We start from the raw sequence: 144,179 nt of genomic DNA on the forward strand, positions 1-144,179 counted from the left end.
AAACAAATACATCACAACAGTTCACCCGATTCAATGTCTAGACTTCATTCTTTTTAGCTATTCTACTTCTTCATTAAAACAAGTTTTACGTTTAGAACGAGAATTGTGTGACAAATCCCGCCCCGAACACTGCTGCAAACCATCGGTACTTGCTAGCAAAAGTGCATCCATAATCGTGGTGATTAAATAGCAAAATAAATTCTGGGTGAAATAAAATAAAAATACAAACAAAAGGCCAAACTTTTTAAAGTAACTTCGTATATAAAAGTCGTCACATAAAAACATACACGTGGAATACATGTTTTTATCTGTTATATCAATATAAAAAAAATTAACGCATTAAAATATTCGAACGATACCATACATTACGAAAATATTTATGTACATATCAATAAGTATTTTAAATAAGTAAGATTTGTGTTGGCGAATTGTATATATATATATATATATATATATATATATATATATATAGAGAGAGAGAGAGAGAGAGTGAGAGAGAGAGAGCGGAATATATATATATATATATATATATATATATATATATATATATATATATATATATGTATATATATAAGCGTGAAAAAGACAGCCCGCACATGTAATTTTTCCGACTATGAAAATTTAAGCTAAATTTAATGTAACTGTTTAAAAAGCCTATACCTCATATGACTCGCGTTTTATTTCTCAATAATTGTACTTGTTTGTATGTAACTTTTACTTGACATTTTCTAGTGTTTAGGTCAATTTAAAAAAAAAACACACATACACATTCAAATTGAGGAGGCAAAAAGAAAGTCTGCACAATAGAAAATTTTTATTTACACGTAGTTTAGAAACATTTATGCAGCACAAATACAACAGGAACACAATGAACTAGTTAATATATTGTAGCATAGTCCTTCTGCAATTTGGAAGCCTGCAATCTTTTTGGGAATTCATTGAATTGGACTACAGCAATACTCCGGGAAAATGACATCCCGCTTTTCTTTATTATTTTTCCAAATTCTCCCAAATTTGACATTTTATCATTGCGTAGCTGTTGCTTGATATACCGCCGTACGTTTTCGGTAAAATTGCGGTCTGAAGATTGTGCAGTCAAATCCAAACACGGAATATCATGCTCTTCCAGGAACCTCTTGAAATTGCCAGTTGTGTAAATTTTCCCGCATGAAGATAGGATTATCATCAAATTCCGACCAATATAAGTTGGACAATGCTCAGCCAAAATAGTAATGTAATTGGTCGAAATAATTCGACCTTGAAACCCAACTATAGAGCCTGAACCATTGGTTCAAATAATGCCTTACACCAAAATTTAACCTCCACTACCTTGTAGCGTAAAAACTGAGAATCTAGGACTAAATTCTTCGTTCTTCTTCCGACGTACTTACTGCCTAGCCTATTGAACTTGCTTTCGTCGATAAATAGCATTTTTGACCAATATGAAGAGCCATGAAATTCATTGCATCTGACGATGTCCAGACGGCGCTTTCTGCTTTTTACGGAAACCATTGGATTGTGTCTTGCAGCATATCGTCGCACATTACATTCCTTAATCGGTTCTTGACAGTAGAAAGAGGGGACTTTTTAACAAATTGCACTGTTGTTGGATTTCGGGGAGCGGTTTCAAATCTGTATTTTAGGATTCGGTTCTTGATAGCATCGTCTTTCGTGTTAGAAGTAGTTATATTACGACAAGATTTAGAGGTGTCACGAACACTGCCGGATTTTTCGTGTTTTTCTACTGTTTCTCGTACTATTTTCTCATCACATTTCAATCTGCAGCCGATTTATGGATTTGATAAACACGCTCCTAACGATCACTAAGAGAAAGTCGTGCCATATTGACAAAATGTTGCGTTGTATAACCTGGAACAACGACAATTACGATTAGATATGTTTGTTGCTTGTTAGCGGACACATTAAACTGATTTAGGGGCGATAATTCAAGCCGCTTCTTAGTGAATTTGTTGATGCGGACTTCCTTTTTGCCTCCTCAATTTGAAGTAATTTTTTTTTAATTGACGTAAACACTAGAATATTCCAATGAAAATAATATATGAACAGGTAAAATTATAAAGAAATAAAAAGCAAATTAAATGATGTATAGGTTGTTTAAACAGTTACATTAAATTTAGCTGAAATTTGAAGTTTTTGAAAAAAATACGTCCTTTTTGCCGGCACTCTATATATATATATATATATATATATATATATATATATATATATATATATATATATATAATATATATATATATATATATATGTAAATTTTATATTTATCACCATTTTATCGATTTGGTCATGTATGTTTTGGATGTTGGACCATGTTTGCGATTCAACAGCGTCGTCAGACCTTACAGAAAAATATGTGTATATATATATATATATATATATATATATATATATATATATATATATGAAAAAAGCAATAGTCTTAACTTGAAAATCCTAAATGAATTATTCAGAATTATACATGTCATTAATATGACAATGTATGAATATTCTCTTAGTAATTAATATAGACTGCGTATTAATAATATATTAGTAATATAGTAAATAAAATACGCGTATGTGAATGTACATAAATATGAACAAAATCTATTAATACGTACATTTAACGTCGCTAGCTCCATATTAAAATTCAAAAGGGGCGTAATGAAATTGAAAATCCATTGAAACTTCCCTTACAATAATTGAATTCTATAATCATGCCCATATTTCTCTATTTTCTTTGTAATTATTTTTGGTTTTATGAATTAAAACGGCATATGTAAAAAGAAATCAAATAATATTTGTCTAAAACGATTCTACGTTACGGATACGACTGTTAAGAATTGCGTATATTCAACGTAACTAAAGAAATAAACGGTAAGATGATCAATACCTTAGAATTTGTATTATAGACTTTTCTCATTAATTTGTATATGTTGTGTTTTTTCATTGAACTTTATAAATTTAAGGACTTCTATGATCAAAAGGTGAGAAATAATTATTTTTCCAAAGAACAGACACACACACACACACACACACACCCATATATATATATATACATAAATATATATATATATATATACAAGTATATATATACATATTTATATATATATATTTACAAATATATATATATAAATATATACACATATAGATATGCATATATATACAGATTTATATACATATGTTCATGTATGTATATATATATATATATATACAAATATATATATGCGTAGATATATTTGAATGTATATACATTTATACACATAAATGTATGCATATTTATACATGTATATTCATATACATATGCATATGTATATGCATGCATATGTATACATGTATATGTATGCACACATATGCAGGCGCATATATATGCATATATATGCATATAGATATATATATATATATACATATATACACACACGTATATAACACATATATACATATATATATATATATTAATATCTATATTAATATACATATATATATAAATATACATACATATATATTCATATTTATATACATCTAGTCACACCCACATAAAATAAATATATATATATGTATATATATATATATATATGTGTGTATGTATGTGTGTGTGTGTGTGTGTGTGTGGTGGAAGTGTTGTTTAATATACATGTTTCTATCGGACTGGTTATCGAAAATGTGGACGTCTTTTCTCAGGCTTTTGCAGCAATCGATATATATATAACTTTACCAATCAATATATATTTGAGGAAAAACGTAAATGCAATCATGTGCATTACATTGGCATTAAACGCAATGTTTTTGCTCATCATCCGAATGTCTAGAAAAAATGGACGAACATATACGAATCATTTGTGTGACGAACCAATGATGCTTACGTGTCTGTGTAAAGATCCACAGACGAAACTGCTGAAAGTTATATATAATTTCACATCGAAAAGGATTTGTAAAATTGAGTAAATCAGTGATCATTATGTAATGATTTTTAAAAATAGTTTGCATTCCTGAATGCGCAATGCATTCTTTCAAATGTCAAACTGTCTTTGATCTTTCATGGAAGTAGAAGCAACGCGTATTTTACAAAAAAAGTTGCCAAATTCAATTCGAAAGGAATTTCAATTTCCCTTTTATCTTCTGTCTTCTTAATCCATCGATATATGACTCGAAAATATAATTGGTTATTCACATTCCCTTGCAGTGTTTTCTTGTGTTCTTTTACGGAATTGAATTATACTAATTTTCGAAAATTTATTATTATATAATTATTTTATTTATCAGTCGATGAAAACGAGGGGACTTTATTTTTTTACTTTTAAACACTAACTAAAGCCAAGAGATGTATGTGCAGGCGACCATTCATTTTATAATATAGATGTGCTCTAATATTTGCTATTCAAGATGTATTTGCAGTTTTGACATTAGATGTTTTGTTTATTTCTGGAGAAGTTTGCCGACTGATGTATTTTTCCCTTAATTTAAAAATGCAGTTATATTTATAACTTGAGCTTAAGTGTTGGGTGTTACAAAAATATCGGTTTACATCGGGTACGATATTTAAAAAGGTATCCCAAAATAGGATATAAAATTAATTGTCTCATTTAAGAATGTATTTCGAATAAAAAATAGGCTCATTTAAATGATTAGTTGAATAAAAAAAAAAAACGTGATCAAGCAAGGTTTATTAAAATGTAAAAATTAAGAAGCGAATAGACTGCACAACTACTCTTTTATAACCATTAATGTATTAAAATATTAAAAAGTGTAATTCGACATCATTAAAATCCGAAAATTGTGAGAGAAGCTGAAAATACCTTTAATATATTTCCATTACGCCATTCCCAGCTTTTATTTCAATTTTCGGATATTAATCATGTCAAATTACACTTTATTTCCCTTTGCTTTATTGATTGTTACTCTTCCCTCTGGTGAGTTAAGGGCATAAAAGATTCACTGATTTATATACAAATTAAGTGATTAAATTTGTGCTACGAAACAGATACTGTCAAAGATTGTAAATGTCAACTGAATTAAAGGAATAAATTATAAGATAGTCAACATCATGAATTTTTAATATAGTTTTCTTTTTCTTATGTGTTCATTATATTGCTCTGCAATTACATTGAGTTTCTTTAATAAGGATCGGTATATATTATAAGAAAAAAGTATTTCTACAAAAAATATATATAATTATGTTATATTTTACAATTATTTAAAAGTTGAATGTGTTTTATTCTTACACAATTATCAGTGTAAGATATGTAAAGCTTGCAGGTTTGGAGATCCGAACCCATTCTAAATACGTTAGTATACCAATTGAGTAAGCAAGAATTGATATGCTGCCATTCATTCTATCTATATTTCTTACTCATTCTAATCCCATATATATATATATATATATATATATATATATATATATATATATATATGCGTGTGTGTGTGTGTGTGTGTGTGTGTTAAAATGTTAGTAATTTTGTTTTTATACCTGCAGGCACTAGTGTTTCATGCTTTCGAAATCATAAATGTATGAAAGGAAAAACACTTTTGTCTGAGGAATTCGAACCCAGTCTGAAAATGTTAGCAATAACCTAAAGTTGAGCGTATTAATTTCGTCCAATAAAATAGACATTAATATAAATGCCAAGTAAGTGCTTAAACAATCAGACAGAATTTAACATAAAAAGAGTTATATATATATATATATATATATATATATATATATATATATATATATATAAACAAAAATTTGTATTACCCTTTTATGTATATATATATATACATATGTATACATATATATATGTATATGTATGTATATACATATGCATATATGAATTTATATATATGTATATATATATATGCAGGCGGCAAAAAGAAAGTCCGCACTTGTAATTTTGTTAAAACTGCAAACTGCTAAATTTAATGTAACTATTTAATAAAACTATACCTCATTTGATTGCCCTTTTATTGTTCTAAAATTTCCCTGTTTATATATGACTTTTAAATGAAACATACTTGTGTGTACTTCAATTAAAATAAAATAATTTCAAATTTATAACGCACAAAGAAAGAACGAACTATTGAAAATTGTTGTTTAACTGTAACTTCTAGACATTAATGCAACACAAATACAACAGAAACACAATGAACTAGTTAATATTTTATAACATAACGCTTCTGAAATTTGAAAGCCTGCAATCTTTTGGAAATTCCTTGAATTAGACTGCAGCAATACTACGGGGAACGGCATCCTACTTTTCTTTACCTTTTTGTCCAAAGTTCTTCCAAATTTGACAGTTTATTATTGCATAGCTGCTGCTTGATGTAATGACATACGTTTTCGGTAGGATTGAGGTATGGAGAATGTGTAAGCCAATCCAAACACGGAAATATTAAACAGAAAGTTGATAACCACGTAAAACCAATTTGGAATTTCTGTGAACTATTCTATCCACTTGATCAATATGAACACAAACATTTTCTTTTGTAACCAAAATTTTTTGGGGAAAAATACCGACAGCATTTCTGGACCCGATCTTCTTCTCTTGCGATGGCTTCTCCTCTATCGAACTCAACTATACCTCTACCAGAATCACTGTTATTATATTGTGGGACTACTTCATATTTAGGAAAGTAAAAAAGGCGATTAAAATACATCTATAAGATTAGGCAACAAAAGTTTCGAAACTATTTTCTAATGTGAAAAATCGCCCTTACAAGTTTTCAGAGAATTTAAAAGTTGATATAGATAATTGAACTGTCATATAATCCCATTGTAGAAGACACAGACTAATTACGGCTTCTTAGGATTATTAGTATGTACATCTTCCAAATAATTTCGCTTATGCTTGAATAATATAATTTATTTAGATATTAGTTTTCAGAAAATTGTATGTTTTTATTACATAGAAATATTAAAATATATTTAAATATTTTTTTTGTTTATTTCACATTAGAATGTATCTATTATTTTTCATGGTTTCAGTCTTAATAATATTAATGCCCGGGTATTCTTAATTAAATCACGGCGTTATATGTTCACTCGGTATTTTAACATCCTTCCTGATTCGGTTTTAAGTCATAGAAAAAACTGACTTTCGTCTGCATCGTGTTTTTTTATCCGAAAATGACAATATAAGAAAAAGGAAACGCACACACACACACACACACACACACACACACACACACACACACACACACACACATATATACGTATATTTATTTTCCGAAATTTTCCAAAATATTGCTTATTTACTGTTGGAGTTAATACGTAGAAATTGTACGATTTACGCTATTCAAGTGTAAAAATAGTCGCTTGTATTTCCATAGTCTGTTTTAGTCAGCGTTTTGTATTCTTCGGCTGTTTATCTTTACAAACGAGAGATAACAACGAATATACGTCTTTATTATAGATACACAATTTCACTATTCCTTTTTCCCGCATATAACATTAGAGAAAACCATTTAAGATAGGATCTGGTGAAACATATCTGTACTATATTTTCAAGGAAATTTGTCTGTATTTCGGAACGCGGCTGAATCGATTTGATGAAATTTCAAACAAAGAAACTTCATGTATCGGCAAGTGTAATAAATAGGTTTTGTGTCGCAATATATTCGATATGTATCAAACATTGATAAGCGAAATAATAAAATAAAAGTATAAACAGGTGATTTTGATTGAAAATATCACCTAATACAGTCTAGCATCGCAAGAGCATTTGAGGAGTTTTATCACTACACAACATATAAAATCAACATAAGTTTCATTGATGTGACACAGGCGCGATCGAATTCGTACCCTAAACTTATGATTATTTGCCCGTCGTTGTTATTATTATTATTATTATTATTATTATTATTATTATTATTATTGCTGTTATTGTTTAATTATTATTATTAGTAGTAGTAGTAGTAGTAATATAATTATTATTAATATTAGTAGTAGTTTGATAATTAATATTATTACTATTAATATTACTAGTATAATAATTATTATTATGATTATTATTATGATTATTATTTTTACTATTATTATTATCATTATTACTATTATTATCATTATTATCATTAATATTATCATTGATATTATTATTATTGTTGTTGTTATTATTAATGTTATTATTAATAGTATTATTACTATTATTATTATTATTATTTTTATTATTATTATTATTATTATTATCATTATTATTATTATTATTATTATTTTTATTATGTCTCAGTGATCTTCTAACAGGATCCATATTTGTTGTTTTCACCCATTTTTTATGAATTCTATCTTTGTGGCAATTTTTCCCAATTTTCTTACCAACATAATGTCATTCCAATACCTATATTTCAGCCACATATATTGCGACTTATATTTCAGAATACACGTGTAGCAAACAGTAAAATCTAATGTCTAGTTTTGGTTTTGTACAAAGGGTGTAACATGAGTTGTGATTAATAAAAAGGGATTGAATAACAATTAACGAAATAATTATTGTAACGATAAAATTTATGTATTATTAAAAAGGGATAGAATAATAATTAACGAAATAATAAATGTAACGAAATAAGTAATGTATTAATAAAAAGGGGTACAATAATTACAAACGAAATAATTAATGGAACGAAATTACTAATTTACCGATATAATCAATGTATTAATAAAAAGGGATAGCATAATAATTATCAAGATAATTAAGGTAACGTAAAAATTAATATATTAATAAAAAAGATAGAATAATAATTAACAAAATAATTAATGTATTAATAAATAGTGATAAAATAATAATTAACGAAATTATTAATGTAATGAAATATTTAATGTATAAATGAAAAGGGATAGAATAATGATAAACGAAATAATTAATGTATTAATAAAAAAGGATAGAATAATAACTAACGAAATAATTAATGTATTGATAAAAAGAGATATAATTATGAGTAACGAACTAATTAATGTTACGAAATAATTAATGTATTAATAAAAAGGGATAGAACGAAATAATTATGCAACGAAATAATTAATGTATATAAAAAGTGATAGAAAATATTTAACGAAGATATTAATGCAACATAATTATTAATGTATAAATAAAAAAGGGATATAAAAGTTACTAACGAAATGATCAATATAACAAACCAATTAATGTATTAAGTAAAAGTGATAGAATATTAATTAACGAAGTAATTAATGTACTGAAATATTTATCGAATAAATGAAAAGGGATAAAATAATGATTAACGAAAAAATTAATGAAGCAAAATAATTAATGTCTTAACAAAAAGATAAAGAATTACAATTAAGTCAATAATTAATGTAATGAAAATAATTAATGTATTAATAAAAAGGGATGGATAATAATAAAAGTAAATAATTAATGCAACGAAATAATTAATGTATGAAAAAGGGAAAGCATAATAACGAAACAATTTATGTAACGAAATAATAAATGTATTAATAATAAAAAGGAATAGTTTTATCATTAACGAAATAATTATTGTAACGAAAAAAATAATGTATTAATAGGAGGTATAGAACATTTATTAACGAAATACTTAATGTATTACAAACGTGGATAGAATAATAACTAACGAAATAATTAATGCAACGTAATAATTAAGGTATTGATAAGAAGAGATAGAATTATAAGTAACGAAATCATTAATGTAACGAAATCATTAATGTATAAATAAAAGGGATACAATGATAAGTAACGAACTATTTTATGCAACGAACAATGTAACGTAAGAATAAAAAAGAATAATAATTAACGAAATAATTTATGTATCTATAAATAGGGAGAGAATAATAATTAACGAAATAATAAATGCATAAAAAGCGTAGCATAATGATAAAAGAAAAAAATAATGTATTAATAAAACCGGTTAAAATAAAAATTAACAAAATAATTTATGTACAGAAATAATTAATGTATTAATAAAAAGGGATAGAAAAATAATTAACGAAATAATCAATGTAACGACAGAATTAATATATTAATAAATAGGATCGAATAATAATTAATAAAATAATTATGCAATTAAATAATTAAGGGATTTTAAAATGTGATGGAAATATTTAACGAAGGTATTAATGCAACATCATAATTAATGTATACATCAAAACGGATAGAATAATAATTAACGACATGATCAATGTAACGAAATAAGTAATGCATTAATAAAAAGGGATATAATTATAATTAACGAAATAATAAATGTAACGAAATAACTAATGTATTAATAAAAAAGCATAGAACAATAATCAACGAAATAATTAACGAATCGAAATAATTAGTGTATTAATAAAAAAGATTAAATAATAATTAACGAAATAAGTAATGTAATGAAATACCAATGCATTAATAAAAAGGGATTGAATAATAATTAACGAAATAATTAATGTATTAATAAAAAGGGATTGAATAATAATTAACGAAATAATTAATGTATTAATAAAAAGTGATAGAATAACAATTAACGAAATAATTAATGTGACGAACAATTAATGTATTAATAAAAAGGGATACAATAATTATAAACGAAATAATAAACGTAACGAAATATGTAATGCATTATAAAAAAAGGATAGTTTAATAATTTACGAAATTATAAATGTAAGGACATCATAAATGTATTTATAAAACGGATAGGATAATAATTGACGAAATAATTCATGTAACATATAATTAATGTATTAATAAACGGGATTGATCCATATATAACTTAATAATTAATGTGACGAAAAAATTAATGCATTAATAAAAAGGGATTGAATAATAATTAATGAAATAATTAATATAACAAAATAATTAATGTATTAATCAAAAAGATAGAATAATAAATAAGGAAATAATTAATTTAACAAATTAATTAATGTATTAATAAAATGGGATAGAACAATAATTAACGAAATAATTCATTTAACGAAATCATTAATGTAATTATAAAAACGGATAGAATAGTAATTAACGAAAGTTTCACACTCCAATACTTTGATTAGCATCCAACTTTGTGAAATCGCTTATTGTTTAATCAAATCGATCAATTATATGTTCTAACAGGTGACCAGTCGCGATGAACAGAGATTAATCTTTACATATCTACCCGTAGTGACATAGCCGACAATACATTCTTTTCTATAATGAAATGTAGTAAACTTACTGTTGATTTTGTAAAATTATATTCATATGTAATGGCTTGAATTAAAGTTTAAAAAGCGAAAGTCATATATCATGGTTACTTGTCCTCTAAACTAAACCATGAATTTGGAACACGCTCCTGTCATATCAAAGTAGATGGTGTAGGTTTTACTTGCCAATCCATGTTGCTTATGTTTTTATAATTGCTTGAATTTGAGCTAAAATGAAAAAAAGTCAGCTCTCATGGTGCAATTGTGCTTTAAAGAGAAACATTCATTTCGACCAAACGCCTGTTATATCAATGAACCTACTGCTTATTTTATTTGGCGAGCCTTTTTGCTTGTGTTAATAAAACTTCTCAAATAAATTTATGCTGGAAGGTCGTATAAGGCGTTTAGTCGAAATTAATTGTTCCTTCTTTCTTGCGATTCATTCTATTATCATTTATCGAGATATATCGAAGACAATTCGATAGAAACTCATCCAAGGACACTGCCAAATACATAATGTACATGTGTGTGCAATTTCCAAACGATAAGCTCAACTGTTTAGGGGTCCATGACAAATTCCTTTGTACACATACACAAAGAGAAAAAGTTATTTTCTAAAATAGTATACAGTCAGATTGATTTAGTTTTAATATATATATATATATATATATATATATATATATATATATATATATATATGAGTGTGTGTGTCTGTGCATTACCTTTCTCACACAATACACAACTTATTAAGTATTCCATTAGTAGCAACTATTTAAGACCGTGTCTAAGTGAATGGTTCAAGGTTAAGCAGCGATCTATTTGGTCACATGATATCCAACATCTGCAGTTTACTAGAAACAGAGAAGCAGGAATAAGAAAGAGCTCTTCTTGGTCTTGCAGTTTAAGTTAAGAAACAATTAGTGAAGAAGGTTTTCCGGCATATAGGGACCCTACCAGTTTAGTAGTGAAATCGTGATGTTTCGGCGGGCTGGTCGCTATTTCCAGAGAGTCATAAGTACTAGAAGTTCATAAGAGGAGTTGTAATTAAATTACTAAAACAGGCACATGGTTGCGATCTTATAGGGTTAAGAAAAAGTATTAAAAATGACCGATACTATAAAACCTATTTAATTTTGCACTTTTTGTGCCCTATTTTGGAGTGAGACAACACTTGTCCATTCAAGATGTGGTGACACTACCTTAAGCGTTAACATTGTTATATTTAGACAGACAACATGACCTATATGTCACGTCCTTTATTAGAATTTTTCGCGAGTTTGACAAGCAATACACCATTTTGTACCCAAAATTATGTTTTCTGCAAACACATCCATTTTTATATGCCTTGTCGGAATTCTCCTTTATACTATTCTGGTTAAATGTCACCATTTTTTTTTCCAATTTACTTACAATGCTATTTTTTTAGCTCGCGGATGGATGTTAGTCGCGTCTGCAACATAATGAAAGACAAGCTGATCGAAAAAGATTTCCAGATTTTAAATAAAACGAGTATTTGGAAATAGAGATGACATGGTTAGGAAATTATATTTGTTTGCATATCTTAAAAGAAAAAAAAAAGAAATTAGGAAAGAATTTAATTTTTTCGCATATCTTAATAGAAAAAAAGACATTAGGAAATATTTTTTTCGCATATCTTAATAGAAAAAAAAAAGAAATTAGGAAAGAATTTAATTTTTTTTCGCATATTTTAATAGAAAAAAAAAGAAATTAGGAAAGAATTTTATTTTTTTCGCATATTTTAATATAAAAAAGAAATTAGGAAAGAATTTTATTTTTTCGCATATCTTAATAGAAAATAAAGAAATTAGGAAAGAATTATATTTTTCGCATATCTTAATAGAAAATAAAAGAAATTAGGAAAGAATTTTATTTTTTCGCATATTTTAATAGAAAGAAAAAGAAATTAGGAAATAATTTTATGTTTTTCGCATATCTTAATAGAAAAAAGAAATTAGGAAAGAATTATATTTGTCGCATATCTTAATAGAAAAAAATAAGGAAAGAATTTTCTTATAACGCTTGTATTCAGTATACGTGTATAGAGATTGAAATGATATTTTCAACTTTAGCGTGAACGATTGATAAGCGGATAATTTGTTTTTGGAACTTTACACCTTTGGGATCACAACTTATAACGGCTCAAGGGCTACTCAACTATCATGGTTTATTGAGTGTTGTGAAGATTATGAGACAACAACATGATGATCTGTAATACTAATTATGAGCAGTGGTTGTTAATCGAAAACGGCAAGCGATCATTTACTTTATACTTAGAACATACCATTTCTTAGCATTCTGGGAAGTAGACCAGCGGTATTTTGTTTGTTGGGCAGATGGGCAGTTCTAGAACGAAAAATTTTTTCAAGGAATTTTGTTTAGTTTTAAGCACATATAAACTGTAATGAAAAGTCTTGAGAATTTTTGTAGCTAGAGTCGTTTTTTGTTTGAATAGTTTACAGGATCCATAATTTGAAGTCAATAGCGCACATGTCATGAGAACAACGATATTGCAGAGATAGACTCGCAACGTTTATTTTTCTCTGAGAAATGGGAATTTACGTGTATCTGATCAGCGATAATCATATTTCTAAGTAAAATCCCACAAACATATCAATCGACAAAACCCGAGGGAGAAGTGCCGCTGGCCCTGTTGTTTACGCCACAGATTTAAAGAATTGGGGGCGCTATGTTTGAATCCAGTTCATTCCACAGGACAAATAAACGTTCATCAAACCAACACGTGACATTTTTTCTGACGTCAGGAAAAAAATGTGTGTTTGCGTGCGTGCCAGAGCGACGAGAACGATTTAATCACTCTGGAAAGAATACTGAATGACACAATATGGAGTATGAGGCAAAAGTTGCGCAATCCTTAATAAAACCTCTGCTTCACCTGTAATGCTTGATTTTCGATTCAAAAAACGTCAAGGATGATTTGATTCAATACCGACATAATCAACAAAAACTTACTTTCTAAATGGCCAGCCATGCTGGTACTGACCAATTACAACACTACATTACTACGGTGGTCTGGTGACCTTATATGATATATTGAATCAAGAGTGTGTCATTAAAATAACAACGACAAGAACCTGTAGAATATTAGCTAATACTTATATAAGATAATGTAAGAAAATAAATGAATAAACAAATTAGCACTTTTTCATATAAGCGTGTACGTTAAAGAGGATATACATGTTGGAGTTAAAGCCTGATTTACAGACGAACACATACTTTTGGACGTAAATGTAAGGGTCGGTCGTGTAACGGGCGAATATAAATTATTTCAAAATAGCTACTGGTGTAAAAATAAATGAAAGTCGATACAGTGTACGATTTCTAGAAATTAAACTAACATCAGTATGGAGAATTTCAAGCCAATAGCTCGGTCTAAAATAGAGACGCTGAAATCGAAACGCGTTTCCTCTATCATATGTAAATTGCAAACTTCGGGAACTTTTAATTGTTGATGATTACGTTCTTAGAATTCATTAAACTATCAATATTGTTTCCAAGTAATTAATCTTTTTTATGTTATCGTGTACAAGCTTGTTCATGCACTCTCGTTGAATTTTATCTTAAGATTATTACAAGTAAAGAAATATTCTTTCATAGAACTGTCATGAACAATAGTACTGTAACCGACGGTCCATTGTTCAAACTCAATCAAATTAAACTTCACAGAAAAAATGAACTTATTAATTGTATTTATTGCGAACTATTATCTTCGCGTTTTCTTAGTTGTTTCACGACGTTTCGGCCAACTTTTTCTCTGGCTTTCATCAGGTTGTAACTGCGACGGATTCGAAAACTGCATCTCCTGACTGCATTTACTGCAATTACTGTCCTCCGTAGTTGTTGTTATTACACCACGTTTTGGCTAAGTAAGCCTCTGGCTGGCCAGCTTTGGGGTAGGATTGCAACCGCTATCTTCAGATAATTCTCACCTGGACCCGTACAGATTCAACGTCTCTCTCAACTGCGCCATCTATCAGTCACGGCTACCACCTGACGAAGACCAGAGAAATAGTTGGCCGAAATGCAGTGAAATTATAAGAAAAGATGAAGATAATAGTCCACAATAAATAAAAATATGGGCAGAATTAGATAGAAGCTTGGTTTTAGATGCATTAAAAGTAATCTGCTACCTCTTCCCCCACTGTACCACGTGCTCAGGATCAGAAAAAGGAGAATTAGAGAGAACCTTGTCATTTACGGCCTTTGATGCGTTGGCATATACAGTCCTGTCATCAGGATATGTCAACGAATTATATAAGTGTGTGTTTTGATGTAGATCATGAAGATAGTTTGGCTCAGGATGGACCGCTGAAGGACTCCAGCATTAATACTGTGGGCTTCTGATTTCTGTCCATCAACCTCTACTCTTATGAACCTATCGGAGAGAAATGATTTAATGATTGAGAAAACATTACCAGTTGTACGGTAGCTGGAAATCTTTTGAAGTAGGCCCTTATGCCATACCTTATCGAAGGTCCTCGATATGTCAAGAGCAATTGAAAGGAAGCCTTTGTCAAATGATTCACTAATCCTATGAGATATAACCGTTAGCACATCTGCTATAGATCTGGCGGAGTGGAAACCATATGTCATTAAGAAAGTTGTTTTTGTTGAGGTGGTTTACTACTTCTTTATTTAATATGGATTCCAACAACTCACTCATGACACACAGGAAACGTATTGGTCTGTACTAAGAGGGATATGTCTTTTCACCTGAATTCTCCAATACCAGGCATTCTGATGGGTTTTCCAGGGTGTTTGAAAGCACTTCTTCTTAAGGAAACGCTTAAACAGTTTTGTATGCATGGGGACAAGTTCTGGTTGAAGCCTTTTCAGCATTATTACGTTAGGGGCAGTTGTTTAACTGGAATCAAGGTTCTTGATTAGCTTGACGACCTCCCGCACAGATATTTGTGTGTTGCTTAGCGTGTTGTCTGTTATAGGAGGAAATACGGGGATGTTATGGGCTTCGTAGTGTACGGTAGAATTAATTGCAATATTCTTGGCAAATAGTTTGGCCTTGTCTGATGCTGACGAGATGAACCCAGGTCCAATGATGATGGTGAGGATAGAACGCACGCTTCTGTTCAGGATCCTGTTTGCTATTTGCCAAAACTGCTGGGAACCAAGCCGCTGTTCAGCTACTTTGGATTTAACGGACTGAGCATATGGCTCTCTTGCATTTTTTATTACTCTTTTACAGTGGTTGCTGGCAGTCCTGAAAGCAGCTTTAGTCTCAGTACATATATTACGTTGGTAGCTATGGAAAATTAATTTCTGTGCACATTCAGGGGAGAACCATGGCTGGCTTTTATGTTTTTGTTGGAATTTTTTGGATTATATGAATCGGTCTATGCCTACAATTAACCATTCGGTCAGGTCTGTTACTATAGAGGGCACATCCTTTAAATAGTTGCATTAGTGGTAGAAGAAGTAATAATAATAGTATTTTTCTTATTAAAATCTTAGCAGAGGAAAATGGCAGGGTTTAAATATATATATATATATATATATATATATATACATATATATATATATAAATAGTTATCTCTCTATCAACATAGAATAATATATCCGCAATCACACACTCAAACACACACACACACACACACACATATATATATATATATATATATATATATATATATATATATATATATATATATAAGCCATTAAATATCCTGCATGATTTAGTGTATCGAAGGGCAATAAGTATAATGAGAGTGGGGCCCCATACAAGAAAATATAAATGAACCTCATAAAATTAAGTCGGGCATGTGAATGATATGTGTACTTGTGAATTCCGAATGCATCCATTGAATACAACATAAAGAATGATTATGAAAAGCGGAACATTGGAACGTAAGATTCATTCGTAAATAGTTGCATGATGTCTGGCATGTTTAGGCTTATAAGTGTGCCTCAATACCTAATTCAGTGAGAGTCGCAATAAAGCAATCACCGTGGAAATTCCATTGGTTTGTAGGTTAATTGTCGCTTTTTTGGTTTGTAGGTTAATAGTCGCTTTTTTGGTTTGTAGGTTAATTGTCGCTTTTTTTCTTAGAAAGAACAATACTAACTTAGTGTAACAAACTCTGATTAGTTAAAATATACGTTTTATTCATTTATTAAATAATCGCCGATTTTACATATAACGTCTTGTGTCGTACGATATGAGCCGAATAGATTTATACGTCACATGATGACCCCCCCATGTCCCAGCTGCAATGAGAATGTATTTTTATATTCTTCAACATATATATTCCGTGGTTAATGAATATTATATATTTTCTTATCTACATTCTTATTATTCTACGTCTTTCTTTATACTATTTTCGTTTTTTTTTTTAGATCAACTGTTCTATTTTCGATGATATAGTAGCCTGGGTTCCGGCGTTGCCTGGGTGTCAACAGGTGTACGTTGAGTAGAAAAAATAAATTGGTAGTAGGCAAGAAGGCTGCAACTCGTGCTGCGAAGGAGTAAATAACGTGATAAAAGTGAGGTCTTTGCCGTTTGCCCATTTTCAAACCGGAAGTGACGTCGTTTTAGATTAAGGCTAGTCAATCGATAAAATGGGATGACATTTGAAAATATCGGCGAAAAAAGCGAATCCCATCTGTTGAAAAGTTGAGGATAAGGGAATTTCTGTTTTTAATCGATTTTTAAATATTTGACGTCCAAATGACTGCTGTTAAAAATGGTACCGCTCTCGTTAATATCCGTTGCTTATGTCGAAAGCTTTAGGCATATATACATACATACATTTAAACAGACATATAAGGTTATATTATAGAAGATGACATTGTATTGACCTTCAAAATTTAAATATAGTTGACCAAATATCTAGCTGCTAACCTCAGGATACATGAATTTTGTTAATCTTGTTTTCACATAGTACTGCATCACGTTCAAGAGGCAGTTTGCGTGTAGTAAGAATTCGAAAAGTGATCATTTTTATCAACCGTTTTTTTTGTTTTCATTTACATTTAATTTGAATTTTCATATTATTTCCTATTTAATTCATTAACAATTGGTTATTATTGCTTCTCTGTTTCCTTCATCGTTCGTTTCATTAGAATTCATCTATTTTCTGTGTGTTTATTTTTCATTGAACACTCGTCCGTATTATTCATCTATTTTTCATTCCTTTATTATTTCTTTGTTCGTTTTATTTTTTTTTACTTCACCCGAATTTCATTTACTTATTTTTTATCGTGTTTTATTTTGTTCACTTTTGTTATATTTATTTATCCTCACATTTTATTAATATTTTTCTTTGTTTTTCATGTACAATTCCTTTATTAAACAACCGTTTCGACTATTACTACTCATGCAATAAGTAATTTTCGTATTTCATTCATTTCCCCTTCTCGTCTACGTCTTTATTTTTCATCAGTTTGCATTTCATTGGTTTGATTTCATTAGACGTTTTATTTTCGCTATACATTACATTCATTATTTCCATGGATAATCAATTTTTTATTCCCTTTGTAATTTCTTATATTCTATTCTCTATTCGTTTCTTGCTTTTGTTCATTATCATATCCTCTATTTATCGCCCGTAAACCTATTTATATTTCGTCTTTATGGTATCACTCTTTCATTTATTTATGATCCACATATTTATGCCATAATTTCCTTTATTCTCCACTCATATTTTATGTATTTGTTCGTTATTTAAACTTACACTTGAAAACATTTTTATTCTTACTACAGAAGGAAAACAATAACTTTAGTTCTGCACTTGGTTTGATTTCGTTGTTATCGTATTTAATTACTGTTATATTCCAGTGAATTTTACACACTTAATAACAAAACACACTGGAGGATATTTAACAATTGTTTATGAAACAACATTCAACCAATAGATGTTTTCTTTTTGATATTTCTACACATTTGATCAATAATAGTCACTTTTGTCTTCGGATAAAAATTGTAACAACAAATAAACTTAAGTGAATAGAAATTTCGTCTCGGCTTGCAAATCAAATTGAAGTATTCTTTGATTTTTGCTTTTACTGTTTCCTATTTTTTACACGCGCCCCGTCGCGTTGGGTTTATTGATTAAAAATATATAAACAAAAAAAAGATTGAAAGAGATAATCAAGAGAAACAAACAATAAATGATAAAACTATTGATTTTCATTGTTCCACAGTTTTATGTTGCTATCCATACGTATATTTTATTTGTTGATCAATATCTAGAAAAAAAAAACAAGATTGAAAATCGAAAATAAAAATGAACAACACATGCAAATTGCTTGTGCTGGACAAAATGCCACCCCTTAACTCTAGAGGTCCACACATATAGAAACCCTTTCCACGCCCATAGCGTTTTCTACATATCCCTGTCAATCGCTCTGCCTATTATTTTTATATTTTCTACGACTATTGTAATATGCAAAAATAATATAATGTAAATAGATATCGTGCAGGGAAAATCCCAATTTGGGAAACGCCTTATAAAGCTGTGCTTAACTCTTACTACTGCTATTGTTGCAATGAACCAAATATTCATAAATCCTCGTGAAGAAAAGAATTTAAAAACACCATACCTATTACTAAAAATTAGTTAATATCTATATCTATGCTCATATGGATAAGAATCCCTTGTAATATATGAATTATAACATCTACGGACCGTAACAATATACTCGTTACATGCATTTGTTCTATACTAGCAAGACCCGGTTCTCGGCGTTGCCCAAGGATCTATGAAACAATGTTAAGTGTAGAAAATCTTAAGCAATCATTTTGAATTGTTAAGTATCTATATATGTGATGCTCACTGCTGATATGGTACAAAACGTGAACAGAGTAGAGAAGTGAAACTTTAGTCTCAATTGCCCTAGCGTTCCTTATTCTGACAGCGTAGCAGACGTAATCCTACTAATATAATTGATTGAGTAATACAAGTAATTTCAACAAAAATAATGTAACCATGCAATTTTTATTTCGGGTTAGTAGTAAGAATTACAATGTATTCGCCACATGCATTTATTCGATTTAAATACGTTGAAGAATAAACTATATTATCTGACTATTAACGCGAGCGCTAAACGTTTTCGAATCCACTCAATAGAATTTCTATTTTAATAACCTGAACTTATTTGTCTAAATTCTAATCCCACAGGTTTCCAAATTCTAATTAAATAATCTATATATTTGAAATACTTTTGCTTCAGAAATATGTTGTATTTAAAAGGAAAATTATATGATAAACCTAACGTTCAGATTTAATGTTTCCTGGAAAGAATATGAATAAAATATAGCTTCCAAACAAACATAGGATTACCGGGCTCAAATAAAAATGTATCCCGAATTAAATCTCTCAAACATACTGGCCAGTGCACAAACATTGTGCAACTGTCGGGGTATAGTAATCTATTGATAATGGTCTTCCTCCTCTATAAAATCCCAATATGTTGTTGGAATATCAATCGCTGAATAACAATTATTATTTTCATTTGAATAAGTCCGGGTGCTACAACAGTTCAATGATCTTATATTTTTATAAAGTAAACAATGTCTATAACTTTATCCAAGGTATTTTTTTACAATAATACTAAATAAGAAGGGAAGGATTTAGCGATTTTGAAGAGACATTGTTTCGGACCCTATGCACTATTCAAAACTTGCCCTACGTGTGAATACATTTTTATAAGTAATTTCGTAGAGAAGACAGAGGCAAATTTCTATAACTTGGACCCGAATAGTGAACCCTTAACAGTTATCACTGTGGTCCTAAACTAAAATACAACATTTCACCCATATCCATGTTACTTACATCTAAATATTTAAGTGTTTAGACCCAAACTTGGCGGTAAAATTCGATAGAATCTAAATAAATCATCTCTTTCAACGTTGACCTTTTGGAAGACAAATTATCGCCTAAAGAACTGAGCAAAATGATTGCCGCCTATCTGACTACCTGTTATATATACATTTTAAATGTTTAGACCCAAAATTGGTTGAGTAGTGTGCTGGACACCGCAGAGGTCAAATCTTTTGAACTTTGACATTTGACAGCTAACGGACTGATTCCCCGAGCACCGCTTATCCTGAACTTATTTACTTTAAAATTTAATCTAAGATCACTTCTCATAATTAAGTCGATGATATAGGTTCTCATACTGGATTTCTATCTTTTAACTATTAGGTCCTATTTGACTGGGGACAGACTTCTCTTTGGGCTACTGCACTGCCCGGAAAAAGCAACAATTTTCATTATTGAATCTGTTCTGAAGGCTTTCTCATCGGAGTATATGTATTGTAACGCTGGACTTATTTTGGAATTCATTCTCTCGAAAGTACTATTTTGCATTTCAGATAAAGTTGAGAGGATTTTCATGCTAGCTTTTGTTATCTCTTCAATAAAATATACCAGGAAAGAGATGAAGAGAGAGAAACAAGTGGCATAATATTAAGGCTGATGTGATTTCTCTTTGATAAACTAGTCCTGTAAATGAAGTTACTATTCCGCTTGCAAGGTTACACTTTTATTTTGAAATTCCATATTGATGTAATAAAGCATGCTAATTTAATTTTATTAAATTTCGTTTTTAATTAGAAAATAATTTTCCGTTTAAATAGCAAAAAAACATGGCGAACGTCATTTCTCTCACATAACAGGCATTTACATAATAGGCTAATGAGATGTGGTTCTTAATTATATTTATTTATTATTATAAATATGTCTGCTACAATTTTTAGAATGTAAGCGTTTTGTTTTCAATTCATAAAATAGACGATATGTTATTGCTTGTTCCTTAGTCTGTTTTCAGTAGAATTTTATAATAATAAAATAATAAAGTCCCAAGTGAGTATGAAGACAAAATGTGTAAGATCTTCAGCTGGTATTCTACGATTAAATACATAGCGGTATGGATAATCTTAAAACATTACCTTTATAAACTAATATCGTTTACTTAACATCATGAGATTTCTGATATATATATATATATATATATATATATATATATATATGACTACTTCATTTAATCACATAAATAAATATACGAAAGTATATTTTTATGCGCACACTTTAAGTATTTACTTTAACAGTGCTCAATACATAGGTAGAGCAAGGCAGTAAGTTATAAAATATATATGGCGATTAAGCTACACAGAATATTTCGCGTTTCATCCCCGCTAGGATTCGAAGAGTGGTAGTTAACTACACTTTACTTTAAAAGATGTAAAATCGCTGTATATCTACGCTCGCGACTAAAAATAGCACACAGAACGAATGGCTTAAACTGGAGTCTACTAGATCTTTGTCATGTAAGTTCCTGCTAATTGGCTGATTCGGAAGCGTACGGTAGAAACTAGAAGGCTGATTGGCTAACTCAAAACTATATATATATATATATATATATATATATATATATATATATATATATACACACAAATATATATATATATATATACATATATATATATATATAAGATTATAATCAGATAATTGATTAATCACTACAGTACATCCGTCATAAACCGATGAATAGCATATATAATTTGTGGCGGGGTGGTAAATATCGTTCTTATTACATAGTTTTATATTTATAGATAATACACATATAGTTTTTCTAATAATAGCTAATATACATATTTTATACCTATAATTTTTATCACCTTCTTAGTTGATTATTAAGCCTAGCAAACAATATTATTTAAGTTCGAGACAATACGTGCATGCTACACACCCCGAATATTCAATGCCATTCATTTTTATCACACCTCTGTCTGATTAAGCTATAAAATACACAATCTGAGCATATTGTTAGAGTTCTAATCTCAGTAATTTGTAGTGATTTGTTGACTGCGTTCAAGCTCTCAAGCTAATTTATTTCGTACATAATAAAATATATGCACTTTTATTCCATGTTTTTACTACTTAATGGTTTATTATAATGTATATTTTCAAAGCAAATTATTTATAAAAAAATTACATTATAAAGTTTCAGGATTTGTTGTAATAAATTAATAAGTTGTGAATAAATGGTGTAATTGGTATGGGCTATTATTTCCAACTGGATATCTGGAGGAAATAAATTTAGAATATTATAAAACGAAGACATTTGTGACTGACAAGATTTAATGATTTATTTTATTTAATGAAGGAACATACTAATATGCATTATTATAAATATACATATTATATATAAATAGTCTTATATATATATGGTATTATATACAGTGATGATCATATTTATTGGCACGGTAAAATAAAACTTAAATTTTGTCTAATAAATTCTAAAAAAGGGATTAAATTAAAGAAAATAACTAAGTATATTATGTATTTGTAACTGGCCTTTCCGATGCAGCAATCGGATTTTAGAAAAAATAAATAACAAAGGAACAACAAACATAATTGCAAAAAACCCTTGTTCAAAATTATTGGCACGGCTTTGTTTTTCTTTTAGTATCAGTATAATATCAATCAATTTCCGGTTTACGTGCTTTCTGAACTTTTTTATAGCCATATTATGCTTGTTTAACGCTAATTCAGTGAATAATTTTTTTCAGATAATTTTTAGATAGCGATTTATTTAAACTATTATAAGTGACTAAATTATAATTTTCAATCGCCATGGTTAAAACTAAGGAACACAGCGAAGACGTCAGGAAGCTTGTTGTAGCATGCCATACCAATGGGGAGGGCTATGATAAGATTTCAAAGAAGCTAAACCTTCCCAAATCCACTGTTAGAGCCATAATAAACAAGTTCAAATCGCAAGGCCACGTTATGAGTTTAGAGGGTAGAGGGAGAAAAAGGATTCTTTCCCCAAGAGATGAACGGAAAATTGTTCGACAAGTAAAACAAAACCCAAGGATCTCTGTTGGGGAGATTGTTGATGAACAGAGCACCTCAGCAGTGAATGTATCTCGACATACAGTTGGTAGAGTTTTGAAGAGAGCTGGTTTAAAAGCATGTCGTCCGAGAAAGACTTCCTTATTGAAGCCTATGCACCTGAAAGCAAGGCTAGCCTTTGCAAAACGTCATATTGATAAAGATGTTGCATTCTGGAAACGTGTTCTATGGACTGACGAAACGAAAATAGAGTTATTTGGCCATAATAAAGTGTCTTATATTTACAGAAAATCTGGCGAAGCTTTCCTGCCTAAGAACACCATACCCACAGTGAAGCACGGTGGAGGCAGTTTGATGTTTTGGGGATCCTTTGCTGCCTCTGGACCAGGGCGACTTGTTAAGGTCACAGGTAGCATAAAAAAGGAAGATTATGTTAAAATATTGGATGAAAACCTGAAAGACTCTGCTAAAGAGCTCTCACTTGGTCGTCGTTGGTGGTTCATGCAAGATAATGACCCAAAACATTCGGCTAAACTGACTAAGAAATGGCTTGAGGACAATCATATTAATGTTTTGGAGTGGCCATCACAAAGCCCAGACCTTAATCCAATTGAAAATTTATGGAGAACATTAAAATTGAGGGTAATGCAAAGGAAGCCTAAGCATCTTATTCAATTGGAGGATTATTGTCAGGAAGAGTGGGCTAAAATTACTACTGAAGAGTGCAACAACATGGTTGTAAACTATGAAAAGCGACTGAGGAAGGTAATCAAGGCCAAAGGCTATACAATTGATTATTAAATAAATCGTGCCAATAATTTTGAACAAGGGTTTTTTGCAATTATGTTTGTTGTTCCTTTGTTATTTATTTTTTCTAAAATCCGATTGCTGCATCGGAAAGGCCAGTTAAAAATACATAATATACTTTGTTATTTTCTTTAATTTAATCCCTTTTTTAGAATTTATTAGACAACATTTAACTTTTATTTTACCGTGCCAATAAATATGATCATCACTGTATATATATATATATATATATATATATATATATATATATATATATATATATATATATGTTAGGGGTTGCATAAAGAAGAGGAAAATATATTGAAAATAGTATAGAAACACTATACTATATGTATTAATTTGACACAATGTGTACGCAATGCAATATGTAAGGGGGTTATCAAATATTTTACACCAATGATTTCCAAGCTAAATTCTTCTCATCATAAGTAAACGCGAGGTACGATGTTACAGAATCGGAATGTGATGTCTAGTTAGAGAAAAATAAAATATCTTCTATAGGGAATATGCATTGGATGGGGGATTAGAACGTTATTCTGGATTTATTAGTTAATTATGGTAATTTAAATATACGTATCTGATACTTTATCATGATTGCCAGCTAAAGACGTGAAGCAAGATTTTTGTAGTTTGTATTAAATACTATATGAGTTAAATGTAAATGAAGTAATGAATTAATTTATTAGGGACCAATGACAGTTAAATATTCTGGGGATCTCTTAATACAAACTCTAACTACATAGTTATATTCAAATGTTTCTACTTATGTATGAAAGTTATAGTGTATGCGTGTGTTTATGTGTGGACATTACCTCCCTATGAATGAGCTGTGTGTATCAATCTGTACACATTTATACGGCTTGTGGATGTGAGTAATCTTCGATTGGAATTGCATTTAATTGATTTACATAAGTATTGACAATCGGTTATAGAACAAATGCTATTTAAGAAGGAAGACTCTGATTATAAATAACCTTAACATATACAAGTAAACATAACAAGTGCTTTAAAAAATTATAACCACACACGCAGATAATTCAGGCGTATAAAACCTGCAGATTATTTGGTAAGACAATCGCGGGTTTGAAATGAATGTATTCTTTTAAGCCATAGTCGAAGATGAGAGTACATTTTGTGTTTAATCTTTAATTCAAGTCATTGCATTAAAATGGTTATATTACATCAAGAGAAGAGTCTTAGAGTGTAATATAGACTGAAATGTATGGTTTACTAAGGTATGAACATTTTACATATTCGGTGATATGTGAACGCGTGTTTATAGTTTTTAATATAAAACCTTGCATCTGAATGTATAAACTATTTATATTAATCATGATACAACATGTTATTACAGTCCTCCTCCTCACACGCTGAGCTCATCTGAATAAAAAGGCTGCAATTAAATATACGTCAAGCTTAAAATATATATGTAAAGATGTTCAGAAATTAGTCGATATTCTTATGCTAAGGTCAACTCAATTTTTATAAATTTTAATTCTTGTACACGGAGAAAGTTTACCAAATGCTTTTCGGAAGGAGAAATGCCCTATATAACACTTTTCCAGTTGTACAGAGCAGTTTTGTAGAGATATTTTACACAACGTAGAAACTATGCCGAAAAAGACGTATAAAAGAAATCGATTATCTAGTAACCATTGAAAAGGATTATTCCATACATTTACCTAGTTTTTACATCTAGGGGAACCAACCCTGGAATCAAACACCACAGCCTTGTAAGCTATCATTGCCAAAGGCTATGATAGCCCACAAGGCTGTAGTATTATAGCTCACCAAAGGCTAACTGATTTCAAATCCTACTGCTGCCTTGCAGTTTTCCTTAAAAGGCTATGACACCTCATCTAGAAAGAAAAGGCGTTGTAGCGGATACGATGGGGCGACTGTCTACCTCACTGAAATTACTTTCGGCCAGAAGTTGCGGCCTCCTCTGCTGCCAGTCGTCGTGGGTTCGCTCCACTGGAAATGAGTATTGGAGGTTCAGAGGGTATTTATCTGATGCGCAACAGATACTGTACGTAAACTGCGCAAGCAAGTTAAGAGCCAAGGTGGAAAGTCCTGTATCGAAGGATAAAGCACCGACTCCTCGACTAGTCCTTGTCAAGACTGACGGATTGTACGATGATGATGATGATGATGATGATGATGATGATGATGATGATTATGAATGAGTAGATTAGATGTTTGTTTTTAATAATTTTAAAAGCAGAAACAACGTCCCTTTAAAATAACCATCAAAATGAGAAAAAAGAACTGAATTTTATAGGTATATAGGTATATTATTCTCTTTCGATATATAAGTAACTGTCAGATAGTCCAATTCCGTTTTCCTTTCAATTGATTCGGGTGCTCAGAATTATTCAATATGTATAAGAGATAAGATATTGGGTTATTTTTTAATCAGTATCATAAAATATGTCAGGACATTTTTCGTTACTCAATTCGAGAAATAAAATATAGAAGACTATAATTATTACACATACAATAATACGAAACAGTTTCAAACTTCCTACCCCGAATAATGCAAATGTCGAGAAGACAATAAAGTTCTTTCGGACTTTAACTTTTGAATTTAGATGAACAGCTTAAATTCAAACAAAGATCTTTCAGTTTTAAAATTTAAAATTTAGACGAACAGATCAAACAAAAATATTGATGTAAATAAGCACCATACGATTCAACACACTTTTGCAAATAAAAAACAAACGCATTTTCCAGTAACATAAAATCATGCTTTCTTGTGCCGACGAAGTCGCTGAATGCGTCTTAAATATTGCTTTAGCATTTCTTACGCGTAATATTGCAGACGTGCTTGCAAAAGTGGTAGTCGGTAGGTGAGAGGTCTGGAGACTATGGAGGACTATATAACGTTTTATAACCCAATTCGTTCAACTTATGTCGGATTGTTTTAGCAAAGTTCAGGTGGGATTGTCGTGGAGGAATTTTTGGGGTTTTTTCTGTTTACTAATGATCCGTGTTGGTGTCGAAGTTTCTGATTCATTTCATCCATTTGTTGACAATACGTCACTTTCCCAATGGTGTCACAACTGAGGTGAGCATCACCGGTTGTCGTACAGAACTCACTTTTCATTGCAAGTCACAACCAGGCCGGGAGATGGGTCGTTCTTTTTGCGTAAAAGAAAGGAAGATGACACTTTATAACAGCGTTTCTTTTAGCTATCATTTAATTAGTGAGGCACCCATTTATCAAGGATTTTGTCTTTCCCGATTCTCTCAAGTGATGGCAAAATGTATACATTACGTCTAATTTAGTAGCAAGTCCTTGAAGAGTTGTGCGAGGATTGGCTTCGATAAGGTTCTTAATTGATTGTTGTCAACATCCGTCGGCCGACCACTACGCTAATTATCTTCATAGACTCCAATCAGGTGCACATCTGTTTTGAACCAACGAATAGGCTGTGCGTTCAACAGTGGTTCGTGAGCAAATCGTCTCGTTGATATAGCGAACTGTTTCAGTATTGTTTCGACCTAGTTTGTATTGAAATAAAAAAATGTTCAAAGTTTGTTTTCCATCTCGTATTTAACGTTCTCAAAAGAAAGCAAAATTCTTTTAAAACGATTGTAATTTAAACGATTGGATATAGCGTAAACGCCTTTAAAATTGGTATATGAAATAAAATTATTAGCAACAAAACATATTTGGAAATACATCAGTTAAAACCAAATTAAACATTCTGCAACTATTGGCCCGGTAACCTAATAGTGTAATTAGCTTTTATTTAATACCACAATAAATTTGTCCACTTTAAGTGTACTCATAACTGCTATTGATCCAACTAAGTAACGTCGGCGAATGAAAAATAAAGTGTACAAAATTACTGTCCGAATGAGAATAAAAAAAAATAGCCGTAAAGTCGGCAACCAGACAATTAGGTGAAACCTCTCATTGGCTGAAGAAGAGTTTTACTCTGATTCAATAATCCATATAATTCGATTATATTACATCAATCACAAACACATCAACAATTTATTTTCTTTTATTCTTTTCTTACAGCCTTTTCGATATGAATTCAGAGACCTTCCTCATTTGTTTTTTATCTGAATCATTTAAATGGGGGGTCGTGTTTATTGTAGAGTCTTCTATTTTTTCTGGTACTGTAACAGAAGCAAATATTTTAAAATATATAGATTATTTACTTTTAAATTTGGAAATATATATATATATATATATATATAGGATTGGAATTTATTTATTTGTATGGAGGCATATAAAATCATGTATAGAATTACTCGTATTGGATAATAGTTTTTTGCTGATTTGAGTTAGTTTTATCAGTAAGTTAGTTGGCATGCATCTTTATAGTAAATAATAAATCTAATCCTTATATATCAACACTTAAATGCATACAAGACACACGAGAAAGAATTGAGAACACGTCTTAGTAAAACGCAACCATCCTTGGGTGACCTACGCCTTCCCATGATCGATACACTGTTTAAACTTGCCAAGAAACTTAACATCACCCACAATGTGCGGCTTGGGTGTTCAAAAGCGTACAAAATGTCTATAGTGCATCATCGAATCAGTCAAATTACACCTGGACATGTATAAACAGCGTCAATGGCCTTTTTGCCTATTAGTAAAATATCAATATTTCACAAAATATGTCACAGAAAAATAAGAATTCTATAATCGAATAATTGCTTTAAGGTCAGTTATTCCCCAAAATTTTATTAAGAGTCATGCGATATTCACGAGGTTTTGATATTTTATTCTTTATAGAGGTAGGTGCACTGTCGATCGCTTCATTTCAGGTATCTTACAATGTTGTATTAGGGCAAAAATACAGTATCAAATAATGTTTTTTTTACTTTTTATTATATTTTTCTGCTAAAGAATAATAAACAATAGCACATCCTACGTGCTAAGCTTCAAATAAATGAATTACTTATTGCCATATCCACCATTTTTTAAATAACTTTAAACAACCATTTGTCCACCGAAGAAGTCAACCGTTTGATCGGAAAATGTGTTATGGTACTAGTGACATCGACTAATTCACTCCACAAGACATACCTTGAAGTAAATTGTTCTCCTTGCTCATAAACACCTCTTTTAAATATTGAACAGAGATGTTCAATTGGGTTAAGATACGGAGAACACGGTGGTCAGCTCACGAGGGGTTCTCCATAGAAGGTCATGCATTCAAGGAAGGCTGCATCGCCCTAGCAGAATGCCAGCCATAAATAATCACCTGACAGCAACATCAAAATTGTTGGACATCTAGCCATGGTGACAAATGTTTATCCAAAAAAAGCCGTGTACGCATTGCCGATAAGTTGTACACTCTCTGGAACTTGGAATTGTCCAACCAACTTATACCCAATGATTCCCGCCCAAAACATGATGCCTCTACATACAGGTTGGCGAGGAACTCTGTAAGGGGTTGGACTTCCGTTCGAGTTAAAAGTTTGGTCCAGCCATCAGGACCGTCAAGAATAGCACGAGTCTCATCTGTAAATAGGACACGTTGGAAATTCAGTTTCATATAATTTTGTGCCTAAGCAATTCGTTTTTGCTCAATAGAGGCCGTGGAATAGGATTGATGTTCATTGCCATCTCATTCAACACATTATAACGAGCCTTCCTGGATCTTGGAGCGATCCCAGCTCTCACAAAAATGAGAGAACTGGTGTTGTTGTGGTTTCGGTTGAATTCCTTACGAATTTTCCGAATATCACAATCTGAAAAGTGTGTCCTGGTGCCCTTATGCTTTCTAAATTTAGTGTTGCGGTTGTTCACGAATAGAGCCGAAGTTTTGGAACCCTTTTCAGCAACCGAACCCAATCGTTAATGAACACTTCTTTTGCGGGTCAGCAACAATACTTTTTCTTTGTGATAACCGTAAATCGCCCCTTTTTGGCATTTTAAAAGCTATGAAATAAAACGATTAATAGTATGAATTACTTGATAATATATACAATGTCATAACCTTGTGAATATCGCATGGATTTGAATATTTTTTTTATAAATAACTTACCTTGAAACAGTCATTTTCCTTACGTATATTTAGTGAAAGATTAATATTTTACTTATCTGTAATAAACCATTAAATCAGTTTATATATATATTTTTTAAGTTCTAGTAACAATTTTCGTTGTTTTATTTTCTTATACGAGTATACGTTACGGAACTGTTTCGGTAGTATCTAAAAGAGAGAATCCGACAGGTATGCATAGTATTATACTATTTTTATTTTATTATGTCCATCCTGCTATAACTGAAAACGTTTTTTTTAATATTTAGAAGAAAACCATGTATATATATATATATATATATATATATATATATATATATATATATATATATATATATATATATATATATATTATCTGTGCGTACTTGCTTGGCTTTCCGGGTTGTCAAGTCAATAATATTCTATTGTACTCACTCTTAAAGAAAGAATCTACCAATCTAGGTAATAGAAAGTTATTTTATTAAAAGCATCGTTTGAGATGAATCTGACATATTTGTATAGTAACCAAATGCCACAGATTCGAGACAGATCAATAGATCTACTGGCTTTTTCGTTCGGATGCACAAAGACGAAATCGTGTCAGACAAGCAGAAAACGCAATGGTGGAAAAGTCATAAAACTGGGAAACTTTTGGAACCAAACATCGATTTTTAAACACCACAAAAAATAATGTCGTGAAAAATGATGTACAGTTGGTTATACGTAGCGGAAAATATGGTAATAAAAAATATTTGTTTGAGCATAGTTTTTTTTTGTCATCTTAACTGATAGTTTAGCTTTTTATTAAAAGACACAATTGATATAATGTGAAGTATATATGTATGTTTATATCTTTCAATGTTCTATTATGCTACTTTACGATTGCAGAGAGGTGGAATAAATATTATCAGACGCGACAGTCCCACTGTCAACTAAACAATAAAAGTAAACAAATGCCTTCATCTACACGACTCAACACGGGAAATACTGTCGATTCGGTTTGATATCGTACACAACATTTATGTCGACACAATCCGACACAATCTCTAAAAATTCCGTCCATATGGTTCGGCACAGTCCCCAACAACTCCGTCTATACGACCCCGAATAATTCCGTCTAAACGACCTGACACGCTTCTGAACAACTCGGTCCAAACGAGCCAACACGATACCGACATACCAATCGAAATGACATGCAATTTAAAAAAAAAATGTAATCGAAACGGGACGACAAAATACCGAGCAACTATGTGGAAATTACATGACACAACACGATCCCGAACAACTTTATCGAACTCATTCCGTACCAAAGCAACCTAGGCAGTAACTAGCTGAACAACTCTTACATCTGCTTTTTATATCTCTTGAATAAGCTTATTTTCCCTGCAGGTAGGTCTGACTAAAACATTGACGTACAATTCTTAGGGCCTTCCGCTCAAGCTAGGCAAATACCAAATCATCAACGTTAAAGCGATCAGTACACGTGCATGAATGCAACAGTTATGTGCATTACCTAAGGAGGTGAGTAATATGTAGCTTGGTTTATTTCAATGCGATCAGATTAATACACATGTGATAGTGCTTCTTATAATATTATTTGGCTTTGATTCTCATGACAATTATACTATAGTGAGTAGGCGCATATTAATAATTATCCCTTCCATTTCAGTTCACTTGAAAGCGGTTTAAGAAAATCAAGCTGTATTAATAGTAAGGCAACAGCGGATTTGAACATTCAAATATTTTGCATCTCTATTGACTTCAATCCATTATTATTCAACACTAATTAAACACTATTTGTTATTAATCTTCAGATTAGGAGTTACTCTATAAACAGTATTAGAATAATATAACGATCATACGGTTATACGAACATGTAAGGATTCCACACCGAATTTGTAATACAGTGATATAGTTTTATATATCCTTATAAAGAGAAGGATTGTGGTGTCAATATGTTCCTTACAAGAAATTGATTTTGATCCATCTCTTATTTTACTTGTATTTCCTGAAAGATCCTTAGATCAGGTACTATATAAGTTGACAATTTATGTATAGATTGCGAAAGATATTTGAACTCGGTACATTCTAGCTAGACGATGGATATGTTCTGATAAATGATGCCTGTGTAATCAATAGCGAAACAAGTGTTGCAAAATTATCAGGAGCATATCTCATGACTAAACATAGATAAAATCCAGCAACGAATGTTCCAGGAAACTAGGAGAAAAGATCAGGAGTTATTTTCATACCTGTTTAACCGATATTAATTAAAGGGGAATATGTGAAGTCAGTAAACTTTAATACTTAATTGAGGAATCTTTCATAAGTACTTGAAACTTAATTATTTTTGGATATTATTTGATGTGATAAATAATCCACAAAGAATATAATATATATATATGTGTGTGTGTGTATATATATAAATATATATATATATGCATAAATGTATATATATATATATATATAAAATATATATGACAATATATATATATATATATATATATACATACATATTGAAATATTCTGTGCGGCTTAATTGCCATACGTATTTTATAACTTACTACTTAGCTCTACCTATGTATTAAACACTGTTGAAGTAAAGTTTACGCATAAATTTATACTTTCGTATATTAATTTATGTCATTAAATGAAGCAATCATATATATATATATATATATCCATATATATATATATATATATATCACACACACAGACACACAGACACACACACATATATATATATATATGTATATATATGTACATATATATACATATATATATATATATATATATATATATATATATATATACAAACATACATATTTGCGTAGATATCACTGATTGGAATCCTTGTTTCGCTCAGGTGTGCTAATAACTGTGGTTTTGCTAATCCGTTTCCTCCTACGTCTTACATTAAGGAATATATATATATATATATATATATATATATATATATATATATATATATATATATATATATGTATATATATAATATAATATAATATAATGGAATACCATCCTTCTTTAGATACATTGTCAATGCTTGAGGCTCAGCATCCCATCCATTGAGCAGATCGCTTGTAGATATAATCACACCCATCATCAGCAAATTACCATCATACGTCAAGAACTCAGCTCAGTTCTTGGAAATAATAAACCATGCTCCCATTCATTTTTACCGGATGCTGAGTTTAGATGTAGTGAGTGTTCACGAAAGTACCCGCTGATGAGGCTCTTACAGTGGTTCTGGATAAGCTGGCGTCGGCTGCCTCACTTAAAGAACCCACTTGCATCCTCATTGATAATATAATAGAGATGTTAACTCTCTGTGTCGAAATTACATACTTCGTGATGGGATCTTATATATATCGACAGGGAGAAGATTTTACGATGGGATCACGATTATCCTCAATGAATACACTCATGAGCAAAAAAAAATAATGACCAAGAGTAAAAGAAGTAAGAAACTCATTTTTCAATATTTAACCATAATTGTTTGTAGATTTTAACTGAAAATGTCGATTTTGCTGATCATTATTATTATAGCATGTCATTACAAGCGGAAAAATTAATTTTTAAAATGGTAAGAGTGCATCTTGGTGAGGATATAAAAACCGAATTGCAGGATTAAGGCAGTTTAAAACTGATTTACAAGCAGATGTTGGATATTTTAAGGAAAGAAAAAGTGAACAGATCTCTTTTTGTAATGAAGCGAATTGGCCTAAGGTTCGAAGTCGAATGCTTGATAAAATAGAATCTGGATCTGGTCACCCTTGGACGACCACAGGCTTAAATTAACTGTTTAGAAGAATTGAAAGAAAACTTACGTTGACCTAAGCAAATAATTAAAACCAGGTGCTGGAAATTATCTTTAAAGCTATACAATAAGTAGACGAATGAAAGAAATTGGATCTTCTTCTAAAAGGTGAGCAAAGTAGCCCTTTTCATCTAAGAAGGATATCAATGATAGAAAGAAATGTATTTCCTTTTATAGCAAGAAAGACACAGACTGATTCAATGATGTTTCTCTGGTCAGATGAATCAAGATTTTGTCTCATTATTGTTGCTCACGACGCTCCCAAATGGTGCAATCGAAGAACTGGAGAAATATATTCAACAAGTTGCATAAAAACGAGAGTTAAACATAGGAATGGAGGGATAATGGCACGAAGAACTTTTATTGCAGTAGGATTTGGGGAATTTATTAGATGTGAGAAGTCAATCAATGAAAAGGAATACATTAGAATATTAGAAACAGGACAGTTACCAAATATCCAGAAGCTGGGAATATCTCAGACCATTATTTCTCAACATCATAAGCCCCCTGCACACACTGCTAAAGTGACAAAGAATGGTGTTCTGATAATTCAATTTATGTGATATTTTATCCAGATCAAAACCCCAATTTAAACCCAATCGATAATATTTGGTCCATAATATCTCGTGCATTGGATGGAAGCACTTTTTCAAACAGCGGCAAACTGTGGGATGCTGTGCGAAGCGAATGACATAGCACCTCCTCTTTAAAGTATTCCACTTTGGTTGAGAGCATGCCTAAAAAGATTGATCTTTTAAAGTAACCATAAAGGAATGCGATTCCATACTAAATATTTATTAAAGTAAATGTCTTGTTCTGTGTACCTAGTCTCGTTTAAGTTTCCTTGTTCAATTGTTATTTGTTCAATATAGCTTTTAGTGCAATAAAATGTATAACATTTGTTTGGCCCATTTTTTTTTTTTTTTTTTGCTCACGGTTGTACATGTAATATTTTGAGGAAATGGCATTTGAATCAACACCACTAACGTCAGCATTGTAGGTCCGTTATTAAAATGGCATACGTATACCATGGCCATATCAGGCAAAATGTTCAAATATTACTAGACTATATGAACACGATCTATCCAACTATAGAGTTTACAATGGAAAATACCTTAATAATTTTTCGTTGGCAGGTGTGCTGATAACTCGGACTGGTAAGGGGGTTGTGTCATCTGTATACCAAAAGCTTACTTTCACTGGACAGTACATAAACTTAAACTCCCACCGTCCATATAATGTAATTAAAGGAATCGTCCGTTGCCTACAACACCGGACAAAAACAATATGTAGTAACAGCACTGGATATCAATGGGAGATTCACAGTTTAAGAGAAATTCTCCAGCGAAACAACTATACAGACAACATTAAATTAGCTTCAAGAAATCTGGGCCATATACAAAATGTCACCCATTTGAAACTATATATGAAAGGTTTGTCTGAAAGACTTCAATGAATATGTAATCCATAAGACATCAGCAGTGTATTTAGGAGTGATTTAACTCTCCAGAAAGAGCTTGTGAGAGTCAAGTCTCCTACATAAAAAATATGTATATGAACTGTGTATATGAAATCTCATGTAAATGTTAAAAAATCATTCAAAGTGTTGTCCACTTAAAGTACGATTATAAAAACATCAAAAATCCGTAGTACTCAGAGAGACTGAAGAATTAGTTATAGCTGACCATATTTGGAATCAAAAAGGGAAACCGTCTACGATTATGGGACAAAGTATAAATTATAGACGAAGAGGAAGGTTGGAGAGTAAGACTACTGAAAAAAGCAGCATACATGCTGGGAATAAGCAACTACGAAGTAGAGATAGTATAAAGTTTAATACGATATGGGAACCAGTAATTAAACAATATATAGTATATACAAGTAATTAGTAAAAACATTAATATATAGATGGATAGATTAGAGAGAAACACAGATAGATAAATAGTTATGCGTTAAGTGATAAATAGCAATAAATAGTGATATTCACAACTAAAAATAACAATAGAATAGACCTTGCGAACACTTCTAGGACCCGAAGGGCAGCGGTTAGTGCACTTTAAAAAATCAATTGTAAAAAAGTTATATTCGCATGAAGGTTCAATACTCAATGTCGGCGACCGAAAAATACTATTGCAAATTACATTGGCCCTTTATCGAGTTATAGCTGACGGAATTAGAGTATGCTACCTCCTGAAGTAAATAAAAATTGCCGCTCGAAATTACGTTTAAATTCCCGAGTTCGACAAACACGCTCCCGAGTTTGGAAATGAACACTTGAGGAAGGTCGGTAGATACATCGACTAAAACGTTGTAATCATCACACTAAAGATGAAACAGTGGTCCGATGTATGCATATAATACGAATAACATATGTTCATCTAAAAAATCAGGGACATAATTATGTAGTATGTACAAGTGTATTATAAACTGAAAAAAAAAATATATATATATATCTACACACCGACCCACCCACCCACATATATATATATATACCCACCCATATATATATATATATATATATATATTAACACACCACACATATATATTTATATATCTACCCGCCCACACACATATATATATATATATATATATATATATATACATATATACACGGTGTCGACAAAGTTTTGCTACATCATGTATCCAGACTTTGTCGAAGCATCCTGTAGATTATGTGTCCAGACTTTCTCAGCATCCTGTATATATATATATATATATATATATATATATATATATATATATATATATATATATATATATGTATAGAAGTGGTGCTCAATATGTAGCCAGAGCAGTGTATATGAAATTTAGTGCTGTGAGTTCAGAATGAGTTTACATATTGTTTCAGCTAGAGGAAGATCCTCAAAGAGAGGAAATATCAAAAAAGCATAGTCAGAATACATAGATGGACTAAGTTATAAAATCAAATAAGAATGGAAAAATCGTAGATGAAGGGCGGTTAGAAAAAAGGGTGAGTGGAAATGAGAGGACGTTGGAATTTTTAGAAGTAAGAGTGTATACGACAAGAGAGGGGTTTATAATTAAATATTAATTATGTGTTAATTCTTATATACGTTTTTTTTTCGTTTCTAACGGTATAAATTTAAAAGACGCTATTCTTATTTATAACGGCCTAAGTAACAGTTAATTTCAAGGATCACCATGGCAACAGGTTAGAGAGTTAATGTAAGTGGGCATGGTGTGGTGGGAGGAGGAAGGAACGGGTTGAAAATGGGGTTTAAAGTGATTTAGCCGGGCGGGGAGATATTGAAAGATATTTATTGTTCATAAAAAGGGAAAGAAAAAGATGAGGAAAAATAGAAGCCAAAATTAATGAATTATACGTCACAGGTGTATTTTGATAGTATAATGATAGGTAAGAATACCAGTAAGTAAATAAACTAAATTAAAAATTAAAATATTAATAAATAATTGTTTATGATAAGTAAATGAAACAAACACACGTAAATACACATACACGCGTACACCTGTACTACGTACGTACACACATCAATGGGGGAGAAAACACATGCCTTAGTATATATAAAACAACGCAGATACGTAAACATCAAAATATAAATATACATATATACATATATATATACATGCATACATATGCATACACACACCACACACACACCCACACACACACACACGCACACACACACACATATATATATATATATATATATATATATATATATATATATATATATATATATAAATTAGCCGGGCAGGTGGAAATTATACGTTACATGTTTATTTTAACAAAATGAAATAGGTGAAAATTTCAGTAAGTAACTTAAATAATAGATTAATGAAATTAAGGAAAAATTATGATAATAAATATCGCACATACACAGATACAAACACACGCATACATATGTACAGCATATGCACATACGTAAATGGGGGAAGAACAGATGCCTGAGTTGATATAATTATATGTACACAAATACGTAAATATACACAAATATATACATATATAAACATATATATATATAATATATATAAATACAAATACACATACATACAAATATACACACACACACACACACATATATATATATATATATATATATATATATATCTATAGATTAGCTGGGAGAGTTGGATTGAAAAATATTTTATAAATTATTTATTATTTATTATTTTTTTAATTTTCGTGCGTTGTAGTTGAAAGAAAGAGTGAAGGAAAATAGGAGGATAAATTAATGAATAATAAGCTACAGGTTTTTCTAAATAATATAGAGACATGTAAGAATATCAGTAAGTTAATCAAATAATAAATTAATAAAATTATTAGGGAGATGTTTTTGATAAGTGAATAAAACACATACACACAAAAATACACACACCTATAAAAACACACGTGGAAGCTACGCACACAAATACAAATACATATATATATATATATATATATATATATATATATATATATATATATATATACATGGACACATGGACACATATACATACACATATACATATATATATATACATATACATGCATACATATACACCACCCACACACACATATATCTATATAAATATATATATATATATATATATATATATATATATATATATAATTTAGGTTGGCAGGGAGAGATAGAAAAAATCATTCATTATTTATAATTTTTTGAATTGTCAGGCGTAAAGTTAAAAGAAAGAAGGGGAAAATAGGTGTGTAAATAGGTGCACTATTCGTTATAGTTTTATTTTGATAAATAAAAATAAGTAAGAATATCAGTAAGTTAACTATATAATAAATAATATAATTATAAAGAAAATGTTAATAATGAGTAAATAACAAAAACACACACATACATACACATAAATACACATGTATAAAATATGTACATACATCAATGGGGGGAGCATCTGCTTGAGTATATGTACATACGCAAATACATAAATATATGTTAATAAGCTTCGTGTTAAAAATATGATAAATATTATAGAGAGAATTAGTGAGAGGTTAATATAAAAGAAAAATATATAATATATATTATATGCAGACGGTAAATTAAATAACTAATTAAAGTAGAATTTAAGTAAATGATTAGTTGTTTACAAGTAGATAATAGACCGAGAAGCAAGTCAGATGATACCAATTGTGATAAGTACAGTGATGATCATATTTATTGGCACGGTAAAATAAAAGTTAAATTTTGTCTAATAAATTCTAAAAAAGGGATTAAATTAAAGAAAATAACAAAGTATATTATGCATTTTTAACTGGCCTTTCCGATGCAGCAATCGGATTTTAGAAAAATAAATAACAAAGGAACAACAAACATAATTGCAAAAAACCCTTGTTCAAATTTATTGGCACGGTTTTGTTTTTCTTTTAGTATCAGTATAATATCAATCAATTTCCGGTTTACGTGCTTTCTGAACTTTTTTATAGCCATATTATGCTTGTTTAACGCTAATTCAGTGAATAATTTTTTTCAGATAATTTTTAGATAGCGATTTATTTAAACTATTATAAGTGACTAAATTATAATTTTCAATCGCCATGGTTAAAACTAAGGAACACAGCGAAGACGTCAGGAAGCTTGTTATAGCATGCCATACCAATGGGGAGGGCTATGATAAGATTTCAAAGAAGCTAAACCTTCCCAAATCCACTGTTAGAGCCATAATAAACAAGTTCAAATCGCAAGGCCACGTTATGAGTTTAGAGGGTAGAGGGAGAAAAAGGATTCTTTCCCCAAGAGATGAACGGAAAATTGTTCGACAAGTAAAACAAAACCCAAGGATCTCTGTTGGGGAGATTGTTGATGAACAGAGCACCTCTGGAGTGAATGTATCTCGACATACAGTTGGTAGAGTTTTGAAGAGAGCTGGTTTAAAAGCATGTCGTCCGAGAAAGACCCCCTTATTGAAGCCTATGCACCTGAAAGCAAGGCTCGCGTTTGCAAAACGTCATATTGATAAAGATGTTGCATTCTGGAAACGTGTTCTATGGACTGACGAAACGAAAATAGAGTTATTTGGCCATAATAAAGTGTCTTATATTTACAGAAAATCTGGCGAAGCTTTCCTGCCTAAGAACACCATACCCACAGTGAAGCACGGTGGAGGCAGTTTGATGTTTTGGGGATCCTTTGCTGCCTCTGGACCAGGGCGACTTGTTAAGGTCACAGGTAGCATAAAAAAGGAAGATTATGTTAAAATATTGGATGAAAACCTGAAAGACTCTGCTAAAGAGCTCTCATTTGGTCATCGTTGGTGGTTCATGCAAGATAATGACCCAAAGCATTCGGCTAAACTGACTAAGAAATGGCTTGAGAACAATCATATTAATGTTCGTAGTGGCCATCACAAAGCCCAGACCTTAATCCAATTGAAAATTTATGGAGAACATTAGAATTGAGGGTAATGCAAAGGAAGCCTAAGAATCTTATTCAATTGGAGGATTATTGTCAGGAAGAGTGGGCTAAAATTACTACTGAAGAGTGCAACAACTTGGTTGTAAACTATGAAAAGCGACTGAGGAAGGTAATCAAGGCCAAAGGCTATACAAATGATTATTAAATAAATCGTGCCAATAATGTTGAACAAGGGTTTTTTGCAATTATGTTTGTTGTTCCTTTGTTATTTATTTTTTCTAAAATCCGATTGCTGCATCGGAAAGGCCAGTTAAAAATACATAATATACTTTGTTATTTTCTTTAATTTAATCCCTTTTTTAGAATTTATTAGACAAAATTTAACTTTTATTTTACCGTGCCAATAAATATGATCATCACTGTACATAATTGAAACATTAGAAATCAAGACCTAACCATGGAAATAGACAATAAGAAACTATGATGCGAGAACTTTAAGTAATTGGCAGATAATAAGGATAGACATATTACAAGACGCTATGGGTTGTAAAGGTGTGGTAGATATGATTGCGGCGTCGTAGATGGGTGTATAGTATTCATGCATAGCGGGTGCTACTTAAGGGGCTTAGGGGGTAAAGTTACAAGGGGTTTGGTAGTTATTGTGATAAGAATTAAAAATTAGATTTCTAAATATCAGATTTTATTAATTTTGGGGGCAATTAATTTCCAAAGATCTACACTAAAAGGTTATGTGTGGAATATGACATCTTACATGTGATGAACATTTTCGGTCATGCAAATAACGTTTTTGGTCATACACGTATAAATGCGTTTATCAAAGTTATTTATTTTCTCTGCAGTAGGTCTTTATCTATTTATACCGTTAGAAGAGAAATCACTTTTAGACTTCAGCGTCAAGATCTCCGAAGACAGTAATTTATCCACCAAATTCTACAAGAAACTCGCCTGTAGAGATCTCTTCGTACACTATAAATCAGCCCTCCCCCGTAAAGCTAAAATAAGCTATGCGAGGAATGAAATAGCGCGCATCGGCAACAAATGCAGCAACGAAGCGGATAAAAATACCTGCACAAATAAATTCAACCACGTCCTAGAAACCAATGGATACCCAAAACCAACCATTGAAAACCTCAATAAATCTAGAAGACGCACGCAACATACTTCCTCTAACACCTGCTTTCTAAAACTGCCACATTTCAACCACAATATCACAACAGCTATACACAGAGAGGGTCTAGACATACAACTTATACACACTGGACCATCACTACGACAACATTTGTCAAAACGCAAAACCCACCTAAGCAACGTACCCTGCACCCTAACTAACTGCCCGATGAACTCCACTAACATGTGCCACCGTACATACACAGTATATCGCATACAGTGCACCAAATTTGACCAATCATACGTCGGTAGCTCAGTGAGACACCTGCACATTAGAGTAAAAGAACACATACAAACACAAGCCTCTTCTGTTCGCAAACACCTTCACACATGCGGCAACAATAACAAATCCATCACAGTAGATATAGCCACCGAACGCAATGTTGGCAACCTTCGTATCAAAGAATCTATCCGGATTGCCAAATTATACCCCAAGATTAATCGCCGACATGAATTAGGCCTATCATTCTTAACTTAATGCACACCATCCCACCATTGTATAATACAATTAAAAATAAATAAACAAACAAAATAAAATAAATAAAAAAATAAATCCAGAATTAAAATAAATAAACTAAAATAAATAAACAAACAAAATAATAAATAAGCAATCCTATTCAAGAATACTACACATTAATTATAATAACAATACACGGCTACATGTATATGATTCATGCAAATTTATAAGTTTATATGTCCCAATATAACCCAATTGATTTCTGCGAATAAACCTAACAATATTAATCGCAAATAACAATAAGACATAACACACCAAAACAGAAATCCAAGGAAACTCAAATAAATAAATACATTATAAAATTAATAAAACAACTCGAAATAACTTTAACCACTTCGTCATAACACATTGCATATATAAATAAATAATTATAGTTATTTGGTAATTGAATTAAAGATGCAAGGATCCATAACTGAGTATATATACACTACATAACGAATTGAATAAAATACCCCCAAAATGAGAACAATATCACTAAAATAAAATAAATAAGCAAACAAATAAACACTCAAAAATTAATGCAACGTTATACATCTGAAAAGAAATATCGGTAACGATTATCTCCCATAGAACAACCTATCGAGTAGCCTTCCTTGACCAACCGGCTTATTCTAAGACTACGTCCACCACCACCAAACAGAACGCAGAAACACAAACAACAAATAAATTAGTTAATTAAATCTCCTCAATGTAAACATAAACTAGTATAAAGAACAAATAAATAAATAAAATAAATAAATAAATTAAAATAAAAATGACTAAAAAACAAACACACAAACTCAATCACATTAAATTAAAAATCCACCAACAATGTCCGGGCAATTATTTAGTCCGATACTGTTACTATTTACTGTTTACAACAAAATGTTTGAACCAAAGACAAACTATTATAATAAATAAATAAATAAATAAGATGAAATATAAGATAAAATAAATAATTTAGAAATATAAAATAAGAATTGAGAAAAAAAAACCCTAACGATACACTAGCCACAAGTCCCGAGCAATGATTTGCTGCGGTATAGTTACTGCTTACAACAACACGTTTGTCAAAGTCAAGTAAATATCTGACGAAATATTATATACTACACCAGACTCACTTTCTCAGATACCCACTGTGCATATATAAATATACTGTGTATATGAAAGGTGAATGAAATGTACACATGTATTTATAAGTTGTATTAATAATTTTCTCACCTGCTTCAGCATGTGTCTTTCCGTTACTTCTGCATTGTACCGCCTTCTACAATTCCATTTAACTACATAGTATACGATGCTTCAAGCAAACTACACCCACCTTTTATATACATATATGTGTGTGTGTATTCATATATATATATATATATGTAAATGTATGCATGCATATATTTATGTATATATGTATGCATATATATGTAGATGCATATATATATGTATAAATAAATATATATATATATATATATATATATTATGCAGATGAATATGCATGTATACACAAAAGCATATCTATAAATATATATATAATGAAAAATGAAACAGTATTCATCAATTTCGATAGAAAAAAATATACACACACTCTCACACACACATATATATATATATATATGTGTGTGTGTGTGTGTGTGTGTGTGTGTGTGTGTGTGTGTGTGTACATGAGGCTGTGTGTGTTTGTGCTTATATGGGCATGTGTGTATGTGTCCTGTGTTGGTGTTTGGTGATATCCGAAACACCCTCTTTCTTTAGCTATTAATTTTATTAGAATATTATGTTACTAATGTTTTCTTTTTGTTTATTTCTAGTCTAATATTCAGCCTTTCGCATTCAATTTACATCATCAACCGCTACAGTAATCGTCATGTTTCATAATAAGGATAACAATGCCTGTGTTCTAATTTAAGTATGACGAAGACATCGTCTGGTTGCTGGTGCCTTGATGGTTCCACACAAGATAGGAATAGGCGAAAATGTATTGGCGTGATATACGTTCTGAATGACAGAGGACACACAGGGCCACCTGATCAAGTCGGACCTTTCGACCTTTTTCCAGACAAGACTGGAAACAATTCGTCAGCAATGGATGACTTAATTCAATTAGAGGATAGGCGGCCTTCATATTTACATTTTGTTTTCCTTCCATCCTCTATCAATGATCTCGGACGCCATTTGCATGACATTGTTATCCGTGCTACTTATCAATTTTCTGAGTCAGTTTCGTTTATTTATTTTTTATTTATTTATTTTTTTTTTTTTGGTATTATGTTCTTCTCTATTTCAATCTTTGATTTGATCAGGGAAATAAAACAAAAGTACGTGTATCATTTTATTATCTCTCCTTTGCAAGGGTAAATCCATTGTCTCGGATTTTCTCATTGTTTCGCACCAACTATCACCTTAGCGGTATATATTCTTTCCTGACCTTTTTAGTGTACATTGTTTATTTTTGTCTTTATATATATATATATATATATATATATATATATATATATATATATATATATATATATATATATATATATATATATATATATATATATACATACAATATATATATAAACAATATATATATATATACATACAATATATATATAAACAATATATATATGTATATATATATATATATATATATATATATATATATATATATATATATATATATATATATATATATATATATTGCTCCCCATGTGGAGGTACCAGATTCGTTAAAAGGAAAAATATTCCCAACTCGCATTGAGCTAAAAATGCACTTATGTAAATAAATGAATTCATTATAAAATGTATCGCAAAAACAAAAACAAATAACATATATATATATATATATATATATATATATATATATATATTACTAATGCATGTTATATATACATATATATACCCATATATATATATATAAATGTGTATATATATATACACATATATATACGTATGTATATTTGTATAGGTGTATATATGCCAGATACTTTTTCACGAACAGAGCACTCTGACGGACGTTAAACAACATTTAAAAAATAAATCGCCCGTATTGAGGAGATTACGTCTTCAGACCCAGAATTATCCTCGAGTTATCGAGCATAATTCTATGCCTGTAGACGTAATCCTCCAATACGGGCAATTACAGAAACATGTATGCACATATGTAGCTATCAATGTTTATATAAATAAATCTAATATATATATATATATATATATATATGATTATTTACTATAATAATTATATAAATATATATTCTTTTTTATTATTCTTTATGTATACTCACCCTATCGGTGGGGCATTAGAATACCCCGACTGCCCCCCTGCAGAGGGTAAAAGTCCCCCAATGGGGGTCCTGGATATGACCTTCAACTATATCCTGTGGTGAGGCCCCAGCTTGTGTGCTTTGGGGAGTGTGGAGGCACAATTTAATTACCATTGCTCCCAGGTCCACTCTGAACCGGAGTGGTAGTGCCTGTTTGCGTCCCAACTATGGGTTGAATAGAAACCGACGTGAAAACAACAAATATATTCTATTAAAAAAATGTTTTCTTCAAAATCTTTGGATTCGGCATTAAATAACTCGAAACGGGTTGATATGCCGTAAAACAACCAACCAGCCCACCAACTCTTTATTTATACACAGTCATATCTTGCTACGATGTGCAGACCGTTTCAATCATAATTTATCTCATCAGACAAGAAGATTTAAAGGTCCAAATCGGAAAAGACGTTCAAGACTATTTTCAATAAAAGAGGAGAGAAAATATATTTAGCTGTGACTAGTGTAAAGCAAGGTTAACCTTGTCTCACGCCAGTAATAGCGAAATATATTTCTCACCTCTTAAATATATGTGTGAGAATACGTCTGTTTTGTTTTTCTCTTAAGAGACTTTAATTTTATATTTATTATACGCTTTTCATAATCGTTCTTCATTTATTCTCTGTTGCATATCATTTTTGCACATAACTTTCACCACTCATTTCCTCTCCTCCTTTCCAATTTGAGATCTTTTATCTTCAATCGTGCGCAGCTATCATAAGAACACCTATCATACTTTGCAATCTTACAACTTTCAAGGCGTAGATTTAAAGCCAAATAACGCAAAAACCTATTGGGATTTTAAAACATCTTTAAAGAAGTAAATATTGTATCGTTCATATTTAATTTTTATGTGCACAATTTGTTTTAGAAGCATATGTTATTTGGAAATAGTCGATATGAACAGAGAACTCTTAAGACAGGACTCTATTTTATCACTTCTTTAAAAAAGTGAAAACTATTTGTTTTATAAAGGAATACTGTTATACTGACTAGAATGTATTTCTTGCAATGTAAGGAAAATATGCAAATATTGTTCTCGTAATAGATTTTAACAAATGTGAATCTATTTGATGTTTTTAAATATTTTAGAATATATTCTATTTATCAAAAGCAAAGAAATAATATTTTACCAATAAAAGGTGTGTACTTGTATATAGAGCTATTGGGCTCACGTGGAGATTAGAGTCATTTTCTGTAGCGGATGATTACGCCATGTTTTTATTTAGGAAGTAGAAACGGGCCAACGGATGTTTATAGAAAAATACCACAATTACGTCTACAGTTGAATTTCCTTTATTTTAATGATTTCTCAAACATAATAGGAAACAGAAGTTAGGAACGCACGAATATAAGCTATCTTACTTAGTAAGCGATAGACAAAAGCAAATGATTGAGAACGTATGTGTGAAACATTCCTCCTAGAAAATCACAATATCGATTAACCCTAAATGCTTATATAACTGCAAAAACTTGTAAGAAAATATAAATCATTTTCCTCACAGCTGACTGGACATTTAAAAATGTGTTCGTGTGCATATCAAACGTATTTCCATTGATAGATGTAAGAGAGGCGTTCCAAAATTAACGGACCTTAATGTTCTTATGCTTATTTTTTACACAGGTAGCGCCACATTATCAAGACCAAGAGGTCACTCAAGGATAATGGTTAAAGAGTATGCAGTAGAAATTGGACAATATATTAATCATTAGTAATGAAAATTCGGTAAATTTGTTAACTTATATGGAATGGTTCATCAAGAACTTATTCACGTTAGACTTGAAGACAACTATATTGTTGTCAGCCGGAAAGCAGGACAACGGAAGACAATTCCACAGGCGTGCAGTTCTAAGAAAGAAGCTTTTTTCATGGAATCTACGTTTAGGTTTAGGACCAGATAAAGAGTAAGGGGGAATTATTGATAGTGTTTTCAGCTAGACGCGTGTTTCTTGTAAAAATTTGGAGAGGAGGGACCATAGACTGAAGCTCAGTCGAACACTTTCCATGAAAATAACGATACATCAGAGACAAACTCACAACATATCTTCTGTGAGATAGAGGTTGCAGGGAAGAGAAAAGGACAGTTCCTATGAGGCTACGAAGTCTATTTTGAACTCTATCAAGGCAGGACAAGTCCTTTCTAGCAGCTCATGCCCAGATGTGGTAACAGTATTCCATCCTTGGACGTACCTGGCTCATATATACATAGAAAATTGAATAAGTAGTGAGATATCTACTGGATCGATAGAAAGGTCCCACCATTTTTCCAGAGGCCTTGCCAACAGATTTGATGTAAGTTTTCCATTTAAGATCAGGAGTAATGGCCAAGCTCAGAAGCTTGTCAAAACTAGAGGCCTCCTGAAGACAAGAGTCATTCATTTCAGTTGATGTCAGTTATAAGGATTGATTATAGTGGACTGCAAATTGTATTCTTTTAATAACTGAACTTATGCATTCGTGGCGTAAAGGTTTCATCTATATTTTGCAGATTTTAATAGTGTTAGTTGTCCTGGATATGACCGTAAACTATACCCCATAGTAAGGCTCACACTTATGGGCTTTTGGGAGTGTGGAACCACCCTTTAATTGACATTGCTCCCAGGCCAACTCTGACCCGGAATGGTAGTGCCTGTTAGGGTCTCAACTATGAGTTTAATAGAGACCGACTTGAAAAAGAAAAATATATTTTATTAAAAATGTTTTCTTTAAAATCACGGGATTTGGCCTTAAATAACCCGAAAAACCTTGAAATTCCATAAAACAAAAACAACAACTTGTGCTAGACTAAAAGAAAAGCCACATGAGACATCGACGAACGTCAACAACTCAAAATGTCAATGAATTCCTCCATGATGATAACATAGACTAACTAACTGGCGCGGGTTGAACGTTTATGTCAACACAGTAGATTGGTTCATCGATTGCAATTACATGACAAAGATGCGGCTTATAATGCACCCGGATGTCCATGCACACTCGATATCCCATCGCTTGAAAGACTTCGTTTAGAAATGTGGAGATTATTAAGAAATATGCATTCTTGAGCACTAAATTGATCGTTTTAAAATATCGCACACGTCTTCCTAGATCTTTTTTTTTAATTAAGTCTAATATCTGTTTCTTTCGAACCGACCTTCGTTATAAATTAAACCTCCTCTTTTGGATCGAAAATATGCCCAATAGCAAACAGACACTTATAAGAGCGTGTTTATTTATTCATACAGATATTCTTCGCATTACATGTTTTTGCTGCAGTTTTTAATATTGACGCTACCTTTATAAAAAAAGTTAAGCATTAACATATATGCATATGTAGACTCAATAATATGTGTATAAATAAACAAAAACTACATTTATATGCATGTTGTAAAATAAATTTAATTAATAAAAAATGAATATTATAACAATAAAAGTTTTTTTTTTACCAGTATACAAAGCGATTTACCACACGTGTGATTTTTGTTTATATTGCTGTGGCTGATGATAAGCGATGCTTTAACTTATGATGTAGAAACAGGTCTTCAGATAAAAATAAAAATGACCCAAGATGGCAAAACTAAAGCAAATTACAAATATTAAACATTTATATTCATAAAGTAATCTCAACCAGTTGTAAAAGCTCGATAAAACCAAATAAGAGGGAACTTATAATAATAACAAGTATTTATTAAATCATCTTAAAAACCACTTTGAAAAAAAATTAAAACATATTTACTTAAAAAAAAAACTATAAATAAATGGATAGGCCTTAATACGCGGAGTTTGCTAAATCCTACACTCTGATGAGAAGGAAAATATTTCTTCGAAAGTCCGCGGATTAAGGACTATCCATTTATTTAGTGATTCCGTTTTAAAATTAAATATGTTTTAACTTTTTATCAAAGTGTTTTTAACATGATTTATTAATTACTTGTTCTCATATATATATATATATATATATATATATATATATATATATATATATATATATATATATATATATATATATATTATTATTATACCCACAATCAAAAAGAGGTGGTTATGCTTTTGTTATCTCACATTCTAAAATACGCTTAATATATCTATCTATATCTATAGTTTACTATTTTTGTGTTTGTTCGACTGAGACTCTCTCTCTCCTTCTCTGTCTGCCTCTATATCCCTCCTTTTCTCTGTCTTTCTGTCTGTCTATATATATATATATATAAATATATATATATATGTGTGTGTATATATATATATATATATTATGGCAGTTGTACTATATATATGTACATGTGTATAATATTATGTCTAAATTAAATATTACTTAGTTTTAGAATGTTTATTACAGGAATAGTGGATGGAACAAAGCAAGGAATATTATGTTCATAAACTATATTAATCTGCGAACTCTTACGAATAGGAAAATGTTCTTGCAAATTTACCCTTCCTTCGGAAATCACAAATGATTAATGTTGTGTACTAAGGAGACATAAACATGACTGAACAGTTTCACTTCAACATTGAGTGACAGAAAACAAATTACGTTGCTTTTCTATTACACGTATAGGATAAGTCTACCCCGCCAGGCAATCACATTCCTTCCATAACCCAGAATCACCCCAATTCAAACATCATTTGCTAAACTGACATTCTTTCAATTACAAGTTGTATTATTTCATTACTCTTTTGTTGTTTTTTTTTTGTTTTTTTGTTTTATATTTTTTAGATTTTTTTAAGTGACGTCTGCCAGCGCATGTGCCCATCACATAATCAGGATATACTTCAGGGTGATCTATTGCTTTTGCACATATTCTATTGTTGTACTTAATTTTCAGCGAACATTAAAATTGAAAATTTCACTTCGCGTTGTAAAAAGGCAATCCGACAACGCTTGTCACATTGGGATGGATTAATTTCATGTTATCCTGCATGACCAACTGTATCAAGGGCACGTGTCATGAGGTTAGAGTAATTACTTAAGACGGCTATTGTCATCGTAGGAATGCTGTGATATTTGATACGTCCGTAGAGGAATCATCATATTATTGGCTTTGTTCTCTAATTTTTCTTCTCTCTCATAGGTTTTTATTAGAAAAAAGAATCTGACATATTGGTTTAACGAATGAGCCGATATTAGATTGTCTGAATTAGGAAAAAAATGTCTCTGCAGATTCAGTTGTATTTTTAATAAACAACAGAAAGCCGATATTTACTCTTTTTCTTCGCACGACATATCCCTTTGACGCCTTTTTTCAGGTTTATCTCATTTTTCTATCCATAGCCGTTTTGATAATTATATACTAGACTACCCGTGACCCGTTGTGTCAGCATGTTATATTAGCTATTGAATTCATGTATGAGCGTGACACTTGTGACGTAAAGAAAATAGTTTTTTTTTTGACATAACAGAAACATTTCTGTGAAAGCATATTAAAATGAAAAAAATATATAGACATTTCTATGAGTTATAATTGATTATTTTTGAAAAAAAAAATACAGTTACTGAATTTTAAGTGGTTGGCCATACTTATAGATAAATGTGCACTGGACAGATACCATAATACTTATTATAGTTAAATTCCAATTTTGATATATCTGCTTTTTTTACATCGTTTATTTCTCTATTACGTTTAAGCTATTTTAAACCGCACTCTTCCTATGTTAAATAATAATTTCGAAATGATAACGTTAATATTCCAGCGTCCCAATTGTAATGTTGCTTTTTGTTTATTTTAAACCACACTCTTCCCATGTTAATGTTAAATAATAAATAATAACGTTAATATTTCAGCGTCCATATTGTTCTTTTTTTTTTTGGCGTTTAAATAATTCAAATAAATAATTGTTAATACTGTCTGCTTTTTTACATCGTTCATTTCTGTATTACGTTTAAGTTATTTTAAGCCCAACTCTTCCCATGTTAAGTAATAATTTCGAAATAATAACGTTAATATTTCAGTGCGCGGAAAGTGGGGCACATACATTGTTACAAGGTCATTTCAGTTTTATAATTATATAGATTTGAGTGCAATCTTTCAATTGTTTAGTCTATGATTTGTTGGATTAGAGTTAAATGTTAATACACGATGTTTATACTGTCAATATACGCGGAAATATGAGCAACTTAATGATATGATGATAGTCGGTTTTAGTTAATGGCTTTTTCTGTAACCTTTTAGTTAGAACTACCATGTATACAAGTATTGAATTAGCGCGTTTTAATTTAGTCGTATAAAAAGTATTCATGAATAACTTGTAAAACATTTAGGTTTTAAATATCGTTAAACGCAGATTCCAAAAACGCGAAGCTTCTTTCTTAGAACTGCCCCCTGTAGAACAGCGTTCCACCGGTCTACTTCCCGGACAACTACATCATCGTAGTTTTCAAGTTTAATGCAACCAAGTCTCTGTTGAACCACTCTCTGAGATGACCAAATTCTACGCCCTACCCATTAACAGTTACAACACTACCACCTTACATTCATTCATTGACCTTCGAGTATTGATAAATTGTGTCTCTTCTTTGTAAAAATGCACTGTTTGTCACAAGCGAATGCACACATATGGTGTGTTCAATGCCTGAGATTCTATGCATTAAATGACGGTGAACGGATTTGTAAAATAAGCGAAATTTTGCCTTTATCTTAATGAGTTAAGACCCATTATTAAAGGAGGAGGATATTGTCGGATCCTGTCAGTGAAGTATCTATTCTTCTTTAGGTATAACCCAGATCTTCGTCAATAGGAAAATAACACTGCTTTGTTTTTTTTTGTTTTTTTTTAAATACCAACCAACAGTTTTCCCACAGTTATATCTGCTGAAGCTGTTATATATAATTACAACATCCCCTCAGTTAATTAGTCCACATTACATTGTATTCTACATTGTAATATACATTGCATTGTAGAGAATGTACTATTGATTGCGAAAATATTTTTTTTATAATTGCTTGCCTTTACAACAGCCATGGTAAAGTTGATCTCTAGACAGAAACATTCATTAGAAACATCTCCTTGTCTTATCAAACTACGCTCATTTTATATGGAAGCCTTTTGTGCTTGTGCCGTGATAAAACTTGTAAATATATTGCGTGCTGTTATCTATTAACGTTGATCAAAATCTGGTTTCATTCACTGGATTTTTTCGATTACGGATTTTGGACATTAAACCTTAGATAGGTTTAATGCCCCTACGCACACCAAGTAACTTTGTGTGAAATCATAAGAAAACCAGCGCATCTGTAATTGGATGCACAGAGAAAGAACTCATATACCCACTCATATATATGTAGATATTTTAATAGATTCTGTTGAACAATTTCACATAACTATAAGAATATGTGTCGTCAGTATGTTTGTTATCTATGTTTGATTTGGTTTGACTGTCTTGATTTACCCCATATATACACTTTTATGATATTTAATGCCAAAAAATATAATTTAATTATAAGTGTTTATTTTTATTGTGTGTGTCTAAAGTATTTTATATCTTCAAATGTTTATTTATAGTATAAGATTTGTTTGGTTGTTGTGGCTAGAAAAATGTGTTTTCTTGTGATTTTGCAGAATAGGTTGTAGTTTTTCCAAGAAAAATGGAAAGAAAATTACATATGTTAAGATCTGGAATCCATTATAGGAAGATGATTTCATTATGATGCCGACGTGATAAAAAATCTGTAATTTATAATCAGGTATTGATCTCAGCAAAGAATAAACAAAGAATCTATAGCAGAAGACAATATGTAATTTGAATGCAAACAGCACAAACAAGGAGCGCATATAATGCCAAAGTAGAAAGGTTACATTATTTCTAATTAAACAAGTTTTTCATGGCAGGGTAAACTACGTCTCTTTGTATTTGTAAATGTTTAACGACTTATGGTCGAACTCTCTAATAATAGAGAAAATATTTTACTCCTCGATAATGCGAATGAAACATTTTTAACATTTATTTAAGGATCTACTTTTGTAATATGTCTGTAGAATAAGGAATCTGGCTAAGTAGAAATGTTGTGTGCTGGGCGGATATAAACGCTTCTATTCGTATTGCTATGTTTTGTACAATTGTAGGGTGTTTGTGCATTGTTTTCGCGTCCTCCCGATGCAAATACACATGGAATGCGTTATTATGCGTGAATAAATTCTGGACTTGATTGTGCGACTATCTGTTGTGCATGTGCTTATCTTGTCATATATCGAAAATAAAATCAGAAAACACATTATTGTAATTGCGGTGTCCTTTTACGAATCAGAACCGTGGACTGCTGTATCCTGAGAAAATAGTATAACGCAATAAACATCTTAACTAAACTATAAAACGTATAACTATATAAATATGTACACATATAAACATATAGAATAATGTATAAAACTGAGGTAAATGTTTGGAATCGATTTGTAATTATATTTACATGTTTGAAGTGTTTTTTTTCCAAATATATTATTTTATACGTAATGATGAACATTATTCCATGAAAAAAGTCTAAACGTTTTGACAGAAACTGATTATTTTTTTATTTAACCGGATATCTTTGGAAGAAAACAATTCTAGGTGTGAAATAAAAAGTATTCTATATAGTGTTTCTTCGAGAGCTACAGAGATTAATGCAATAGGGACAGCTCTGACTTTTCTTAATATATTCGATTTGTGTGCAAATATGATTCTATTAATGCCAATAATGACATATACTGACAGATTTTTCTGCGAGCTATATAGTACTATTTCTCCGAGTGTGAACTTTAATTGGAATATCTTCAGTATAAAAAAGAGGCGTCGTACATCTGATTGAGGTTAACATTATTATAAGTATGAAACGTATTGATCAATTTCCTGACAAATCTCAAGGCAATTACAATGCTTAAAATGGACAATTATAGAACGTCAAAAATAGTATCTCTGAAATTGGGCGTCATAGCAAGTTCTCCATCTGATAAAGCCTGTCTGAGCATAAAATTATCAAGTTGGGTTATTTGTGGAAATCAGCGCTCAAACTTATAATTAAACTTAAATCTCTATCTCAGTCTGATAAATATATCTATTCATACAATCTGCAGATTTACAGCATACTATATACAGATGCAACTATCTTGTGAAGATAATTGTCATCATGCAGTTGGTTTTTGGATCAAAAAATCCTTCCGTAGTCCAATATGCTGAAAAACTGCTTCTGTGGTACCAGTTCTCAAGAATTCTTGCGAAAGAACTGATCCATTTAATGATCGCCCTATTAACCTTCTCCTGCCGTTTCCAAAACATGTGAGCCATAATAAATCCAGCTCTGTTCAATAACCTTACAGCCACTTAATATTTGCCCGACCATCAATGTGGAATTAGGCAAGCTCGTTCCACAGCAGCTATCCTAACTGTAATCTATTAACGTATATACAATTCATTGGACAAAGCATGGCAAGGTATAGCAGTGGTCCTTGATATATCTAAAGCTTTTGACTGGGTATGGCAACATAGTTTCCAAAAGAAAATCAGTTCATATGGTAACACTGGAAGAATTGATAACGTGATTAAATCCTTCATAAGTAAGAGAAGAATACAGGTTGTCCTCGACGGTAAACAGGATGATATAAATGCGGAATTACCTCAGGGGTCGACCCTTGAACCTTAATTATTTATTATAAATGACCATCCTGATAAAACTTGTCTCTGAGATGGACATATTTGTTGATAACAGCACGCTATATAACAGACAGGGGGTAAAACCAATGAACACATATCTAAAACAAATGAAATCATAACTAAGGAAATGGCAGAAACACTAGAGGAAGACCAATCTGTAGTGGAATGTGAGCAATAATGGATGGCCACATTCAGTGAATCGAAGACTAAGCTTGTTTCTTTAAATAATTACAAGAGACCGTCTCTACCACCAATAGCAATGACCAAAAACAGGTTACAAGATAGCACTGCCTTAAAACTCCTCGGACTAACGTTCACATGGAACCTGAGTTGGAACATATCCATAAACAGCATTGCTAAGGCTACTGCGAAGAAGACTCCTTCATCTGTGCTGGAAACCTACTTACGCCTGAAATTATCCTTTGCCTTTATAAAGCCACCATTCGCCCATTATGGCGCACTTTTGTCACATTTGGGCTGGTGCATCTGCTACTAGTCTCTCACTCCTAGACAGGGGTTCAAAACAGTCGCCAACCTTATAGGCCCTGAATTGTGATATGAGTTTCATCCTCCGTCCCATCGACGAAATGTTGCATTCCTCTGCCTGTTCTACAATTTTTTTACTGATGAATGCTCTGACGCACTTGTAATCCCTCGACGTAAATACCCCCGACAAGCCCGACAAGCAAATTAATCCTACCCGTACAAAATTAAGATCACTATGTGTAAGAAAGCCTACTACTCCAATAGTTTATTTTCCCAGAACTGCTAGACTTTGGAAATCCGTTCCCCTTCACGTTTTCATAATTTCACTCACATTCAAAAGTTCAAGTGTAATGTGAACAGACATCTTGCTACTCCTCTCATTTAATAATATTCCTGTAAGTTATGCCTCTGAAAGTAGCCGCCTACTTCAGAGTTGCAACGTGCCTTAAAAAACTGATTAAAAAAATAAATGAGCTCTTAAGTCTCTCCACAATTTCGAGAACCTGTAATATGAATTGCTAACATGTGCTCACTGTGTCATTCTTTCTAAATCCATGTTTTTATTTCGCGTTCTTACTTTTGTGCAAATTTCACTTGCTTACAGTACACCGGGATTCATAACAGAATGATAATACGAAATATATTAATACAAGCCCGTCGTAAAACTTATTAATAGAGAATTATTTGTTATAATTCTAAATATCTTAAGAATTAAACCTAACGTTAAATATTTAAAAAAATGAGGTAAAAAACGAAAACAACTGAAACATGTGCCCGCAAGTGTTATATATGTTTTTTTTCTTACCAGCTCACTTCTTGTAAGAAAAAATAAAATTCCCTAGATGAGATTAAAACCAAATATTAAAGACAATGAATCAGGGAGGGTAAGCATTGGTAAGCTTAATCCGTTCTTTAAAGGGGGGTTCAAAAATACTTATTCTTAATAAAAGTAATATGTAATGGAAACGATTCACCTATGTGAACTCGTAAAACAACAACCAGATAAAATGAAGTGACTCTCATTACCAATTCTTTAATTGTGACCCGTTTTTTTTTTCAGAGGAAAACCAATTAATGTTTTTTTTCTCCATGCCTTAATACACTGTATACAGAATTTCATGTATGTAGATAAAAAAAATTCGTTGAGTATATAGGTTGAGAGATGTCCTCACACACATTTTCTCTTTTATAAACATCTAGATTATGATTTAATTAAAACGGGTAAGCATACCGCAGACATTTGTTCATTGTACACTTCGTACATTAATTCCAAAGTAAGATATCCGGTAATAAAAACGATGAAACAAGTATATAGTTAGCCGCAGAAAATGAAAATTAATGTCAGGTATTTTCACGATAGTAGTAAGGCAGTAACGCGCGTAAATTAAATAGTGTATTCTCCATTATCAAAAATATGGGGAGATCAATGGACATGAAAACAATATCAGTTAAGGTCTCAATTATTATCCACGTATAGGTTTATCCCTGCAAAATGAGTTTGCCAATCGAACACAAATAAAACTTTATTTGATTGATACTTAGGGTTCAGAGTTACAAGAAATGTAATCATAGAAGAAAATCGCATGCTTACGCACCTTTTGATGCTATATAAAGACACACTACTTGTAATGTTATTAAACGGGCCATGTAAATTACGCAAAACTGATGAAAAGAGATTAATTTGCAATGGGAAATTGGGCATGTCATGCACTATTTCTCTTTTTCTCTGTTTGTAAACGTCCGTCCTGAACTAGTATATTCTATATAATTTACAGAGTACTGTTTATGCAGTGAAATTTAGAAACGGGCAGTCATTGTATTACTAAAAATGGTGTATTTAACTTAGCCGTATATAAAAATTATAATGCATCAAAAAGAACAAATAATAATAAACTATGATAGCCTGGTTATTAACTTACGATTTGCATATTTAAATCTATTTATAGTCACACCAATTCATGAACCTTCAGAAGACTACTGTATAATGTGTCAATTATTTAGTAACTACCTGTGAGCAATAGATAACATTTCTCAGTAATAATCTGTTTCCGACTGTCGGCGGACGAACGGACATTCCTTAATATGGCTAATACTAAGACTTGCAATAATGAATAACTTAAGACGTTTATTGTCATGGCTGACAGAATGAATGCAAAATAGTATAATAAAAAAAAATTGTTCTGCGTTTATTTATATAATCTTCTTTTACCACAATATGATTATTACCGAGTTCGTCAAGACACACATGGATTAAATCAAATGTTACATCGGCAGACACATTTTTAGGAACAGCGTAGTAGGTAGTGGGTCAAAGGATGCAAATAATATAGATGACTGCAATCGTTTGGTGTTATATAAAAATATAAGCTTAAAACATGTGCCTGAGTATATGTGTATATATACACAGTTATATGAGACAACACCTAGTAATCAAAATCTTGTCTACTTGTAAAACCTTACTCCGGTTTGCCCATATTTTTGTATGGTAGTTAACTATATAAAGTTTCATTTATCATATGTGATTATAGGTAACAATTATTGTGATGAAATTCTGACTAGTTGTGTATGCATTTTATAAGCGGACAATGTTCATTTTCGCAAATTTTCTTTTCTTTAGTTTCTTAAAGACAAATTATCCCAGACGAAAAGCCTATAACATTATATTAGTAAACGACGTTCGGTCATTTGGTGCTTACATTTTGTATTTAAAATGCTCCTAAAATTCTTTACATGTATATATATAAATATTAATTTCGTATTTATTACGATTTGTGACGCAGGTATCTATATTTAATTAGATATTCGGCCTTTAGATTTCTTTCATATGATTATTATTCTTCATTACGGCAATTTTATTCTCAAGTAAGTATACATTGTCATGTAGTTATTTATTTATTAAAACATACAGCAACATACTTATGGACAGAATATTTGATCATCTGACATTTAATATAAATACATAAATAATTAGTCATTACAAAAGTGCCGGCGGTATAAAAGGGGCAAGCTAAGGATAAACGAAAACAAGATCAATGGAACAGTTGGTGTCTGATTTATCTAACACAAAATAAAAGAAACATCACGCTTACCTAGAGATCACATAGGGTTTTTAGCGCAGAATCAGTAAGAACTACAGAATACTGAAGTAAACATAACACATTTTATTAACATTAATCGAAGTTATATTAAATAGTAGTATGAATTCCGAACCACATACACACACATGCACCCCCACACATATATATAAATATATATATGCATATATATATATATATATATATATATATATACATATACTCACACTTGAAACTCACATATTAACACAACTCTAAACATGAACCTATCTACTATTATATAAACTCCATTTGTCTGTGTGCCTATGCATGCGTGTTCCTCTCCTATGTACTTCGAAATACTAGGAATACTTTTGGGATATTTTATATGAGAATGTACTTGGTGTGTTTAGGAGTGTTATCAGCATATTTTATTGTACCGAAATGACTCCCGTGAGTATGGATAACCGATAATTGAAAACAAAAACGGATTACAGAAGAAAGTTCGACTTCGACCCAAGTAAACGCTTTTATACAGCCAACCATCCCTAAAATTTTTGTTATCACACAGAGAATTAACTCTAAAGTAGGTAATTTGCTGAGACAGGGGCGCCTTCGAAACGATTGATTCTGTATAGAGTATAATTGACCTATGATGATTGACTTCTGTGTTTTAACTTTAATTATATCCATTATACAGAAATAATTTTATAAATCCAACAGTTGGTTCATTGATAATACATTAGCGTGTTCGAATTAAATGCTACTGTTCAGAGTACAAATCACATGAATACTAGCCTTTTTCATTTTAAATTTAATTAAAGATATGATATAAAAGTACTTTTATAAAATAAGCAGTAGCTTCGCTACAGTGCATTGTTGAATAATTACGCGCGAAACGGCACCTAAAGACTCCTGTCGTTATATCGCGGTAGTTTACCTAAAAAAGAACCAGGTAATAAATCGATTTGATTAGAAATAGGCGTTTTCGTCGATTTCAATGAAGACAAGTTAACAATGCATGCCCCCCCCCGTCAGTGCACAGTGCACAAGTCATTAAAAATCACAAAGTTCAGCAGTTGCCCCCTCCCCTCCCTTGTTTAGCCCCAAAATCTAAAGAGAACCTCAAGAAAAATAAAATACTAATATGTAACTTAAGTACGTTTTATCCCCTTTAGTATGTTTCAATTCTTGCATAACTAAATTTAACTACATATATAGTTTGGATGAAGGAAAGGGTCTTGGATCCGACAACGTTTTACAAATGACCATATGCTGCATTTTTAGCAACCCTTTATTATATATCTGCATATGCATAAATGCGTTTTCGTATGTGTGCGTACTTCATGTATGTGTCTATTTGTATTGCATTCGTATATATGTACTTGTCTCTTAATACTTTCTAACCATTCTGATATGATTTCCAAATAAACGGACTAAATCCAGAACCACCCAACTCCAATCTATACTTAAAAAAAAACAAGCATATTATACTCTTAAATTAATAAAAAGTATAACTAATACTTACATATCACATATAATAAGTTGATAAAATTAACACCTTTTAGAACTCATTATAATGTGATATTACTAATAATTGCTTAATAATAATAATAATAATAATAATAATAATAATAATAATAATAATAATAATAAAAGTAATAATAATAATAATTATAATCATCATTATCATCATCATCATCATCAATTTTGCTTACAATAAGCACAAACGTGTCAATTTGAGCAATTCTTACCCGGAAGGTGAGGGAACAGGAGTTTTCCCGTAAAATCCGTTCTGTTACTTTTTTACGCATATTATGTTTACTATTTGTGCAAAATTTCAAAAAATTCCAAGGCGTATTTACATTGAGAAACGTTCAGAGAGACGAACGGACGAACGGACAAGGGAGGGGGATTTCCAGGGCGTATATTTCTATCAAAAAAACATCCAAAGTAATGTCATTATCTTCATCTAGCCTTGTAAGATAAGAATCTGGAGAAAAAGCTCGAACAACAACATAATCAAAACGAAATATAGGTTACTTAAAATACAATGTCCTAGATTTATTTTTTTTTACATGGGGGTCACCACTTATCAAGGCCCGAAGGTCATTCAGGGATAAGGGTTATTGCGTGTACAGTAACCAATGAGATAGTATTGTAGTAATCATTAGTATTGGGGGTTTTGATAGAGTGTCTTACTTAAGGGGGGCGGTTTGTCAGGAGTTTGTTTATGTTGGACTTGAAGACGTCCAAGTTGTAGTCAGGTGGAAAACAGGCAAGCGGCAGAGAGTTCCACTGGCATGCAGTTATAAGAAAGAAGCCTTGCTCATGGAATCTACGTTTGGATTTAGGCACAGATGAAGGGTGGGGAAAACTATTGGCAGTAGTTTCAGCCAGACGGATGTTTTTCGTGAAAGATTGGCGAGGGGCGACAAGGGATTGGAGCTCAGACGAGCACCTGCCATGGAAATAACGATAAAACAAACACAGGCTCGCAACGTCTCTTCTGTGGGAGAGAGGTTGCAGGGAAGAGAAAAGGGCATCCCCCACTAAACCACGAAGTCTATTTTGTTGACTTGCCTTAAGAACAGAAAGTTGTTTACTTTCCTTAAGAACAGAACGTAACTACCCCCCCCAAAAAAAAAGAATAAAACAACTTGAAGATGAAGCTTGTTAATTTTAACCCCGAGTGCTTGGTGCTGCACATTCCCTAATCGAAGCAAATTACATTCTCTTTTACGGATCCATCGTCTTTAATAAGCTATTTAGAAGACAGTAGCTCTTTAGCTGGAATGAATGCATCAAATCTATTGCTTTGGTTTCTGGACAAATGGATTAATGATTCTACCGCCCCAGAAAATCCCTTACACTTTATGCAATTGGCTATTTTATAAGAACTACAGACGGCGTAAGATTGAGAGGTGTCTCTCGCTGTAGATTTTGTTTTGACAAAGAAAATCGACTCTCTAATCTAATGGGGTTTATCTGCTTTCGACTCTATAGTCTTTTTTAAACGAAGAAAACATTGTTTAACTTTTTGTACTCTATCTTTACAGTTATAGTAGGTGTGTTTGAAGAACTGCTGTTTTTCCAAAGACTTATTTAACGACAACCACAGGAGAAAACATTCTTTGTTATCCCTCTGTCTTTTATCTGCCTTAGTATTCTAAAGTCCATACACAACTGCAATTAATAACGATTTTTTCCATCTGGATATGACCCAAAACTCTATCAAGTGATGAGGCCCTAGCTTGCTAGCTTTGGGGAATGTGAAGCCACCCTTCAATTGGCATTGCTCCCAGGTCCACTCTGACATGGAGTAGTTGTACCTGTTAGGGCCCCCAACCGATTTGAAAACAACAAATATATTCTATTATAACTTTTTTCTTCAAAATCTCTTGATTCGGCATTAAATAACTGGAAAAGGGTTGATAAGCCGTAAAACAAAAGCACCCAAACCAGACCAAATCAAACAATCTGTTTAATAAAATATCATGAGTTTGTTTACAACGAACTAGAGGATAACCCTCTACAAACGTAATATAAACAGACATTGTTGGTGGGTCTACCGTACATCTAAGAACAGCCGCCAGATTTAACACATTCTGTCGATGTATGGTATCTAAAAATGATGCCTCTCATGCATTAATAACAGCAATTTAATACTACTATAACACATTGCTTTTAGTGAAATTTAATACTGTAATATACCTCGAATACTAAAGTACCTAATTTTTATACTAATAAATATATATATATATATATATATATATATATATATATATACTATAAAATATATTTCTTCATTTTATATCAGTGTCTAAATGTGTGTATGTGTAAAAATATCAACTCTTAAAGATAGAATATAGTCATATAACATTGAAATTAACAGGAAATAGTAACCATACACAAAATATGATTCATAACGAGTACAATCTTTTTATGGATGGTCGGATAACGCAAGTTAAAATCCAAAATCTTTATTTGAAGAAGCTGACATATTCCTCTTCATTTTATTTAAGCGCAAACACATGCATAGCTTCAAATGGTTTAATTTTGATTGTTTTTCATGTCTGCCAATAGCTGCAATATTCGGGACAGCCGCAAGGGAGCTAAGTTTAATTCATATATTACATAAAATATAATATTCAATAGATAATTAACCCTGTAATGATATATATATATATATATACATATATATTTACATACATATATATATACGTATATATATATACGTATATATATATATATATATATATATATATATATATATATATATATATATATATATATATATATATATATAACATTCTCATGATATATTAAAACGTATTGTCAATCGAGGAAGCCGGGAACTCACTTCCCGGTAATATATAATATAGCTCAAATGATCTACCCTAATTCCGTGTTATGAACGTACACTTACTTAATTTATATTAAGATTATCTTGCACAGACACACAAACACACGCACACACACAAACATATATATGTATATATATATATATATATATATATATATATATATATATATATATATATACATACATACATACATACATAGAGAGAGAGAGGTAGAGTTTATTTCTCGATCTGACATGGATATTATAAAGCAACTTTTGCTTTGTTTTGTCTAATTATTAAAAAAAAACATCTACATATACTCAACCATTAATATGCAACTGATATGCAAAAAAAAATCTAATTTGCATAATCCTTTAAAATACAACTATAAATTAATCTGTTATTTATTCTTTCATGGTTTCTAATTGGATCATTGGCTGTATTACACCATTACACTAAATTCAAGTTTTGCATAGTTTCTACATTCTGCTTAGTATTTAAGATGAACATTTTCAAACACACGGATATATTATTATTATTATTATTATTATTATTATTATTATTATTATTATTATTATTATTATTATTGACTGCCATGTGGCTTTCACACAGGTCATCATAAAGTGTTCTCTGGAAGCTGAGTGATAACACCTCTCCTCAGACGTCCAACATTCTCCACCCCGTTCGATAAGATTTGCAAATAGATGTTCGTTATCGCAGCAGCCTCTCACAATTGAATTTTCGCTGACAGCGGCCATTACTCTGTACTGGAATTTGACATCTGGTCTTCTTGATTGGATGGATTTGTCCATCTGTATGTTCATGTTCAATAGGCTTTTGTGGTTCCGATTTTCAAGTACTGTTGCCGGTTTATGGTTGTATCATTGATCTGCACGTTCAAAATGCAGTCGTTTGAACAATCCCCATAGTTTAATTATTACTTTTAGGCTAGTTTGCTGCATTCACTTACTGTATAGTCTATCGTTTCGTTTCTTTGTCCACAGAGTCTACATTTGTTGTTTTCTTGTGTTTTATCGATATTTGGTTTGATATGGTTTGTTCTTATCGAGTTATCTTGTGCTGCAGTTATTAGAGATTCAGTATCTCGGTTTATGTGCCCTTTTCGTATCCATGTCCAGGTGGTGTTGCTATTCTCAACTTTGAGCATTCTTATGAATCTTCTGTGGATTAATTTCCCATTTTTCTTTTCTCGTTTTGTCATTTATCTCTCTGTTTTCTGTTTTGCTGATTATTTCAGTGTCTCTCGCTGCAATGATTATCCATTCAGCATTTTGCATTACGTTTTTTTTCTAGTTCATTTTTTTATGTTATTCACACAGTATTCTATGCAGTTTATTCCTCTCCCGCCGCCTTTCCTTTTCACGTAGCGTCTGTAAATATCATCATTTAGGTGTTGTGCATTATCCATTGTCCTGAGTTTCCTCGACTTTTGGTTAATCCGTCTCAGTTCTTTTTTTCCACCCTATAAACGGTCCAGATTATTATACTAGTGATACTGCCGATGTGTTTATGCCTTTTATTATATTTCTGCTATATAATTTCGTTTCCAGGAGTTTTCTTGTTCTCCATAAATATTCCTTTCCAATTCTCTCTTTCATTTCTGTTACTTTTATGGTATCCGCTTCCAGAATTCCCAAGCATTTATAATCCTCTTGTTCCCCTAGTGCGCTAATCTCGGGCCCTGTTGGTGGGGCATTAGAATACGCCGACTGCCCCCTGCAGAGGGTAAAATTACCTCAATGGGGGTCCTGGATATGACCTTAAACTATATCCGATGGTGAGGCCCCAGCTTGCGTGCTCTGGGGAGTGTGGAGCCACCCTTCCATTGCCATTGCTCCCAGGTCCACTCTGACCCGGAGTGGTAGTACTTGTTAGGGTCCCAACTATTGGTTAAAGAGAAACTGACTTGCAAAAAACAAATATATTCTATTAAAAAAATTTCGTCAAAATCACCGGATTCGGCATTAAATAACCTGAAAAGGGTTGATATGCCGTAAAACAAACACAACCAACCAACCAACCAACCAACCTAATCTCGATTTGGTTGGGTAGTTCAACGTCTTTTGTCGTTTCCAGTTTTCCCTTTCTTATAACTAGTAGTGCGAACTTTTCCATTCCAAATTCCATTCGGATTTCTTGGCTGAAGATCCCGGTAGTATTAATTAGTGTCACCAGCTCCTTTTAGTCCATGTGTAAAGTTTCAAATCGTAAATATACATCAGGTGGTTCATTTTCTCCTCTGTATTGGCTTGGCACTTTCTCAGAATGCTATTCCAAAGTATCATGTCTATGATGAACAGTAATGATGATAGTTAGTTTCCTCGGAAGATGCCTCTTTGTATGTTAATTTCTGTAACGTGGTGTCTATCAGCATTCAATTCCAGTGTCCATGATTTCATTGCATTTTCTATTACGTTGATTATCCCGCTTGGGGGTTTATTTATTATTGTTGTAAAATGTTTTTTGACTCCTAATGGGGGTATGAGACAAATGGATTCGCCAATCATTTTTATAAACACCGGCTGTGCTACACAACCAATGAAAACGTTTCAAATTTATTGTAAAAATTGTCGAATTTTGAATTAACTCAGTTCGCCGTTAACTACGCCACAGACCGCATTTGATTCTTGGCCGCCAATTTGGTTACTGATCTGGACTACGCCGCCGTCTTTGTTCAACAAAGTGTCTAAAAACTTAACAACAACAACAAAAATTATTATTATTATTATTATTATTATTATTATTATTATTATTATTATTATTATTATTATTATTATTATTATTGCTACTGTTGTTGTAGTAGTAGTAGCGGCAGTAGTCTCAACCTTTGGATGTTGTTAGTTAGATTTCTTTTTCTTGTGCATTAGGTTAATTCCTTTTACTTTAGACACTAAAGCTTTATTAACACTATTGCAATTCTCAACGGGCAAGCCTTTTGCGAAATTGTAAAAAAATTGTATATTCGCATTAAGTCCTTTTTGTGTGTTTTTCGTCATGTTTCCAAGCTTTTCAATTAAATTGGAATTCAACTTCACTGTCATACAGTTCAAGGTGTTGATATATCATTATTGTTTCATAACATTCTTAACTTTATGACTTTTTTATTTATTTATTTTAATTTTTAATCTTAATTTTCATTTTTTTATTTTTTTAATTATTTATTCGTTTTATAGCTATTCAAACTATACCTTTACACTTTCGCTGTTCCCAACCGATTGTTGTAAGATTTTCGTAAGATTGTAAAATAAATTGTCTTGTCAATCTGATTAAGCCATTTGTGGTGGCTTTTTGTCATAATCCCTCGTGTTCCAATCACAATGGAAATCACCTTCATTTCTTAACATTTCCAGAGCCTAACTAATTCCCATTCTAGATCTTCGTATTTATTTATTTATTTTTCTTGTTCTTTTCCTCGTACTTTGGTATCGAATGTGCAGGCTACGTCAATAATTGAGCAAGTTCTCTTGTTTTTATTTAGTAAAATTATATAAGATCTGGAGTGTCCAAATACCTTATCAGTCTATATGCTCATCTCCCAAAGACGTTTGACATTTTCATTTTCCTGCACCATTTCTGGTTTATGTTTATAGCACTTCTCATTGTGATCTAATGCATAGAGTTTGCAGATATTCCAGTGTAGGACCTGGCCGACTTTGTCGTGTCTTCATTTTTATATTGCTTTTGAACTATCATAGGGCATGCTGATACAATATGTGCTAATGTTTCTTCTCTTTCATTATACATGCATATCGGTGATTCTGCAGTTTGTCGGTGCAGTGTTTGATGAGCCTGGTGCCAGTGGTTTGTTTATGGGTTGCCATTAATGTGCTCTCAGTAGATCTTTTAAGATCCCCCATGGCACAACAATTCCAGCTGTCGTTATCTCATAATTCAGTATTCTTAAAAAAAAAACACTGTCTAGTTTCTTTCCAAATAACTTTTCCTCTCTCACTTGTAATCGCTGACCCTTCTTCACCCCAGGTCTTAATATTTTCCCTCTTCTCACTCCATATAGAGGAATTTCATGGCTTTCACAAATATATGTATTTAGGCTTTCTTCTATATTTACAACAACTTCAACACTAAGAAAGCCTAGACCCCCTTTCTGTCTAGGTAGATATAATAGATTTACATCTCATTTCTTAGAAAAGACCCCATAAATTATAAGCATTTTACATGTTTTTGTGTCCAAACTATTCAGTGTATCCACCTTTCAGTCAATTATTCCAGCAGCATATAGAATGACTGTATAAATGAAAAAAAAAACTGCACCCACTTTAATTTTGTCAGTGTCATAATAAACAGGTAACACACCAAATAATGAACGTCAACGAGAGGGGAAGACCGAAGAGAGAAATAACTAGCCAGACATCCGCTGGAGGTGTGCAATGAAGACTGGGAACTTTGGTAGGTTTATTGCCACCCAAATGTCAATGAAGACCAATAGTCGCTGCCAACGAGAAAATAATTGTAATCGGCTGCAGTGATAACGCATATGATTTTGCAAGGTTATCAAACGTGGTTGAAAGTACTGAAATCTGGGGAGAATAGTTGTCACTCGGAGTCCAGGGAACACCACAAGTTGTTTTCAAAGAACAATCTTTGATTATAGCTTGTGTGAATACTCCTTGTGTGTTAATAATAATAATAATAATAATAATAATAATAATGATAATAATGATAATAATAATAATAATAATAATAATAACAATAATAATAATATAAGGTCCCTTAAAATTGTGGCGTCTACATCGGATGACGTCACCCCAAAAAAGGATCCGATAGTGACTAAGAAGCACTAAAGAAACCTCCACTAAAAAAAAATATGCTAAGCTGCTCAAAATGTCACGACTGAAAAGTTCATAGTAATCATAATACGAAATATCATTATCAATAGTAGTACTAATAGGTGTAGTAGTAGTAGTAATAGTAATCGTGATAATTGTACTAACTGTAGTATTATTATTATTAGTAGTAGTAGTAGTTGCGCTGATACTTGCATGTTTGTACCGACTCAAGAATTCGTCCCGCTTTTACCGTTACAGTGTTGGTCAAACACTAGTGATGCTTTATTTGACTTGACCCAGCCCGAAATTTGTGGCTATATAGTTATATATTTTATAGATTACTATATCATATCGAGTATTTTCGGAGTCGTCTAGTTTTCAGCAGACAGGAATCTATGAAAACTAAATATGCGAAATTATGAGCTAAATGCCATGGAATAAATATGGCGAGTAAAGTCGAAGCGTATAACGGTAAATATTGTTTTACTCAATGTATATCTTACAGTAATCGATTAGAAATCTTAATTCAGATAAAATAAATGATCGTTGTGTTTACCATTAAGCATATCAGCTGAGGAGAATATTTTTTTCTTTATCGCAGTGCGTAATCAAGCGCTCTAAGCTACAGACTAACGCGCAATGAAAAGGTTTAAATCGGATCTCTATACATACAGGCTGCCCCTCCAAATCGGGCCCCAACTCTAATTAGGTCCCGTTTCTTAGTATTTTGTCCTAATGAAATGAAACTTTGGTCATAACTAGTGTATTATATTCAAAACATCAGATCAAAACACTAAGGTCTTTGGCATTTTTTCTCAATTCTACGGCATATGTTCTTGATATACGTTCTATGTTTTTTTTGTGGGGGGGTACCCTGTATTTGGACATCATCTAATTCTGATCTTTTGTAACATTATTTTTTTCGAATTACATTGTAAAATGATGGCATCTGCTGCTCTTTCTTATACACATATTTCCAGAGTAATTTAATTTTTGATAATTCAGTTGATAAATTCGTTTATAGCACTGTTTGTTGTAATTCTGCCTATCAATAATATTTATGGTGTCCATCTTGAAACTGTCGTTTCACTGGCATACATAGAGAAAGAAACGAACAAACAAGTATATTCATAAAATATAATTAAAGAGAAAAAAAAAACATTTTCACGTTCCCTCCTACTGTTTCATAAGATGTGAAATTTAAAATATTAATTGATACTTAGCGGGCATGTAATGAAAGCGAGATTTTAATCTATTTTCTTTTTGCTCCCAAGAGGCTGCCCTGACATGTCGGTGTGTAAGAGTGCCAGTAGGCTGCGGACGAAATAACAACAACAAAATCAACAATAACAAAACAATATGGCCGATAGTAGAGAAGGCTATTAGTTAAAAACTGTTCTTATGATTGAAAGGTTTTAACGTGGCGATAAATGAAAAGCAAAATAGAAGACGGGTAAATAAAAAAAAGCAGCAAAACATCGGTTAATAAGTTAATAAAATAAAGTTAATAAACAAAAAACAAGTAAACGAAATATATAATTGTCTGTATATATGTTTTTAACGGTGAAAATATTTACGAATTGCGACTGATATTCCGAATATATAGTAAAAGCGTCGGGTTGACCGCAATTTGAGAGATAAGAATCATATTCTTACCAACTCCAGTAACCAGTAGGTATTGCTAGGGATGTACCGATCTATAGGCACTTACTCAATATTCGGTTTGCCGATTAATCGGTAATCGGTTAATTCATAGGTAATCGGAAAAATTATTTTTTTTCTTTCTTATTAAATTTAAACTATTCCATGAATGCCCAGTTTCTCATCAGATATTTTGACACATTAACACAGTAAGTGCCTCTTTTCTTGATATGTATTTAGTGCCTGTCTACCATTATACATGTGTATTTTTTGCTGAATTTCCTAAAATTACAAAACACAACGTGCAATTTCCCAATACTTAAATTAAGAGAAAAAACAACCACAAGAACATATAAAAGAAATGATAAAATACCAATTACACTTCTCCAGTAAGTAACTATGGTAAACACACTTGCTTTCATTGGAGCATGCTGTGGTGATTATTCCTTGCTTCTGTCCTTTTTCTACTTTCTACTTGTTTTGCTGACTTTAATCTCTCCAGTATTAAAAGTTGAATATCCTTAAGTTGTAAAAAAACATTGGGTTTTGTCAGGAGATTGCCTGGCCCTTGTAGGTTCATATAATACCATTTGCACGAAATAGCCCTTCAATATTAATCGTATATATTCTAGGAAAAGAAATCAAGTTTATCAGTTTTTAAATGAGGATGTAGTATTTGTAAGGGTTGGCTTCTTCCGCTAGATAAAGCAATACATGCTTTCATTATGCAAAAGAGACTGAAATAACAACACTTTTCTTATTTTCTAAGTTGACATCGTCAACAAATACTAAGTATTGTCTGCTTGTCTTCCAAACATACTTTTGTGACACCCTCTAATTTCATTTTACAATTGACACGTCGAGGCTTATTTTATCGATCGTAGAAGAGAAATCAAGCCAGGCAAATCAAAGTATAAAATCATTATCGAAATTTGTTTGTCGTACCTTTTATTCGGGGAAGTGGCGGTGGTTTACAATTTATAGACACTGATTCACGAGTTGAGCGCTTAAAGTTCGAATCTAGTTTTTTCTAGTAAAATCATTTTCATTGTCGTTGTTCGCAGCTTAGTTCCTCATGTTTTTCCAGAAATAAATTTAAATAGGAAAATATCCGACTGCAGAATATTCTAGATCATACGGTCTGATGATGGAATAGGAGGGAACGTGACGATTATTTTTCTGCTTGGTTCTTATTTGCACAACATTTTGGCTGTCGTAACTTCTGACATTATTCATATTTATTTTGTCGAAAGCAGGGATAGTTCAATGGAACTTTGAATTCTGTTTATTTATTCCAACAGAACCTTCTATCATATCCTTGATTAATGCATTCTCGCGTCCTTCAGCATTGAAGAGGTAAATAAATTATAATAGTCAATTTATTTTAAATCTCACTATGTTACACTATTTCGTTTAAATTAACACTGAAATAGAATTTTAATTGCAGTCATGATCTGATCAACAAGTACAATTGAATGTGGAATCTGGCACGTTGCGGCATACAGCAATATACTCATACACGCGCTATACATGTGGGATACAGCAATATATGCATACACACGTAATGCATGTGGCATACAGCAATATACTCATACACACGCGATGCATGTGACATACAGCAATATACTCATGCACACGCTATGCATGTGGCATACAGCAATATATTCATACACACGCTATGCATGTGGCATACATCAATACACTCATACATACGCTATGCATGTGGCATACAACAATATACTCATACACACGCGATGCATGTGGCATTCAGCAATATACTCATATCCACGCTATGCATGTGGCATACCTCAATATACTCATACACACGCGATGCATGTGACATACAGCAATATACTCATACACACGCTATGCATGTGGCATACAGCAATATACTCATACACACGCGATGCATGTGATATACAGCAATATACTCATACACACGCTATGCATGTGACATACAGCAATATACTCATACACACGCTATGCATGTGGCATACAGCAATATACTCATACACACGCGATGCATGTGATATACAGCAATATACTCATACCCACGCGATGCATGTGACATACAGCAATATACTCATACACACGCTATGCATGTGGCATACAGCAATATACTCATACACACGCGATGCATGTGACATACAGCAGTATACTCATACACCCGCGATGCATGTGACATACAGCAATATACTCATGCACACGCTATGCATGTGGCATACAGCAATATACTCATACACACGCGATGCATGTGACATACAGCAATATACTCATACACGCGCTATGAATGTGACATACAGCAACATACTCATACACACGCGATGCATGTTTCATACAGCAATATACCCATACACGCGCTATGCATGTGGCATACAGCAATATACTCATACACACGCGGTGCATGTGACATATAACAATATACTCATACACACGCTATGCATGTGGCATACAGCAATATACTCATACACACGCTATGCATGTTGCATACAGCAATATACTCATACATACGCTATGCATGTGGCATACAGCAATATACTCATACACACGCGATGCATGTGGCATACAGCACTATACTCATACACACGCTATGCATGTGGCATACATCAATATACTCATACACACGCGATGCATGTGACATACAGCAATATACTCATACACGCGCTATGAATGCGGCATACAGCAATATACTCATAGACACTGCAACATATTTTTACAAGAATAATTGAAACAGCATAAAATATAGAAAAGCGCATTGATATGCCATACACTGAAAGAATTTACCAAACAATAATCCCAAGCCTTTAGTAATCGAAATAACAAAACTTTTCTACAAAAACATCTTTAATAGTAATCTGTTATAGAGATAAACACACAGACAATAAATCATCATGCTGTATGATATAGAAAACTCGGCATTTGTTTCCCCGATATTTTTGCTATTCAAAATTATTTCCAGAAAGACATCAGGAACTAACCTAAAGAATCACATTAACCATGCGAACAGCGTAAATGAAAATGATTTTACTAGATGCAACAATGGTAACATGATATAAGAGGATGTCGCAAAAGAATGTTGGGAAGACAAGCAGACAATACTTAGTATTTGTTGACGATGTCAACTTTGAAAATGAGAAAAAAGCATTGTTATTTCAGTCTATTTTGCATAATGAATGCATACCTTTCTTTACCCAGGGGACTAGGACAACTGATTTTCGGCTGTGTGAACGTCGACTATGTCTGGATGAATGACATATTCCGATTTGTCGAGAGGGTAATAGTAAGAGCACTGGCCTAACCGCGTTTAGGTCGCTCTCCGTCAAGAGACGCTCTATCAAAAACAGGACCAAATATGTCTCTCGACTTACTTTGATTAACCATTAAATACGTAGATTTTTATGAGAGTCAATCACCCGTTAGATAATATAAACGGCTGGTTTTAATATGAAAAAGAAAAACGCCAGAAGAAACATCTTTTTAAAACCGATATGTATTTATTATTATTATTATTAACATATTATTATTATTATTATTATTAGTAGTAGTAGTAGTAGTAGTAGTAGTAGTAGGAGGTTCTACTTTTCAACTGAAACAAGGGTAACAGAGCGCGTATGGCAGCGATATTAAAATATCGAATCATGTGTGACACCGTGTGCGAAAGGATATGACGGTAAATAAAAAAAAGAATGTAAAAAGGTAAGCACGTTCGAGATAACGTTCGCGGGCACGTTCAAGACGACTTGGGTAACGTGGATGACATCCGAGAGACTAGCGTCAGAGAAGAAGAATACGATCAGGTAAGAGAAGACGATTTAGCTGTATTCGGGAGTGTAGCCGTGAATAAAAATCCTTGTTACAAAATATATAGTAAGTTGTTATTTTTTGTCTTCTGTTCATTGCTACGGAGACTGCATGTAACGTGTAAATCCCATGTCTTAACGTGTGTTATATTAAGCAAATACCCTTGCCTCTTTGAATGTAAGGTTTAATATTTGGGAACGTGCGTAATTGAAGTCTTTGTGAAGTTGACTACTGAGGAGCCTGATCACATTACATTTAATATTTTTTAAGTGAGTACAAACATGGAAACAGAAAATAGGGGGGGGCAAAGTCTAGCAGTTCAAGGGAAGGAAGTGTTAATGTAAAAGTTATTTAGACACCTAAGGACTTCCGAGGTAAAGGTGTGAGATGTTGCTTCTTATCGTATTTGTCGCGTATCAGTTCGGTGAGGGAGCAAACGATCTATGAGTCACCAACGCACATTTTATAAACGTACCTGTAAAACAGGCTCGCTGATGCTACAATGCATCTATGTGGGCAAAACTCTAAACTTTAATGATAGTGCTAGAACTATTAAGACTGACACTCTCTTTTGGAATCTGTCGAGGTGTGGAAAAATATAGGTAGATGCACCAATCATGATGCTGCAATACGCTTTGTGTATTGCTAAATTATGAAATTGTAAATATATAGGATGGCGAGATCATAAATATTCAAATAATAATTTCTAACGGAAGCCTATTTAAAGAACAAAGATAATACCGAGAACAAGCATGCGGAAGGAATACGTGATATACAAAGAGCAAAATTGACAAGTGGAAGAATCAAGTTGAGCTCTCAAAGTGAAGCTTTCAAGTGTGTCGATGAACTCGATTTTCAAACGGTGATAATTAGAACAGAGATAATCGTTAGAAACACTTCTGATATATTAATTAGCTTGCAGGCACGCGTTAGTGTTCTTTGAAAAAATAGGAGATAGCTAGGGTGTTTCTGCGCATGGGTGAAACACGCGCGGAAGAGAATGGGGTCCGATAATAATTGCTGGAGACAGATACAAGTGTTTTACTTGTAATGTCCGATAAAAAAAAATAATTACACCTACGATCATAACCATAGTAACTACACATTCACACATATGTGTATATGTGTTTGTGTGTGTAATTATTTATTTAATATGTACTAGTAGAAAGACCCGGCGTTTCCCGGGATTGAATGAGGATTAACGAATATTTCAGGCACACATATTTATTTTGCAATGAAATCGATTTATAATCTAGTTGGATACCGCGAAGTAGCTTTACAGGCCTCCAGGTGGTGACTTGTCCATAACACATTGCAACCTAGATTGCTTTTTTAAAAAGTTACAGCTCAGTATAAGAAATTATATATATATATATATATATATATATATATATATATATATATATACATATATATACATATATATATATATATATATATATATATATATATATATAATAACTAAAATTGCAGTTAAAATCGCAAAAGTATATTATACTATATTTATTGTGGTCTAAACAGAAACATCCATTTTCAACACGACCCATCATGTCAAAGAACTGATTGTAAATATTATCATATTAGTATTCATATTTAATATTATTATAATTAGTTTTGTTTTTAAGAAAACGGTACTTATGCAGAGAGTGATCCGGACGTAACTCACCGGACGCTCGGCTAGCCCCGAAACACGACGTCAACAGCCGGAGTTAGCCGAGCGTCGGCGATGTAGTTCGACGGTTTTCAACGAGCGTCGCCGATGTAGTTCGACGGTTGTCAACGCTACGCGCGTGCGCGACGCAAGAAAAAAAATTCAAAGCAGCAGACGACAATAAGGAAAAAGAAGAAAAGAAAGTAAAACAGTACAGATCAATCAGATTTATTTAACAACAACCGTTACAATTTCAGATTTATTTAACAACCCTTAAAATTGCGTACCTATGGAAGGAAATATGAACTTAACATATTTGTCGGAACAATTGCAAACAGCAGCGGGTGTCCTGGAATTTTGTCAGGAAAGGAGTTTGCTTGCAAAAAAGAAAACCTGTCCCTCATAGTCGGGTGATGCCCTCCAACAGTCTGAGGAAATACCAACAGTAAATATTCCTCGCATTTTTCTTTTACCAGGTTTTTTCCTTAAACCTAACCACCCAACAAAAAAAAAAAAAACATGTTTTGTACAAAAAAAAAAAAAGTTTGCTTGTTACCTTTTTTTTTTCGCTGTTTATTCTTAAAAAAATAAAAAAAATAACCCTAACCCTAACCCTGACCCTAAAAAAAAAAACACCCCAAAAAAAAACATGTTTTGTAAAAAAAACAAATTTTGCTTGTTGCCTGTTTTTCGCTGTTTCTTCTTCAAAAAACAAAAACAAAAAAAAACATAACTTTCTTGTATATAAAAAACACTTTACATTTACAAAAAAAAAAAAAAAAATACAAAAAAAAAATTGTTTTCCGTTACAGTAAATAAAAGTTTTAACAAATTTTACATTAAGGTAGGTTTCTCTTTTCTTGTTATGTTTTCAGCGCCGACGCTCGGCTTGCTTTTCCTCGCCGACGCTCGGCTAACTCCGGCTGTTGACGTCGTTTTACCAAGAAAACTGTCAGGTTCTGTTTTAACACGTACACACTGGAAACCTGAACAATACCATGAGAGTGATCTCCCTTTAATATAGCTCTGTTTTCGAATATCAAATTAATAACTTATGATCATTCTAATGGTCTGAGAAAGCAACTTGTAGTAATTTCGTCGTGCGTTGATTCAGCGTTGGGAGAATCATCGAAACGTTACGTGAATCAAATAATTCGGAGGAAACAGGGTCAAAAATGAAACGCGTCATATACCAAAATAGTGTTGAACAGTAGGAGTAAATAAGAGAGTTTTTCTTACAATGGAATTGTATTACCTGTATTAAACTCTGTAACACTTTATTTCTGAGTATTTATAAGTGCATATGAATTCAGTTTATTTGTATAACTTGTATATTTCAAATACAATAGACACTATTTTTAGAAAAAAAATGTTAATATACTGATATTTGCTACGTGGCATTATTATTTATCCATTTATCTTTTTATAGAAAATAACATTTTTGGCTCTAATCAGAAAAATTATTTGTTGACTAAATAGATGCCTCAATTAATAGAATTTCCACGTATGCTGCTAGTGAATCAATGCTTAAATATTTATGGATAGCGTGCATCTATTTCGCATTTTGTCATTGTTTTATCAATGTTTATGACAAAACAAATGACATTTTAAAAGTTGTTGATATCGGTACGGGCATCGTTTAAATTATTTCTTATTTATATCGAGCTTGTATTCAGTTTTTTTTTCTATTACCCAATTTCTGAAGGAAAAAATGTTATGTTTTACCAAATTGCAAGAAAACACTAATAAGTATTCATGCTACGCTCTTCCCCTACAACATTATTATCTACAAAGATTTTATTATATTACGTCAAACAAGCTTGGTACATATGCATATCCCGGCCACACAGGATCGTCTGAATAGTTGCTGCAAACGATATTGCAGCGTCTTAGATATTCGAGTTGTGGATTATTTTCGGGATTGATACATGGAACCCTTCTTATGTGTCGATAGGAAAAATGGGGGCGCGATTATCTTCGCTTATATAGATTTACTTCTCAGACAGAGTGACCCAAAAAAATACCCCAACTATTATTAGGCCCCGTTTCTTAGTATTTTGCCCGAATGAATTGAAAAATTGGTCATAACTACTTTATTATATTTAAAGCATCACATAAACACACTAGGATATTTGGCCTTTTTTTCTCCGTTCTACAGCATATGTTCTAGATGGCCTCCATTTAGCTTTTGTTTTTTGGGGGGTCACCTGTATGAAAAGCGAATTCATTTTAGTCAGTATACTAAACTCTTAATTACGACGTATAATCATCTTATTTACATTTTCGACGCAAGGGGGACGGTGAAAATGCCCAAATACCTCCATTGAACGGTATTATGCTACAAAATTGAGTCTAAATGTGTACAAATTTTCTCTACGTGTTAACGATTTTACTACAATCCCTTTCTGCTTACATCATGATAATAATCATGGACTTATTATTTTCGACCCTACGTGTTTTTTCTAGGTATAGATAGCTGGGTGTGTCCATTTTTAAACCAGATAAACTCGCTATATTCATTTACTGTTGAAAAAAAATGATTAATGAAAAATGTTAATTTTTCTGTAATTCGAGACTGAGTCGCGACTTTACGAAAAAATATGAACGATATGAAAGTGTATTTCGGTTAAAAGGGGAAATATAAAGCATTGCTGAGGAAATAAAATAGTCCGCAATATTTACATCGACATACATATCCCAGGAAGTGCGTATCAGGCTCCTTCATTTCTATGCAAAATAGATATTATTATTATGGACATTTATTTTAAAATGTGATAAGTATAAAATAAATGGGAAAATAGCAAATAAGTTAAAATTATTTAATTACTGTTTGCATTATTCGAAATATTACATTCTAATTTTAAAACGGAGCTAAAACACTAATTTTTATTAAAAATTCTTTAGCTAAATAATAGTAACTAGCAGGACCCGTGGATATTCCACGGTAGTTAAAATCTTTTAAAACACATCAGTAAGAAATTCCTTATTGTTATAATACAAAAAATAATGTATGGAAGCAAGTAGAACAAACAAAGAACTTTAGTTTAAACTTTTATTTAAGGTCAATGCGATCGTAACTGATGCTGTTGATATTGTCAGGAAGTGCTGGTGATGATTGAGGCAGTGACAGGGACGTCGGTCAGCTGCTTGGAGTGAGAATAGTGGTCAGTCAGCAGGTTCTTGGGAGTCAGACTGTGAATATTAAAAAAACCGTGACATTGTTGACAACGATTTTGTGAAAGTTGTGATGACCCCAAGTTGTTTAATATTTCAGGACATTTTTGATTACACGTGTGAGTAATAAATAGGTCACAGAAAACTGGCATTGCAGCTTGATAAACCTGTTGTAGATTCCTAGGACTTCCTGCAAATGTAGATGTAGAATAACTGGTACACCAGAATAACCATCTTCATTCCTTGCTAAATGATCCATTAACCCAGAATATTGAGCAGCTCTTGGTTGACTTTTATAGCTTTTAATGAAGTTAAATAAGCAACCGTCAACTTTTACATATGCAATAGACTTTTCTATTTATTTTGAATTTTATTCAATGAAGATTTTGAAATTCACAAATATTTTTAAGTCGAATTATTGATATAGATTTCAATTAAATAAAATATACTGTAAATCTTTTAATAAGGAATACATATTTATTTAAACTATAATTATTGAACCAAAGTATTTTACTGCATAAAAAACGGTTATGGGGAGAAGGGTTAACTATTTTGAACCTTCACCTAAATAACGATTTAATGAAAAAAATGTTTAAAATGTTCTTGTATCTGTTTTATAATTTTTGTTTAAATAAGAAAAATCAATAAACTTTTGATAGCACTATTGTAAGAATCATGATGAAAGCCATTCTTAATATGGGGAGGGGGTTAACTATTCTGAAACTACACTTAACAATGTAAAAAAATAAGGGAAATATATGTATGAACAATAAATATTTCTTCAGTTAAATAAAATATACTATAAATCTTTTAATAAGGAATACATATTTATTTAAACCATAATTATTGAAACAAAATATTTTACTGCATAAAAAAACGGTTATGGGGAGAAGAATTAACTATTTTGTACATTCACCTAAATAGCGATTTAATGAAAAAAATTTAATGGTCTTGTATATTTTTTTAATAATTTGTTTTAAATTAAGGAAAAAAATCTTTGATACCGCTATTGTAAGAATCATGCTGAAAGTCATTCTTAATATGGGAAGGGGGTATAACTATTCTGAAACTCCACTTAACCATGTAATAAAAATAATGGAAAAATTCTTTAGTTAAATAAAATATACTGAAAATCTTTAAATAGGAAATAAATATTTCTTTAAATAAAATAAATCCTGAGTAATGAAACAAAGTGTTTTATTTCATATTAAAAGAATTTGTTGTGCCCATTTTTCATAGGATTATGTCGGTTGGCATTAGAAGATGATGACTGCCTGTAAAAGAAGCAAAATAAAACGAACAAACCATAAGTAGTAACTATGTAAACAACGTGAAGTTGTACAAATGTTACAAAATTACTCGATTCGGCATTAAATAACACGAAAAAGTATTGATATGCCGTTAAACAAAAGCAAAACAAAACAGAACAAGACGTAAAATATGTTTTGACTCTGTGTTACTCAGTGTATTTGCGAATGGTGACTTTGGTGATTTATTTAATAAAGTTATTCTTGACTTTTGTAACATTTATTTCTAAACATATTTTTTGTTATGTAAGGCTCACTCAAAAGTAAGTAAAATAAAAAAAAAGATAAAGTGGCACAGTAAAATAAAACAAAACAAAAAAAACGAACTCGTAGCGTAAAATGTAAAACCTATATTTATTACTACATAAAATAGAATACGCGTTCCGTAGTACAGAAGACATCGTTAAAAATATAAGTAAAATACTATACTGTTTAAACTGTAGAACGATACCTTCTATGCATAATTGTCTTTAAAATAATCCGGAACCATAAATAGACAGTTCATATATATATATATATATATATATATATATATATATATATATATATATATATTGTTCGGGAAGTTTTGGGAAATGAAAGGGTTTAAGTATTTTTAACTAGTAAAGATTGAACAACAAAGGGAGATAATTCACATTAATTAATGTTTGCGATGATGATGACGCATTTCATTAATTAATGTTTGCGATGATGATGACGTGACACCGTACGGACAAGCATATACATATATAGATCATTATCAAAATTCACATTATTGTCCGATGTAATCAACGTTCTTCTTCAAGTTAGTCTTGAAAAATAAGGGTAATGTTGGGCACGCATATGTATATTTAGTAGTTGATCGGGTGTTACTCGATCGTAATATACATAAAATTGTAACATTTTGATTCATGAAAATTCCGTATTTATTTTGAAAGAGCAAAGTCTCTATTAATTATTATATTGTACCCAATATATAGTAGTGATTTTAAAATAGAAGTATATGCCTCAGGTGCCATCAGCACGAATCGACGCTAAAACATGTAGCCATCAAAACCTCATCCTACAACGTTTTATTATTTTCTTCAGTTATTTCGCTTAGGAGCTATTATTCACGGCTAGAAATGCATCAAGGATCGGTTCAAGAAAATGGAACCATTTCAGCTACTTCGCGGCTCTGTGTGATATTGTGTCTCGCAGGAAATGCACTTAAAACATGTAGATATACACAAAGATAGAGTCGTATCAATTAAATTACAGACTAAACTTTATATTTAATGCACGTATGTAGTTTATTCTAATTCCCTCAGGCTGAATCGTCAATATGGTATTATTATTTTCGTTAATTAATAGGTTCGTTTTTTTGTTTCTACCTTTAAACTATTTTATGTAGATTTGATTATTACATTACACATTTATCGCTTGCGTTACATGTACATTTTTGACAGAATGCAGCTGAAAAAAGTGCTTCCAGCATATATGCTGCAGTGTGAGAATCGCATTGGTAAACGGAATAGAACTGCGAATCATGAAACATTTATTAATAAAACGAGATTATTATGGTTTAACTGAAAGATACACCTTTTTTATTAATACCTTATTTATTACAGCCAATCTAGGATCAAACATAACAGCGAAAAGAAACTTTAAACATTCTCATATTATAACTAGAAAACATACATCTTTTCTATATTTCAAAACATTTTTGATGTTTATCTTCCAGGTACTTTCGATGAGACATCAGAATTTTATCAGTTGGAAGGCCCACGTCTCATCCAAATACCTGCTTAAACGGTGAAAACTCTGAGGTCTCATTCCTAGATTATCTCACTGCGACCGGGGCCTGTTTGAGAAACATACCCCAATTGGCTTAATTTTAAAACCTCTCTACTTTGCCGTTTATCAGTGGGTTATTGTCAAGTCTGCTCGGAATAAATAATTCAATGCTTTATTGTCGCTTTCGCCACAAACTCAGCCCCGTTTTAATCATTTTCCAACTTCTTGGCGCCTTTGTCACGTTACATTTTTGTGCCGTTTGATCAGGATTCGATACTAGCAACTCGTCGAGTTTGAATTATTTCATGCACATTTTCGGAAAAGAACAATAAAATTTCACAACATCGTTTCATGAAAATAATCGTATTCCAATTCCTTTTAGGGGAGGTGAAGTTGGCCAAGTTTTCAATGGCAAGCACTGATAACCAGAATATTTAAACCTGAAATATAGTTTGTTTCGTATTCACTTTTAAATACACCGGTTTAATTTTTGATTGGATTCTCTGGAATAAGATCGGAAAAACAATTTGGATTATTCCGAACAGAAAAAAGAAAGGAAACATTGATAAGTATATTATAACGGAGCAGCCTACATGGATCTGTAAAAATTATAAATTCACGTGTTCATCTATGACGTTGATTTTATAATAGAGCTTGCGTGATGAATTTCCTTACTGTGTTTGTTCTTTTTATGCATGTACAAATGTATAGGTCCAGATCTGCTGTATTCTGATTATTTATCAGCATCCCCCGGCTGAAGATGTTACCCATTGGTAAGAAAATGAGATGGTTGAGCCAAAGCCGTAAAGGAAGAGAATCTGGATCGGCAAATATTACTAAGCATGTGCGTTGACATTTCTAGTACAAGTCTTTCAGGTCAACCTCATCCCGAATCTGAAGCTAACATCTTGGATACTTTTTTTCCAGAAACTTTACCGGTCTAGCAAGATACTTCAGTAAATATGGTATGTATTCTGTTGAGGTCGGAGCAAAAACTTTGGCTCTGATGCTAGGTAACTTTACTAGAATTTTACGGTGTAGTCTTCAACTTACAGCTGCCATATTTAAGAGTAATTATAAATCATCAAATCCATTCTGTTAGGAAGCGATATTTATTTTAGTAAATGTTATTAGATTTATATTGTGTGTTCACTATACATATATATATATATATATATATATATATATATTTATATATACATACATATATATATATATATATATATATATATATATATATAAAGAGAGAGATGCAATAGAAGGATGTAGGTTAGTGAAAGACAACACAAAGGGACGCCGATGGCAGAACCAGGTGTTCAGTGTATATTCTCAAGTAAATTGCATTAATCGGTTATCCTTTTGTGGACGCAGCAGTAGTGCGAAGAATCTCAAATCGTGTTGTCAGAATAATCAAATATTTTAATTTCAGGAATCTGAAACTCGATTATTTTTTTCCTCTTCTCTTGAAGTGAGCCGATATGATTTTAAAAGTGATAACACCCTTAAGATAGAGATTTGAAATCGTTCAGTGCTCGACTAATTCGCACCTCGCACCTGTTCCTCCACGGACTACGATCACTGTTACTCTCACTTTCCTCTCGCCCTCTTTGATTCTTCTTTTGTTCTTTCGTGGTCTCGGTTTATCTAATTTTGGTGTTATTTCAATGATAAAACATTCAAGATGTTCGTCTCGAGATAAATATTTCATGGTCATACAGTGACAGCTGCTTTGTCTATTCAAACTAAAAAAATGAGTGCACATAATAAATGTATCCAGGTTAAGACAGAAAAAACTGCGTTACATAAACAGCTAATTATTAATAATGGAATGACTGGGGTTCAAAATCATGATGTTTAGTATAAGTAGATAGATTACACATTGTCTTAGCCAAAATGCGGGTTCATCCTTTCTTTAAAAGAATAAATTCTGTAAACAATTATACATTGACTTACATGGCATTACCAAATTGTTCGATTATCTGCATTGCATTCTATAAACCTTACTAACTGAATGAATTTAGATATCTGATAGCCAGTTAACAGACGTATATTTGATTTTTGCGCATATATATATAGGGTCAAGAACTGGTGCGTAACTTCGTAGATACTGTTACAGTGATTATATGTTTGAAATATATATTTTTAAGAAACTGACCTGCTCCTCAGCGAAAAATATAAATCATGTTAGATTACAAAAGAGAATATATACATAGCTTTATTATTTTCAAATGAGTTGTTTTAAAGAATAAATCCATCTGTCTAATAATATGAAATGTATCATTTGGAACGAAGAAAGGAGAAGAGTTTATAAGCTTATGTAAACTGCTCATTGAACCCTGATAGCGTAATAACATAACATAATATATATATATAAATATATATATATATATATATATATATATATATATATATATATATATATACATATACATAACATCATTATATGTATTTACATAATAGCATTATATATATATATATATATATATATATATATATATATATATATATATATTAAGTTATAAAATATATACGGCGATTAAGCTGCACTAAATATTCCGCGTTTCATCCACACTAGGACTCTCCAGGCTTATGCCCATAAGCCTGAAGAGTCCTAGAGTGGATGAAACGCGGAATATTAAATCTAGCTTAATCGCCATATATATTTATAACTTACTTAGTAGCTCTACTTACGCATTGAGCACTTTTGAAGTAAATACTTAAAGTTTACACATAAACTTATACTTTCTTAATTTTATGTGAGTAAATGAAGTTTATATATATATATATATATATATATATATATATATACATATATATATATATATATATATATATATATATATATTCTTACTATTTAGATAAAGGTATCAAATTAAATATGTGTCCAATACTTTACTATTAACACATGTTGGACTAACCAATTAATCCTATATAATATTAAAGGGTTTAGTATTAACAAGTAAATAAATGCTGCAACCCCCACTATACCTACGGTATACCTGCTTTATAATCTTACTTTTAGAACGTGTGTTTATATTCATGTATTCATCACGTTGTTCTTTAGAATGTTTATTATTTAAATTAGTCCCTTTTTATTGTTATACTTTAGGTGTTTATGGACATTTTGTTTGTAATAACATTTCATTCGGGTTTCTATCTCTATTGTTGTTCCTACTACACAGTAATTTGCAGTAATGTTTGCATATATATATATATATATATATATATATATATATAATTTATTATTCTCAGAAATATTACTATTCTCAGAAATATTATAACTCATTGATTATTAACTATAATATATCGCGCAAAGCTCACGCATTGGATTGTTTAAGGACAATTCCTTCAACAGTTAAAGTAATTTACCCTTTCTAACTTATAATTAATACAGTTAACTGCATTTTTTTTATATTAGTTTTAAAAACTATATATTTAAAATGCCTCCGATATTCGGTTTCACAAAGATGGCCTCTAGTTATGGTATTTTCCATAACACTTCTTTAAATTTTTTCAGATTTAATGTGTGATGTTGTCTTTGAGTTCTTAAATTGTTCTTGGATTGTTCACATATACGCTTTCCTTAAGATAAAACTAAAGAAAAAAGCCAGTAGCTATCAAATCAAGTGAACGTGAAGGGCAGTTAAAATCAACACATCTGCTAATAAAACGCTCGCATTAGCCATAATTTGACTGGTAGTGTGGGCGCTCGCTCCATCTTAGTGGAACCATTTCCTGGGTTTTTCTTAATAGCTGGCCTAGAACAAGTTTCAATCATTTGCGGATATTGCTGTGGAGTTACCGTCATTGCGATACCTTCTTCGCCTTCGAATAAATAAAAAGAAATACCGCTCTTTCCTAGATAACAGCGCACCATAAGGGGCGTTTTATTGGATGTATTTCACGCTTATGAATGGTTTTTAAATTTTCAATTTTGCTTATTTAAGAACCCGTTAATATGAAAATGAGCTTCGACGCTCATTATCTGCTTATGGATGAACTAATTTTGTTCTCTGGCTAATTGTTGCATGGGAACAGCATAAGCTCAGCGAGGCTGCACATCTGTGTGTTGTTAGTCCTGTACCATTTGAATGTTATACGGACACAGGTGTAATTCCTTTAGAATTCTCTGACGTGATCTTCTGGTAACCCCAATTTTAGTGGCCCGTCTGCAGGTTAAAGTCTCTGAGTTTGTCAGCAATGCTGCCCTCTTCGCGTGCTACGTTTTCGGCTGTACGTACCAGTTCATGAAAGATCAGTGACTGAGACTTGCTGCTGAAACCGTTTTACAAGACATGCATTGGATCTGATTGGGAGATTTCTGACATTATAATGCTGGCAGTAGACTACTTGATTCAAGGTTATGGAACGAACATTTTCAAAATCAATCTCAATATTTTTATTTCGTTTCTCAGTGTTTACTTTTTTACATAACCAATTACACATGTTTTATCTGGAAACTTCTATAAAAAATAGAAAACATTATTGAATGTTAAAGTTATTAGTGATTTTAAAATGCCTAATTTATGCACCACTGTTTACTCTCTGTAATATTCTCTGGATCTATATTAAAAAAAAAACTTTTTACACTTTGTAACATATTTCCAGTGTATGTAGGTCAGGTGAGAACGACCCCCCCTCCATAATTTTATCATACCATATTTCTTCAAACTGAAACATAATTATCTAAGTATACTTACGCAGATAGATATGATAAGGATTTATTAAATTGTGCGCGTATTTCCATTCTATGGAGGCCAGGCGCGAACGCAACCCCCACAATTATATTGTACCATCCCTATTTAAGTTAAAACACACTTATCAAAGTATTCGAATGCACATCTATATCAAAAACAATTGTAAATATGTTTTTTTTATAATTTTTGATTCTGCCAGATCTAACATACCCATTCCTGTGCCTCGATACATCTTCTATTATTATATGTAATCAGTTTTTTCAAATAGTCAACCATATCAGAGCCTATTCGTGACCAGACACACACAGACACACAAACACACACACATTCAGCTTTATATATATATATATATATATATATATATATATATATATATATATATATATATGTAAGTAAATTTTTGGTACAGCAAAATGGAAGGAGAAATGTTTCCTCTGAAATATATATATATATATATATATATATATATATATATATATATATATATATATATAAATTTAAAAGAAGAAACTCTCTGAACTCCGAGAGCCTCCATTTAGTAATCATTTACTCACAATGATTTTCAATTCTGTCCCTTACAAATATGGGTTAATAAAAGCCGGACCGATCATTCGGTTTTTAGAAGATAGTCTTGTATTATTAAAACATGAGAAAGGAAAAAATATTTAAATAGCAGGAATGAAAACCAAAAGAGAAAAGAGAAACCCGAAGGAATAATCGATGGAGACTTTCACTGCAAAGACAACTGTTGTGATCACGTTTTGCAGTATGGGTGGGTGTTAGACTAAGTTTAGAATTCAGTTAAATTTACACATCTCATAAACAACCTCGTGCGTGTCAAATTCAAACCAAGAGAGAAAAACAAAGCACTACCTATCTAAAAGTTATATATAAAAATGTTTTCATTAAAAAAAAACAACTTATTCATGAGAAAAGATTTTTAATCATTCAGTATGAATATTGTTTCAGGTAAATAATATATATATATATATATATATATATATATATATATATATATAATTTTATTACCGTTTCGTCTGTTTAATTACATATTATTTTATTACCGTTTTATATGTTTAGTTACGCATGTTTCCGCTACTGAATCGTATTAGCAATCCAGTAACTTCGTCAGACTTGGACAGAAATATTGAGCATCTTCTTCAAGTTTTCATAATTTACCAGTTCGATATATATATATATATATATATATATATATATATATATATATATATATATATATATATATATATATATGTAAATATATATACATATATATATATATATACAGTTAGAGAGCGACAGGTGTGTGCCTATGTTTCCATATCTATCTATCTATCTATCTATCTATATATATATATATACATATATATATATATATATATATATATATATAGGTGTGGGTGTAGGTGGGTGTGTCTATGTGTGTGTGTATTTTTTATGTATATGGATATATGGATATATATGCATGTGAGTACAGTTATATCTATATATATATATATATATATATATATATATATATATACCATGCTTAATATGTAATTAGTTGTAAATGATTAAAATATGGTCAGTGAGATAGATATCGACCTCCTTGATTAATTCGCAAATAAACATCATCAATGAATGTGGAGTTTTTAATTGATGTTGAGCAAATCAGTCTTGACACAAGGAAACTAGTCGGGTTTTTTCAGCTAATTAATCCGTTCTTTGCTATTATATACATAGCAGTTGCCAAATTCTCATTAAAAAAACCTCGAAGACATGTCTGTTTTCTCTCGGAACCATTTCACCACCATAGCATTGTTTTAGTGAGTCAAATATGTAGACATATTACACTTCCTCAATAGCGGCTTTCAATAAAATGCTTATTAATATTTTATTAACTCTGGCGAACCTTTTAAAAATAATTAAATGTATGATAATTTGATTAATTATTTCTTAGAAGAAGAATCCGTAATTGTCCAAGATTGTATAAGGATCTACGAATATTCTATAACTTGAATTTCTTGCATTGTCATTGAAATCGGTGAAATTGCCCATTTGTTAATATAATCAATTGATTGTCTGCTCTAGTATGGAATATACTCTGATCAACCGGAGGAACCCTTACATGCCTTCGCGCAGTAACTTAGTCAAAAATTCATCGTGATCTCCATTGCACTGTGGGAAACCTATAGTTGAATATATAAAATGTGTTTTGTATATGATTACTTGAATTAAATCTTTATCTTATATATACATTAGAGCATTCCCAAGGATGCTGCAAAGAAGGTGGGCTCTCTCTACCGTGCCAGAAAATTACTTACACCTGAAAGTATCCTGTACCTCAATAAGGCCACCATTCGCCCATATATGGAATACTGTGGTCACATCTGGGCTGGTGCATCTGCTGCTTGTCTCTCACTCCTGGACAGGAGTCAAACGAGAGTCGCCAACCTGATAGGTCCTGAACTGTCATCTAAGCTTTAGCCTCTGTCCCATCGATTAAATGTTGCATCCCTCTGCCTGTTCTACAAATACTCTAATGGTGGCTGCTCTGGCAAACTGCAAGCACTTGTACCTCTTCGGCGTTGCTACCCTCGACAGGCCCGACACGCAACTAAGGCCCCACCTTTACAACAGCAGATATCCCTTGGTGTAAGAAAGCCTTTTACTCCAATTGTTTCCCAGAACTGCAAGTCTTTGGAATTCCCTTCCGGGATACTGCTTTCCCAACTGTACTGATATGCAGAAGTTCAAGTGTAATGTGAACAAACATATTTCTACTCATCTCCCTTCATAATGCCCCTGCAAATTGCCCCCGATAGTTACCCCCTACTTCAAAGTGGCACTTGCCTTGTTTGGAGTGATGTTTGAAGTAAAAAAACCCTCTGAATCTCTCCAAACAAACTATATCACGTGCTCTCTTACGTCACCTCATTACGTGTCTCAGACCAACCTAATGTCCCCATCTAGTTATTTGTTTATACAACCCCAAAAATAATGTTTACATCTATTTTATTTTTTCGTATTCCTTTTCTGATTCCACGTCAGTCATCTCTTCCCCAATATACTTGCTTATTCTTCTAATCATAATAACTGATCCAGCGACCATCCGTCGCTCTAATCAATTAAAGATAACACTAATAATAACAATAACATTAATAATAATGTATTGACACTTGGCTCTGCTTGCCACAGTTTACACAGATACTACGCTAAGATCACAGCCTAAAAGTGTCATGACATTACATATTTTTAATAGTGTCTTTCGTACACAGATCATTCATTTGTCTAAATAACATTGTCTGTAGAAGTTAATTTCGATGCTATACATTCTCTGTCTATGCAATTATTTCTAATATTTCGACTTTCCCCTAAATTTTATTGAATACATTTTGTACTGTAAAATAATTTGCTGCATCTAGAGTAATTTCTAGAAATCTGAATATTTGTCAAGTTTTAAATTACATTATATTTTGGTTGATTTACACACGGTTTTATTTTAATTCGTATGTATAAAGTTTAATAAAGAGTATAGTGGTTGCTTGTGTAATCATAATTTAATTGCAATTTAAGTGCGATTTTAATTTATTGGAATGTAGCTGTTTGAATTCTTCCGATAAGGCTTAATAGTTTAATAAATTGGATTATTCGGTCTCCTGACTCCATCATTAAGAGTTATTTCAGACAAAGATCGACCGATTATTTCTCCTACTTAGATGTAAATATTCATAAACAAAATAATCTCCACTGGATTCCAAATGAAACACTTTATTTGATCCACCGGTATGTAAGATTCTCGTTGTATAACTCGGGATAAATCTTATATAAGTCGAAACTGTATTCTTAGAATCGTATGCCTTGAAATTCAACATCAAAAAGAGTATATAGATATTTACCAGCACTTTATTCGTGAGGCCACTCACGTTGGCACACTGGTTCTCGCCGAATCACCGAAGTAAAATACGTCAAGCCTGGATAGTGCGAGATTGGTGACCATTTGGAGAGGCGATGCGCTGAATGTCCCACGAGGTAAAATACAATGTTGGGAAACTGGTGTGGTCTATCCTTTTTTCGACGCTAGATAGGCGTCTCTTAAGCCGGGGAAGGCAACCCATCTTGTGATTGCGCCATACTAAAACATACCCTTAATAGCCCTGGCGGAGCATTAAGTATTCAGCGATAAACACGATTTTAATTACACTACAAACTCAGGTAGTGAATTCAATGTCGGCTGCCCCCGCATGTTCATGTTTTAGGTCTTCTAAAAAGGGCTGAGTATACATCGAACAGAACGTTTAGAAAATTAAGCTCACGATAACAGCAATATTTAATAATATAAATGTATGTATTGCTCATTTATTTAATTATTGTAGGTTTTCAAAAAAATAGTGATGTACAGTTTTATAAAGATTTACTTCGTTTATATTCTAAGCAAAATTGATTGCAATGCAGTCCTGGCAATAAGTATGTATTGCTATCATTCAAACATTACCGTGTTCGAATATATGGCTAAGTGTTAGTTTTACTCATTAAGAACTGCTTAAAAGCTTCACCGCTCACTCATATGCAACCAAATTTCAAGCAATTTTTACAGTTCATATGTCACCTTCGTACCTATATTTTACAAGGAAAAAATCCAGTTTGTTCATTAAAACAAACGTTATAATAACATTATTGGTGTTCAAAAGTCCTGCGAATTACAACGCGAGATACATTTTCTTCTCATTGGATGTTGCTTTCCACAACAACTTTTTTTAACATTGGCGTTTTAAAGACGATTACTTCTGATTGGCTGTTGATTACCAAAGCACATTTTTCGTCGTCGACATCCTCATAAATCATAGCGGGAATGTCTCTCGCACAGTATCTTATTTAAATTATATAGAGATAATTTACCAAAGTGATGCTATTTGCCATGCAAGGAGTGATAATCGTTCCTTTACCACCTTGCCTGTTAATTTTGTCTCTCTCTTTCTAGCCCCTTCCTTTCGTTTATTTACTTACTTACGTATTTTATTTTATTTTTGTGTGTAACCATTTTAAAAGGCCTGTTAATTTTGTCTCTATCTTTTTATTTTATTTTATTTTTGTGGCTAATCATTTTAAAAGGCCGTAATATTTTGTTATACATCGTTTACAATGCGTATGATATTGTACACAAAACAGAAAATATTATTTCAAAGTAAAGCCTGAAAAATCTTAAATTACATAGAAAAATGCTAGCATAAAAAGTAACATGGTTAAGATTAAGCTAAGAAAAATAAAACGATTATTGTTTAAAACAGGACAAACAGGGTATTCTAATAAAAAATATAATAAAGTTATAACTTACATTATTGCAGCATTACGAAGTTATATATAATTTTGAATTGATATTTTTGTTAAATCTTAATGCTGCAATATTTTAAGAAAAAAAATATTTTACTAGAAGATCTTGTCTTTTTTCCAGTCCTTTTACTTTTCTAAGCTTATCTAAACCATATTACTTTTCATGCTCACACTGTTCTGTGCAATCAGGCATTATTAATAGCGCACTCTTTGATATGCTTGCATTTATTAATGTGACCGACAGTATGTCAGTAATATTAACCTATACCATGCCAAGTACAATAGATAATTTTTTGAAAATCACATTTAGCAATAGAATCATGTCTGGATATGCGTTTATAATTATCTTGTATTTCAGTGCATTTTCCCCCCAATGAAACAGCGTTGTATCATGCTGACTTGATTATTTGGAAAGGCTTTAGTCGACATAAAATGCTCCTATTGTTCGGCGTTAATCTCATCCCATTCAGCTTCATTGTCCTTTCATTAAATTTGCTGTCCTGTTTTTGGTCACACTTTATTTGTCAGACATTTGACCACTCAACATTAATAAAGTTTCAATGTGAAACGGCTTACTCATTATAAACGCCCGCATCCATGTGGCTTTATCCGAACGGCGCCGATGGAACACGACATACTAGTGTCAGTAGTACAATAATTACCCCCATTGGACACGTGTCACGAGGAGCAGCGTAAAGGGGTTTTATATGAGCAAAGGGGCACATTGATTTGGTGTACTAAAACACAGCACGCACTAAGTCCGTCAAAGATAACATTTAATGTATTAATGGCATTTTATAGTGATGGTCAATATAAATCCAACGAATGTTACATTAAGTCACTATTTTGAAAGATAGTCAGATTATGTAGAGGAAGACATGATAAAACCTTGCTCAAGAATTTGACTAGATAATTAGCTAGGTTTATTACCGTGTCGCGGGGCGTCTCTTTCAAATTAATGGAATATTTAGTTTGGCATTCTGCCAATAGAAGGACTAACAAAATATTGTATCCTTGGACAATGGTCAGTTACCTTAGAATCTGGACTTTGTTTTTATCTTTCCCCGTTTTTAAGGAGATTGGAGTAGTTTTATTGCATATCCCTTTCACTTTTCATTACGTTAGATTGTTTTGGTAAAGTTAGTTTAATTATAAACAACGTCTCGAATGGAATAAAATCCCTGTCTGTGATTTGATAAGAAGAAAGAGCGGACATGTAAAGTAAGGCAATAATTTTATCAAGTTTGGGAATTTAGAGAATGAGGACATGGAACCAGAAAACGTGTCTTTTTATAGTTTGCTATTTGCAAAAAGTTTTTAAATTATGCCAAACACAACGACGGATATTTCTATTCTAATATTAATAAGCCGCCGTTAGATATTTAACATTAAAGTGAAGGGTTTATCTCAGGGCTTACATCGAAGTGTAGTGTCTGTTCTGACTGTACACTTACGTTAATTTGTCCTTAGTCAATGAAAGGTAACCTCTTCTATACTTAATCAATTTTCATTTCTGCCTACTGTTTGAGTGCTCCTTCTTGGGGAACTGAGTTTTCCCTACCTTAAAAACGACCTTGTGTCACATTTTGCTCTTGTTGGGAAGTAAATAAATAAAACAAAGTGAGAGACCGAATGTTTGAAACAACGTGTTTTGCAAACGATGAAATGGCTAACAAGTAAAATATTATACCGATTGATAACATATAATGTACGACAAATTAAATTAGATATATAAATAGTGAGGAAGGACGAAACTACTATACAGGGATTGAAAATGCAAACGACAGATGCATCCACAAAAATAAATTTATACGAAAAAACTTCTCGGTAGAAAACAAAAACAAAGGGCCAATTAATACTCTCATAGGAAAGGTATAAAATAATAAATGGGTAAATAACCATGATACGGATACAGATTAAATGTTAATATGATCAAATACATAAGACTCAGAAATATTAAACATTTATAACAAATTGATTGCCCGTAATTGTATTCGTTACCATAGATTTATTTATATTAAAAGCAAATACAGTCTGTCTAAAAAGACATAGAAGAGTTAAAACCTTTGTCATTTTACCATTACTTATTATTTCTGGCTTTTGTCAGATATTTTACAGATAACATTTGAGATATATATGGTGAATATAATAAGTTGTGAAATTGCGTACTAAAATCAGGTGTCAAGTGTAAAATAACCACCACGTTTTCCAGACCCGACTACCTCCAACATTTTCTTGCGGTGGATATCTTAAAGAAAGTGTCTATTATAACAACAAACCTCGCAAGAATTGACGACAAAAATGAGGAACAAAATAAGGGAGATAAATCGCAATCCAAATATTCTGAAATCCGTCATGAATAATGTTTGGAAAAGAACAAAAATAGAAGTTGTATATGGACAACATTTACAATCCATTATTTTAAATAAATGAAGCTTGTAAAATTTTGCGATGTCTTTTGTATTTTTCCCAATCTCTTAGAAAGATTGTGTTAAAATTAGAGAAAGATATAAAAAAAATATATATGTAAGTTCCAAACCTTTAAGTGATTTTTGCTAACCCTGTATAGTGCGCATATATTTGTCTCAATGTTTTTTTGTAAATATTACTAAATAAAAAAAATGCGATAAGTAATAATATTACTTATACAATTAAAAGTTTTACAAATTGTTCATGTTTTATTTCATAAGGGAATTCCTAGCATTAGTTGCAGAATTTAACTAATAACATCCATATTATAACGATATATTTTTATGTATATATGAGACACATGCAGATTCAATAAAATAGTTACTGTTTTTGAAATATATCACATAATATATATATATATTTATATATTTATATATATATACACATATATATATATATATATATATATATATATATATGGGTGTGTGTATGGGTGCCTGTGTGTGTGTGTGTGCCGAGAATAATGGATATTGTATTTCGACAAAATAGCGAAATAAAAAGGACCAAACCGAGTTATATTTTCATCAAATTTTCGTCTGTATTTCCTCCAAAGTAATTCTCGAAATAAAGACGAAACATTGATGAACACATAACCCGATCTTCCCCTTTTTATGTCTCTCGCTCACTCTCTCTCTCTATATATATATAGATATATATATATATATATATATATATATATAAATATATATATATATGATATTTCGAAGATAAATGCTTCTCATCAGAAAGGAAAAGCACACGCTAAGTAACATTTTATTGATGAAACGTCTAGCGATAGATACTTAAAGGTGGAATAATTTTGCTATATGGAAGAATGGTAATATATTGAAAATGTTGAAGGAGGGAAATAAGAGTACTAGAACGACCTATGCGATCAAGAAAGAATGTAGTTTTTTATAAAATGAAGGAAGATGTGCACCACGTATGCCTTTGTGTGTCTAATATGTGTGTGCCTATGGGCTTTCTACTATATAAAGAATATAGAATTCCTTTAAAGTTGCATTTATTTAGCTATATGTAGTATTGACCTATAACTATGGCATAGGTTTACTCGAAAAAGGGTACGTATCGTCCGGCCATATATATATTAGAAAAAGTAATTCCGATGGGTCGTTCTTATATATAAGAACCTAAATATATCACTCGAGTATTAAAATCTGTTGTTACTAGTGGAAAAATAGATTTAATAACTTCGTTGTGCTTCTAATTATGAGCAGTGTTTGTAAGTATTAAACGTACTAAGTATAATACATTTCTTCGCGTTTTCATACATTAAAATTGACATTTTATGCATTAAAATATGAATAGTTTTTTTTTTTCGCATTTGCATTAAAATATAGAATACAACAACGTGGCATTAACAAAATCGATAACAGTTGTAGAAGTATTTGGCTTATCATACGTATAATGTAATGGCTATACGATATTATAATAATACACTTAACATTCAAAAGAATGTTTAAAAATAGGTTAGTAATAAATAAACAGAAGAGTTAACAAAAAGTTCAAGCAATGATGTGAGTAAAAAGTTCATCAAGCAACTCGAGGTAGAAACGCCTCGAATTTTCGCAAATTCTCTGGCTCAGATTACGACATTCAGTGGTGATGGCTATATTTAGACGCTGTGGTAGGTATGTATTTGCTATTAAATTCCCAGAGCTAGCAGTTATACTTTAACAGAGAATATTAATACCCGCTATGGCTTTAGGTGCTATCAGAAACTTTCTTCCTGATCAAATATTGATGGTACTGTTTTTTACTTTACATAAATTATTTGTAGCGTCATCTTTTAAAATTATATATTGTGTAATCGTTAAAATGCGTGACAATCAGGTTTTTCTTTTCGCATAAATTTTTAAGAGAAAATAAAAACGTGCAAATGGGTTCTTAACCATCGCTCTGAATTTGTATACGCTCAACTTACAAAAAACAACAAAAAACAAAAACAAACACCATGCTGTTGTCTCTACCGTTGTTGACATGTTTGGAAATAAAACTGTAAATAATATCATGTGTTTTTGGATTGTCTCTGTATTCCAAGGTAAACATTCTCATGGAAGTTATTTTTTGTTTGTTTGTTTTATCTGAATATTAGAAAATAATGCAGAACTTCGGAAAAATAACTGTACTATTGTTGAGAGCGTAAATGGATCACCAACAGAAAGTATATGACAACAAATAAATCAGGAAAACTCCTCACACTACAAAATAACAACCTACCCAATTCATAGACATTTCCAAATCCTATATTACTCGAGAGAACTTCTGACGTTTATAATGCATACTCAATCAATGCTGGGCTGACAGGTAAGCCTAGGTTACCCTACCATTTTTCTGTGCACTTGTAATCTAATTAATTACTTTAATATATACCGTGCATCTAGTTGCCTTTTCGTGGTCCAAACCTGGGTTCACATCCATTTCCTAACTACATTTTTAACAAAGCCGATCTTTAAATTGAAAATGTTACTAATATCTATCAAAAGTAATTGTCCACCTAATAAGTAAATACAATTATTTTATCCTTATCTATAAGTTAAAGATTATTAAACATGACAATAGATATTAGAATACCTGCTGAATAAACGTGTGCTCATCCATTAAAAAAAACCCCAAAAAACATAGACTTTATTATTTAACTTAGCAAATGTAAAATCATAATCTTAAAAAAATGCTAGCAGTTCAGCACGGCGTTGCTTGGCCACAATGTACTGTTCATCAATTATATATATATATATATATATATATATAAATTATATATATATATATATATATATATATATATATATATATGTGTGTGTGTGTGTATGTAAGTAAATTTTAGATGTTGGTTTCTTGTCAATATATATATATATATATATATATATATATATATATATATATATATATACCTATCTAAAATGCCAAGTGTTTAAACACGAAATTGTCGGGGGGGTTGCTAGAATCTGCAGAAGTCAACTCATTCAACATTGACCTTTTGGCAGCCAAATTTTTGCCTCAAAACTAATTAAATAGCTTGGCCTATAGCTGAATATACGTCAAGTAAAATTTCAAATTTTTCGACAAAAAATTGGCTAAATAATTTGGTAGAGACCGCAGAGGCCATTTTTCTAAAATGTTACCCTAATTGGGATCCCTTTCCATCTATTGAAATGGGCTCAAATAATATAGAAATTATGAGCCATGTCCACGTAACCTATATCTAAAATTCCAAGTTCTTAGTCCCAAAATTGGCGGAGGAGTTTGGTAGAGTTTCCAAATGTCAAATCCTTGAATGTTAACGTCTTGACAGCTTAATGTGTAGCGGAAAACAGATTAAAACGTTTTCCTTAATCTCTGTACCGTTTTATGTCAGATTTTGAGTTCGCAGACTGAAAATGGACGGAGAAGTTCGTTAGAGAAATGTACACACACAGACAGACAATTTCACTTTTATTGATATATAGATATAAGTTATAACTCACGAACCAACTAACATAATATATAAATATAAATAACATTCGTGAGAATGTCTCTGACAATGTAGAAAATCTACATATTCATAAAAGTGTCATTTTCTGTGTGTATCTGTCTGTCTATCTGTGTACATTTCCCTACCAAATTACTCTGCCAGTTTTCGATCTACAGACTCGAACTTCGAGGCACAATGTATTGAGATTTGGGGAAAAACGTTTTAAATCGAGTTTCGGCCTGTAATGTTGCTGTTAAGGGGTTAAAGTTCAACGATTAGAGATTTAAAAACTCTACCAAATTCCTCCGCCAATTTTTGAAAGAAGCACTTGAACTTTTAGATATAGGTTACGTTAGAATGTATTTTACTTCTAGTTTGATATGAGCGCAAAACAATAAATGGTAAGGATCAACTTTTTTCTTTGGTAGTTAAGAAATCCTGTTTATGTAGAAAGGCGTTACGGTACATATGCACACTATCTAATAAATATACACATGAACAAGAAGTTATGAACAGTACATAGGGATCGAGCAACGCCAGCCGGAACTGCTAGTAAACTATATTCTTAGCCTTGAGTATCGCAATGCTGTACCGAAAATGTTTTCCTTTCACATGACTCTTAATGGCATCGTCACTTATGGGACAGGGCAGACTGTTTTATGTAGATCACGATAATAGTATCTGTGAGAAGTATATACGGTGTTGGTGCAATGGCGTGCCGCAATCATTATAATCGTATTTGTTATATTAAATACATATTTGGAAAGTTATCAAAAAATATCGCTATAAAAAATATACAGCATTTTTTTTTTATTATTCAATTTTCACACCGAACAAGGCACAGTGCCACTTTGAAGCAGGGGGTTACTATCAGGGACTTAATTAGCGGGGTCATTATAAAGGGAGATGAGTAGAAAGATGTTTGTTAACATTGGGATTGAACTTCTGCATATCAGTACAGTTGGGAAAGCAGAATCCCGGAAGGGAGTTCCAAAAACCCGCAGTTCTGGGGAAGAATCTATTGGAGTAAAAGGCTTTCTTACACCTAGGGATCTCTACTGTAACGGGATGAGACTTAGTAGCTTGTCGGGTTTGTCGGGGGTTTGTCGGGGGCAGCATGCTAACAGATTTATCCGGCGGGACACCCGGTATTTAACGTAACGTTTATTTCTTTAAAAAAATAAAGTAAAAAAGCGGTTAAAAAACTGAGAGGTTTACTTTCGCGTATCATGTTTTTTTTCCAAGCAGTTCACTCTTTGTAGTAAAACAAAATAATCAAGTTGAGATCCAACCCAAAACCAAAAATTAAGAGTCAAGTATGATACCCATTAGAACAACTGACCCATTATAAGGAAAGTGGTTTAAAACCTCGTGAGACTGTTGACAAACAGATAAAAATTCGATAACTACAAACGTACCTGATTTTACCCCATTAGAAGACTTTCTTTCTGACTGAAAACAAATGAAAATGTTACTAAAGATCTGAATACCTTGTATACTAAATTAAAAGTGTATGTCTGTCTGTCTGTGTACATTCCCCTACACAATATCTCTGTGTCAATTTTAAGTCTACAGACTCGTAATTTGATACACACGGTACAGTGATTTGGGGAAAATCGTTGTAATCTGTTTTGGCCAGAAATTTGTGCTGTTAAGGGTCAAAGTTCAACGATTTGACTTTTGAGAACTCTTCCATCTCCTCCGGCAATTTTGGGTCGAAACACTTGAAATTTTAGATATAGGTTCCTTTGACATGGATTATATTTATTTGCTGTCCACTCAGCAAAATGTGGCACAAGGCCGGAAAGTGGTAACCTAGCAGGCTCCCCTAAAGGAGGGGCACTCCTGCAATTTTAAAAATTGCCTGAGTAACCCCGTCGGCATTCCCCGGTCGGGGCGCCTCAGGCAGCAAGCAATAAACTTGCCCCACCGGAAAGCCCAGTGGCAAGGCCTGGGAGGGTGGACCTCCTAGGTATTACCCAGGCGGTGTACCTCAGTCCAACAGGTGCTGGGCCGGTTCCCGGCCCCTCACCTGTTAGGCTGAGTGTCAAGTGACGGATCCTTGACTGGTACTATCCATTTGAGATGGATCTTACTTAATAACTAGATTTGACCCCAAAACAATAAAAGTTATGGGGTCATAATTGTGGTCAACTTAAAAAGAAATTGGCCGTTGCGGTCTCTACCAAATTGCTCAGGCATTTAGCGGTCTAAACATTTGAATTTTACATAAAGGGTGATCAGAGCTAGGGCAAGCTTTTTAATCGGTTTGGGTCGAAAATTTGAGCCACCAATATATAAATGTATGTATGTATGTATGCATGTATGTATGCGTGTATGTTTACCTAAATCTTTCGACAAAGGCAAGTTCTGCAATATTTTCACAAGATCATTATTTTTTAGGCTCGACCTTTCAGACGAGAAATAACGAAAAATTGGCTAAAACATTAATTTCTTCACCTTTAACTTGGGATTTTTTCGCCGATATTGCCGAAAGATGTCCCCTTTTTTCGATTGTCTAGCTTTAATTTAAACCTACGTCACTTCTGTTTTGGCGGTGGTTGTAACAGTAAAGACGTCACGTATTTTCCCCATTCTTCTCCTCGTTGGGCGTACGAGTTCGAACCTGCCTTCCTACTAGCACTTTTTCTTTTTTTTTTTTGCTCAACATACACCTCCAAACACCCGGACAACGCCGGGTTGAAATGCTACTATATATATATATATATATATATATATATATATATATATATATATATATATATATGGGCGGGTGGGTGGGTGTTGGGATGTGGGGGTCGGGGTGCGTGGGGGTGCATGTATGTGTGTGTATTATTTTATTAGACATTATCTTTATTATTAGATATTCATATTTATTTGCAGCGGAAATAAATCAATTATTTAACAGTAGCTGTAGTTAGATTTTATTAATGTTATAATTAACTTTCGTAATTAAAATAACAAAACGTGCTCGAAAACTTTTGGTTGTTTTCTGGTAATGAATAACGAAATTATATTGATATGAAAAATGATTCCTTCTACAAGAACGGGGAACGTTCGCACCAACTCTTTTTATATGTCCCGGTGATTATTTAATAAGATTTTTCTCCAAGCCAAACCATATCTGAACTCATAACACAACACGTATTTCATTTGAAATTAATTAAGACCACAGGGTTCCTCGCCGTTATTTGTATTTCGCATACCGTTTCTGTTTTGTGTATAAATTGCGCGAATTTCACAATACTTCACTGGTAATATGTCGTCATAGACTTTCGACATATGTGTGAGAGAAAAATTATTTTTTTCCATTTCGTCTTTTTTTTTTTTACTTGCCTGGTTATTGAAATAACAGATCGCAAACAAAACATGAACTCGTTTTGTTTCTCCGAGCATGAAACAGGTTTCTTTTTCTGATTTTCTTTTTGTAATTAAATAAACCGGTTTACAATTAGCGATCTCAAACCATCATTTAACACTTTTATAAATCGATCTAAATTTTATATCTCAATTACAATTGTGTAATGCATGTTTATACACGACTGTAACGCACATCTGTACATTCCAAGGAATACAGTATGTAATCTTCTTTTCGCATGCAATATAAACGTCCGTATCGTTAGAGTCATATATAACGGTTTTCTAATAGAGTTTTTTTTTATACATCTGTGGAATTTGTCACGCAAATACTTGAGTAATCCAGGAAACTAGTCCTGCATCAACTTGTTTCAGTCGACAGAATTTAGGGGGTAAATATCATATTGCTAACGTTTCTGCCTTTTCAACTAAAATTCCCGCATTTAAATTCGGCACAATACAATAAAAGCTCTCTAATATATATTCGACACGATGTAGTTAAATCTCGTTAAACTACTTTCGAATCAACTCAGTCTCCTAAATACAAGTGAATTTTTAAAGCAGGTCAGGCCGCATGTACATATAAGTTAACGAGATACTTCATTACTTAACAATATAGCAAATATATATATTGTATATATTTAATATTGCACGGGACAATGAAAGCGAGACGAAATCAGATTCGCAGAAATGTTATCGTATTTATTCATATTGTTTTTTTTAAGTCCTTTTAGATTTTTATTGTGTTATTTTTTCTAAAACAATTATTTGTAACATTCAGAATTTACTTAGATACTCATATTTATCTTATAATTATTGGCTGAGGAAAAGAAAAACTAATTAAACCGATTTGATATATATTATAAATAATTTTGTAATTGAAATTTTCTTGAAAATTCAATATACACGTTTATTGAAATCTGTCATACAGATCCAAAAGAAAGATGAATATTTTAAACATTTTTTTTTAAATGTTTATGAGTCACAAAGCTATTATTTTGTTTTCTTCACTATAAACAAAAAGTATAAACTTGGTTTGTTTACTACGGATTTGAAATGCGTTGTAGTGAAGATTAAAAATAACTCACATTATATGTATAATAGACGGTTAAAACTGCTAATTGTAATTCATTTGTAGCAAATCAGTTTAATTTATTCATGGGTTTAGTGAATTTGAATAGAAACAATGAACTATGCCTGCGTGTAATAATGTAGGGGTAACAGATATATACATTAAAATATACTTACACAAGAAAAGTCAAACGTTTTTGTACTTTCATTTCACACAAAAAAACACACAGTTTTATCTTGGATGTAAATGGCTACTATTTAGGAATTAACTTGTAAGAGTGCTATGTATGGAGTTCAGCAAAATCGTATCCGTTTACATTACACTCGAAGTTTTGCATGTCCGTACAGTCAGGGAAATAGTCCTGCAGTTTAATTGAAAGAAGTATTCAAATAGATGTTCCGTCCTCTAAGGATTTTCACAGTATTTATAAGTATTTTACTACTTGTCAGACCGTTCGGGGTTATCATCTCAGAAGGTTACAAACAATTGGCAGTCGACGGAGCACCTCCCATCAAATGCTTTTAAATAGGCAGAGAATTGTTATATTACATCGGTGGGTTAGAGGTTGCAGTTTAGTTGCCAATATTAGACTCTATTATTTTGCGATTTTATTTTAACCTCATCTAGTAGTGAGCGATTTGTAGCGGACGCACCAGATAGACTTAACAATAAAACTCCATAGGTAGAAACAGACCACTTTCTTTCCGTCAGTCTTGGAAAGATTGGCCACAAAACTCAATTCCTTCACTCTAAACTACCCATTTTTGTACAGCGAGGAGATAGCAAGAAAACTGTTCCCGTAAGATAAAATGGCTTCTCCGCATGCGAAAATGATGTCGAAACTTAAATTAGTTTAAATATTTAAAAAAAAACGACCTAATTTTGTCAACGTCCTTTTAGCTCAGTTGCTTAAAGCGCGGCCTCATTATCTAAAGATTTTAAGTTCAACTCGTGATGTGACAGGTCTTTTCTTCGATTTTTAAAGTTTTATTATTGAAACAGGGATATTTATGTTATTTTACACGTTCGCTGTTTATTTTGGTTTTGTTTTTCACATTTTTTAAAGAAGTTCTACCATCGTTCGTTTTTTTTTCTATCGCATTCGCATTTTCTTTTTCGTTTTTGTTTTTCCGATTTTCAGAAATTTTAACATCGTTCGTTTGAATTACGTTTGGTTTTGGGGTTTTTTTTTTCGATATTTTTAAAGAAGTTATAAAATTATTTTTTTTAATAATATTTAAACAGGGTTAATACTTCGCTTATTATTTTATTTTAATGTACCCCCCACCCCCACCCCGCGCCCGAGCACGCTCACCTCTACACACCCGGCGACGCCGGGTAGCTCCCCTAGTACATATATATATATATATATATATATATATATATATATATATATATATATATATATATATGTTTCCAGAGAACACTAGACCGAGGAATTTTAATGAAGAGCATTTAGGTAGATTTTCATTAGGTATGGTTATATTGAGAAGCTTTATTGTAATTAATAAAAGAAAAACTTAATAATGGCAGACTGGATGTTACATTCTTTACGGATCCTTGTTCTACAACTAACCATAGATATTCTTCCAATTTGTCAGCTGTTTACTTGTAAAATTAATCAATAAACTCCAGTAATACAAAAATGGCTGTTTCTACTCTATCGTTATTTTCATGGCAAATACTTGTCTGAGCTCCAACATAAATTTTCACAAAAATAAAAACACTCGACTAACGAGAATTATTATCAAAAAATGTTCAGCAATCTATCCGTGCCTAAATCCATACGGAGAGTCCATGAACAAAGCTTCGTTCCAAGAACTACCCGCCTGGCAAACGACCCGGTCGATTACAATATGGTAGTCCAAGATAAACACGTTCTTGTTAAGCCGTCCCCATATATATTAAAAAGTATACCACATCTACACCATAAACGATTGCGACACTACAAACTTACATTTATTACCCCTTATCCACAAGATAGCCATCAAGCCTTGATAAGCAGTAACTCTTTTGTAAAAATATATGAGTAAATATTTTATTATATTCTTATTAACAAAAGCCGTAATACCTGGCCTAAAAGTTATATGTCTAGGACAAGAGAATATACTTTTATATTGTTTTGAATCTAGAGTATATATTCGACACCATTGGTCTCAGTTAATCGACCCAGAAGCACATTACCCTATGTGAAAACATATATATATAAATGGATATATACCCCAGAGTCAAAACAAATAAAAGATTATTCTGTACTCCAAGCACAAGTTATAAGTAAGAGAAACGTGTGCAATAATTCACTGCCAGATGTCATAGTTCAATATGATTAATATGAAATTATTACACGTACAATAATCATAGTTTCGCCGTTGCTACAAACGTTAAAAGTAAGTTAGATTGTATTAAACAAGACCAAATCACCTTGCCTGGAAAGAACGTATTCAGCATAACTTTCAACTGTGGTGTGGTTATTAAAAACACGGACGAATTTATCGTAACTATTTTATTATTGTTTTGCTATTTATAGATAGCATAACACACGAGGAGAATTACAAGTGATAAAACACGAAAATCAGGATCCAAATTTTAGGAAGAGCAAAATAAGACACAAAACATAAGATTATTTATAGACTTCCAAGAGGTTTTATCCTAACAAATATGCAACGATGTTATTTCCTCTGTTGTTATCTATCTTCACGATCTCTAGTTTTTATTTACTTAGATGTGCTAGCTTCATTTTACGTGGTTTCATATTAAATGTTTTGAATGGTGATTTATATATATATATATATATATATATATAAGTATATATATATTTAAGTAAATTCTTGGTACAGCAAAATGGAAGGAGAAATTTCAGAGGAAACATAATTTAATTTAAATACCAAAAAAAAAAACAAAAAAAAAAACGGCATGTGAAATTATTAAAATTTCCTTAAGGCCTTATCGTCTGACCCTCTAAGAGGAAACGTCAGAATGATTAATTAAAAACTAAGAAACGAATAAGGAAAGAAGGAAATTTGGTTTCAGTTGGAAGACCAATGAGAAAAAAAAATCTCACTGTTCAGGTGGTTTTAAATCATTAAATATCTCCAACTGATGTTTCAAAATCTTTTGTCTGCACAGACTAGGACAAAGGATTTTTAAACATCAGTTGGAAATTTTAATAATTTCACCTGTCCGTTTTTTTTTTTTTTTTGGTATTTAAATTAAATTATGTTTCCTCTGATATATATATATATATATATATATATATATATATATATATATATATATATATATATATATATATATATATATATATATATATATATATATATATATATATATATATATATATATATATATATATATATATATATATATATATATATATATATATATATATATATATATATATATATATATATATATATATATATATATATATATATATATATATATATATATATATATATATATATATATATATATATATATATATATATATATATATATATATATATATATATATATATATATATATATATATATATATATATATATATGTATATATATATATATATATATATATTATAGAGAGAGAGAGAAAGAGAGACTTGTAGCGGAATTGAATATTGAAATGCTGATATATTTGTTTCTATGGGTCGAACTAAATGATCATTTGCATCTTGTTTGAAGGTAAGAATTATATTCTTATGTTCCAAGTCTATGACAGTTGGATAAAAAAAAACTCTATTTTCAAACCAATTCAATACTCCAAAATTCGTATACATTTGTATGTATATTGCTATTGCATTAAGCTTCAGGTTTACTGCCACAGTCTCTCCTATGGTATTGACTGGCTACACACACACACACACACATACACACACACATTTATATATATATATATATATATTTATACATATATATATACATATATATAATACGAGTCGTGTTAGATTTAATACTTTAAAGCCAAATAACAACGCGCATTTTTTAACCTTTATAAAATAAACGAATATTTATTTTTAGAAGAATTTTGAGCTAAGTCCACTTGATGTTAACTGGTTCTTCCGCAGCCGGATAATTACGCGTGGTCGTGCGTGATTTGAAAGTGTAGGTAGGTTTATCCTTTAAAGGAGTTGAGTGAAATTTGAAAATCAAATAAGAGACGTGTTACATTTAACACTTTAAAGCCAAATAACAACGCGAACTTTTTTTTAACCTTTATAAAATAAACGAATGTTTATTGTTAAATAGATATACATTTCGGAGATATAAACCCATTTTTCAATCTGTATATACCCATACTTTTTTTTCCTCTTATTCTTCGTCATTATGTTGAATAGAAGAATATTGAGTTAAGTCCACTTGATGTTAACTATGGCTTTTCCACATCGGATAATTACGCGTGGTCGCGCGTGATTTGAATGTCTTGGTAGGTGTATCCATTAAAAGCGTTGAATGGAATTTGAAAATCAAATAAGAGACGTGTTATATTTAACACTTTAAGGCAAATAACAACGCAACTTTTTTTTACCTTTATTAAATAAACATTGGTTTATTTTATAAAGGTTAAAAAATCACTAACATGGAATACACTTTGTAAGTTAAGCAAAACCTGATTTACAGATAGAGTAATTCATTTCATGCGTTGAATATATCAACCCAACATCTAGCGCAGTTTACTTTCTATACATATAATAAAACATGTTTTACATTTTTGAACTCCTAACTTCTAATGGGTCTGTGTCTTGTCCGGAGTGAATTCAATAAAAAAACAAGACGGATATGTAACAGCTAGAAACTATATAAAATGGATACTTTTGCTACAGCGCCCATTTCCACGACGTCTTTGCGTCGATTATAATCTGTTTCTATATTGTATGTGTGAAAAATGTTTAATTAAACATTGGAAAAAATATTCCGTAGATTATTAGACGAACAGCGTTTTACGTTGTTTCAACTTTTAAAGGTTTATTTTGTTATTTAAGTTTCTGCATTTATATATTGTTATTAGGTCTATGAAAGCCGAATATCGTTTCCATCGTTTTGATTCTTGAGTATATACCGACACAGTTGTTAACAATTAATCAGCATAGAACCACCTCACGCTATATAAAAGCATATAAGATATCAACGGCTGCACATCCGAGAGGAAAAACAATGAACATAATATGCTGTTGTTCTGGCCGTAATCAGTGTATCAAATGTCTAATGCCAATATTTAAGCAGCATAATTATTAGTAATACATATTATATGGTGTTTATCTTTTCAATTAAAGTGGCTATCTTAATAAGCACGTTGATTAACTTAGAGATACTAGTTATGTCCGATGATAATATTGTATAACTGCTTATAAAATGTAGTAAAAATAGCGAGAGAGTTGAACGTGTGTGATGTATAAACTCAAGAGAGCTCGTTTTGAATGGTTATAGCAAGTTTCCTTTCATCATGAATTTAGTCATTTTGTTGACACATGTAGAATAACACTTTTCAGCCCATTGGTTTACTAATGGCCTCTTCGAATGATCTAATTACCTCATGTCTCTAATGGCGATTCACAACTCTGAGATGTAAATCCTTCCCCCAGTTACAGAGAAAAAACTATCCCAGAAAAGTAAAACTAAATATATATATTTCGAAATGAAAAAACATACAGCTAAAAACGGGAGGTAATTGATAACCCTACCAGAAATGATTTACGCCTCAACTGAGATAAGAAAATGAATGTGTTCCTGTGATATCAATAACAGTTCGCGCAGTAAATAAGAACAAAGTGGTTTCGTTAATGGAGCATTCGAGGGATTTTCAAATCGATAGATCAAAGTGTCTCTTTATGAAACTGATCATTATCGATTTCAAATCGTGCCTTTGTTCGATAAAGGTATCTATAAGCTGACAATACACAAAAATTATCATTAATAAAAAAAAATCAGATTTTATCAAATGCATTTTATGTCGTGACTAGATCGATATATTTTCACCAATTCTTAATGGAATGATATGAATGCAACCAAAATCTAGCATGATGTATAGAAACATATTCTTAATAGTAATTCTATTGTTTTAGTTGATATTAACACACATATACACATACGCACATTCACATAGATTAAATACAAATCCCGTCCCGTTTAATATTCGAAAATACTCTAAATAAATTGTAATTTGATAAATGAATTTGATTGATGCATAAAATGTATTTAAAACTTTTCTGCGAAAACTCAAACCTACCTGATTTCTTTCCAAATATTATTTATTTCCTTGACTAATAGTTTAAATCCTCGGTTTATTTTTTATCCCAAAAAACGCGATAGCATTCCGGCTCGAAATCTAAGATAATGGGATCATGGTGCAATTATGAAATCAATAACTCTTACAACAGGAAAATTAACAATGGGCTAGAGAATATTGAATGAAGAAAGAGTGTTGCAATCAAGACTGAATGGTACATTATGTCTACGTTCTAAAACGAATGCAGAGTCTTCGAAAACTGAGGTCTCCGCTTGTATTCTCATATTTATCTCATAATTATCTTGTCCCCTACATTTTTTTGAAAAAAATATAAAAACTCTCTATTTCTATAAAGACATCTCTTTCACAACCTATATATATTGCCCTTTATTCCTGATCTGAAATTGAACACGTACGTCAAATATGTTGCCAAGGCCGCTAGAAAACTTGTGAGATCCTTCTATCGATCCAGTAGATATCTTACTGCGGATGCAATTCTCTATCTATATTAGAACCAGATAGTCCGATAATAAAGTGCTGTTGCCACATCTCGACAGGAACGGCTAGAAAGGACTTGTCCTGCCTCGATAGAGTTCAAAATAGACTTCGTAGCCTCGTAGTGGATGTATTTTTCTCTTCTCTGCAACATCTATCTCACAGAAAAGATGTTGCGAGTTTGTCTCCGTTTTCCCGTTATTTTCATGGTTAGTGCTCGATTCAGCTTTAATCTTTGCCCCTCTCGCCAAACTTTCAAAAGAAACACTTGTCTATTGAAAGCACTAGCAATAATATCCCCCCCTATTTATCTGTGCCTGAACCTAAATAAAGTGCCCATGAGTTCACACCTGTGGAACTGCCTTCCCTTTTCTTGTTTCCAGTTAATTACAATCTGATTACGTCCAACGTAAACAAGTTCTTGATGAGCCATTCTTCTTAAGTTAACAAATTTAGCGAATTTCCATTCCTAGCGTTCACTATACTATCCAATTGACTACCGTAAACTTTTAACCCTTATCCTCGAGTGAACTTAATCTCTTGATAAGCGATGAAGCCTATATAAAAATATGCATACTAAATTTGGGATATTTCTGCATTGATATGCATAGCACCACCCGTTTTTTCTATTTATTTAAAAGAGGAAACGGAAATGTGTGATACATAGGGCGTGGAATTCTATTCATACGCAAAAGATCAAGCCACTTTGCATATTGATTTAACCATTCATTTAAAATAACTCCCTATTAGTTTTTCTCGGTTTGCTGATGTGATAATCATAATTATTAGTTTACTATTACATGTAATTATATATATGCATATATTCTAAATATTTTATCCTTGGGTAATATTTACGTAAAAAGTTTATAGTAAACACAAATGACTTTCTATATATATTTGTGTATGCATATATATAATTTTTTAAAACAATTCCCTTCCAACCTCCTCTGTCAGTTTTTGATGTATAGCCATTAAAATTAAAACATATGGTATTTGAAGCCATGCCAATTATATATATATATATATATATATATATATATATATATATATATATATATATATATATATATATATATATATATATATATATGCTTTGTGGGTTTGTGTGGGAGTGTTCGTCAGTGAGAAGAACGATTTGTTCATAACTATTCTGTCAATTGTGGGCCTACGAATTGCAACTTGCTATATAAAAATTTGGACCTGTGAAACTATTAAAATTTGTTTTTGTTTTCGTTATATATTTTGACGCTAATACCGAATGCTAGGAATTCAAGATTGAAACAAAAAACAACTTGGAACTAATCGCCGTAAGTCTACTAAACGTGCTATTTCAACACATGCAATATGGATTTATAACATTAACAACCTTATTTTGTAAGTTTCAGTATAAGTATGGATTTAGCTACTATTAGAATAAATAAGGTTAAAGAGATATATGTTTTGGTTTAAAACTTTATCGAGTTATATATTTATTATTTTGTAAGCTTTTGAAATCACCACTATATAGTAAGAAAAATATAATAATCAAGAGTAATTTGTCTCTATTAATAAGATAGCTGACTGGCATAATAGTAGTTTTGTGTGCCTGTCCACCTGGGAGTATCTACTAGTTTACTCTGTAAATTTTCGGTATGCAGACAAGGAATTTGATATCTGAAGAGTTCTGACATGAGGAAATAAATTCATTTGGTGTTTACCTGTTTCTATTCCTGGCAAGCTCGTAAATTACAACCATAAAACTTGGCAAGCGTCAATCAATTAGATGCGTTTAGTTTACACATGTGAATATATATATATATATATATATGTATAGATAGATAGATAGATAGATAGATATAGATATATATATAAGTATATATATATATATATATATATATATATATATATATGGTAAAACTGGTAATTAATAAAAACCTGAAGAGAGTGCTCAATACTATTGCAGAGCAATTATGTGTTTTAGTTTTTTTTATTACCGTTTTATCAGTTTCGTTACATATGGTTCCGATGTTGAACCGTGTTTACGATCTAACAGCCTCGTCAGACCTTACAGAAATGGTTGGTTAGTATAAAGAAGAATTGTTTTTAGGAGGAATACGGAAAAAAGAGGGGGTTTTGGGGTAGAAGATAATAGAGGGGGAAGGCGGGTAATGACAATATTTCAGTTTTGAAGTTTAAAATATATTAGGTTGTCTTGTGTGCGTGAGGGTAGCAGATTCAGGTTGGCTTGGGTGGAGATATGTGAATATAGAGAGGGGAGGGGGGTGGAGGATGGTATAGAGAAAAGAAAAAAAGAGAGGGGCTAATTACAGGAGGGGGGAAGAGTTTTAATGTTTCGGTTTTAAAATGTTGACTACTTTTTTCCTGTTCGATAGAGTATATTAATTAGGTGAGAGGGAGAGAGAGGGAGAGAGATAGATGAGAGGAAAGGGAGGGAGACGGAGAGGGAGAGGGAAGGGAGTTAGTACGGCTGTCATTTTTGGCAGTTACAGAGTTACGTGGTCGTTGTTCATTACATAGTGGGTTGTTTTTAAACAGTTAAGAGTTAATGCAGACGTTGACGCACGCATAAGAGCGTATAATACATATACATACATATTACAGACCAATGTGTAGACAGATAGGCACATACATATAAAAACAATGCCTATGCAGATGTACATGGGTCTACATGCTTGCAACAACCATATTCTCCAAGAAAACCTATAATAATGAATTCTATAATATAGTAAACTGACGCAGTTTCTCTTCATATTAACGTTTCCACTTTCACAATTATTTTACAAACATGCTATTCCATTATAATCACAAATATGTTCTAAAGTTTTTATTTAAGCATTAGGTATTCAATGTGAAAATCGATTTAAAATTGGCCTTTATGTGTTGTTCAAACTGAAGTGTCTTCTCTATAAAATGAGAAAAATAGTTTTGCTTTGTTTCCACACAATGAAAAAATATATAATAAATATATACAGCTGTTTTGGGGGAGATATATTCCCAATAAGAATTTAGATGAAACTGGTACTATTCTGTAGCCTTTGCAATTAATTTATTAAATTAAACTATTTCAGCATGTTTTAACTTTTTAATTGTGTGTATATATTTTTAAAGCTCCAAATTTCCATAATTAAATGAGGCCTGACCTAGCAGGCCCGCAGAGTTAAACTACTTGTATTTTTGTCTAGTATTCAAGGAGTCGACTTTGGTTACCTCTGGCAATATCATCAAAATAATATGCGTATGTATAGCAACACTCATGATTAAAAATAGTAATGGACAAATACGAGCAGAGTTTGTGCATTTAATGTGTTGCCTATAAATGGATCTAAGATTAAAAAAGCGTAAGACAAGCTTGATTATAGTGCGGTCATGCAACCCAAAAAGGGGGCACTGAATAAATTCAAGAGATTATCAAGATACTCGAATAGTAACTGCGGTATATTAATGTTCTACAAGATAAAATTCTAGTATTTTAATAAAACTGCAGGAGTCTAATGATAATCGATACAATGCTCGCTAAAATTGTCAAACAAAATACTTTAGTCGAACAAAAAATATATTAACACAAATAATAGAAAGAATTACACCATGCGAACCAGAAAAAAGGGGGAAACAGAGTTACATTGACTAATATGTATATCATCGAAATATCTGAATTAAATAAACATATTTGTTTATATCTAAAAATAATCCGTTGCGTTATCCTTCCAAATGTATTCATAATATACATAATTCATAATTTCTAATATATGTAACACCTCAAGCGAAGGTAGTATGTATTTAATTCTTTTCGTGCGTCTAACGCGACACTGCTGAATACTGTTTTAAAAATCATACCGTTATTAGATATACGGAATAATACACTCGCTCACAGAATAACATCATCGGGACCAGGAAAAGGGGCAAAATTCCAGACATTCATTGACAAGAAATCCAAATAACTTAATTAAGCAAATAAATTTGATTATATAATAAAATGCATTGTTTTTAGCCTCCAAACGCATTCATTTATGTAGGTTATTCTTATATTCACATATATGCTACGCTTCAAACGCAGGTTATATTTTTTAATTAGTTATAGGGTTAGTGAATGGATAGAAATGAAAGTGAGGATCAGCTGATCAGATGCGTGTGAGTCACGTGAACAGGTTAGCTGAACCGGGGAGATTGGGTTTTGACATAGAAGACGACGGACGGCTTAACAGTCGTCTTTCCCCTTCACTGGGGAGGACGCTGAAGTTTGTCAAAATGAGACCAAGAACAAACCACGTAAGCAAGAGATTCACTTCCGTCTTTCTGCGGTCGACATCTGAGGTGAATAAAACTATAAAAAACAATTAATCGTTTTGGAGTGATTGAGTCTTCGTCCAAGACACGAGATGAGTTCATGTGGACCAACATCGACGACGCCTGAAGGTATATCAAAATAATAATTGTACCACACACACACAAAAGCATATGGGCAATTAAATATGAAGATACAACAAATAGACAGAATAACTAGACGATTACACAACGTGAACCCTTATTATTAGAGTAGTACCCCCGTACAAGGGTTGAAACGAAAAATCGAACCTGGAGGTTACAACGGTGAAAAGAAAAATAAATAAACACAACGAAAAAAATAATTTACACTAGACCTTAATATGAAAAGAGAATTAAAAATTCGAAACTGTAAAACTCAGTATATTTTTAGTGAAAAACAATGTGCACTGTTAATGAAAAACAATGAAAAGGGTCTGCAACTGTTAATTTTTTTCTCTAATCGTACGTTTTTTTCTTAGAATTTTTTTTATGGTGTGGGAAAATGCTGTTCGTTTATGTAAATGATTGTAATTGGTATGATATAATTTTAAATGTATGTTTTTTTATCAAAAAATAAACACATGTATTGTCTAAGAACGAGGGATGTTTAGGAAATGAAAATAAAATAAATAACCCTTTTCCTCCGTGTAAGAGACGTTGGATGAGACTTTGGAAAGATAGAAGCTGCTTATCATTTCAATCAGAGTATGTTAACATTTTAAAGAAAGTTTAAAGAAAAGAAAAGAAATTAAACTAGAGCAGAAACATACATAATACTATCGGGTGTCATTTACCGATGTTAATTTTAAATTACGGCGCGGTTACCGTCAATGATACAAAGATCATGCATCCGAAAGGGGGGGGGCGACTATATATTTTAATTGTGAATGCCTATGTATATTTTGTAAACGACTGTGATTTTTTTTTGTTATTCTGTGAAATGGTAAACATGATGCAGCCTACATTAGAATTTGGTGACGTGGTCAATTTTGGGTTTCTACGAATCTGTATTTTGTTATTTGGAATTTTATTATTGGTGAGATGAGACTTTGTGAATGCTTATAAGGATGTTTTTTTAATAATTTTTAGATAATTGATGTTTTTCCAAATAAGTAATGTGTAGGATTTTCTTGTCATTCTACGTGTATTTTTTTCGCAGAGTGGAAGACTGAGTCTTTTCCTTGTGGGTTTTATTGAAATAATGATTAACCTAAAAGTAAGAACATGTTGTTAATTAATTAATGGTGATAATAATTATGATAATAATAATTAAATCCGGAAAGAAGTGAAAGAAATAAAATTTAAGCAGTGTAAGGAATAGAATAAAAAAGATACACTACTGGGGTTGAATAAGGGGTCAACTAGCTCTTAAGTTCTGGAAGAGTCAAAGTTTCAGTCGGTATTTATTCTAATTTTCGAAATAGTCGTGGATTTTTTTTTTTTTTTTGTATTTTTCGTGGGATTTTTCTCCGGATGCGTATTTCGACGGGAGACATAGGAAAATGCTCTCATAATGTTATAAGAAAAATCTTTTATATCGTAGGAGGCATGTGCTTATGGAAACATGTTATAGCATTACAAGAGATATCGTGATATCTGCATGATCCTAAGCTGGGAGATGGGAGCCATGGGGTCACAGGCAGGTTGACCTTCGAGGGCGCAAGGATTCGCGTCACATGGTATTGTTTGTAGATTTTATTTTATTCATTAAATGTTATGATTTATTGGATAATGATATGACATTCTCTTTGCCAGTGAGGTGAGCTTAGGATTCCCTTAGTAGAAAATGGGTAATGGAAAATTTATGTCTTCGCCATTTTGATAAATAATGGGGGAAGGAACGTTATAGAATGGATCAAGAGAGAGGGAGGTGAATGAATTATATGGTAGACACGTTGACCGAAAGTGAGGGTCTGTTGATCGGATGCGTGTGAGTCATGTGATCAGGTTAGCTGAATCGGGGAGATTGGGTTATTGCATAGAAGACGACGGACGGCTTAACAGTCGTCTCTCCCCTTCACTGGGGAGGACGCTGACGTGTGTAAAAATGAGATCAAGAAAAAAATCACGCAAGCCAGAGATTCACTTCCGTCCTTCTGTGGTTGACATCTTGGGTGAATACAACTATAAAAGCAATTGATCGTTTTGGAGTGATTGAATCTTCGTCGAAACAATTTTCCCTCTCCCCTCCAGGACACGAGATGAATTCAGGTGGACCGAAATAAGCGACGCGAAAGTATGTCCAAATAATACATGTACCATACACACATACATACACACACCCGCACGCATATGAACAATTACATATGGAGATGCAACAAATAGACAAAAAAACTAGAAGATCACACAAAATTAACCCTTATTAGATAAGAAAAAATAGGCGTCGTTGTAAAAAATAGAAAAGCACTTTTGAAGACAGATTATTTTGGTATTTAGTTTTAAGCTTGCAAACAAGTGAAGCATGCACAGTCTCCCGTTAGTGCACACTTTACGAGGCATAAAAAATGACAAAGTTCACCATTGCTCCCACATTTATCTCAAACGTCTACAGAGGACGGTAAATCTTGTTGAAAATGAACAAACGATGCAGTTTTAGGCTTTAAAATATGTAACAATGCAAAAACAAAATAAATGGGTAAGTCCATCACCCCCCACCCATTTAAGCCCCAAAAGCCCCCAAGGTTTTAACATATTAAACTTTTATTTCAGCACCATGCAAATCTGCTAAATAGATATACACAGAAAAGTTCGGACAAATATGTAAAATAGTCCAAAAATTGAATGTTTTTATTAGCCTTAGGAACCCCTGTGGCACAGTCCAGTGTTGTTGCAAAGTATATACAGACAAAATCATACAGGAATCAGTAAATTACAATTTTTGATGCAAGGTATAATTTTTTAAAATAAGCACACAAGTGTCAATTTAAGCCATTTTAATCCGAAAGGCACCCTTAGAGGGGAGGCGGATTTTCCCTGGGAAATCCGCTCTGTTACATTTTTACTCATATCATGTTTAATGTTTGTACAAAATTTCCAAAAAAAATCTAAGGTGTAGTTATTTAAAAAAAGTGCAGACAGATGCGGCAGAAGAGAAACGTTTTTAAACACAGAGTGAATGGTGTGTATAGGAAAATTAACAGAATAAGGAAACAGAGAAAGAAATATTAAGAAAGTCTGTGTAATTTCCTATCGTGTATGATATTCCTAGCAACCTGCATTGCATTATTATTGAGATAAAGTATAAGTTTGCTATTCGAGAGTGCTGACATCAGTTAAACATGTTTCAATCGCTACGAGTATAGGTCTTCTGTATCCGTTTGGCCCGTTAGCAGGAGTTCATAAAAGACAACTAGATCACCTCTCTACCAACCACATAGCATACTCTGCAGACGAGAATGTTTAAATAACCATCTCTTAAATGTTTAACCATTATTTCTCTCGTTATGTGAACTACCCGGTTTAATACAGCATGACGCACATCCACCGTATTGTAATTATGTTTTGTAGAGCGTGCATTTAAATATATAAAAGCACACGCAAATACATGATCAATGAACATTATATGTCATTTGTATTTCGATTACTACGTATTTATATATAAGTGATATTTACTGTTACACGTTTTTATATACACGTTATTTATATAAACTGTGTATATACACAAAAGACGGTGGCGTTTTGTTGTTCATATATTGTAAGGACTGAATACACACAAGACGATGCCGCCCCTTGCTAGGACATGATTCTATTAACGCAGTGCTTTATATGACTATAGCTATGACAACCGCATATTATTTTCCTTGTTTTGATTCTCAGGTATTTATCCATTGACATCTTATATGTAGTGTTTGCTACAGTGTTTTGGTTGTAGGTTGATTAATTATGTCTAACTATGTCAGATATATACTCCAGAGTACAAAAAAATGAAAAAAGGGTGTTGTTGTCTTAGTTCTATATATAGCTTTTATAGTATGCATATTTATTCATATATCTACTGAGATATTGCACGTATCGATACACGGTTATAGACGGTAGATAACTTACTATCCACACGGTTTGTAAACAGTTATGCGAATAAGCATTTACTCCATAGCATTAGAGTACTCACCCATTGGGCGTGGGGTTTCTTGCAAGTACAATTACATTTTTATGCTAGAATTGTACCGTGGTTGCCCTAAGGAAATCACCTCCGTAATTAGTTTTTCATTTGCCAAATATACTGCCACCAGCAAAATGCCTAATATCGCTTTCTGAATGAGCTAGATATTCCTGTTAAGAGAAAATGTTACAAAGGTTTCGAACTCTCATTTCATATCAATAAATAATGCCGTATTCTGTGAGGTAAATTAGGTTGACATTAAAATAACATATGCAAAATGATGAGATACATGGTTGCAAGAACATACATAAAACTATTTCATTGTTATATTATATTTAAAGTCAGAAAAATATCAATTTCAGTTCCATTGTCTGGCGTGCTCTCCTTACAAATATTGGCAATAGTATGTCTGGGATGGTTATATTTACTGATAATAAAACGTTCTATAACATGCAGTAGGGAGAAACGGATGAAGACCAATCAAAGACATTTTCAGTACCCTCAGAAAATTTTATGAATACTACCTCATGTGTTAATGTGTCAAGAAAGACAACTGCAAGAAATAGAGCTGTTTAATCGAACCTCAGGGAAGAAATCACTTTTTATTTCGAAGAATAAGAAGAGGAGATTAGAGTTTGCAAACATGTATGTAATGTGGGCATATGGAAATTGGGAAACATTATTTTTCAGTGATGAAAGCAAGTTTTATTTCTTTGAAAATGATGGAAAAACAATGTAAAGAGACGTATTTGTGAAGAATTAAGAGCAAAGTGTACTAAGAAAACCAGCCAATGTACAACGCCTCTTGTCCGGTTACAAACTCGTGTAAAACCGCAGATCTATAAAAACATTGTTCAAGGTCATGTTGTGCCATTCATAATGAATACAGGTTTGGATAGGGCAACATTTATGCAAGATAATGCCCCAGGTCACAAGAGAAAGGTAGTAATGAGTTTCCCCTACGAGCAAGATTTGGAAATTATGGAATAGTCACGGCAAAGTCCTGACTTAAATTCAATGGAAAATCTTTGTAAGATCTTAAGAGTGAATGTTCTGGAAATAAATTCCACTAACACGGAGAATTTTTGGGTGAAGCTTTAAGAAGAATTAGTATCGAAGATAGTGAAGTACAGATTTCTTCTTGTGCAGCTGCCATTGAAAGCAAGGGCTCATTTACTACATATTGATTGTACATGTATTATTATTGTTATTATTGTATTTTTTTTGCTGTTTAAATTGTTTTTCTCAAGTCTGCCACTTACTTTTGGACGTTTCTTTTTTTAAAATTAATATATAGTTGTTATAATTCTTGTTCTATCCTTTGCAAATCATTCAATTTTTAGTGTGTTTCTATGGATGATAACCACTACCAGTTGTCAAGATTTTAGTTTTTCACAGTTGTTATTTCTAACAAATATTAGGTTTAAAAGTTTTGTCCCTTAGTTTTGGAGGCTTCTGTATATATATATATATATATATATATATATATATATATATATATATATATATATATATATATATGAATCAAAATTTGGAATTAATTCAGTGAATTAAAAAAGATATGACAAATCCATTAATAGACAATAGAATATAAAAGAATGACGATTTCCCTTAATCCATGGATTTTCAATAAATTATTGAACATCCATGGATAAAGGGAAATTGTCATTCTGATTTGATTCAAGTCAATGTTTTTTTTATTGCAAAATATTGTTGAAGGCAATCGTAAATTTAACTATTTACCACAGTGGTTGAGAATCTTAACAGCTTTCATGGAAATACATAAAAGGGAACACGCGTCAAAATAATATTCGATGGTATAATTCGATTCATCGAAGTAAAAAAAAGGACACAGACGTAAGATCTTAGTCAATGAAGACAGTTGTCACCTACTGAATTTAATGTTCAAATGTAGGCACACGAAACAATCCATCACATGTCATTAGGCACAGCCACTTTATAATCAAAATACGAATTAAGTAAACGATATAAGCAAGTGATTAGAGGAGAAGCACTGGAAGAAATATATATATATATATATATATATATATATATATATATATATATATATATATATATATATATATATATATAGGGACGTGTCACAAGGATTACAAATGATGAGACTAACGAAAATATTTATACATGGATACTAGAAGGACACGTAAGCAGATAAACTGAATTACTAATAAGAGTCGCCGTAGATAAAGCAACAGCACAACAAACATCAAAGTTGGGATCAACATGACTAAAGAATAAGAAAGCTGAAACAATATAGCACAAACCATATAGAACAATATCAACACAATATTATTATGACTCAAGATAAGAAAGCTGAGACTATATAGACAATATAACGAATGCAGTAAATGAACCTAAAAAGAATATACGCATAGCCACCACCACGTATGAAAGCAGTACGCAGAGATGTGTGCATACACGTGCATATTGAACACCCAGGCAATGTGTACAACCGACCGATGTACTTAAACACGAAACTAAATATATATATATATATATATATATATATATATATATATATATATATATATATATATATATATTTATATATATGGGGCATGGTAATACACACAGATGAACCAATCCAAGCAAGAAGACCCGATATGATAATAGTTAGATACAAGGGAAAGTCCTGCCCCTCGTAGATCTCGACGTTCGCTAATAGCATAGAGTGATCATCAAGGAGACACTGGAGCGAGGTAAATACGCGGAATCGGCCAAAGAGCTCAAAGAAACACGGAATGTAAAAAAAAAAATAAAGATAACCCAACTTGTGGTAGGGACACTTAGGACAATCCCGAGAAATTTTGAAAAAAAATATTGCGAGATATTTGAATCAGAGAGGGGATGAAGAGACACAATGAATAATAATCAAAGTTGTTGTACTATTTAGGAAAATCATCGATCGTGGAGACTTATGCACACTGAAACTGATACAGATAGTAAACACAACGAACCCCCACAAGATATCATTGAAACTTAAACTATATTGTTGTAATTTAGCCCTCCTCTTTCAGAAATGAACCCCCAGCATAAACTGGCGTCAAACTAAATAATTAAGGGGATTGTGTCAGGAGGATGGAAAGACAAAAGAAAGACAGCACTGACAAGACTGCCACTAAACAAGTGCGAAGAGAACAGGTACCTTTGTGAGGGTTAGGGTCATGCACATTTCAATAAAGAATAATGGTCCATATGAACAATACATCACTGTTTAACGACGAATTTGGTAACGTAAATAAACTGTCAAAGGATGTCGAAAGATCTAGTGTGTCCTGGAAATCCTAACACTAACACCACTCATTATCCTCTCTAAAACAGTCGTCGTACTATCATTGTCCCACCCTTTGTTGAACACAATGAAGAACATTCAAACTATTTAACTAATACACATCAGCAAATTATTATTAATATCAAACATCGAGCTTTAAATAAAGTAAATACATATATCGGCGCTAACTTCAACATTAATTAAGAAAAGAATATCAAACCACATTTCTTTTAACAACCATAATTCTTATAATAACAAAGAAATACTCTAGCCACTTAAATTAAAATTAGCTCAAATAATACCCACTTCTCAATCAAAAGGACTATCATAAAAACGTTAAGTCTTATACTCCAGGCTCTAAGTCATGCCGTCTCTGCACAGCCGAAGCTATAACTATAATTAAAATTAAAATATAAATAACAATATAATAAATTCTAAAAACTAACCGACCTCTTTCTGTAAACATAAATCCAAATTTAATTATGGTAATTTTGAAATTACATAGCTATTACCTTACCCTTTCAGATATATATATATATATATATATATATATATATATATATATATATATATATATATATATATATATATATATATATATAACTAGCAGGGCTACCCGGCGTTGCTCGGGACCGTATAAACAATGAAAAAACAAAAGCAGATATTGAACATATGTTTTATTCCTAGGGGAGAGGAATCTTTCATCTCAAGTTTTAGCGTTACAAACAAACATTTGTCTTATATATATATAGATAATGACAGGTTTTTTTGGGGCCCCCCTCGAAGATAACTGATCAGTTGACCAACGTCTAGTGGTCCGTTTGACGTGAAATTTCGATATTTGTCATCCGGGTGATGGGGCTTCGATATGATACCAAATTTGTCAAGTTTGGTTCCGTCTTTCAAAAGTTTTAGCGTTACAAACAAACATACATACATACACACAGACGTTTGGCTTTTATATATATAGATTTTTCTTTATCATTATGATTTTTCAACATAATTTCTTAATACTTTATAACTCAATAATCCTTTATTTTAATTCTTTATTTCTTCCTTGCTTGGTCGGTTTTTTAATCTGCAATTTCCGTTTTATTTCTATCTATCAAATATGTAAATCTACCTACACATCCATATCCTGTATGTATATTTACTTATATTTTACTATATACATTTACTTACATACTTACTTGTTTATCTAGAATTTGCAGATACCGGCGATCCTTCCCCCTTGATTTTTTTTGATTTGTTTAAAAAAAATGTAATTTTATACTTATTTTTAGGTTTTATTTTTTGATTTTTTTTATTTATTTTTATTTATTTATTTTATTATTAATTTATTTATTTATTCATTAAATTTAGTGTCTTTTAATTACTCTTGCTGACACTTTCTTAAGAAATAACCTGTACATTTTAGTTAACCTCCTTTTTTGCCCTATATTATTCGCGCCTTTTAACGTTATCCTGTCCGGGTTATTTTGACATTTCCTTTCTAATCTATATTTTATTCTATCAGCATTTAATCTTTTTTCTCTCTCTCTTCTTCTTTACTGATTTTTTTTAATTACACTTTGTTCTCGGCAGCCGTGTTAAAAGTATATCTTATTTTTCTTTTATTATTATTGGAATTTTATCCCCTTTTCCTTGTACATATTTTGGAATTATTCCACGGATTTCGGCTTTTTGGATTATTTTGGACCATCTTCCAGTTACGAGATTTCCTTGGATTTTACTTGTGCGAATGGAAAATTAAATTAACTTTCTTGGACTTACATTTTCGAATTTTACCGTCATTGGATACCTCACATTTCACATGACTATCCATACACGAGAAATCACCTTTTTCGTCACCACATTCCCTCTGCTTTACATTTTGTTATCAAGTAAGATCATTGACTTACTTGAAGCTTCATCAAATACTTTTGTATGCAAAAAAACGATCCCTCATTTTGCTAATGCCTACACTCTGACCAGAAGGAAAGTATTGCTTCGAAACTCCGCGGATTAACAACGATCCACTTATTAAGTGTTTCCTTTTCAGATTGAATATGCTTTTAACTCTTTTGCAAAGTGTATTTTAACATTTTTTATTAACTATTTGCTTATATATATTATATATATATTTGGTGTCTGTAATAATCAATACAAAATTCATGAGTCTGACCACAGTTGTACCGAGAGTACCGTTAAAACATACAACCGACACATAATAATTCGGCATTATTAATTTGGTAAATGAAATTAAATGTGCTCAAGATAAATAAAAAATGAATCTTATAGAGGGAAATAAATAATACTAGACTACCCGTTACCCGTTGGGTCAGTATGTTATATTAGCTATGGAATTCATATATGGGCGTGGCACTTGTGACGTAAAGAAAATAGTTTTTTTTTTTACATAACAGAAACATTTCTATGGAAGTATATTAAAATGAAAAAAAATATAGATACATTTCTCTGAGTCGTTCTGTTTATTATAATTTATTATTCAAAAAAATACAGTTACTGAAAAATAAAAAAAAGCAAATGTGCACTGAACAGATATCATAATACTTATTATAGTAAAAGTCAAATTTTGAAATATCTGTTTTTTTACATAGTTCATTTCTGTATTACTTTTAAGTTATTTTAAACCCCACTCTTCCCATGTTAAATAATAATTTCGAAATAATAATGTTAATATTTCAGCGTCCCAATCGTTCTTTTGTTTTTTTGTTTATTTTAAACCCCACTCTTCCCATGTGAAATAATAATTTCGAAATAATAACGTTAATACTCAGTGTCCCAGTTGTTCTTTCGTTTTTTTTTCGCGTTTAAATTATCCAAATGTTAATACTGTCTGCTGTTTTTTTTTTAATTTAAATAATAATTACGAAATAATAAGGTTAATATATCAGTGCGCAGGTCATGCGCGCATGCGCAACCGGATGTCGTAAACCGGAAAATAGGTTACGTACATCGTTACAAGGTCATTGGAGTTTTATAATCATATAGATAAGGATAAAAGGATAAGTATATAAAGGCCGACAAAAATGCCTAAAATATTGTACAATGACTTCTTGTTACAATAATAATAATAATAATAATAATAATAATAATAATAATAATAATAATAATAACCCATTTTAACAGTGTTCATTAAAACATCTGATTAATTAGATTATTTAATATTTTTAACAATGCAATGTTTGTTGTATGCATGACATTAATTCCATCATATTTTCCAGCACAAAATACAAATCGACATTTTGTCTGCTGATTTAATCAATTGTGCTCATGTAAATTTATAATTTTGCGTTGAGTTGAGTGTCAGGATTGTGGTACTGCGAAATAAAGAATGTCGATAATGTCAATAAGCGAACAAAGAAAAATTAATCGTTGATAATTACATTCAAATAATTTTACTGTTAAACAAAATGATTCAATTATGGTATCAATATATTTTAAATGCATATTGTTAATTCAGTCAATTTTTTCTTAACATCCTTGCTTGTAAAGTTAAGATGGCAACACTAAATAAGAGAAAGTTTGAATAATATTAATGTATGATAAAATAGAACACACGATTTTAAATACATTTAAAATTAGAAATTGAAAAGTTTAATATATATAAAATTTAAATATAGCTCCATATATAATATTTTAATAATCACGGCATAATCACGTTTACCCACTGATTCCCGTTGGATCAGCGAAGTTCAGCAACGTTGAACCTGGTCAGTACTAAATGGGTAACCATTTAAGAATACCAGGTGTCCCATATGTTCTCTGCTTATTTCTGCATTGTTTTCAGACGTCCTGGAGTTTTTCCTGGCAGACTAAACCCGTGTCGATCGAAGAGAGATGTGATTGCGGATTCTGCAACACTTGACACACAATTACCTCCGCAGCTTCCCTTATTGGGTTTATCCTTTGTTTTCCGAGACCGAACGCAGCCATCTATAATATTTGATTGCAGGATTACTCTTCCGCACCAAATTACCAATAGGCTTGCAAGAAAAGATGCCACAAATGTATTATGTCTACACTATTACCCACTATCTTATGTAAATTTAGACCGTAAACACTGGTACATTAAGCTATTATAATTAAACCCTACATTTCACATTAGAGCAATATCATCACAATCGCAACCATCTTTTTTCCGTAATGTTCCATCTAAAATATAAAGTCCTCCTACTGCACTTAGCCATAACCGCGTGAAAATTCTGCATTTTTTACAAATATAATATTTTAATCTTTCTTAACTGGATCATAAACTTATAGACATAACATAATAGTTTCCCTTTCCGAATCAAAACAATAACTTCTTCCAAGACTGATTTCGCTCAATCTGACCATTTCTATAATCGGGATTTACGCTTTTTGCATGCTAAACGAACGCTAATGAAGCATTCAAATATACCACCGAAATAATACCGACTTTTACACTCGAGTGAATTGCTGCATCAATTTTATTACATTTTATGACGTATGTTTGCATTTCCCCTCTCTCCTCACTCAGATCTCTCGATCTCTCTCGATCTATCTATTTATCTATCTCTCTGTATATATTCTTACAAACTCTCCCCTGTCCTCTTTCTCACTCGCCCTCTCTTTCTTTTTCACTCAATCGCTCGAATTTTACATGACGGAGAAAAAAAATCATGCCGATGTCGAGGAAAAAACAACAACCATTCGTTTTCTTTTCTCTCGCTCGCTTTATATATTTTTTCCAGTAACATTTTATATTTTTCAAACCTAGTAACTTTTTTTTTATATTTATGTTATTTAAAGAAAATTCATTTAAACCTTCATTATCTATTACAATCGTCGCCGACTTACCAATATATGTTTCGGTAATATTCTACTGTATTCTCGACATAAGCACACGTTAATTTTTTTACGGGTAAGGGATATATTTGAACACAATGTCACTCTCCACAATGTTCTTTTGAATAACGATTTAATATAGTTTTTTGACTATGCTGGTTAAGAAAACCTCATTTAAATTTGGCAGAGGCAAGACATTTTCGAGATATAAACTCTGTTTTCTGCATTTTAATTGGAAATATATATTAATAACACATTATACAATTGAATTTGCTAACTTAATCTTAAAAAAAACAATAACCACACACACACATATATATATATATTAAAATATATATACATTAATGTAAATACATATATATATATATATATGCAAATATAAACTGCAAGTGAGAAGTGTGTTTGTGTGTGTGTGTATATATATATATATATATAACTATGAAAGCAAACATAATTAGATGTAGTGTTTTGACCTATAAACATTATAAAATAAATATAAATTTTACATGAAGGTCGCCACTTACCAAGCCCTGAACTCCACCAGGGGATAAGTGTTATTGCGTGTGCAGTGGCCAATGGGATAGTATCGTAGTAATCGTTAGTATTTGAGATTGATAAAGTGTCTTATTTAAGGATGCAATTCATAATGGGTTTGTTTTATTTGAACTTCAAAACATCCAAGTTGTAGAAGGTGGGAAACAGGCAAACGAAAGAGAGTTCCACAGGCGTGCACTTCGAAGAAAGAAGATTTGTTAATGTAATCTACGTTTTGATTGATGCACAGATAAAGAGTGGGGAAAATGATTGACAGTGGTTTCATCTAGACGGGTGTTTATCATGAACGATTAGCGAGGGGGGAAACAAGATTGAAGCTCAGGCGAGTACTTGCAATGAAAATAATTATAAAACAAAGACAGGCTCGCATAGTCTATTCTGTGGGAGAGAAGTTGCAAGGAAGAAAAAAGGACACCCCCCATTAAGGCGCGAATCTATGTTGTGCTCTGTCAAGGCAGGATAGGCTGTTTTTAGAAGCTCCTGCCCAGATGTTGCAACAGTACTCCATCCTTGGACGTACTTGGCTTTTATACGGATAGAGAATTTCATCAGTAGTGAGATATTTTCTGGTGCAGCAGAAGGACCCCACAATTTTCCCAACGATACTATTACAGTTCAGGTGGATCAATATTCCTTATAATATGACGTGAGATATTTCCCTCAATATCAGATTATTATATGACGTCCATGGCAGTTGTGGTGAATATAGAAATTCTTTAAGACATTCTACTGCCCAATTTTTATCAAAAATCGTGTATATAACGAGGTCCTCCAGTAAAATAGAAGGGGGAATCACTAATTTCCCTACATTGTTGATACATTGCCAAGAAGGAAATATTTTTTACTTCTACGCCTTCATGAATTTGTGGGGTTTCCGGTTGCGCTAGACATAGATAAGTTCGCCATATTTTTACTTACACGTTTGATTACTTGCATTTTTATTAAATTCATGTAAAATTTCATAATTTGTATTCCTGTTATGAGAATTGAAAACTTTTCAACAAATTTCAGTTATTCTAACAATAAAGTTTCAGCGAAAGTTGTAAAAATTGAAGAATACAATAACGTGTGAGGAACACATTTTTAAAAACATAGAAAAACACAAACATTCCAGAACTTTAAAAAAGTTTGTGCATTAAAAAAAAGTATTAGAATCTTTATTTAGTATCAAAAACTTTATATTTTATGTCATTATAGTTTTCTTACATTAACCTTAGTCTAAAAAGTGTGACGAAATATTAATTATAAAACATTTATTGTTGTTGACATGTGGTGAGATTTTACTTAAGTCTTGAAATTGCATTTGTCTGACACTGCTATGCACTCCCTAAATTTCCAAACTGATAACCACCAAAACGCCGTTACTACGCAGCATTGCAGAAGGACCAGATTTTTATATTACATTTTAAATTAAAAGAAACATTTGCTTTCAAAAGGCAGCAGTATTTTGTTTTATAGATATACCGACTTGTTGCCCGCTATAACGTTTAGTTTAAACTATCTGTCGTGTTTATTATTCTAAGAATAACTTATTGTAATATCATAATTAAATAATAATATGATGAAAACCTATAAAGAATAAATTTCGTATGTGAACGGTTACTTGTAGTAAAAAATACCGAAAATGTGTTATTTACTTAAGGAGCCTAAATATGTAAAAATAGTATTTGTTTTCTCCAAATCAAAGAATTATTTATACTTTATTAGTTACGAAACTTTTTTTTTATTAAACTAAACCTCTGTTTTGTGTTGCCATAATTTTCTTTAAAATATTTTTATTTAGTAAATGACTACCAAAAACGTTCACAAAAACCAGGCGAAAACGCATTCGAAACTTTAGAATTTTCGTTTTAAATTAATATTGGTTTATGCAATCGATGAATGAAAAATTAAAAATATATACAGGGGTGTATTGATCTTATTTCTTTACAAAAAATAAAATGGGTAATTATTTATAGAAAACGAAAAGTTGTTAAATGAGAATGAAACATTATTTCGAGAAAAGAAAGGTCTTTAGAAAGAGCTGGGGAAATAATTTCATTTAAATGCAAAACAAATTATTAAAAATATCCTTGACGAAGAGGTTTTTCCATTTTCAGAATCTCTAGCAATATTGCGAATTACTTGGTAAAAAACGAAAACAAAGAAAAGAAAAAGAGAAACTTTCGTTAGCTGAAAAAAGCATTTCTATCAAAACTGTACGTAGAACGTGTACCCTGTCTTCGATGACTGACTTAAGAATGTATCAATCTTTATTATTGAATGTTGGTTTCTTGCCCTAAGGAATTTCCGAAAAAAAAAATTATCACCTTAAAGACTATTAAAATCTGGGTGGAATTAAAAGGAATGCTTTATTTACTCCAAAAAGATTTTGATTCTGCTTGCCGTAAAATACATTTAAGCATATTTCTATACATCTATTTTGACATTTATTAATATTATGTCATGATGGGAAAAGCTTAAACAAAATGACTTCGTGTCAAGAGCTCCAATAAAAAATATACACTTTGTGCTCCAGCCGCTTTCTCTATCCAGTTCATCATCATCATCATCATCATCATCATCATCATCATCATCATCATCATCATCATCATCATCATCATCATACTACTACTACTACTACTATTACTACTACTACTACTACTACTACTACTAATAATAATAATAATAATAACAACAACAACAACAACAACAACAACAACAATAATAATAATAATAATAAGTATAATAATAATACTAATAATAATAATAATAATAAAAATATTTAATATTAAGACACCTGAAAAAAATCAATTCGATGTGAGCATGCACCGAGAAAAGCAAAACTATAGATCGGCAAGTTTAATTGAACATTTCGCATTTACAACTTGTCGATATATGTCTGTACTCCTTATTCGTTAATCGAAACAAAAATGTTATTCGTTATAAACCACCTTTCGTATATCACGAGTATTTCCGGTATATTTCGATGTAATGTGATCAGAAGTTTAAAAGTTTATTAATATTTACACACGCTTTCGTCAACTGATTTATTTATATAGATTGACGGAACCACTTAATATATATATTATTAATAGAAAATGTTCTGAATAAATAATGTCAGCTGTATATAATAATGACTAAGTTACTCTTGCTTTCTATATTAGACGATACTGACACATTTATAATACACGGCCAGCCATTTAGACGGTGTACAGTCTGATTTTTTTTTTGTATTTAAAATGTTGCGAATTGGTACATATTCAAATTCGTGAATTATATATGGACACTAAAATACCGACTTTTCCGTTGTAGAAACGACACAATTACGAAATAAATAGTTTACCGAATGTTTTTACTTAGTTTTAACTGGTGTATTGTGTAGCAAATATTTTGTTAATTCGGTCAGTAACAAAATGTAACATTAAAACTAAAACTTAAAGTATAGTAATTACTATTTAATGAACTTCTGTTTAATCTCCATATATAATAACCTGAGTGCAGAAATTCACATCTAGACTAAAGTATCGTAGGTTTTCCAAACATTATCCCACATAAACATTCAACATACCTAAGCTAATAGCCACCTCAATTATGTGGCTTTCGGACACCTTTGCAGAAACATTTAATTGTGGTAATAAAATACTCCATTGTATCCTAGGAGCAACACCGTCATATTTACAACAGATTTTGAGGAAGGGGTACCTATTTTTCCTCTAAATATTAAGTTTTACCAACGCCAATTGTTGAGACCGGATAGAAGTTTAAACTTCACGTTCTACAGCACGTTTACACAGCTCGTAACATACAACACACGGATATACCCTTACCTTTCTCGTAGTAGAATCAAAAACTTATAAAGTCCCCCTCGGGAAAGTTCCCTGTCTCTTCTTGGTGGTACGCTAATTTTCTTATTCCAAAATTAGATTATTCAAAAGAACACTAAAGAACATTACAATATGGTGTCGCTATGAAAAATATTGATTCGCCCCGCTTGGATTCCAGTTAGTAGACAAATAGTTTCCAACATATACCAACAGCGAACGAAGTCTTCGGTAAAATAAAAACACAAACATAGATAGTAGTAAATGTACCTTCTAAAGACTTTTTTCTTTCTGTCTTTATTTCTTGGTTTCTATATTAATTTGTGTCCATCAAATCTAACGCCTTAATCTAATAAAGTGATAGATTTTACTGTTTTTATTTATTTTCTATTGGGATTTTTTTATCACGTTATTATTATCTTTTTTTGCCATAAGACTTCGTCAAAAAATAAAACACACTTCATTAAAAAAAAAATCTGTAATGTTGCTGTATTCCTGTATTTCTTTTTATTAGCAACTGTTATTTGCTGGTTTTTGTTCTTGGTTCATCTAAATTAATGAAAAACATATAGTTTTTGTTTTGTTTTTGTATGGAAAGTTTACTTGGTATTTTTACGACGTAATCCGAACTCATTAATGCATTAAAAGTTGATATTGAACTTGTTTTTATTATTAGATCAGTACGTTTTGACGTGATTTTAATTGCAGACGTACGCTTAAACTAATTTATTAGAAGAAGCTTTCTATTCTCATTCACATCACCTACAGCCGGAGAACGATGTTTCCGCAATATATATATATATATATATATATATATATATATATATATACACACACACACATATATATATATATATATATATATATATATATATATATATATATATATATATATATATATATATATATATATATATATATATATATATATATGCATGCCGGGATTTTATGCATTATGTTCACTTATTTTTTATTTATATATTCATTCTCTTCCTCTTTAGACATCAATTGTATTCTTTTTCGAGTCATGCATTTACTGAAACGTAAAACGTAAAACGAACTGAAATAGTCATGTGATTACGTAGAAACCTATTACAAACGTGAAGTAGCGATAGTGTTGTTCTACTACGGAATACTTTCACCTAACAAATTATTAAGAGGTTATGTAAAGAAAAAAAAACATCTCTACAGGATGCAATAGTGCTAAAAAATACAATTATCATAATCGCTCAAAAACAGAAATTTAACTACTGGTCACCTTAACATAATCCTAATGGTATATAAATACTGGCAACCTATTTTGCACACGTCATCATGGAAATATACATACATAAGTAAAAAAAAAATGATACTGTCTTTTAACACTCGATATCTGCACAAACATATACAATTAAATCAACTCCCACACATGATGTAATTTTGCTCAAAAACATACAAACCCCCTTGGAAGAATTAAAATTCGCACAAAATTCTATAGATGTCATACTGGAACCTATACAATATGTTCTCTTGTGTGCTCTAACGTTTTCAGGATTATTGGCATTTTAAAACGCATTGCTAATTCTTTTTTATTCGCACGCGAAACAAACATACAATGTAATCAAACACGTATTGTTCTTTCCTTAACCGGACGAAACACTCACAAAATATAAACCCAGCATTGATTTAGGAAGGTGAATATGCACACAAAACCGACACGCCAAAACTCGTATCCAAAAATGGCCCCAACAATATGTTCTTTTACGAGTAGTAGTATTTAATTTTCGATTTTTGAGCAATTATCAAGACTTCAATGAAACATTGATTGTTATATGTTGGTTTTCTAACCATGTTTACTTTCTTTTGGGCATTTTCCTATTTAGAAAAATGTGCTATAACTACTTCTCCTCTACCCCAGAACGGACCAATTTTTTCTTTTATGGGTACCAACATATATATATATATATATATATATATATATATATATATATATATATATATATATATATATATATATTTTATTTTTGAGCCATTATTATATATTTATTAGTGCTACGTTTTTTTGTTATTTTTTTAGTTGCTATATCTACTTTTAGAAAAAAACCAAAACTAACTGCGTGCAGTACACCGAGAAGAAAAAAAAACGCTGTACGACATAAAAAGATATTAGCGCTAGAGGGAAGTTCTCTAGTCCTGTTTTCGATTAATCTAAACATTGATAAATGCTTACTTTATAAACACTCAGTATCTGTAGATTATCACCCAAACCAACAGTCTTGCCAATCAGAGACAGTTGCTTTCACTAGCGTCCATTGGAAAACAATGTCCGACTCTGCAAGCAAGATTATTTCATTGGGATCACGTCTGCCAGTGTTCGCTCATAATCAGGCACCAAGAACAACCGTAGTTTATTTTTTTAGGGGGAGGTATTTTAACGATTCTGTTCTTGATCTTTCATGCCAGTTAACGAGTTATGCTACTTACACAAAAATTGTAACGTTGCCGTAATGTTAGACTCGTGTTCGTTAACGGTCAAAGCTCTGTCGGATCCACATCGAAAAGGAGCAAACAACCAAAAATAAATAAATTTGACTCAACTTTTCTTTATTTCACCACAATCGTTTATTGCCATTTTCCTTCCACCGTGTCTCGACACCATCTTTATTAGTGCTACGTTTTTTGTGTGTTTTAGTTGCTATATCTACTTTTAGGAAAAAAAACTGCGTGCAATACACCGAGAAGAAACAACGCTGTACGACATAAAATATATTAGCGCTAGAGGGCAGTTCTCTACTCCTGTCTCTTGCTTCTGCATCCATACATTTGTCATACTTCCATATTTTTCGACCGCGCTCTTACTTTCCTCTTCATTTCTTTTTTCGTCTTCCTCTTTCCACACCGACTCTCTTTCTTTCCTAACTCGTGGTGCCCTCTATTTCCTTTTTCTTTTCGCGCCAGCTGGTGCCACTTTCTGATTTGCATATGTGCTCTTTTTCAGCTACTGCTGCTAATATATTTGCAAATCAGCAGTCTCACAGTTTCTGCCGATATGTTACCCACGATCATACACGATCCGTTACAAAAATTAATCAATTTAAAGCTATCATTTTAATATGTTATAGCCATTTCTAAGCTTTTACGATATTATTAAAGCTTGTCATTATTTGGATTTCGGAAAAAGAAAACTATACCGTATTCTTTATACAGTCACATCAACTAGGCTTGTCCAGGCTCTAGTAATTTTATGTGTGCAATTTTGTTAATTGCGAAATGTATATATTGAGTAGGGGAATGATAATTTAAAAAGCATATGTTTAGAGTTCAATTCTATAGACGTAAAAAGTAGTTCCCAAAATCGACGTAAAAATTCGTATATTCAGACGTATGCACCTGAACATTTACAAATGTTACAGCAACCCTGCCGCTGTGAATAGAAAACCATAGCTATATATATATATATATATATATATATATATATATATATATATATATATATATATATATATAACACGGTTGTCACCACTTATCAAGACCCGGAAGCCACTCGAGGATAAGGGTTATTGCGTGTACACTAAGTTAATGTTGAAATTTGATGAAGTGTCTTATTTAAGGTTCATCAGGAATTTGTTGTTATAAATTATATCCAACTCATAGGGAAATATATCTTAATTTTCTTCATTTAATGATAATCTAATGTTTATTATTTAACATATAGGAGGGGCAATAGTCTTGTGATTAAAAACATAAACTAACAAGCTGGGTGTTTTTAGTTCTAACTCGATTCGTTTCACCAAATTTCGCGTTCACTTAGGATCTTAGCAATTTTCCCATTGAGCACTCCCGTTAGCACAAAATAGCTTTCTAGAAAAGATCCAGACTAGTAAAATATCGGCGAAACTAATGCTAGCAGTAGAATATTTGTATCTATACGATTAGATGATGTTGCTGCTTGATAACCTTAGAATACGTATCAATATTTATATTAATCGATTATATTGCCGCGTATTTCATTAAAAAAACAGTGCACGTTTAATGTAAAAGTTAAACAGTAAAAATCCATTCACAAATTTGTTTACTCACCTACCACTGTACACAGTGGAACAATACAATTCTAGCCCTTTAGAAAACAGCATTACATCTTTTTTAAAAACTGTTATTGAAAAAATATAGGTAACATGCTTATGTAGTAGAGCTGAAATGTATTTAATGTAGACGTCTTTAGCCAGTAATCAAACCTTGATAATGGAAGTAGAAACATGCCTTTTCAACAAGCGCCGACGTGAGCCCATCAAAACAATTGGAAAATGACGGCGACCATGCTAGTTTTGGTGTTGTGGTAGGTCATTTTAGTGATGTCGACGTATAGCCAAACAAATTAGTTAAGAACGTTCAGGTCGGGAAGTTAAATATGAGTACGAAGTAATAGCACTCCTTCTGAAGAAAAGCCTGCGGCTCTTTGCGCCTGTAGGCCGGCGCCGATTCTGCTGCCACAACCAGGTTCTGTCAGAAGTCATTATATAGCAATCGGTGATTCCACATTATTCAGCATATCCTGGTAAACTTTGCTATTGATTTTCAAGCCAAGTTGAAAGATGTGAGGTGGCATGATGTGGCACTCACTTGTACCCCACACTATAATCGTAGTTAGAAACTTTGTTTTAATCACGCTGGGCACGTCCGTGTAATACGGATTTGCATTTTGAGGGGACTGGCAATAGAACATTTGTCATAACTTGGAGCAGCAGAGAGCATAGATTGTACACTGCCGTATCTCCGATCTCACTAGTTAGCAATTTTATCATTTTGAGAGATGGTTCTTTTCGCTCTTGGGATCTGTAATCAACGGACCAACTAGTAGTAGATCTATAACAAAAGAAAAGCGTGTTCATCAAACGAAAATGGAATCATGTAGACTTTTCTAGGGGGAAAATTCTACCGTTTCACCTTGTGTAATGAACAAAGCGACGTTAATATCTATTCGGTGTCTATGGTGATAAAGTAACATGTCCTTTATTTATTTTTCTTCAAATCTCTTTTCTTTAACGTGCATTACATTGGTGTATTTACACTCTCATCTCGCTCGTTCTCTAAATCATATATCGATCCACATTCATCTGTACTTTCACACAGAGTTTATAGATGATCGCTATCATAAAACGATCCTTTGTATATTAATCAATCGTCCGTTGCGAAATTAATGTGCACCTACGAATGGACGTGATTTGGTGAGTTTCAGTGTGCAAACGCTTTATGACTCGCTGCTATCGTCAAGGCAACGCGGAACAAACACACACACATTATATATATATGTATATATATATATATTATATAAAGATATGTATATATACACATATATATACATACATATATGTATATATTATATATATATATATACATATATACATGCATATATATTATATATATATACATATATATAAATATATAAGTATATATATATAAATATGCATATATATATAAATATGCATATATATATATATATATATATATATATATATATATATATATATATATATATATATATATATATATATATATATATATATATATATATATATATATATATATATATATATATATATATATATATATATATATATATATATATATATATATATATATATATATATATATATATATATATATATATATATATATATATATATATATATATATATATATATATATATATATATATATATATATATATATATATATATATATATATATATATATATATATATATATATATATATATATATATATATATATATGAAATTTTAAATGGAGGCGGAGAGACTTTTAAGCTCGACGTTTCACCGGTCTTATGCGAGCTTTCTCATAAGGTATGGTAAATCAAGACGTGGTCCAATATAAACTCTATGCAGACAAAGGGGAGGAGGTTTTATGTAAATTACACTTTTTATACACATATACACTGTATCAACGGATCGTATAATCAGCATTATAAATCTATGTGTTGAAATTACGTATTTTCAATTTGACGGACTCTATTAAAAACTGAGTTTGGCTTACCTATTACTAAAGCCCTTGGCAGGATCTTGGCATGTATATTTATGAACGCATACAGATTGGACCCTTGCGATACTGATTTCTCCAGAACACATCTTATTACGAATACATAGACGGCATTTGAATTTTCCTCCAAAAATCATCCAAAATAGAGCACATTACTAATACACTATATAAAATCGAACTTACCATAAAACACACTTATAAAAAAAAAAGCAATAATTCCAGATCTTTTCTGGACATGCATCTTATAAATAATAATAACCAATGAAGTTTTAGAGTTCATCAGAAAGTAACTAATAAAATGATTAGGCGCACTTCTACTCACATCACAATTATGAAGTGAAAAAAGGATTTTATAATTGGCTTTTATCTCAGAAATATAAGAATTTGCTGCGGGGAATACATAAATGCAATACTCTCCATATTTTTTACTCAACGCAAAAAGAAAGGCTTTAAAAAATTACGTTAAAGGAAATCAATCCAACACCCCTCCCCCAACAAACCCAAACACATAAGAAGAAACTAATCCTGGTCACTAACAGAAATAATATCGTCTTTTATAAAAATATAAACACCAAAATATCACGCACAAAAAAAAAATCCTCGACAATTAGAAATCTAACCCGCAAATCTGTATTAAATAGTACTACCAAAATTCAAGCCGGAGTATACCACATACCGTGGCTGCATTGCGGCAAAATATACATAGGAGAAACGCAAGGCCATCTTTTAATAGGTTGTATGAACTAAAAAAGGTGGTGAAAAATTATCATTCATTTAATGCTATTTGATTTTCTCTTACATAATGGGGATTGATCAACATTTAGACTTAAATAATATTCTTCTGGACACACAACTAAATACTGCCGTCTTAATTTATTATATATATATATATATATATATATATATATATATATATATATATATATATATATTTGTAAAAACCGGTAAGTAGTAAGAACATGAAGAGAGTGCTCAATACTATTGCAGAACAAATAGGTGTTTTATTTATTTGTAAGGTCTAACGAGGCTCTTGGATCGTAAACATGGTCCAACATCCGAAACATATGTAACCAAACAGATAAAACGGTAATAAAACATATATACATATATATATATATATATATATATATGTGTGTGTGTGTGTGTATATATATATATATACAACCATCATAAACTGTATATATGTATATGTATATTTTACTTACATTACATCTCACTCTCTCTCTCTCTCTCTATATATATATATATATATATATGTATATATATATATATATATATATATATATATATATATATATATATATATATATATATATATATAGTAAGAACTCAGTTCTGGAAAAAAACGAATATCCCCGTATCACGCATTGTTATGGAGGACTCAGAACAATTAACTGGATAAAATTTAATGATCGCCGATGTCTACTTTAAATGATCAGAGCTTTGCAAATATAAGGAACCAACACCTGCCAATACGATCAGAGTGCTAAACGAAGGATTTAGTTTACAAGGAGTACCGAATACTATTGTAAGTGGCAATATAAGGATGATCACCGCAATTGAATTAAAAGTTTCGTTAGCGATCGAACGCATAACACTTAGGTATAAAAGACTTCCACTGAAGTTGGTCGATACATTTAAACGAGCATTATACAAGCAAACACATTCGACACTTAAGCGAGAATTTATTTAACTTTTTTCTGATAGTTTACAGAATACCGCCAAATTACAATACACAGGGAAATTTGTCGCCTGCTCCGACCATGTATCAAAAGAAGATACAGCCAGTAGTCGGCAGGTTGTTGGCAAGTACAAAGGAGAACTATACGAAAATAAAGACGAACTATAAATTATAGAAATAAGCTTATAAATCTTATTTAGAAACTATCGGGTTGGAAAATCGCTTTGAAATGATGGCATTGAAATTATAACAAACGGGGGAATTATTTACATACTTATTTATTGCTAGAATGACGTCCGTATTTAAAGCTTCAAGAATATGCGCACAGTCACTGTGTGTATTTGCCAAATATATATTCTCTATTGTGGTGGTTATGATAAAACATAATTTGTTAAGCACAAAACTCCTTTCGTACAAGTCGTGGCTTCCACGTTCTTAAACATTTTGTGCAACTCGCGGCTTCAAAGTTCTTTCACATTTTGCGTAAAAATTTGGAGACGTGACCTTTTGAAGTGGCATTGTAATACCAACAATGATGTACGTGCCATAATCACTTGTCCAACACTTACCAGTTTCGGATTTAAAGATTATTCTTGCTGAGAAAAATATGAATTTCATCGTCTCTGTAACCGAGGATTGTGTTCTATATAGAAAAAGAAATAAATATTCAGCCACACATATTTACGGATTACACATTTAAAGAATGCATTACGTAGAGTTGCTTCAGTCTACGGCACATAAATGAGAGTAACGTTTTCTTCTCTTTACCATGTGTTACACCGAACTTGGATTATCATTGCCTGCCAATCTTAATTAAAAAAATACTTTAATATGGTGTCTGTTACGCTTAGCATCGAAATGATGATTATATATGGGTTATATTTTCTATTCCACCGCTGTTTCTATTATTTATGTGTTTCTTTTTTTAATAGTTGTTTCATTCAGTCTAGACAAATAAAACGCTATAACTATAGTTCTATTCATTGTGTGCTAATTTTCTCAGAATTATTAAAACAATTTCATTTCCTCCGTGAAATGAATTTCAGATATTTATTAAAATATTAATTTATATTATTAAAAAACGCAGAAAGTTTTTTTTTTTTAAATCAACACAAATATATTTACAAAACGTCATAAAATCTTTACTTCGTTTTAATTACACAATTTCTCATTAAATAACTAAACGGGGAAAACTTTCGTAAGTTCCTGACAATGAAACGAAATAAAAAAACAACAACCAAAAAAATTGTTATTAATATTCTATATTATGTCTGGCGAGATCCGACAATCTTTCTTTCTTTATATTTCTGTCACGTAATCCAGACTTGACGGAAGGTTGGTTGGTTGCTGTTTTTGCTTTACGGCATATCAACCCTTTTCACCTTATTCAATTCTGAATACAAATATTTTAAATAATTATTTTAATAGAATATATGTATTGTTTTCAAGTCGGTTTCTATTTAACCCATACTTGGGACCCTAACAGGAACTACCACTCCGAGTTAAAGTGGACCTAGGAGCAATGACAATTAAAGGGTTGCTCCACACTCCCTAAATCCCGCAAGCTGGGGCTACACCACTGTATATAGTTTAAGGTCATATCCAGGACCCTTGGCAGAAGGGGAGACTATGAATTGGTGCTATTGTTTTAAATGTTCTCTCATTAAAACAACTTCTTTCCATAGATTTCTTGATATGTTTTATCCATCTTCATTTTGAAAATAGGGTATGCTTAAGAATAATTCCAATATAAGACAATCCTTGTACACTGTGAAATTTACTTCATGCACAAAAACCAAAGAGCTAAAACATACAAGATATGTTTGGATTCACGTCTCGCCTTGTTGTTATTTCGGTTATTATTAAAACCTATAGTGGAAAGTTATAGTATTTCCCCACCAGGATCAATGTTTTTTTTTTTTTGGAAATATAAGATATTTTGTAATTCATATATAAAACTAGGAATACAAATGTCTATGATTAAAAAATTATAACTGTAAAAAAGTGGTAAAATAGGAGATGGACGAGGATCGATCTGCTCAATGTGCAACCTTTTAGGCTATAGTCACATTGACTAATACACACTTTAGTCCATTACTTTTCGAACCAGATTTTATCTTTTTAATCATGTTGCCGAGATTTAGAACTCATAAAAATTGCCTTAAAATAAATACAGAATATCTCTATCTATGTGTGTATATATGCGTGTGTCTATCTGTCTATCTATCTTTCTCTCTCTTTCTCTCTCTCTCTTTGTATATATATATATATATATATATATATAGGTATATAATATTTTTATTTATATAGACAAATATTTTATAGTTGATACACTGAACATGCTAATTTTTTGGCACGTTTGATTTCATGAAAAACCAAAGGCTCTTCGTCAGGCATCTAAGATAAGGTTAATCCGATATGCATCATAATGTTCCGGAATAAAAAAAAAGAATTTTTTTATTTTATTTAAGAAACATATTAAATGGCTAACTAGAAGTGTGATGGGTGATATTTAAGGGGCATTTTTTACTAAAAAAAACGGCAAGAAGGAAAAGGGAGTTACTACCAAAATGAAGGAGAAGAAAATGGCAGTAAAACAAAAGAAGAACGTAGAAAGGAAAAAAACGAAATAGTAATTGAATTTACAAACCTGTTTTTCACTTTTTCCCTCCTTTGCGATACGGATTCGAGCCTGCCTGCCTATCACCACACACACCTCCAAACACCCAGGCCACGCAGGAACCTATGCTATTCTATAATATAAACTTCACCTGTCTGTTTAGCTGTGTGAATGTTTGCCGGAACCTTTTGTGAGAGGCAAGGGATTCTCATAGGTATCCTTTTAGAATTGACCATTCGGAAGAAAATATCGAAAAACTAGCTAAAAATGCTTGTTATTCATCCTTAAATGGGTACATTTCTTCAAGGAGATGTCGCTTTTTTCGCCGTGACTTTCGAAAGACATCGCCTTTTGTGATTTACTAGCTTTAATTTAAAACTTCCCCACTTCCGGTTTAGCAGTGCTCGCAACGGTAAATGCGTTAGGAACTTTTTTACATTCTTTTCCGCCTTCCTGATATGGGTTCCAGCCTGTCTGTCTACTACCACTTTTTTTCACTCAACAAACAGCTAAAATCCACACCGTCAACTGTTATATATTGTTATTATTGTTCTTGTTCTTGTTATGGTTATTGTTGTTATTAAATCTTATTAAAAGTGAGTCTTATTAAAAGTGTCTCTTAGAGTCTTAGGGAGAGTCTTATTACAAGTGATGTTGTTGTTGTGAGTTCGTGTTATGAAGAGATTCATATATATTAAATGTTCATACTTAGAAGTGTAGCAGCTCTTTGAGTGAGGAGATGGTGTTGAGACAGTGTTAGTGTTGATATTGTGTATGTAAAGACATTTTAAACCACATTATATAGAAGACATATAATGACAATTTCCACTTTACCTTTTTGGTAGAATTTCAACACAAAGACGACGTTTATAAAAACACATGATGGGTGTATTTTCATGGACCGGTCCTGGTTTTCTGAGTCAAGAATTCAAAGCTTCACATTCTAATTTTCAAAGGTTACCGTCTCGCTTCTAGACGTTCGAATCCCATGTCTGGACTGTCGTCTGTCGTCCTCAGACTCCCTCTCAGACTCTCCCCTCAGTTTCTCTCCTCTTAACTCTTAAGTTTCTAACTATATCGAGAACTTCCCATTTTCCATGACGTCATACAGATGTTAAAACATGTGTCTTCTTTCACATGTTCTGTAAATACGTGTCCAAAACTTTTTTCTTTGTGTACAAAAGGAATTTTAACCTATATTCTCAGTAAACTATACTTCCAATATGTTAAAAACATGTTTATTAAATTATCTTGTAGTTGCATTATTTCAATTGAATTTCATAACAGAATTGACAATGCACATTCTGTTCTTAAAACTATTTTATCTCTAAGATTAACAATGATTTGTTTTACATTCCATTTGCTAATTCTCTCTCGTAATCTCTTTCTAAACCTAAGTTACGAGGTTCAAATTTCGTCTATTCTATTTCATTTTCATTTTAACTAAATCTCTCTATTTTCATACTTACATGAAAAAGGGGCAGCCCTTATCATGTAACACAACAATGGGAACGTAGGCTAGTAAAATCTAAAATAAACCTTCCTAGCTAACCCCAAAAAGTAATTCAAAACTGTTTAGACATATCTAAATATATATTGTTTCGATAAAATCCTGACTAGAAGCATAAATTAAGTTCGATTAAATAAACTAAAAAGAATGAAAATTTAATTTATGTATCTGTATTGAGATTAAGATATGAAAATTAAAATTAAAATGTAAGTAATAATAAATGTTATTTTTATAATAAAATAGATTTAAAGTAAATGGAAAACTTATAGATTTTAGTTTTATTATTGTGTTTTATTATATATTTGAAGATTTGAAAATAAATAAGCAACCTGTTTGTTTACTTAAAAACAAAAACACCCGCATTTGTTAGGGTTTATTTACAGTTATACGCGGACTATCCACTTATCTAGGGTGTCCTTTTTCAGATTAAATATGTTTTTAACTCATTGAAAAGAGTTTTTAACAAGTTTTATTAACTTTTTACTCGTATTATAAGCTCTATCTCCTATTTGGCTGAGATAACTTTATAAGAATTAATGCTTTAATATTTATTATATACTTTAATTTTAACATCTTGGATCATTTTGGTAAATTTAATTGTAATATTTTATTATATATATATAAATATATTTATATATATATATTTATATATGTATTTATTATACTAATACATATATATATATATATACATATATATACACCTACATATATGTATTTATATATATGTATATTGTACCACATAAAGTTACTATTTTTAATAAGTACCCAGTATGTGCAAATTGCATTTGAAATATAGACTATGCGTAGTATTACTATGTCATCGATAATTCTAATTCTATCTATTTTTAATAGCCGTATAAATACATTAGCAGTAAGAATTACATCCTCGCAAAAATATTAAACATAATACGTATATAATAATACACGACGACCTTTATCGCATGTTTATCAGTCTGTCAACCTACTTAATTGCACTCCCCCACGCATATATATATATATATATATATATATATATATATATATATATATATATATATATATATATATATATATACAACTTTATAGATTAAATAGGTATCCATATATCATATATGCATAAACAAGTATAGACACATATTCATGTATATATATATATATATATATATATATATATATATATATATGATTAATAAAACATGTTAAAAGACATCTTGAAAAAGAGTTAAAAACATATTTAATTTAAAAAAAAAGGAAGCACAAGATAAGTGGATAGTCCTTAATCCGCGGAATTTCGAAGAAATACTCTCCTTCTCATCAGAGGGCAGGAATTAGCAAAATGCGGGGTCGGATTTTGCATATTAACATATTTAATGAAACTACAAGTAAGTCACAGATAAAATGTATATATATATATATATATATATATATATATATATATATATATATATATAAATAAACATACATTTTTATAATATTTGCTAATATTTTCCTCTGAGGAAACGTATAAACATCGAAAACGCATGGGTTAAGGAAATACATTTTACTATAATGCATTCTTTGTCTTGCATACAATAAAATATCTATATTTGAAATTTTACTTTTTAAAATCACAATTTTTAAATTACTAAATTATGATTCATTTGCTCTATCCTGTATATTGAGCAATTTAGTTTAGCTGGCATAGTTTTATATAAATATTACATCCAATAATATTTTGTGAGTTTGTGAGACCGATAATCACTGGATTTGCACACCAGTAGATGTATTTCATAATTCTGAATTATTATATATATATATATACGCTATAATCACATCGACTAATGCATGCTCATTAACCCTTATCCTCGAGTGATCTTCGGACCTTTATTTGTGGTTATTCTTGTGTAAAAAAAAGTATATTATTCAAACATCTCTTTCTCTTAATCTTTAATATTATATCAAACTGCTTACTTTTTCACATTTAGTATACTAACTTGGCATTATAGCTTAATAAAAAACTTGAATACATTGTAAAAGGACATCTGTTCTGTCTATGGACACAATTAATACCTCCTGCAATGTGTCTGCTCATGTAATTGTGAACACAGATTTTCGTAATCCGTAACCGCACTTACTCTTAATCGTCACAACCTGATTCCAGTGACAAGCGTAAGTCTATGCGGTCAGTAAAATGTGGAAATAAAGGGACAGCATATAGGTATGTGGCACTATATCTCAGTGCAACTGTTCCTACACACTCTTCAGCATGGCCTCGTAGCTATTTGGTCATAAGTGTAAAGATATACAGAAATGCAATCCCAGAATTCCCTTTCTCGATCGACCTCTTTTTCGTCCAGGCAACATGGGGTAAGCACGCATAATTCTGTCTCTCCGTAAACGTGAGATGATATCCCCCTCAACCCCAGTTAAAGATATTGTTAATTTAATAATTGTAGCATTGGTAAATTGTTTTTGTATACATAATGTAACATAAATCGCAATTATCTTTCTCATATATTACGATTTTGTCGTGCTTAGTGTTTTCCTATATCTGCTATAAAAATGTTTCCAACAAACAACAAAACGGTCTGGAGGACGAAGAAAGAAAATTCCAATCAGAATCCCACTAAGGTAAAGAAGTCATCTTGGGAGAATGAAAGAACCACACTCATATCCAACATCTCAGGTATGCTTTTCTTCTTACAGGCGCTAATGACTGATGATATTCATATCTTCATGAGACCGTTTCTAAGACATTTAGTGTAAAACCTAAGGTCTGTCACATACCAGTGACCGGCTGATAGTGTTATAAATGTTGTCTTTAGACGAAAGATTGGCTATTGAAAATAGTTCAAGGCATAAACAAAAAAAAAAAGCCACCGACATCTCAACCTGTGTTTGTTGATGTTTCTATGTGCTTATATGT

The sequence above is a fragment of the Euprymna scolopes genome, chromosome 27 (genome assembly GCF_053919585.1).
Source record: "Euprymna scolopes isolate OS-2025 chromosome 27, ASM5391958v1, whole genome shotgun sequence".
Classification (NCBI taxonomy): Eukaryota; Metazoa; Mollusca; class Cephalopoda; order Sepiida; family Sepiolidae; genus Euprymna; species Euprymna scolopes.